Source organism: Siniperca chuatsi, linkage group LG14 (assembly GCF_020085105.1).
Source record: "Siniperca chuatsi isolate FFG_IHB_CAS linkage group LG14, ASM2008510v1, whole genome shotgun sequence".
Taxonomy (NCBI): Eukaryota; Metazoa; Chordata; class Actinopteri; order Centrarchiformes; family Sinipercidae; genus Siniperca; species Siniperca chuatsi.
Genome location: NC_058055.1, coordinates 15840789 through 15984967, shown reverse-complemented (window position 1 = coordinate 15984967; position 144179 = coordinate 15840789). Strand labels below are relative to the sequence as shown.

At 40.3% G+C, this 144179-nt stretch overlaps 3 protein-coding genes and 2 long non-coding RNA genes across 7 annotated transcripts in view; 1 reads left to right on the top strand and 4 right to left on the bottom strand.

Annotated features, from left to right (window-relative positions):
* The window catches only part of smg6 (SMG6 nonsense mediated mRNA decay factor), a 19068-nt gene extending 16501 nt beyond the window's left edge, over window positions 1-2567 (bottom strand). Inside the window, 3 exon segments of the mRNA XM_044222569.1 lie at window positions 1-88; window positions 91-1029; window positions 2414-2567. The exon segment at window positions 1-88 is cut by the window's left edge and continues 1392 nt beyond it. Coding sequence (XP_044078504.1) covers window positions 1-88; window positions 91-1029; window positions 2414-2504 — 1118 coding nt within the window. The 5' untranslated portion in view covers window positions 2505-2567.
* A 13217-nt stretch (window positions 2568-15784) lies between these two features.
* Window positions 15785-23536, bottom strand: ovca2 (OVCA2 serine hydrolase domain containing). 2 transcript variants are annotated; one of them, XM_044223296.1, is made up of 3 exons: window positions 23453-23536; window positions 23110-23294; window positions 15785-22539 (listed from the first exon to the last, which is right to left on the bottom strand). In XM_044223296.1, the coding sequence occupies exons 2-3, from the start codon at window positions 23261-23263 to the stop codon at window positions 22019-22021; spliced, it is 675 nt and encodes a 224-aa protein (XP_044079231.1). In that variant the 5' UTR covers window positions 23264-23294; window positions 23453-23536; the 3' UTR covers window positions 15785-22018. The 2 variants fall into 2 exon arrangements, with proteins under 2 accessions (XP_044079231.1, XP_044079230.1); XM_044223295.1 differs by having other exon boundaries at window positions 23110-23516.
* A 26773-nt stretch (window positions 23537-50309) lies between these two features.
* LOC122888543 lies at window positions 50310-50685 on the bottom strand. Its single transcript, XR_006380718.1, has 2 exons — window positions 50633-50685; window positions 50310-50404 (listed from the first exon to the last, which is right to left on the bottom strand). It is a non-coding gene; the product is annotated as an uncharacterized LOC122888543 (long non-coding RNA).
* A 6230-nt stretch (window positions 50686-56915) lies between these two features.
* Window positions 56916-57312, bottom strand: LOC122888542. The gene is made up of 2 exons (XR_006380717.1): window positions 57239-57312; window positions 56916-57010 (listed from the first exon to the last, which is right to left on the bottom strand). It is a non-coding gene; the product is annotated as an uncharacterized LOC122888542 (long non-coding RNA).
* Window positions 57313-61961: 4649 nt separating this feature from the next.
* On the top strand, window positions 61962-140533 carry LOC122888541 (reticulon-4 receptor-like 1). Of its 2 annotated transcripts, none has more exons than XM_044223124.1 (3): window positions 61962-62623; window positions 135822-136276; window positions 136938-140533. In XM_044223124.1, exons 1-3 carry the CDS (start codon window positions 62611-62613, stop codon window positions 137835-137837), a joined length of 1368 nt encoding a protein of 455 aa, XP_044079059.1. In that variant the 5' UTR covers window positions 61962-62610; the 3' UTR covers window positions 137838-140533. The 2 variants fall into 2 exon arrangements, with proteins under 2 accessions (XP_044079059.1, XP_044079058.1); XM_044223123.1 differs by lacking the exon at window positions 61962-62623 and adding an exon at window positions 76044-76124.
* The last annotated feature ends 3646 nt before the right edge of the window (window positions 140534-144179 follow it).

Genomic DNA, 144179 nt, shown 5'->3' with positions numbered 1-144179 from the left:
CTCCTGTCTCTTTCCTTCTCAGTTTTCCCCCGGTCGCTCTTTCCTCCACCACCTACTTCATCTTCTCCTCTTCTAGAATCCTGATTCCTCTCTTTTCCTTCTCCCCTCCTCTAAGTCTGCGATTTCCCTTCTCCCTCTTCTTCTCTACCTTTTCTTCCTCCTCTTTTGTTCCTCCCCCTTGGCCTCTCCTTTCCTTATCAGTCGTTTCCTCTCTCCTGTAACTTAACTCTTCAATATCTTGGCCTTCATGTCCCACTTTACCCTTTTCTTTCACGCTGAGCTTTTCTACTTTGCTAGTAATTTTCTCCACCGAAGCATTAGAGGGTAATGGAGGTTTTTCCACATCTCGGCTTCGTTGCTTTCGGTTTGTCTCACTGGATTTAGACAGTTTTACGTTTTCCTGTATACCTTTTATATCTTTTCCTCCCTGCTTATGTGTAGACATTTTTTTGTTCCCCTCCCTTTCCCCTGTACTTAACTGGGATTCAGGTTCAGTTTTCTGCTCATGCTTCCTAGAGGGAGGCTTATCCTGCTCTCTTCCAATTCCACAGTCCTTTCCCTGAATGTTCCTCCGGCTCCCAGGTTGGTAAAATTCCCGGTCTGGTTTGCGGGCTTTCTTTGTCGGCTTAGCAGCTCCAGCAGGTTCCTGGTGTTCTCTGTCATTTTCAACAAAACCTATTGCTTGATTTGCTTCCGTTTTAGACTGTGAGCGGCTGCCCTTTCTACAGTTCTGAGTGTTACTACCGTCACCTCTCATCCTGTCTTCTTCCCTTTTGTCGGTACTCGTCCCATCGTCTGTGCACCCATGTCTTTCTAAAACTTTTTCAGGGGCACCCTTTTTCTCACTCTGTGATGGTTGATCATGCTCATATAAATCAGCGGCCAGGGGATCACTTTGACCAGGTTCTCCCTCCTCACTGTCACGGTGACACCGTCCATGTCCAGCTACCGACTGGAAGCGCTGCAAATCAGTTCGCTTTCCTTCACGCCTCCTTTGCTGCTTGTGTACACGATGCTCCTGTTGCTCCTCTGCAGAAAGAAAAACACATAGAAAGAAAGAAGAAGATAAGATGCTGAAAGACCAAGTCAGTCAGCAACACAGTAGATGGAGTATGGGTATGAAAGAATATGGTTGGCATATTCTGTATCTCTTTTTGTCAACAAATCCCATGAAAAGATCAAATTCAACAATGTCTCAGGCCGTCTCTCAGTACTTTGCGACTTCCCAACCCTGACTGTGGAGCTTAGCCCCAAGCCCATTCATTCTCACCAAAGACCTAAATCTTTAAAAATGTGTCTCATATACATAGTTTAATTTCTAAAAAGGGCTAAGTAATTTACTTAATCAGATGGGCACTGCGGCTTTTAGCAAAAGTGCATTTGTTGGGGACTATTTCCAGCTGTGATTAATATGCATTTGATGCTCTAGTAAGTACTGATGGCAGCAGAACGGTGTATGCTGTATTGACTCAAAATAAATTACAGGTGTTCATTGTATTGGAGAAAAATGTCACCCAGTGCAATGGAGTGTCTCATTGATGTGTTTTTAACAGTTTTCGGACAACAATGGTGCGCTATCACACAGAGGGATAAGCTACATCAGGTTCTTTTCGTGAGACTTGTTGACAATAAGAAAAATAAAGAATATCACCAGCCTTATCCTTTAAAGATACAACAACTGAAGTTCTGTCTGCTTGGAACCAAGTCACTGGAGATGTCAACATTTTAGATGTTCAGAATCAGAGCGTAGGAAGGAAACAGACGTGTGCATATTCACAAACTAATGCTATCCACTAAACACTGCATTAACATTCATACCAAATGAACCGTTCACAGCGTGCTACAAATAAACCTGCAATACTTCCCACAGCATGAGAAACACGCGACTGTTCTCAAAACTTTTATGTTGAATTTTCATATAAACCTTTTATTCTCTTCGGCGGAAAACGTAACTGTAACGTAAATGGTTAACGTTAGTAACGTTAGACGTCAGCTAATTCGATAACGTTGACTAACGTTTAACAACGACAAGAGTCGAGCTTATCGGTCGTTATATCATTCAACAAGACATTCAAATATTAAGGACACATTCCTTCTACTAATGTACTTAAAGTATGGGGGGTAAACATAAGAAACGGTACGTCGAATATTTAAAACAGGGATAATGTGTACCCACAGTGGGACATAAATTATCTAGTGTCGTTATGGTTGAAGGGGGCGTTTAAAACAGACCGCGCGGGACCAAAGAACGGAAAGGCTGATAGCGAGCTAACGCTTGCTAACAACATTAGCTGCTTGCAAACTTAGCAACTCCGTAGGCTACTTTCAGCTAACTTTGGATACTTCCTCGCTTGAATTTATCGACTTTTTCACGAATATATACCTTCCAAGTATCTAGTTCGCTTCCTCTCACCTTTCTGACAGTCAGTAATATTACTTGAGTTCGACGTTTCAGCTCGGAGTTCCGCAGCTGAGATTCGCACTCTGTCCAGTTCGTTCGCCATCTTTGCTTTCACTAAAACAAACACAACAAGTATGGTGGTCCAGCTGGACCAAACATATTCACCAGGTGACGTTTCAGCGAAGGCAGTCGTGTTTATCGGTCCCCTTAATCTGTGCGCACGGTTTATCAACCCGTTCGCTCTAGTTATTTATCCGATTTCATTACCTTTGCTTAGGTATAAGTATCAATATCAGAATTTTAAAATATTCCATTATAAGTAAATCTCATGCATTCAAGATTTTAGTAGTATACGACTAATTTACTATACCACTACTACTAATTTCACTTTTAAAACCAAATGAAGAAGCACAAAAATCCTTACTGTCTTGATAGAGAGAATATACTCATGTAAACCCTTTATATATATATATATATATATATATATATATATATATATATATATATATATATATATATATATATATATATATATATATATATATATTTTCTTTTCACATTTTTAGTTTATTTGATGCATATTTATATTCATAAATATATATTTCTTTCTTTTTTGATTGTGCCTTTTAATCCTTATTTAATTTTAGGTCGTTTGACTATATGCTCTTTTGTTGTAATTCCTGGTTTTGTGTTATGTAAAGCTGTATTAATAATTTTAACGTTTTTAATTATGGTATGGATTTTGTGCTGCCTGTTCAACCGGAAATCCCTTTATTATTACAGAGAGCTAATTAACAAATAGGGACAACATCTTTCCACCTAATCTGTTTATGCAGACATAGATATGTTATTTGATAAAAGGATGTTTGATAATGATTGCGCAAAGTTTTCCAATCTTGCACTAGGCTAAATAGTTTTAATTGTAACACTCTTTATTATCTTTCCAATTAAACTCATGGCTAATTTAAAAAAATGATTTACACATTCTTCAAGTTTATAATTTTTCATTTTCTGTTACAATTTGGCAAAATGTGTGTGATTCTAAAATGTGTAGTGATGTAATTCTTACGCAGACCTTGACCTACATGTGAGGCCTGAGGTAAGGGGGCTTAAAGGTCTGCACATTATATAAAGAAATAGACAGATGTACTATGTATATACACACCCTCAATTCTATACAATATCCACTAGATGTCAGGATTGATTACTTATTCTCATTTTTAGCTCAACTGTCCTATTGTCCAATCCTTTGGATTGGCCCCAACAACAAATCAACCATCTACTTTTATTTTCCATCAAATCTATATTAATGTAGTGATGTAGTGCAACATCTCCTCCTTGTCACATCTTTCCTCTCCTGCCTTCCACTCATGACATGATGTGAACTTACAAATTGCATGAGGAGGTATGGAGGGGAATTGTGGGACTGCAGAAATATATGACGGCGGGGGGGGGGTACGTGAAGAGTTCATGTAGACATCATCGGTGTGGCTGATGCTAGAGTAAACAGCTTCATTTCCCTAGCAACACCAAATTAAAGGGCCAGAGTCTCTTGTCCTTCCTATTAATCTCCCACACATGATTCTTCATCCAGAGCCAAACGTCCTCTTTTTCCATACACGTTCCCTCATCATGTCACTAAATTATTCATCCGAGGTGCTTGGCTCACTTTTTTGGCATAATAATCAGGAATGTCTACACATAGTAGTGTGTAGATTACTTCTTACAGTAATAGAACTTACTTTTGTCTAATTTAGCTGCTACAATACACCCCCAAATCATAAAGCAGGCAGCAGAAAGAGAAAATACAGGCAGCAAGACTTTGGCTTATTACATAATTTTATAGACCATGTATTTATTTATTACATTTTCTGGTTATTTCAAAGAGTTTTTAATTGCACAGGATGTGGTTTACTTTCATGGTCTTATTTCATTATTGTTGTCTTTTACTATGTTTGTTAATTTCACATTTTATGTAAAGCACTTAAAGAAAAGGGGCAAAAAAAGGTTAAATTAAGATGACATGTTGATAATTATTATCATTATCTATCATTAGGCCTATTATTATCATCATCATTATTCTTATTCCTATCATTAACCCTTTCTCTGTTTTTCATTTTGTTATTACAGTTATTTTTTAGTGGTATAAACAATAAGCCACAATGTGTGTGAATGCAGAATACTGTTTTGATGTAGTGCTAGCAGTGTCTCTTGATGAAGCACTGGCACACCAGGGGTTGTAGAATGTTTCGTGTCTGCAGTGGAGAGGTGTGAGAGAGGGAGGGGGGCTGCCGGAAGTGGTGGGCGTGTGTCTCCCTGTTTGTGTGTGTGTGTGTGAGCTTGTGTGCCTCCGTGTGTATGTGTGCAGAGTTCTGATTGTCAGCGCTGCACCACAGTGCAGGTGGAGCAATGCAGGATGATAAGAGACACAGAAGGACAGAGAGGGAGAGGCAGGGAGGTAGTGAGGGAGGGAAAGAGGAAGCGAGGGAGAGAGGTGAGGAGGCATGATGCAGGAGGGGAGGAGAGAACAGAAGGAGGAGAGAGTGTGAATACAGATGAGAAAAGCGGGGGAAGCAGGGAGCTTTTGCAGGTGAATTTCTGACACCAGGGGGTTTCTCCAGCCCAATCATATCCAGATCTCTCCTACCCCCATCTCATTTTCCCTCTCTCTTTCTGTCTATCTCTCCCACCACCACTGGGACACTGGGAGGTGGGAGGAGATGACTTTTAGAGATGACTGGAGTGGAGGAGGACAGATGGGAGAATACAGTCAGCAGAGAAAGAGATGAGACAAGAGTGGGACATTGTGGTTGAGGTGTAGAATGAAAATGCTGCTGTGGTTGAAAAAAACGGGTAACAAATAAAAGAGAATGAAAATGGCAGGGAGATGAAAGTGAGACGACTGAAATGGGATCCACTCTCAAGTAGTCAGAGAGACAGAAATGAAAGAAGGCGTGTGTGTAGGAGAGACAGACAGAAAGACACACAGAAAGTGAGACTGAGGCCAGAGGCTTGTGTGACGCATATTTGCTGGCATTAGATGTTTGGAATTTATCCATTTCAACTGGCTTTAATGCATTATTCACAAAAAGAGATAGCGGGAGTGACAGAGGAGGAATGAGCAAAAAGACAATATGAGATGGAGTACATGGAGTGATGTGTCAATGCAGAGGATAACAGAAAATAGAGAATTTTAAACAAAGTAAGTCCAACTCAGAATGTAACACAGATTGTAGCAGTGGAAGCTATTGACTGCATTTCATGACCTCATTCGATGAAAGTTTTATTAAAGACGTTAATCAAAGACCAAAGCCATATCGACATTACACCTGACTATGTTATGCACAAACAACACCACTTCTTAAACCTTTAATATACAATTTTCCCCTTAAGTAGCTTCAGGGTTGTTAAAGTCTTATTTCACACTGTCTGACAGTATCCCACACTGTAGGCCTATATATTCTGTATTAGCTTCTCTTCTTTGAAGCTAAGTAAACTATTCAAACCCCAAACATTTTTAATGGCTGCACTTTTCCATCAAATAGAATATCCTATATTTCTTGTGCTAAAATTCAACCTGACATATTTGGTACCTTTTCAAACTTTGGGATAGTAGTTACTAGTTGGGATCGTCACTATAAAGTTCTGTGTATTTGAACAATGTTTGGCTGCACCAAGAATGCTGCGTTCAAGAGTAGCCTCCAGTATTATGGTGCCACTATCTGGAACCAGTTGGTCTATATAGGAACAAACTAGTCGACAAGCTTTTAAATGTTATGTTTTAACTGACTGTATTTTAATATATGTATCCATGGAAAGCAGTGTTGATATTTGGACATGGCGTGGGTTTTGACACATAAATACAGACACATATGCCACTTAAAATATTCCTGGTGATCTGCACTTTAAATTCCAATGATCCCCATGCTAAACTCGTACAAACACTGTGCACTCACTCACTCTAACACTGACACCCCCCTCCAACACATGTGCATATGCACAAATGACTGCCCACGTTTGTACAAACATACACACACATACAGCTGGTATTGCATGTTAATTACATTCAGCATATGACTTTGGCATAATGTTGTGAAGTTTTGTGTGAGTCACTGTTACAGCATATGGCAGAGATGGCATATGACTTTGCAAAAGGACAGCCCGTCTGGGCATCCTTTGCCACAGATGCTCTGTAAATGTAATGAAATCTCAGGTAAGTCAATTTTGCTGGAGCTGTTTAATTGACTTCCAGTGGCTAAGGAACACATGTCACTGAGGAAGTACATGCGCCATTACACGTGTGTTTCTTCCTCCCCCCTTCGTCACACAACATTAAAAACACACATATTCAAAGTTTCTGAGTAGATATGAGTTCACAATAACTGTCTCTGCTTAGGCATGTGTGTGTGTGTGTGTGTGTGTGTGTGTGTGTGTGAGTGGGTGGATGTGGAATTGCTGCCGTGTGTGAGTGTGGGTTTGCGATCTCACAAATCTTGTAGGCAAGAAGAGCACAGAAACAGTGGAGGGAACGACGTGGGGGCGAGAGGGGTTTCACTAATATACACCCACTCTTTCCAAACCTCCATCTCACTCTGACACACACACACACACACACACACACACACACACACACACACACACACACACACACACACTCTCTCTCTCTCTCTCTCTCTCTCTCTCTCTCTCTCTCTCTCCTCCTCAGCTTTCCTTTGACAGAATCCTCATTATGGGCACGTTTGGCAGCACAGAGTCTTCCTCCTCCTCTCCCTCCCTGTCTCTATCCCTCCGCTCCTCTCTCCCTCTGTCTTTTTCATTTGCTCATTCTCTCTCGCTCTGCTCATTGCGTTTCGAGCCAGCTTGGCAATCAAAGGGAGAGAAAAAACACAAATGAGAGTGGAGGGGTGGGGTGGGAAAGGAGCCTCACTGGGATTTCAGTATGAGTCAGAATGGGAGACGGGGAGGTGGGAAGGCAAGGTAGGCGGTTGTGAGGAGAGCGAAGAGTGTATGGGAGGGATGAGTTTTTTTCTTTCTCTCTCTCTTATCTGACTGCATTCTCTGTTTGGAATACAGATGAGGAGATAAAAAGAGAGCCAACAACTGGGCATGACAGACAGATAAGAGATTTGAACAGGAAATAATCTGCATCCTGATTCACAATCAAGCGTTCGATTTACTGTAGATGCAAGTTGAATGTTGAATATGAGTTGAAGGCAGACTGCCTGCGGGCTGATCGCTTGGTGTCAAAACAAGAAGCAAAAGGTTTACAAACTGAATATATAATCCAGAATCATCATGCTAAAATTAAAAAAATCTTTAAGAGATAAGGAAAAAACAATACTGTAGCAGTGTGTGTGTGTGTGTGTGTGTGTGTGTGTGTGTTTATGGTACTATGGGGCCAGTAATGACAGGGAGTGTAAGATTAAGGAGGGAGTGAGTGAGGAACTACTTCATTCACACTATTTCAATCATTCATCCCCCCCGCGCGCTTGCATATCCATGTGGGATGTAGTATGAGGAGATTGGATTTTGTATGCTTGCGTACACACACTTGCACAATGCTTACCTTCCACCACACGTCTGCACATTTATATTGCTGTTTGGTTGCAGCCAGTGGAGACTCTACACTTTTGTGGCCCAAGGCAGAGAGATTCACACTCCTCTTCTTCTGCAATAATTTGCTATGCGAGTTTACTCTAAAAGAGGAAGAAAAATAGACCTGACTAAAACAGAGCGAATAAAATCTAATGTTGTACTTGCCTCTGTGGGTGTATTGTTGTTGCTGATTTCTTATCATGCTGCAAGGATGTTTTTTTCTTCTGTTAATTGATACACATACATCCCAGTGGGCTGCCTCTAGTGGGGATATGAATGTAGATTTTAAAGTCATGGTTGGCGTGAGCAACGGTCAATCCATGTATTCATATTGCATCATCCTTCAAACATCAATACAAGCAAAGGATCAAAGATCTCCTTGGTTAGAGATGCACTGCATATGCTTTATAACAAACTATAAACGCTCTATATATGATTATTCTGGACAAAATCAACCAATTTCACAAATTCCACAAAGAAGATTAAACAAACATCTGTATTGTTGACCTTATCATTGTAATACTTAGCATTACAAAGTGAACCATGTGTCAGTTATGTGACAATTCAAACCAATTGTCAAGCGTTTGAAATATCTAAACTAAGCCATCAAAGAAAATAACCCCCAAAATGGTTGGACCTATCCACAGATGGCTGTGTGTCTTTAAGTTTTCTGTCTTAAGATACAGACAGGAAACAATGGGAGCAACAGGGTATGACATGCAGCGAAGGTCTCCGGTTGGAATCAAATGGGGGACGTGATGGTTGTATGGTTTGCACATTAAGCACTAGGCCACCAGGATTGCTCCACATGTCTTGGTGTTTAACATAAAACTAATTTTCATCCAGGCAAAGCTCTGAGGGTGCAATGATGATGAATGATATACAGACAACTTCCTCCACCTTCCTCATTAGGTGTACCTTTTTGGGCTAAGTCTATTGATATTTAATTAATGACTTACCCTGTGGGCTTACAGCGTTTGATTGAGATATTACTTCTCTTTTATTTCCACATGTGGATCAGAAAATGTCCCCATTTCGCAGGATAATCAGCAGCAGGCCGATTGAAAACAGAAATTCTGGACTGTGGTAAAATATTCTCAAGGTTTAGCTTTTGACCATATCCCATGACCTTCTTCACTGAATGGAACATGCTCAGGTGTCATCACGTGACTTAAGTACAGAATTTTGGTCACTTGATAACAGGTGTATGGGGGAGATTGTAACCCGTGTCTGGTCGAGGGTGATCTCTGGTGTTGGATATGAATGTCCTCCTCTATCTTTTCCCAGCATTTGATTGACACCTGTAATGACACCTGAGCAAATGCTGAAGAAATGCTGTGGGATACGGTTGAAATTCTGGGAAAAGCAAAGCAAATGAACCTTGAGTATTGAATATTTCAGCACAGATATGTGTTCTCAAGGTTTAAAATCAATCTCCAAGCACAGGAAACTCTGGATTCTTTGGTTTTGGAGTCCTGGCAGGCTCTCCACAGGTAAAGGTCAAGGCCCAGTGAGAGTAACCTTGATTACCTTGAGAAACAGAGAGAGGGAGAGGAAGAAGTAGCGGTGGCAGCACATCATCACTGTAGGCTGTCTCCCTGCTGTTCAGTTCAATTAGGAGTTCATTCAAATTCATGAACTGAAACAATGTGAATTTAGGGTGTCTCTTCCCTTTAAGGGTGCTGCAATGGGTTTGTGTTTGTTGTGTCTATGGAAAGTTCAGAAACATTAAGTTCAGAGACTCAAAACGAATTACAGTATGAATGTAATAAATGGGTCATTCATTTGAAAATGTTTCAAATTACACCTTGGAGTGAAAAGAGATTTTATTCTACATTTGTAATAAGTCATTTCTGGATAAATGGAGGTGGGTTGTGTTAGCCACACCTCCAGTGTTTGGAGGAGTGCAGGGTCATAGAAGTTTTCTCTCAACTTCCACTCTTATGTGGCGTGAGTTGAGAAAGCACAGAGAGAACTTTCTTTGTTCTTTTTTTTTTTTTAACAAATGGACATTTTAGACCAGTGCCCAAAGTGCGTCTAATTTACAGAAGTCTCTCACCGCGTACGCCCACATATGTCTGACACACTTCTTTATGCACGAGGGTCTCCCCCCAAAATCTCCCTGAATGTGTTGTTGAGTTCAAGAGTGTCGGGATGGATTTACGCACGACTCCTGTCACAACTCTCCTGAGGTGTCTGCAGATATGTGGGTTATTTTATATCACTGAAATTACATCAATACAAAAAACAATTCTGTGCACTGCAGCAAACTTTTCCAGTCACTCTAAGCAGGCAGCTGCAGTGATTCATCGCCTAATCTAAACATCACGATTTGCTCATTGCTATGATCACTTGGTAAACCATTTTTGAACATATGCGACTACAGGTGTCAGCTTTGGATGCTTGCTTTCAGCTATGTAGTCGCTTTTAATATTCTCCAATAAATAAACTGCATCGAGAGAGAAGTGAAACTGTAAAATCGTTTTAGGATTATCTGATTGATGTTAAACATGCAAAATAATATTTGTTGATGACTCAAAGTATCCACCTGAACTGAACATAATATTATCACCGAAGCAACAACTAAATCCACTGACAGAAGTAATTACAGCATGTTTTGCGAGTCTTCTTGGCAAAAAATAGACAGAATCTGAAATGGATCCCTTGCGAAATGTAACAACAGATAATTATGTAGTAAATAGGCTATTATAGGAATACTGGTAGATGTAAATACGATACAACTCACTAATGAGTATATGAGAGACTCTAAATGTCTTTATATTACAGGTATTTTCCCGCTAGAGTTTTTAATATTTGACGTCTCAGTGTAAAGAGCGCACAAACAACAAACATGCTATTTTCATCCTCGTGCACAGTGATTCAGGCTATACTTTCCCTCCCCCTTATAAATAGCTGCACTCCGTTCAATGACGTGGGATACGCACGTACATGTGTAGGTGAATCTTTGAATGAGCTCTCCCTTTCCCCCTTTCCCCCCACACCCTCCTCCTCCTCCTCCGTTCCCTCTACTAGTTACTACAGGATCTCTATAAAAAGCCTACGGTTGATGGGAGAGCCCGGTCTGTATGGGAAGCGACTTTGGAGAAGAGGGACGACAGCGTCTGTGTGCGAAGACAGCATGGCACAGATCTTCCTCAGTTTCATTTTGATGAAGACAGCGAGTTTAGAGATAGGACAGACATATTTCTACAGCAAGGAGCCGCAGCCACAGGGAACTTTGACTGAGGTAAGTTAAATTGATATTTCTACAGATTTGGTGTCACTTTATCTGAATCCTGGGAGGTAAAAAAAAAATCACCTCTCTCTAACCTAAAGAGAGGGTGTATTGGACGGGCCATCCCCCTTAATCCCCCGTAGTCTGCTTTGACTGACACTATTCTCATCTAGACTCTCCTGTTGGAAGTTGCTGCAGTGTGACTCATTTTCTCTCCCATGTGGGCAGCATTCAGCCTGCAACCTGAAAAAACAGAATCTCTGATAGCTCAGAAAGTACAAACTGCGGACAAAAATCGCCTTCGAAGTGTGTCTTTTCTGTCAGAGTCTGGGTCACTCTGATCCAATTACGCACCGTACAAATATTTATTTAAACATTTATAAATCACCACGTTCGTTATTTATGTTCACCTGTCACACAGGTTGCAACTGCTTCAGAATGAAACAGGTAGACGCTGTTTTGGTTGCCACTCAGGCAGCACTGGATCCTCTGTAGGCTATCTGGCGTTGTCCACCTAAGATGTGCAAATGCCACCGTGCAATGTACACTGACTCGTGCACAGACATATAGGCGCTCGCACGTCTCCTTTGCCCCAATGTGTGTGTACGCAGGTTTCTGTATGAGTGTGTGCGTGTCTCGGAGGGGAGTAAGGGTAGTGTGTGGAGGTGGGGGAGTGTTCCTCACCAATCCCTCTACATTCTCAGGAGCGCGTGGCACCAGGAGGTTTCCGGTGATAGTGATGACATTATAGGCATCACTTTCTTCCGGTGTGGCGGTACACTCCTCGCCTCTGCCTCTCCCCCTCCCCCTCCTCCTCCTCTTCCCCCTCCTTTCATGCACTTCCGGCCGGCGTTCCCTTTAACTTTTTTTTCAGTCTCAGTTCTGTGACGTCGTCAGCCAGTGAAGTCAGCCCTGCGTCATTCTTGCGCACTTTGCAGATGATACGCAGTCACCTTCTATAACCCATTTAAAGGCATCGCGCGCGCATGCGCACACTGCAGTGTGATCCTGTGTGATCGTGTGGGGGTGTGAATGCGCAATGAGGCGCGTGCACAGACAACACGAGGGAGGAGTGGGTGCGAGTCTTGTTCATTCACAACTCATTGTGGCTATTGTTGCACTGACTTTGATCCGAGAATGTTAATTATGTGTTAGTAAAGCAAAGCCATCTGAAATATTGTTATACGCTGTAATATTATTATAGAATATGTAGAGATAAGAATAGATTAAGCAGCTGTTATGATATTGTGTGTGATAGAGCAATCATTTAAACAACCTAGTTCATCATTATACTGAACTTCTATAACAGTCTGATGCTTAAATCTTGAGAAGTAATGGAAACTTTGAGGTGTTTTGTATAAAATACTAAGACAAGAGTCAAGCTCCACCAAAGTCCAGGCTCAAGTTCACGGCTCACTTTTTATGATTCTGTGCATATTTCACTGGAGGGATCCGCATGCTCGTCAAGTCAGCCTACACTGTCGAAGCGGTTTCTCCCCGGTGCCATGGAAACCGAGCCGGACCAAGCCACTGCCCACGCGCTCTGATAAGTCAGACGGCAGAAAGGAACAAGCCGATTGGTTTGCTCGCGACGTGACGTCATATGCCCATACCCTTGGGCATGTGACCTGTCAGCACTGAGCGTGACGGTACTCGTCCCCTGACCAACATCTATTCGGTAATGAGAGCATAGACTGCAGAGCCTGTGGTCCACTTCAGACATGGTTACGTTGTAGAAACTAGGGCGCTACAATATGTAAAGTTAATATTGTAAATGTTAATATATTGTCATGAGGTAAAATACGCTCTAGTGTTTTAAAGTCTCAGTAAACTAAGATTTGGGACGTTCGACTCTTTACAATCTGCTGTAAAAATAATACTTTTAAGTGTCCTCTCTGTTGTCAGCGTTGTCCAGTTCAGCACCGCGGACAGCGCCGGTGTGTCGCTGTCCCAGCGCCGTAGTGCTGAAACAGAGATGAAAGGGAACCTGTGGCAGAGACACCCTCATTAACAAGAGACGCTTTGTTTATGCAAATAAACAAATCTATTTAAACAAGATATGTGCTTGTCACAAAATAATTATGTGAACTGATAAGAAATGAAATTAAGATTTGTTAGAAGAGAGAGAAAACTGAGGGCTTTCTATTATAATTTTTCTTGCTAGACAGATTTGATTGATCATAGTTATTTAGTTTTAGTAGTTCTTACAGAATTAGTTGTTTGACTGGTGTTAGTCGTCTTTAGCATACTATACCACGTTTGCATAGCTTTGAAATGTCCCCTGCATTTAGCCAGTGAGTCACTGAGTAGAGATAAGTCTCATAAGCAGCAGATCTAATCAGGTACATGTCCATGTTAAAGGGCCAAAAACACAACAGTTTAAGGGTGCTGATGGTGAGAAGGGGAGAGAAAGTTAGTTTTAAGTTTTCAAGTTGTTTCAAGTTTTAGTAAATTAGGTAGTCAGCGGTCAATATTCTGAAATTCTTATTCAACAATGACTTGGGCTGCTTGCCAATACAATCATCCAAATATTCAATATATCCCCAACCTAATGGAAGAGTCATTTGTGTACACTATTGGGTGACATTCCTAAAAAGTTCATATTCTGTGACAGACTGTTTCATTATATCAAAATAGTCAAACACAGCTTACTAGATCTGTCTCTCCTTCTCTCTTGTTGCCCCTCTGCCTCACTCGCCCTATGCACTCTCTCACTCTCGCACACACTTGCACACACATAAACACTATAGGGTTACACTAACACTAACCCCTAACCCTAGACATGAAAAACAGTGGGTGGATGATGCCTAATGCCAATCTTGCCAACAGTTTTTTAAATAAATGTTTATAAAGTTTTCTAAACTCTTAGATAAAAAATATGAGCTGGATGACTGAGAATAGTAGTAGACATTTTATTAATTTTATTACAAATTTTGACATCTTACATATCTTTACCTTTGCTTGACTGATTGACTGGCTGATTAGTAGAATGATTAGACTATTAACTGTTTGCTTGGTTGGTTGATACATTTATTCTTTCTTACATAAAAAAGTATCTTTTTGTAGTCAAACATTTCTGGACATTACAGATGGCCTAATCAGTTGATGAAACATTAGTGTAAATAATGGTATCATCTGAAAAAAATAAAATAAATAAATAAATTGCCACCCTGGTGTCACAATAACACATTGTCTCTCAGTCTTGGTCCTGTTGTTTTTCTGTCCTGCCAGCTACAGAATTATATTCCCAAGTCATCACAGGAGTAAATCAGTCCCTGAGTAGATTGTAAGTGACCGGGATTGACAATCAGTGTATTACTATAGCTTTAAAATAGCACACGACTACCAATTGGACACTTGTGTAATGTTTCATGAGATTAACAAAAACTCCTCCACTAATGTGCATTTGTTTTACATTCTACCCCAGTTTAGAGCATAGCAGTAAAAGCTACTTTTGGAGAGTCTGCACCTCAAGTCAGCAACACGTTTTAAAGTAATTGCAAAGGATCACGGATAATGATGCAGAGATGGTGCTACAACTAAAGCCCTAACTGAAGAAAATATTACCACGATTGTTAAAGCAGTAGCAGTAGTTTTCATCTTAACTTCTCAGTGTAGTCTTCCCCCGATAACTATTTAGGTCACTGGGGTATTGATCAGCATCCACCACTTGGGAATTGTGCCAGTTTTGATTCCAGTAATGTTATACCTATATCCCCTCCTCTTTTTTTTGCTGATGCAGGTCTCTACAAGAGGAGTGTTTGTGCTTCTTACCATCTCTTCCCCATCCTCCTAACCTGGCCAGAGCATCAGCACCTTGGCTTTAGACTGCTTACTGCTTATACAGTGTCACAGTACAGTAACAGTCTACAGTCATGGCTACTGAAGCCTGGCAATGCACCAAACATCACACTGAAGACAACATGGACATGCAGAGACCATGCTGTAGTGATGTCAACCTAAGGGGGGAAAAAAACACTGTGTCTCTCCTGGTCTGTCTCTTTTCTCCTGCTCAGAAAGGAAACCTGTGTGGGCTTTCATTGGGGGAGTCCTCCACCATGTAAGTGCGTAATATCCACGCTCAAACCAATGAGACCTTGCAGTTTCCAGTTACCATGCCAACTCCAGCCTCTCCTCCACCCTGCTGTCTCCATGGCGACCGTGGCTTTAGATTGTTACTCTAGCAGCAGCACCATGGTAACAGTCTACAGCCATGGTCGTTAGGGGCAGGTGTCACCAGGAAAGAAAAAAAGTTAAGTTGTAGCTAATAATTAAGTGTGCATTAGATGTATCTGTTGAAATTTTCATTTAGAAAGTAGGTCAGAGGTCATACACTGCTGTCTGCAGCGGAGTTGTCAGTTGTCAGGGTGCAAATTTCTGTGCAAGTACCTTGATAAGATACCAAAATTTCTGTTTTTTTTTTTGTGTGTGTGTGTGTGTGTGTGTGTGTGTGTGTGTGTGTGTGTAGTGTTGTAATTCTATGTATTAATCTATCTGATACACCAAACAAAGAGTCTAACAATCAGGTATGCAATGACACATACGGACACATATTGCTTTTCACTCGTACTTTATTAGGTGTAATGTGTTTCTTTATGGTTTGATCACTGAGTGCAGTAATGAATGCAAAGAGCACATGCTGAACGGATGAGTCAGCCAGCTCCAACACCTGTTCCGCTCAGACATGAGCAGCCTCACTTCAAAGCAGCACAGCCAGGAATTCCCAGTAGGCAGCGCTGTAACCTGCAGGCAGACACAAACCGCACACTGGGCCCTGCACAGGTGGGCTAAACTACATTTATGTATGCACAGATACACACATACAGTATGCTCACAACCAACACACCCACACCCACATTTGTTTCACTATCCCCTTGGGGGACAGTCATTGATATAATGCTTTCCCTAGCTCTTACCCTAACCTTAACTATCACAACAAAATGCCTAAACTTAACCCTTACCCTAACTCTAACCTTAACCTAATTGTAACCTGTACCCTAAAACCAAGTCTTAACCCTCAAAAAGCAGTCTCTACCCATGGGGAACCTCAATTTTTGTCCCCATGGTGACACAAGTCCCCATGGGTTAGTGTACATTCAGATTAAAGTCCCCACTGGGATATAAGAACATGAAACACACACACACACACACACACACAAGGAATGGACTAATCCCATGTCCCACTCTTCCTCAAGCACTACTCTATAATATCCAGAGTTATTCTGCCCTCTACGGGTCAGGATTGCTTATAACAGAGGTACTAAACTTTTTCCAAGCTGATAATGTTTTGGAGCAAAACATGTGCCTGATTTAATAAAATAAAAATGAAAAACATTTGCCACAGTGTTTTGTGGATCCTTGCTAAGGCAGCTGCCTTTTGTTTGTAGTTACAGTTTGTAACTGATGTGACACATGGTGTTATTTAAGTCTGAGTAGAAAAGTTGTTTAAAACAAGACAAATACTATTTGAACAACTCGACATTCCAGCAAGACAAAAAGGTAGATTTCCATTCAAATCATGTGTGGCAGCTGTTCAAACTCTCATATCCTAGAAAGTAGAGTTTTTCAAAGTTAGTGAAAAAGAGCTGAAAATACACAGAACTGAGCAATTCAGGCTGTCGTCAGCATTAAGTTCTTAGTTCTTAACATCAAAATCAACATAAACCGCTTTACCATGTGGATTTAATAACTAAGATGAGTGGTACAATCATATGAGGCACATAACTGTCATTACTTATTACAGAGCATACTAACTAAAGATTTACAGACGTTTATGGAGAGAAAACTATTTTACTCTTCACTGCATCATCTTCTTCGTCCATGATCTTTTAAAATGGCAACACATTTGCTGTGTGCTGACTGACTGAAGAAAAGAGAACAAAAGAAAATAAAAGATAAGTTGGATGAACAGTTGTTTATCCTCTGCCTCCCTGCACCGTAAAAGCTCATGTGCTGACAAGATAAACAACAGCACATAAACTCTTACTGTTCAGAGAAGTAAAGTTATGCACAGGTATCACTACAAGTCAAACCACATTTAAAGGAGCATTCCACTGATTAGTCACTGCATAGGTCTACTGTTTATCATTGCTTTGGATTTCTCAGTCTTGTCAATCTTGAAAAAGGTTTATATATTATAGAATTGAAGTGGCTCAGAATTAATTTTAACCAATAAACCTGTCAAATAAATATTAGTATATCAGTCTTAGACCCCGTCTACACTTCAACGATCCCACATTAGGTCCCAGTGCAAGGCTGACATAGTCTGGTGTAACTGCACACCCATCAAGGTTTTATGACTTTTATTATGGTCATTACTTTCAGTAGCTATTTCATTGTTATTGTTTGTTTAGTTTTGAATGCTCACTGAGCTACACAAGCAAAGGCTCTTGATGGAATTACTGTAATGTCCGTTTTTCACCCTTCAAACCTCTTAATAATTGTCTGAAACAAAACAAGATTGCGCAACAGTGTTCACATTTTTTGGATATGTGAGCCGAGACATGCCTCTCTCTCTCTCTCTCTCTCTCTCTCTCTCTTCTTCTCTCTCTGTCTTATCCAGACTCTACCACAGTCCTCCTCCAAAGTCACGATGACTAATATTTACCCCAGTAGTGTCAGTTAGGCACCTATAAGGACGGCCAAACCACATCTCTCCTTGCCAGGGTGCAGCCACAGCCTCTAAAACAGTCCAGTAAAGCACAGACCAACGACTGCAGATGACATCATACATCAAATGGCCGCTGCCCTAACTTCAGTCGGCCTCAGCTGTGTCCTCAGTTCACCTCTGTACCTCCTCAGTCAACAATCTGCACAACCTCTGAACATACTGGAATTAAAGTGACCGTTTTAACCAGGCAACATCCACATAGAGCAGGTTGAGTGGCCAATCACAGACAGGATGTTGCAGGAGCTCAAATCTGTTACTGTTTGTTTATGGCACCCAGCCATCAAACAAATAAATGACAATATGTTGTATGTCTGAAATCAGTGTGAGGGATAGATAGAGAGAATGCTACGCATGATGGCTGGACGGGGCTAAAAACCAGACCAAGTTTTGGCCCCAGCCAAAGTACACTTTGTCCACACAAACAAGAAAACCACAAAGTAGAAGCAAACCAGAAGTGTGTGAGTATGCAAGTACTGGGTAACAAATGACCAAATCACACCCATATGGAGGAAGAAATATGCAGACACACACCCACGCACACACACATAAACACCCACTGTCCATTGTTTGGGCCTAGATATCACACTAATACTGCAGCATATATTTTTTTCACTGTGTAGTTTGATGTCATTAGCTGACATCAACTGACTTTTCCTTCCCTAGCTTTTCTGTTTAAATAGCAATTCGACTGACAACTCTAAATATACTCCCTCTGTTCATGTGTCAACACACATCACACATGCGTCAAACACACTGCATATCTAACCAGCTCTCACATCATGAGGTTACTTTCTTTTTCTATGCAAAGTATGCAGGTGCACATGCACACCTAGTCACAGACAAACACACCAACCCACACACACAGACACACAAACAAACACAGGAAGCAGAGAGGCATGGTTAAATCCCATGACATACCATACCAGGCCATACCTCTGGAAAACATCCACCATGAAGTTACATCACATCCACCCACACCAGCATACCAATTAATTGGTGCAAGCGCACATAAACATATGCAGACATGCATAGACTTAAATGAATTGATATTAATGTCAATTAAATATCCATCTTTTCACAGAGGTGTGACAACTCAGGTTAAAAATCCAAACTACGAAACAGCCCCTCTGTCTTCAGCGTTGTCTCTTTGTTGGGTTCAGAACATTGCAAATTACAATGATAGTTGCAAAACAATGCAGGTAAATCCAAAAGTTGAAGGCCAGGTAATAAACTCTCAAGTCCTCTGCTGAATGTCTCGTAATCGCTTATAATAATTGATTATTCCGGCGATAGCTGTCAGTAGTGGAAGCTGGAGTAACAAAGCAGAGTTGGTCAACTTTCTCTGGAAAGTGTCTGGACGAGGCTGGGCCTTGGGATGACCAGGCTCTTTGGAGTTTAAGTGCAAGTCTTATATAGACACACGCACCACGTAGCCCCTCCCCGCCTTCCGTCTCCCATAACAACAAATGCTCCATAATCAAAATAGAGTCCATCTGTGCTCTGACACACCCCTCTGCCCCCTGCTCCATTCCACATACTCCACCAGGGGAAGAGGGAAAAAGTGATCATTTAAACGCGGTGAAAAACTTGAATGTGCCCTCACTCTCCCTTTTTAACCGCAACAGCCAGAGGGGCAGAGTGGGAGAGAGAGAAAAGGGGGAGGCAAAGAGCGAGGGAGGGAGGATAACTCCACCCTCATCTGTTTCTGTCTCTCATTCCATTATTTCCCGGTTGTTGTGCAACAGGGGGAACGGATTCCTGAGAAGAGAGTCACAGCTCTGTTGTAAAACTTACTGGCAAGAGTGACCCTCTGTGTTTTTCTTTTACTGTTTGCCTCGCTCACTCACTCTCTCCGTTCGTCTCTACTTGTTATCAAAACCATGTGTGTGAGTGTGTGTCTGCTGTGAGGTCTTGGAGGGACACAAGGGCCACGGGGGAGCACAGGAGAGAATGAATATGATGGTGAAACAAGACCACGTAGCCATGATATCTGAGTGGCAGTGGTAGCTCATTTAGATGTCGAAACAGGTGACATGTTATAAACATTAGGACAGATTGTTTAAGAGAGCGAGAGTGTGTGTTTACAAGAGAGGAACTTGATATAAGCGGTATATAAGCTGTTTCACCTTGGAATTTCATCGCAGCAAGGCAAATAACCACCCACAACAGCCCACAGCTGTCTGTAGTTTTTGGATCAAGAGTGGATTTTGAGATATCCAGACAAACAAAACTATTTTTGTCCATGTCATAAATGTAGCAGACATGTGATAGGGTATGTTGCGCCCAAAGCTGATGACACACAGGATGTGGAAGGGAGGAGGATGTTGAGGAGAGTTGGAAGAGAGGTAGAGGCCAGTGGGAGATGAAAGCAAAAGGGAAGGGGAGAGAGAGAGAGGTAGAGAGGAGAGAGCAAACATCTGGAAACAATCGAATGAGTGCAGTCTGAAGTGCACATGAGTTCTGCTATAAAAGAACAACATGTCCTTGAACCCTGTGCATTTGAGTGTGTGCATAAACCTGTCTACGTAACCCGCATATGAGGAAACACCTTCAAACCAATCACTGAGGTACATCGCCTCTGGGTGGCAGAGCAACCCTTCATTACTGTTCACAGGTGATGCTCCCTATACACTGCAATTTAATTTCAATATGCGTGAAAATGACTCAGTGCCCACATTATGATGCGTAAAGATGACTCCAACAATTGTTCAAAAATCTGATTTTTCCCCCTCCTCATGTACCTGCATTTGTTTAAACTGAGGCCAAGATATTCTTTAGTAACAGCTGTCACAATACTACACAAAGCAAAGTTTGCAAAGTTATGTTACGCAAAATATTACTCAAACTTATTAAATCAAGGTTTCCACTGTGGCTCTGATATAAAATTCTTGTCATAACTTTCCGCAGTCATGGTGGAGTGTTCCCAGAACTTAAAAATGTCAGTCCTCTCCTAGCATAGTGTTGTTTTTATAAAGGGGAGAACACTCTTTAGCTTTGACTATTGAGATTAATGTAGGAAAAATACATTTACGTTTATTCCTGTAAAATGAGTCATTTTTAATATTTCATGATGTTCATCTAGTTTCCAAACAAATTAAACAAATATCCTGATTGTTCCCATCTGCCAATCTGTCTAAAGGCCTCAGTACACTTCAAACAAAGTGCTGGTCGGATCGTATTACAGCGTCTGAAAGCGCCCTTTCTGACAGCGGCAAATAGAGTCAGACAATTTTGCAACTTTCCCAGACAATCCTTCAATCAAGCTAACTTTAGGCAGCAACTAGCCACGTGTGCTGAGGTCTGAACTCTCCTTTTTCATTCTTCACACACGACACAATTCCCGTCACTTTTCAACAGAGTGCAACACCACGAATGCCTTCGAGGAGATTTGTATGATTCCTTGCATTAAGGAGACGCACGCAAAGAGAGAGAGATAGTAGACAGAGCGATGCAGCCAGGAGGAGGCTATGACAGCAGGCTTTCAGTCCTGCCTCCTAGTGTGACCATTCAGACACAGGTGGAGACACTTTTGCGTATAGACCTTTGTTTGTTGGAAGCATACTGAGACCTTTATCTCATTATCTCAGTCTCTTCTTAGTTCAACACAGAATTCCACAATATTTCAGAAAATTCATATACCAGTTGAAAGCTGAGAACTTCATGATGCAATTGGTTATTTAATTATTAATCCCAGAGTTCAAGTGGGAGTTGATGCAAGGGTTACACAGTTTGGTTTAAATTTGTCCTTTTCACACCAGATGTGCGGGAAAGAGCTCATAAAAAGAAACAGAGACCAGAATACATTAAATAAACAACTGTCACTTGATTTATTGTCTGTTGCAAGACATCTTCCCTGAGAAGGACACCAGTCATTGTACTTACTGTTTTGGATGCATCACATCAGAGGATAAAAAAATAACAGCTTCCAGAGCACAAAGGTCATGACTCTGAACTTGGCATTTTTACCCCAAGTGCCTCTGGAATCACACAAGATTTTTCTGAACATTAAATAATCACATTCCCTGGCCATATTTCACTGCTTGATTCTTTTCATCACGGATTGCAGCACTTCACTTATTCAGCACCTGACTTGAGTTTCTGTGACTTTCGTTTCTCACTAGAACCTCTTGAGAAAGTCCTGGTAGGTTTGTCTGTGAGCAGATGCAGCAGGAACAAAATGGCCACCAGGATGCATCAGGATCTGAGGGTCTTGGAAGGAGGGGAGGAGCTCCCTGCTCATGTTGTCAGGAATGACTCTGTCCTCCAGTCCAAACACATGCAGGGAGGGGATCTGGAGGGGAGCGCTGTAGAATTTTTGGTGTTCCTTACATGCACTGCGGAAACCGGCGACAAGGATGGCAAAGCGGAAGCTGAACTCCGGCTCCACTTTTTGCTCCTGAAGAGAGCACAGCATGGCCACAAAAGCTGCTCCCTGACTAAAGCCCAGTATGCCGTCAAATGGACCTTGGACCTTCACTGCTTCTCTCACAACCGTCACGCTCTCATCGAGCCCCAGGCTTTCCTCACACTGCTGCTGAGCGCTGAAACTCCGAGCCTGGGTGTCAGAAAACCACCAACCCTTGGGGTCCTCGTCGCCTCCAGGTCCAGGACCTGAACCATTCTCCTTCTCTGGAGCTTCTGAAAGGACAGAAGAAGAAAGAATTCTACATTCTAACATTTACTGTATTTATTGTGTTACAACATTCATTTTGTTATTAAATACGTCAACATTTCCTTAATTTTCTGTACTTTTAATATTCTTTATTCTTAATATTTTGTAGAAATTTACATCTGTACGAGTGCAGTTTCCTGTTTTAATCGGAAGACGTTTTAATCATGATTGCATGATTTTGTATGTATGCCTGTATGACAGGCGATCAATATAATATTGGGTTGTGCTTGTTTTTATTAAAGGTTAATTAAAAGACACTAGAGAATTAGAAAAGTATTGTCATATTTGAAAAAAAATATCAAAAAGTTTAGTTTATCAAAAAGGCATGCCAGAGTTTTCTCATTTGTTTATTTGGCTATTTACTTTCTTTACTTCAGAGAAGTCATTGTTGAATATTATAATAAGATCGAAAGTGAAAGCAAGCTTCTTATGTCCACTTCTATTCTTTCAGTGACATAAAGGCCAAACAGCTACGTGTTACTCTCCCCTTAAGTGTGTTTTGGTCGGAGGCAGGTGTAAGTTAGAGGATGACCCACCTTCACTGCTGGCTTGCTGCACACTGAGCGGTGCACTCAGGTAAACAAGCTCCACTTGTTTCTTCAACAGCTTCCGCAGAGCTCCCGTCTTCTCACGGAACGAGCTGCCGTTCTGACGGTAACCATGGATGCACAGGACCCGGAGAGGTGCCATGGAGAAGTTAGCCTAGCTAACTTAGCTAACGCTAGAAAAAGAAGTTGGTTTCAATTATAGGTCGGAGGATTTTAACGTTAATATATAAGAATAACAAGTTGTCATATGGCACATCACTTTAACTGGTCAGATAAAATACACAGCGGGATATCTGACTGACGAGAAAGAGCTACTTAGCTATTAAAATACCGAAAGTTCAGCAAATTTGGGAGACAGCTGCACAACTCATGAGGTCAACCGGAATGAATGAAAAGTACTTCCGTTTATTCTTTTCAAAGTAAAACCCTTGTTGGTAAACACGACTGTAATGTTTCTCTAAATTTACCAATGTGAAAATAAAGAATACATTTAAATTGAATATATGGTAAATAATAATAAACATAATTTCATGTTCATGCATTTTTGAAATGTGTAGTTGGTACACGCTGATGTTGTCAAAATTGACATATTTAATACGTTCATTAAGAAGGATATCTGATTCGCTTGACGTAGCTTCCATGAGCTTGACCAAAATGTGCATCTGCTACTACAGTAAAAAACAAAATATTGAATGCAAAAGTTTATTCAATGTATAAAATGTATATTTTAGTTGATATGAATATCTGATGTACTGTTTGATTTTTATATGATGAAATATCAGATATCACAGGGCCTGCTTTGATTTAAGGATTTAAAGGTTTTATTTGTTGCATTCACAAACAATATATGTAGTGAAATGCAGGGTGGCATAGACCACTCTTAAGGCTGTGTAGCGCTAAGATACCAGTGTGCAAAGAATAATTATAATTGGAATAAGGGTAAAAATAAGAATTAGGAAAAAGAAATATAAATATAAAGGATAAAAATCCAAAGATAGAAATACATAAATATCTATAGGTATTGAAATGTGTGTATGCATGTGTAGGTGGGCTGTACAAGGCAGCAGATAATAAAAGGTCAGAGGACAGAGTTCACTATCCTGATGGCCTGAGGAAATAAGCTTTTTTTTAGTCTCTCTGAGGTGTTTGTCAGAGCATAGAAGTATTTATCATTTTGTGTATCTAATGATGATGATGATTATACATTGATATATTAAGCTCAAACATGTCTTATATGTCTAGTTCAATCACAGTTTAAGTGTAGAAAAATTATACATTTATGCAGTAATATTTAATCAGAGTAAATCATCAGTAATTTTTCATCAGATGCCACTGCAGCGTCTCAAAGTGTCTGAAGTTTTGACAGCCCTTCACATCAAAGTTTTTTCTCGTACATCACTGCCTGCCTGCTCCGCTTTCCTTCAGTAGCAGCTCTGATTAACAGCCTGCTAAACATACGGTTCATACTGATGACACTCTAGCCATTCACACCAGCTACATGACATGCTGCAAACTTGTGTTGACTTCACAAGGTTTGAAGAGTTAAAGCACAAGATGGTCGGAGAGTGTTCTCACAGGGAAATATAATCTTGCGTGTCCATTATATGCCATCCCATTTCACAACATAAAGAGTTAGATTTGTCAATAAATGCTGCTGAATTTCTGAGAATTGAAAGTTAACTGAACCTGTTGACAATCAAATCTGACACTGACAAGACAAGTGTTCTTCTGTGTATTTCTGTACTGGTCTGAATTATTCAGCACTGGATATTCTTCTCCAAAGTGTCTACTACTTCCCAAATGATTGATTGATTAGTTGACTTACTTGCAGTTGACTGCAAGTAAGTGGACTTTGTGATAGTTTTAGTTGATATCATAAGGCTTTTGCAACATGCATTTCCTAGAAAGGATGAGCTAAACTTAAATTCAGGCTGCAGAAAGCCCTGAGCTAGCCAGAGCAACTTTGTTTCTCACCTGTATTTACTAACCCAAGACTTACAGCAATACTCAGGGTAATTCACCGTTGATTATTGGAGCCAAACTTTAGTTCACTCCAGTGATCTATGTTTCTGAGAAATGGGAAAATAATCAAGCAAACAACAACAAAAGTCTTCCATTTATAGCAGATGCGTTTTACAGTCTGACTGATGCTCTACTTATGGATACAGTGTGTGCTTGCATTTCTGGAGCAGAAGGATGGACAGCTAGCTGGTGGGAGGCTGACCCCTAAAGACACAGATGAGAATGTCTTTTGCTGTGACATCTCAGATGAGCCAGGTGATACAAAGCAGCTACTGTAAAAAAAAGAAAAAAAAAGCTGAAATCTTTGAGTACTTAAATCTTTCAGCTCTCCTGACAAAGAACTTTATTTTCAACACAGATAAAAGTGAAATGCTAATTCTAGGCCACAGGAACTCACTTATCAGACTCTCTTTTTCGACTTCAGTGGCAGCACAGTTCTCCCAAAGGACTCAAAAATACAGACACTATCTTTGATCGAGATTCTCTTTTGACAAACATATGAGGGCAATATCCCAAACACCATATTCTCACTTCAGAGTGATATGCAGGAGTTGGCATTTAGCCAGTCCTAAAGGTTTGGGGATGGCCCAAAGCAGTGACATAAAGGCCTAGTGCTCAAAAAAGGAAAACGGAGGATGAGAAAAAAGTAAAATAAAAATAAAAAGTTTAACCTGGTTTGTCCTGTATGAATGCATTATTGCACTGCCCACCTTTTCCTATAATCCCTGTGCATCCAGTACGTTTTTTAATGCAGTATTGGCGTGTCATTTTCTTTTAACTCATCTTTAACACATTTTATTTAAAAGAAAAAATAAAGTTCATGTGGCTCCAGGGCACACCTACTTAGATTTTTACAAAGATGTCTTGTGAGCATTTGTGTGTTATGAAAGAGCTCTGGGTCAGGGTTTACCCAGCTGAGACTTTGTAATGGAGCAAAGAGGACACCGACTGTTTCGTAGGTGTGGCCTCAAGGCAAGGTTTCTATTGCTTCTGTCTCCCCTCAGGGTCTCTGTCAACAAAGCAATTGTTTTCTTTGATGATGTTGCTCTATAATTTTTGGACTGGTCTCATACAGCACACAGGCTCTGTCAACAGGGTTTAGTAAAGGTCTTTTGTTGCTGAGAAAATGCATGTGTTGCCTCGCCATGACGCACACGCTAATTAGGGAGAGTGAAAAAAAACCCCACACACCCAAGGGACAAGGCTGCTGTTGATGTTCTCCAGCACTGGTGAGGAGCCATGTGTCGATACCCCAGGCAGAGAGAGAGAGAGAGAGAGAGAGAGAGAGAGAGAGAGAGAGAGAGAGAGACCTTTGCTGGTGTAGGCAAACTGATCCCCTGTTTCATTTTTTTTTATTTTTAATTCCTTCCAGAATTGGCTGCTGCAGCATATTACTCCCTGGCTGTCCCAGCTCCACACTTAGACATTTCCTGTTATTCTAAACTCAGCATCCTGAGCATTCACTTGGATCATAAAGTATAACAATATCATAATTTGCAGCATCAAATCATACTGTATAACAAAGAATTAACAACATATCAAAATGAGCATTTCATCATGAACCACTATACGATGCTAATTATCTATCTATCTATCTATCTATCTATCTATCTATCTATCTATCTATCTATCTATCTATCTATCTATCTATCTATCTATCTATCTATCTATCTATCTATCTATCTATCTATCTTTATATATATATATATATATATATTTATATATATATATATATATATATATATATATATATATGTTTATATATATATATATATATATATATATATATATATATACACACACACACACACACATATATATATATATATATATATATATATATATATACTACCCTTACATAATACATGAACATAATATCATAATGTGCATAATTAGTCTATGAATATAACATGAGGCCATAATATGTATCAAGATACTGTATAACTGAAACCAGAAGTCAACTTGTGACATGAATGGTGAATTCTGAGTCTTATAAATTTCTAATAGCTGTTTAAATAAGTCTAGATCACGGTTTGTCATGCCTTTTTTCAGTTTGATTTATTCTATTTTGACATCAGTTTTTAATTAAGTTCTGAGCTAAAAAAAGATTATATAAATTGTCAAATTGTGCTACACTCAACACGTATATCAGCGTGGTTGCTTTGATTATTCTAAAACCTAACAAACAGATTTGTGATGTCATATGTGTGATTCATATCTGTTCAGTTTTGACACTCTAAAGATAAAACAAAAGTGGGATTGTGTCAAAGACTGAGAGTACTGTCACGTTCTTCATGATTTGCGTTAGCATTTGTAGTAGAATGGCTACGGGCAAAGGTAGACAGTGTGGCAAATATGTCTTGGAAGAAGACTTTAAGTAGTTATCATTTATGGCTGTGGGGTGAAATGAGGTCTCTCTTCATGTTTTACTGCATTCCACAGGGGGGCAGTGGTGCACCATAAGTTCAAGATGTACTGTTGTAGCAGACCAGGCAGCAAAATACTACCAGTAAGATGAACCTACCTGAGTATACGAGAAAATAGATCCACAGCAAGTAATTGCACAGAATAATGATCCAGAGTGGAGTCATGCATACTATTGTATATAGGAAATTCAGAAAAAACTGTGATTCAAAATGAAACCATTCCAATTAAAAACAGCAGATCCACCCGACAGATTGAGAATTACAATATCTGTAATAAGACAATTCTATAATTATGTATTATATTATATACTATAATTCGCACTGTAAAGCTGAAGTGTGATGGTACAGCAGGATCATGAGGACACACAGGTTAAACTTCACAGCCAGAGCCAAGAACCAAAAATCAGGGGAGCAGTCATGTTCAGAGAGGTCAGAACGGCCTGCAGGTTGCATCCTCCAGTGGAAGAGCTGTGCTGCTGTCCTCTGCAGTGACATCATTAGAGACCCTGTCATTCTGCCATACGATCTGTGAAGTCTGTGTGCACATAAAGGAGGACAGAGAAGAGTATGACGAATGTCCTGTCTTCTCCGGATCCTCACTGGAGCTGGCAATGTAGGCCATACACAATGTGAGTGCCCTCGAAGAAAAGCAGATAGACGGGGAGAGAAAAGCATCTTTAGTCTTATTCAAAGTGTTTATCTTCAAGTGTTGCATTCTATTCAGGGAGACACCAATATGATTCTTATCAAGAAGAGCGTAGTGCAAAAACTGTGATAAAAAGCTGTTTTGTTGTTGTATTGTTGACAGCTGACAGATGTTATCACGGGGTGGGAGACAGGTGACGGGTGAGGCAGCAGTCATTTATTGTAACTGAAAATGTCAGTGTTACTCAATGTGTGACACCATTATTTTAATATGTTTCCACTGTGTATATCCATCTTTCATCATCTCTATCATCTCCTGAAGCATTTAGAGGTGGGGTAAGAGAAATCCAATACCATGACAAATACCATGATATAGAGTGAACAACGACACAGCAAGTAATGTAACTAACAGCTAGGTTAGCTAGGTTGTTGGTTAGCTTAGCTAAGTTGTGGGTTAGCAAACTGTAGCTACTGTTGCTGCTGTGCAGCTAACAAGACGGTTTCCCAGAGCCAGCAAACCAGCTCCAGACAGCCATACTCACAGCTCTCCTGCTGCTACAGCTAACATCACAACAACAGCAAACCTGAAAGTAAGCTGAATGTCTGTGGGCAAGTAATTTAACGTTACCTGACACACAAATCATGGCTGGAATGGCTGGAATAATGTTGTGTGGCTCGGTCCGAGCCACTTTGTTTATTTCCCATTTACAGAGCCAGAGCTGTGTACAAACACAGCGCACACACTGAACTGACAGCTAGCGTATCATGAGGAGATATTCGTTGAATTTGACAAAAAGACGTGTACTGGATTACAATCTCGGGCTTGTCCGTTCAGCGTGTCCGTTAAATTTATAAGAAAGTCTCATCTGTTATTATGTGTTTGTGAGGCAGAATCCTGTTTGCAGAAACCTTATTTCTCTGCACGTTTTGTCAAAATCAAACAGGTTTTGATCCATGTGCTTTATTTCACATGTTTACATTCATGAAATCACGTTTTGTTAAATTGCTGGGGCCTGGGATATCACGCATGACATGTATGAGCGACAGAATGACGCTTTGTTTTCCGGTTGTTTGTTTTGGCAAAATGCAAGTAAACAGTTTGCCTACAATAGTGCCCCACTTAGGCTAATCAGTGCAATTTCAAAAGAATGAAGCCGGAGGATACATCATTCCCTTAAGTTTCGTTAAAATCTGATCAGTGGTATCTGAGGTAATGTGTTAGTGGCAGATGTACAGACTGGAGCTCATCTAGTCCCTTCCAGTGAAATCTCTGTGTTTGATGTTGCTCTCAGCTCCATTGAGTCACAGTACGGTCTGTTACAGAGCCTCTTATCCTTTCCTTTAGATGATGCATTCATGCTCTGAATGAGCCGGCTCACACCTTGGTAATACAAGATGATAGTTTACCCATTGACTCACTTGACTATTTCTTCTTAGCAGCCTTGAAATCTAAGAGCTACTAGTGTTAATTATTGAGTATGATTCTGATTGGCTTATACAGGAGGGACTCCTTGAGATCTCAGCTGATAATGTTTGGGAACAAACCGGACTATATGACTCCAGTAGAGTAGTAGAACCAGTGGGAATGACAGGCACATATCACTTCACTCAGTCATATACAAGTAACAGCGAAGAACTGGTCAAGTTAAAGGATAGGTTCGCAAATTGATTCGCCTGTAACTAAGTAGCGTACTTGATTTGACTAAATCAGACTGCTGAAGCCTAATATTAGCTTTGGCATACTTCTTTCATACTTCTACTCCACTGCATTTCACTAGAAAACATTGTACTTTTTGCTTCACTACATTTAACAGCTATAGTTCCTAGGTACTCTTCAGAATAACATTTTTCATACAAATTAGCTTAGCCTTTTAAAAATAAGCTTAGCTTCTAAAATATGATGCATTGTTATAGATTCAGCTACCCAACAGTATATAAAAAAAGTTCAAATGAGCGCCATCAAATAAACAGTGAAATGCTGAAATAAAATAATGCATCAGTATTAACAATCTGATAATTTAAAATATTATGATGTAATATTCACAGGGGCCAGTTTTCTGCATGGGCACTTTTTAAACATGTGATATTTTTAGTACATTTTACTGATAATGCTTCTGTACTATTACTTAAGTTTACTTGTACTGGAGTATTTTTCCACTATTGATACTTGTACGTAAGGAAAGGATCTACATAATTCTACCACCAGTGCTGAACTGTAGAATGACGACTGTGGATTTTACGTTACTTTTACATTGGAACCACGTTTGCAAAGGATTTCTTCACAGCCAGTATGGAAAGAACAAATTACAGCAAAAAAAAAAACAACAAAAAAACAATTTCAATGTACTTATGGGCATATGAGTATTGTATTAAGACAGACTTGAAAAAATCCTGATCCTATCCTTTTTGAGAATCAGAAAAGAGAAATTATTCTCTCCTACATGTGGGCAGGAGAAAATCTCTTTATCAACAGTGACGTTTTTTTTTTCATTGTAGAAAGCTGCCCGACACTATTCTCTGGTGTACGTTTCAAAATGATGCACTGATGCATCACTGTTCAAATTCACAGTCCATTGCCTGTTGCAGAGCTAGCAGAACTTCAGTGGAGTGCGAGTGGCCCCGATGCTTTTGGCTGCAGGCTTTCATTAAGAAATAGATCAAAGAGATCAAATTGATAAAAGTCTAGAAGGGGGGATAAACCGTGTCGCCACCAGAAATTCAATTTTATGATCAGACATGGGAATCAAACATTGAACATGGGAAATCCCACTCTTTACCCTCACACCATCATCCGCTTCACATGCTGCTCAATTATTTAATTTTATGTTGCAGATATTTCAAGATCAAGTAATTGAAATCCAACCACTGCATATATTATAAAACATTAACCTTGCAGTCCCACTTCTCTGTCAGCAATAAAGGGATGACTCGAGCACAGTGTTGCTGATCTTAAAAAAAATAGGTGTATATGTTGTCTTTGGACAAAGGCCCAACATTCAGAGAGACAAATTACCTCGAACTTGTGCAGAATTGTATATTAGAGCATTTGAGTTATGTAGAGAATTTTCCCCAGTTCGTAACAGAGGAGGCTGCAGCAGGATTAGTGTCCAGAGGAAGGGAGAAGGGTAGACACAGTGGACACTGAAGATGAAGATTAAAGAGATGAGCAAAGAGGTACTGTATCAGTGCTCTCAGAGAGACAATGGAGAAAGACAACCCTGTCTAACTTCTGGTGAAAGGTCGTCTGGTATTTCAATTGCCTTGAGCAAATGGGGAATCTAATGGAGGCTCGCAGGAGAGACACAGAAAAAAGTTACATACTGTACTTTCTCACATTTTCTTGGAGTTTTTACCTTCAACAGCTCTGTGTTAAAAAATGTCATCTTGAATCCCACTTGTAGATTCTCAGAATTGAAGGACCATACCTGTGATTGTACATATTATAGCCCATTAGCTACAAACCACAGATATTTTACTGTAACCGTAACTGTCTACCTGTCTACCATTTTCCAAAGCAAACCATACTTTTCTAAAATGGTTTTCTACCTTCCTCACAGAAATGGTTAATCAGAACTCTCACTATTATACTGTAAGTTAGCATCTAAAATGTACTTAAATAGGCCTATTTACAGTATGTGTTTTATACAGCATATACATAGGGAAAAAAGACAAGTCTATAACACTATTAATGGAGTGATCTTTTAATGCTGTTTGTATTACATATGATGTCTCTACATCATTTAATTTAGCTTGGGCCTAAACCTGTATATTTAATATATATTTTGTAATGGCTAAATGAATACAGGCCCATGTGTCATTTTCTTTGTAGCCTTTACTTTTACATTGTCCTCTTTCAGCTGCGTTATTGAGACATCATTTTTTGGACATACTCCAAAAGGTATAGTCTCTGTGGTATGTCTCTTGGTGTCAAAAAATATATATGGATAGAAATGTTGATGTGTTCTCTTAATTTGTTCTAATGTTCAGTGATTGTGATGAACTCAGATGTATCCTTGTAACTTGTTGATGATATTACTTGTGGATCACCACAAGGTGTGGGATATATATACAGTATATATGTAAGGCTGTAACTGACACTTGTATTGAACTTAGTGTGGTCGAAACATTGGTTATACAATAAAATCATGCGGTCATGGTATGCGGTCATCTTCTCTTCTTCATGTCACTGCTATGACCGACACCTAGTCTGTGGTGTGCATTCACCAGACAATTCTTGTTCTGTTAATTTCCTGTTTCCAACCGACAATCAATGTTGTTTTTTTAACCATGACCACAGTTGTTCCCTAACCTTAACCATGTGGTTATTATTGTCACCATGACGACGAAGGTCCCCTAAGCTTAACAAAGTAGTAAGTTTAGCCCAAACCAAGATGTTTTTCTAATAATATATATTATATATAATATAATTACTTATTTTATTGATTAAAATATTACATGTGAAAGGGGTAGTTCGTAATGACAAACCCACAGAGAATGATCACCCAACACGGCAGCTCTACGGTGCTTTTAAGCCTCTTTTCACACATTGTTTTGGTTTTATGGCATATTTACTGTATGGTTCAGTCCCCCAGCTCTCATCAACCAGGTTGCCACAGGCACCAAATGGCAGACAGAAAAAGTTAGTGACTAGCTGGTTAGCAGTGGGTATGATGTTGAATATTGTCAGGAGTGCATGGTTTGTTTATGGGCTGAAACATGCAGAAACACTGGTACGGTGGCCCTTTAAGGCCCTGTAGAGAAAATCATCCAGCAAGTGGCATAATCATGTCTCATCTGATCTGCACATTGTCAAGTAGCTTCAAATGGTAAGAATGAATAGTTAATGCTTGTATGTTTAAAGAGAGACATCACTGACCAGACAGCTGCATCCTCCAGGTACCAAAAGTCTTGTGAGCATCTACATGTTATTAAAGAGCCCAGCTGGGACCTGGTAGTTAGGAAGGGATGACACCAAGGCGTGGCTAACAAATGAGAGTGTTTTCACTTCCTCTCAGCGTCTCTGTGAATGTTTTCTTTTTCAATATTTTTACCCGCAAGGATATGACACTAGTTTTAGATAGATGTCACATATAGGCTGTGTTAGTTAGGCTTACTAAAGGTCTTTTGTTGCTGTGAAAGCGCACACAGGCCTACTGTTGCGTCATGATGCACATGCCAATTAGGGAGAGTTAAAAAACACACCCAGGGGACAAGGCTTCTGTTGACGTTCTCCCGCGCTGATGAGGAGCCATGTGTCGATCCCCGAGGGAGGCAGAGAGGAAGAGAGTGCAAATAAGAGGGGGTGTGATAAAAAGGTAGGGAAGAAGTAAGAAAGTGGGGAGTTCCTGTACTCAGGTGTAATGTGGCCCTTCCCTGTCACAGTGATTTATGAAGAACAGAAATATTTTAATATTCCTGCTGCAAATCAGAGAAATGGGAGCAAGAGGGGAGGGGGGTGTAAGGAGATTTAAAGTGTGTGTATATGTGTGTGTGTCTAAGACAAACAAGTCAGGTAAAGGGGCAAACTTAATAGAAGCCAAACCAGGAAGGAAACTATATCAAAACAAGAAGTGGACAATTAGTCACAAACACATGCTGCTCCTGATCTACAATCGGCACCTACACCCCACTTCTGTATGCATTTGCAATTTGTGTGTGTCCTTGTGCGTATACACACTCATGCTTTCTCCCTCCAATGAAGTAATAACACACCAGGATGTTTAAATGCATGTGTTGTAAAGGTGCAAGTCTTCTTAATGGATTTTTGCAGTGATGACTCAACTCAGTGTCCTTTTGCATTTGAGAACAAGTCACTTTATAGGTCAGACATAGAATAAAAATGGAAACTATATTTGAGTATCTCAGTTTGAGACTTTTTTTCATTTGATCGTGAGAGCTGCAACTCTTCTCTGTGGAATTTCCTGTCTTAGCAAGTTCAGCCAGTACAATAGGTGCAGGTTCAGTCTGTGCTTTACATGCATCATTACAGTTGTGTGCACATGTATCCATTGCTCATTGTGTGGCTGTAATTAACCTTATCAAAGCGCAACATGCACAGAGAGAAAGGGAAGAGCGGTAACCTTGAGTGAAGGTTTCTTGATGTGACTTGCTTTTCCTCTTTGAAGTATTGCTCTGCATCCCCTCGCTCACACCCTTATCACATTCATTCATGCATCAACACATGTTTCACCTAACACTCCCCCCAACAAACACACACATACATACCAACAAGTTTATGTACTGTATACTCACTGGTTCGCTATAGGGTTGTTTGATAAACATTACTTATGGGCTTCAAGTATGCTCCACCATGAGAGCTTGTGGCATTTCCAAGATTCTAATTAACACAAAATAATATAGATTATATTTCAAAAAGAATTACTGGTATCGGTATATACAGATGGGACTCTCCTCCTGATCTCAATTAATGAGAATACCAAGAACCATGAGATCAATCGATCTTCCACTTTGGCAGAACATTTACATTTTTAGTGTACATAACTCTATAGCAACTCATTTACATGGTCTGCTCTGGGGACCTCTTGTCAGCACCACCTTTTAACCTTCACTTTGAAAACCTCATCTAAAACTTGTACCAGGAAATGTGGGTAATGTGATTTCAGCTCTGTGTCCTAGACCCATTTCACTTGTTTGCAGTTAAGAGAGAGGAAGTGAATGCCAGAATGTCATGAAAGGAAAGACAGACTTCTCCTCAAGTTTGATGAAAAAAGGTGAAAAAGTTCCCACAAAGTGAGACGTCACTTTCGGTGCTGTGGTGGCGGGACAAATTGTCATTTGCAGGTCAACAGGTTAACACACTTCCTGTCACAACACACATACACACAGCAACTAATTCTACTTCAAGTAGAACATCTATAACATTACCTCCTGTCATTAGTGATGGATAATAGGTGATGAGGAGGGGGGAAATTCAGGGGCCAGACATCTAATAATAATGGCATGCAAAGTGAGAAAGCTGAGAGATGCGTGGAGTGATGCAGGAGGAGCGGAGTGAGATGAAATGAAAGGGGGCAGAGGGGGGATTAGCTACAGCTATTAGCAGCTTCTAAAGTAATCACACTCATTAGTTGCTATCAGATTGGGTTAGATGGTTATGCAACAAAAGAGAGAGGGAGAGCGAGAGAGACGTATAGAGCATATTCTTACCTACTTTTTCTTTCACCGTTCATACCAGAGATACACAGACGCAGTACACAATGACAAGTGTGTCTGTTAAATCAAGTGTTGTAAGAGGTATTGAGATGCTTTGCTTAGTAAAAGTAGAGCTACCACGCTGTAAAAATACTTGAGTCCTTGAAAGAAAATACATAGTACAACAGTAAATTAAATATCCTTTAAGTAGTAAGCACTTGAATACTTCTGGTTGAACCAATATGCCACCACTGCCGTGGTTACCGTAAAACTATTAATAACTGATGTAGATACTTAATATTACATTAATGTAATACACGTTCAAATTATTATACCAGTACAACCTCAGTAACCAGACAGGCTCTCTAACCAGTACTGCACTCTGTCACCCACAACATTTCAGAAGCTACTGCTATTACATCTGAGTCTGTTTATTTTACTTTTATAAGTAATTTTACATTTTTTAATTTCTTATCATTTTGGACAGACCACCAAAAAGACCGGCCTTGAAGACTAAATGTCCCTGCTTACTGACCGACTCCCAAATGTTGAAACATGCATGTGCAAGATGAAGCTTGTAGCTTCCAATATTCCATCAAACATGCTGATTCCCTTTGGAAATGCGTAAGAAGCCTTCATATATTTTATTCAGTTGAGGACGTAGATTGCAAATAACAATGTCATCTCTGGTTCCTGTGGTGAGAGGAACGTTTTCTAAAGTGTTTTTGGCTCTAGACAGGAATGTTCCCTGTATTGTATGTATTGTATTCTGGTTCTGCGAGAGTCCAGAGCTGCTGTTGCAGGAAAGTTTGGAGTGGCTATGCATTATATGACTGCATACAATAGAGATGTTGCTGCCTTAGTTTTCATGAATAATTTTCACTTTATCCAGCAGTGCAGAAAACATATTGAGACAGGGTGAGACAAGCAGAAAGGAAGAAAAGAAAGAAGAGACAGGAGTAAATTATAGCGACATAGAGGAAATGTGAGCTTTCAGCTACACAAATTATGCTTCTCTTGTGTTGGTTGGTGGGCTACACATTTCTTTTTTTCCCACATTTTAACTCACCTGCCTTGGCTTCCAGTCACACAGATGAAATAGCGGAGCTAGCTGTCTTGGTTTGGCTGCAATGTAGGTGTTGATATCGATGAGCTGTCTGAATTCATGTAAGATGTGGGAGCTGGCCAATGTTGTCAAATAATATCATTAATTAGTACAATAACATTTTATCAGAAGAGGTGGAGTGCAGCAGGCAAAAGGGATATGTGATATGTGTGTTTACAAGTACCTTCAGATGGATTACAAAGCATCTAGGACCAACTGTATGTACACCATACATTCAGAATATCCCAATCCATAATGTGTGCTGATTTCATACCACATTTCCTGTTTTAGTATCGTCCAGGTTCAAGTCAGAATTAAGGCACAAGAATGATTACTCGAGACTTGTTGTGTACTTAAAGCTGCACTAATTAATATTTTTATATCAACGATGGAAAAAGTGTAATAGTAATAGTGTTTACTATGTGTAAAGTGAAAGTGATTGCTTGTAGTGATGAACCCACAGAGAATTATCACCCAACTCTGCTGCTCCCTTCAGCTGAAGCGTGTTAGTGTTTTGCAGCTCATTGTTTTGGTTTTACAGTTGGGGGTCACTCTCATCGCTCAAATTAACCTAATTTCCAGCCGGAGAAGGCAGCTTTATTTTAGCAAAAAGGCTCTAAAAACCCACTGTACTCTACCTGCTCAGACACAGCCAGTGACTAGCTGGTGAACATAGTGGAGCCTTTAGCAGTTACAGAGCCAGATATTTCCCTTATGAGTTAGTGGAGACTAAAACAGAGCTAAAAGAGAGTAATAAATTGGACTTACAGCCATTTGGCCGGAAACACGACTCCAATTGAATGATTATGTTGCTCTGTAACTGCAGGATGTATACATAGGCAACTGTATGCTAACACATTTGCTATAACACCTTTATAAGGTGATATAATTACAGTATGTAAATATTGTGTTTACAGCTTGCTGCAGTGGCTGAAAAAAAGACAATTAATGAAGGTTTAAGATCAATTTAAGTACAATTTTTACTACTTTATATTTCTACTCTACTACATTTATTTGAGAGATTTAGTTACTAGCTATTTTACAGATTCAGATTTTACATATTTACATGATGAAGAAATAAAATGCCATGCATATGAGACAAGACTTGGCTTGAGACTTGAAAGGAAAAACATTCAAGTTTTGACCTGGTAAAAAAAAAAGCTTATTCTTTGCTTATGAAGACTTGTGACTTAATTTGGACATGTGTCAAATTGCTTGACACTTGAACCAGCTCTTGTATCTTCTTGAACCTAATTTAAAAGAGAGTCCAATGCAATTTTTGGGCAGAAAGTCATGAGTCCAAACTTTGAATTTGCAGTGCTCCCCACAGGCTCTTTCCCCTGGTCTGAGTAAACTAGAATTGCCTGACTTTATTTTTTCACAACAGACAATGCAAATCACTTTAAGACAAAAATAAGAAAAAGTACGGGATGACAACGAGGAGAGGGAACAGTCAGGCAGGAGGGGCTTGTGTAGTTTCACTGCTGGAGGTTTTAACTGCTACTCTCTACCATCTCTGGGCTCCACTAGGAGTGCTTTTGGTATCTATCTGTATACATAGTGCACTCTGCACAGACAACACAGTGTTGATTACATTAAATGTGATACAGAGCTGGTGCCGGTGCCACTGGGTCAATACAACTGACAAAGAGAAGGCTAAAGACAGTGTGTTTTAGCTCACTCAGCACTCCTCCCTCTTCCTAAAAGTCTCCATACACCTAATTACACCTGATATGTAGTCCCCACACTTCTCTCACCACTCACTTCAACCCTATTTAATATTATCCTTTCACTTATTGATTCATTACTACTATCCTTTCAGTTATTGATTCATTACCAAAAAATTGTCTTTTGCCATGTCACCTCTTTACAGGATCAACTTGTGCTCAGCAGTGTCACTAATACACAAACTTTTAGTGTTTTTTTTTTCATACATGATATTGATGTCCTTATAATGACAGGGATCAGAGTGACAGACAAAAATAGTGTGCACTCTGTAGCTAGGGATATGATGGATCAAGTTAAATAAAATGGCTGAGATATTTTAGGAAATACCCTTAAATGCTTTCTGGCCGAGAGTCAGATGAGAAGATCAATACCACTCTGTCTATCATCTGTCTGTTAAACATCAAGTTACAACTTGGATATTGTTAGCCTAGCATAGACTAGATTAACAATAAGACTTGAAGCAGGGGGAAACTGCCAGCCTAGCTCTGTCCAAAGATAAGAAAGTCCTCAACCATTTCCAGTCTTTATCCTAAGCTAAGCTAATCAACTCCTGGCTGTAGAGTCATATCTAATGCACAGAGTGGTATCAGTCTTCTCATCTAACTCTCGGCAGGAAAGCGAATAAGCATACAGTTTGACAAAAACGTCACGCTATTCTTTTAATCAAATGCCTACCCCTTAAATAAGGGTCAAAGCTGGAACAAAGCACTGCTCAATACACCAAAAAGAGCAGGGGATATTTTTACAGCTTATTCACAATTGGGTTACATGTACATTTTATTTGCTAGTTCTTCATATTTGGTTGTGCACCAAATATGTTTGGTACACAACCAAAACATTTTCTGCCAATTTGCGATTGCATTTTTGTTTAATTACTCTCTTTAAAAAAAAAGCCATTTCTGTATATTACTGTTTATCAAATGTCGCAGTTCATATGTTCATAAGGTTCTTCAGTTAAACTCTACATTTTACAAAATCATCACAAAATAACAAAAAAATGTGCAATAAAAACAGAGGTTATCAGGGAGGTTATTATGTGTTTTGTTTGGTATTGTTGGCTTGTAAATTCCCTATGGTACTCAATTAAACATCATTTATATATCTCTCTTCTTTTGAATTATTCATGAAGCTTATTATTGCTAAAATGTTTGAGTGAAATTATCTTATTATGTAGAAGGTTCTCGCTAAATGTTGAGGATGAGCTGCGCTATTTAAAACTATTTGAGAGACAGCACTGCATTCTAGAAATATTATGTACTTGAAGAAGAAGAAATGGTGGGGGAGGCTAATTACTGGAGGGAGATGGGAGTTATGTGAATTATAGTTGTTTGCTCTGGTCTGTGATATTTTGCTGTTTATGAGTCGAATGTGCAGAGCAGTGAAGGGCAGAATGGTCGCTTGGCAAGGAAAGCACTGCACCCTGTGGTGGGTGATGTACTCAGCTTGCAAATGTTTTCTTGCAGTTTTTATATCAGTAAGATAGTTCCATCGTCCAGTAGTCTTTTTTCATCTTCCTCTTTAATGGTGGCACTCTTGCCTTTCAAGCAGAGTTTTTACCAAGTGCTACAGAAAGGCTGGAACAAATGTAGACAACGTGTACACATTTAAGTACGGTGGCCGACAAGGTCAAATGCACTGCAACTTAAGAAAACACTTGCAAATAGAGAGAGTGTATTTGCAGCGTGTTTTCTAAATGCTGCGCATGTGTTGTCAAGATGTGAAGATGTTTTCTTAATTTGCTTGTGTTTTGTCTATTTGCAAGTGTGTTCTTAAGTTGCAGTGCGTTTGCCCTTGTCGGCCACTGTATTAAAGAGGAATTAGAAATATAAACTGAAAATGAGTCTGTATGAGCTTCATCTTTGTCTCCAAAGTTGCCACAAGACACGTGACGATTTTCAAACATGGATCAACATAAGATATAATCAATTTAATAAAAATATTCAAATGATAAGACTGTTGAAACAAATCCCATGAACAAACCAAAGGCAACAATGAATGTATCATTAACAAATATTGTCGGTGTAACCAAAGCCTAATAAAGCTTATTCATCATGAGTGCACGGAGCTAATTCTTAGCTGAAAATAGTCCCCGACAAATTCAGCATTTACTCCTGTTTGAGTGACATTTGCAAAAAAAGTGACATTTTAGGAATTACTAAACTTTTTTTTAAATGAAACTATATCTTTGTAACCCATTTTTAAAGACTAACATTTTCGGTAGGAACGAATGGAATGAAATGGTCTCTTCATGAGATTTGTTGACAATAAGAAAAATACAAAATATGCCAGCCTTAGCCTTTATATGATGGTAACATTCCCTTGGAATAAGATAAATGTGACTCTGCTGATCCTGGAGGGAAAGCATTGGAAAATAAAGGTTTTTATATGGAATATTATTGATGGCAGAGGATAGCATCATCTATCATTTTAAAATATGAAGTCATAAATCTTAAAACTAAACACATATAGTTAAACCTGCAATAACTGATTTTTTGGGCCTCTTGGCAGCAGGGGAAACAAGTTGTGATCACAATATTGACATATTATCAACTTTTAAGTTGATATGGTGAACTTGTTAGCAAAAAGTTGCTTATTTACACATCCAGCAGTTACAGAGAAACATTGGCATTCATCTGGAGTCATGTTAGTGTCCACCTGGTGAGTTAGTGAAGTCCAATATACATCCTTTTTTAGCTCTGTTTTTGGTCTCTAACACCTCCTGAGGGAAATATCTGGCTTTTTAGCTGCTAAATGCTCTACTGTGTTCACCAGCTAGTTGCTAACTGTGTCTGTCTGCTGTTTGGTGCTGAACAGGTAGTGCACAGTGGGTTTTTAGAGCTTTTTCTCTGAAAACTGCTGTCTGCTGTGGCTGAAAATGACACTACGAGATCTGTGAGAGTGAACCAAAACAGCAAAATAGCGGGCTGGAAAACTAAACAATGAGCTGAAACTCGCAATAAAGCTCCGTAAAGCCAAGGGAACTTCAAATTCAGCTGATAATTCTCTAGGTTCACCACTACAAGTGACCCCTTTCACATTGTCACATTGTTTTCACATTGTCAATTGATACATTTGTATTGTATAAATATCGATTACGCTCGCTTTAAGGAACAATTCAATGTTAATTAAAGAAATAATAATGGATGTTTTATTTAGATTTAGGTTTACAATGTGTATGACTCCATTTGTCTTCTACAGCCACTTAAATCACTTGTGTATGTTTCACTGTGTAAACAGGAGCATGTTTGTACGTGCACACCTCAAGGTGAAGGCCAATGGGCTCTCCCACAGGGACCAACAGATGCGTATTGGAGCGAAACTCCACAGTAAACACACCACTTTGTCTTCCTCTCTAACTCACACTCTCTCACTCTCTCTCTTTCTCTCTGTATCTCATTTCCCCAAACCCTGTAAAACAAGATAGACAGCGATAAAATACAACAGGGAGAGAAAGATAAACGATAGGACAAGTGAAAGATATGGATTGGGGAGATAAAATAACTCCTTCATTTGGGGTGAGTCTCAGAGGAATAAATGCAGTGTGGGCAGGTACTGCTGACGGTTTACAATCTAGTCTATAGTAACCGCTTTATATAATCTATTGAACAGTTCCATCTGCAGCTGTGGCATTGTTCCCACATGAAATTAAGTCCAACTGAGCTGTCGATTGACCTCAGAGGACGAACCTGCATTGTGAGTGCTGTTGGTGGTCTTTTAATATTGTCTGACTGTCCGTTCTTTTCATCTGTTTGGTACAAATGCTCAGTCTCCATTTCCCCTTTTTGCAGTGAGTCACTTTGCCTCACAAAGTGACTCACTGCCTCTTTGTGGTCTGGAATTACTGGTTTTATAATGTAGCTGGAATTGTAGTTTTCACGGTCAGCAATACGAGAGAAACAAGGAAAGACATACTGTAGTAAAAAAAAGAAGGAGTTCGTATGAAGTGAGAGCAGCTACAGGAACTGAAGAGTAATTGAAAAACATGCTCAGGCCGGAGTCCACAGTGAGGACACAGTGAAATGTAGGCGAATACAACTACAAATTTGCTGTGGTTAACAACATGGTGGTCGATAAGCCTCATCATGTTACCCTTCAGAAGCAAAAAGGGGAGATCAGAGATGGGCTGCTTGAGGTGGAGTGTTGGATTTTATGTGTGTGTGTGGTTGAGCACTGCTACATGAAGGTAGTGGAAAAGAAGCACGAGTGTATGACGAGGGAAAGCAGAGTAGGGAGTGGACCTTTCAGCTGAAAAGGTCGTCCAAATAGCTCCAATTTTCAGGCTAATCAGAGAGGGACGGGGTGGACACTAATCGGCTGGTCAGAAGGTCGTGAAAGGTCACTAAAAGGTTATAGAGGTCACAGCAGCCCGGCACAGATCACCTGTCCATCATCTCTGCAAATGACCTATCCTTGCAAGGTGAGCAAGAGAGCAAGACAGAGAGGAGTTATTAATGTCTCTGTGTTGCATTTCTGAGAGGTGAGACTAACACAGCATTTACTGAAAACAGGCACAGCTCATCTGGTTAAGAAAGAAATTAGCCTCACAAGAGCAGATAACAAGAAGGGAAGTAAGTAATTTATAGCAGATGATGGGATGCTGGAAAGATGCATGGGAGGGCAAAAGAAAAAATATGTTTGTAATTAAACGAATCCAGAAGACAGGACTCAGATAACATGCTGGAAAAAAGGACTGAGCAGGGCACATAATCTTATATTAACTAATCTCTCTCTCTAGATTAGATTAATAGATAGATAGATAGATAGATAGATAGATAGATAGATAGATAGATAGATAGATAGATAGATAGATAGATAGATAGATAGATAGATAGATAGATAGATAGATAGATAGATAGATAGATAGATAGATAGATAGATAGATAGATAGATACAACAACAACAAATTGCCTATTAGTAGAATCGGAAGAGAAAGGAAGCTAATGTGAGACGGACAAATGGAGAGACTTGTTGAAATTGATTGAAATCTGAAACAGGATCCCCGATGACCCCTTTCACCTCTATAATACAACACTTTATCACTATAAGCAACTGCTAAAGTTCGTGAGCAAAAGGCCACATTTCTCTCGCAGAGAATATATAAAAAGACTTGTGTGATCAGCATGTGTTACAGAGCCTGATATTTCCTGGTATTTACTTAGGATTTTGATTGTTCCACCCAACAACCAGTTTTAATCATGAATACAATCCCCAAACAATGGCTGGTTACCTTCCAAAGTTACCAGTAAGTAGATAATACTAAACAACATTTGGCAGATGAGTTAGAATGGATGGACAGATGGTGGGTGACCGGTGTTGACATTAGAACCATGAAAAAGACCACAGTTGGCCAGAAGATTTCACACGCAGGAGTGAGACCTGGTTTGGAGATAATTAATTCACTTTATAATGTTGCATAACTGCAGATCTTATTTTGATAGAAAATAGCTGTCGACAGGAGGTGTGGATGTTATGAATAAATGGATGAGATGATCTGTTTATTTTTATATGAGAAGCACTTCTTTGACAGGTTGATGCTCAACTGTCAGGTACCAAGAAGTGGATGTTTAAAGATCCCCTCCAGACATGTTTTAAGACATTTAAAAACTCTATGCTTTGAATAACAATTAGTGTCTGATATGGTTAAAATTCTTAAAATTAAATCTACTTCTTCTCCATCATTGAAAAATTTAGACTCTATGAATATGTAAATATTGTTCATTTCAAAAGTTTAACTACTGGACACAAGATGTCTCCTACTTCACTGAAAAGTCTATTCCATGTGTTTGTGCACTGGAGACTTCAAGTTTCCGAATCACACTGTACACAACTGTAAGTTGCATATTGGACAAGGATTGGCTTCAAAACTAGTTACAAAATCATGCTCATACGTGTTAAACTGAGATTTAAGGTGAGCACAGAGAAACTTTCCCCCCTCAGCAGATGAATGTGAAAACAGCCTTCTAGTGTCAAACCTAGCACATACATCATTCTGCATTGTGAAGTTCAAACAGTGGAGGGGGACTTTAAAATGATCTCACTGGCCTATTTGATGCATTTCCACAGACTATTTGGACAGACAGTTGGTCAGTTAGTTAGTTTTTATTTTCGTGTCATACCAAACATTTGGCCCATCTCACATGCCAAACCTGACCAGTGATGTGACATGTTTAGCCGCATGTCTTCATTGGCTGTCGAGGTGGTGTCCAGCAAACGATGTGGGCTTTGTAGATAATTGGCAGACTTTCTAGGGAAGACCTGGTCTGATTAGGAGAGACGGCATTTATCCCACTTTGAAAGGAGCAGCTCTCATATCTAGAAATCTGGCCGAGTTTATTAGTGGACCAAAATCATGACAACTCAGAGTAGAGACCAGGAGGCAGAGTTGCAGTCCTTCACGCTTCTCTGTGCTTCCAGAGCAGTTACCCACCCAAAACTCCTTGGTGACGGTTTCTGCCCCGCGACCACTTAAATTACTAAAATCAAAAGTTAACAGAAGAGGAGTTATACATAAAAACCTAAACAAAATTACCACAGCTGAAATAGCAGAATTAAATGTGGAGTCTTAAATATTGGATCTCTGTCATCTAAAGCTGTACTAGTGAACGATTTAATATCAGAGTATCATATTGACTTATTTTGTTCTTCTTTGTTATTCTGAAACCTGTCTGGGTCATGAAGAATATGTTAGCCTAAATTAATCTACTCCACCCAGTCATATTAATACTCACATTCCTCGAGGCCCCTGACCGAGGAGGTGGAGTTATAGCCATCTTCGACTCATACCTATTAATCAGCCCTAAACCTAAACTAAATTATAACTCATTCGAAAGCCTTGTTCTTAGTCTTTCCCAGTCAACCTGGAAAAGACGACAGTCAATTCTATTTGTTATAGTGTACCAGACTCCTGGTCCTTATTCTGAATTTTTATCTGAATTCTCAAAGTTTTTATCAAGTTTAGTCCTTAAAACAGATAAAGTAATTATTGTAGGTAATATTCAATATTCATGTGGATGTTGAAAATGATAGCCTTAGTACTGCGTTTATCTCATTATTAGATTCGATTGGCTTTTGTCACAGTGTACATAAACCCACTCACTGTTTTTTCCCTACCCTCGACTTTGTTCTGGTATACGGCGTTTCTGTGTGTTTCCACAGAATCCTTCATTATCAGACCATTATCTAATAACATTTGAAATCCTATGACTGGACTACACATCATTAGGCAAAAACTCCTACTCTAGATGTCTATCTGATAGTGCTGTAGCTAATTTCAAGGAACCAATTCTGCATTTAACTCAATGCTGTCTCAATACAACTGAGGACTCCTATGCTAATTTCAGCCCCTCCCAAATTGACCATCTTGTTGATAGTGCTGCAGGCTCACTGCGAACAACAGTTGATTCTATTGCCCCTCTAAAAAAGAACATAATAAAACAAAGAAGGTTAGCTCCATGGTATAACCCCCAAACCAACAAATTAAAGCAAATATCGCGAAAACTTAAAGGAAATGGCGTTCCAACAATCTGGAGACTTCCCATGATGCACTGAGCTCCTCTGTCCTCCTCTCCTTCTCCATCTGTATGCATTTTTATCCCATTAGTGCATGTTACTAACTCAACATCTTCTCTCTCTCGTAGTTTTGTGCTTTCTCGTTTCTCTCCTCTCTTCTGTCGCTTTCAGGAGGTATTTCTGCCTCCGGAGCTGCAGAGTCTGGATCGGTGATTGTGGGCCACCTGCTGCCCCCGTGTTCCTGCTCGATAACTGCTTCTACAATTGTTATTATTAGTCTTATTACTATTATTATCATTATTATTATTATTACTATCATTCCTATTATTATTATTATTATTATTACAACTTTATTAATAATGCCTACATTACCCACGATGCAATTCGACCAGTGACAGTTTGGTCAGAGATTCAGACGTGTTATGCTAGGAGTAGCTAATGTAACCTGGAGCCGCTAGCCTCAAGCAGAGATGAGGAGCGGGCTACAGAGGTCTGGTCCACACCCCCAGATTTTTTTCATTTCCAAACTTCAGCCCCAACTGACGCTGATTCAAGTGACTCACTCAATTACTTGGGGCAATTTATCAGCCACAAAATGCGTTATACATTTTTTTTTAACATATTTAGTAGTACTCTTCAAGACCTGTAAACACACTTTGATAAAATCGTGGAGTTTCCCTTTAAGTGTAAAATACTATGCATCATAGGTATATTACTAGTCTCTTCTTCTTTTCCTTTCGTCTGTTCCCTTTCAGGGGTCGCCACAGCGAATCATGTGCCTCCATCTAACCCTGTCCTCTGCATCCTCTTCACTCACACCAATTAACTTCATGTCCTCACTACATCCATAAATCTCCTCTTTGGTCTTCCTCTAGACCTCCTGCCTGGCAGCTCCAACCTCAGCATCCTTCTACCAATATATTCACATTCTCTCCTCTGAACATGTCCAAACCACCTCAATTTGGCCTCTCTGACTTTATCTCCAAAACATCTAACATGAGCTGTCCCTCTGATGTACTCATTCCTGATCCTGTCCATCCTCGTCACTCCCAAAGAGAAACTCAACATCTTAAGCTCTGCTACCTCCAGCTCTGCCTCTTGTCTTTTCTTCAGTGCCACTGTCTCTAAGCTGTACAACATCGCTGGTCTCACCACCGTTTTGAACACCTTTCCTTTCATTCTTGCTGATACTCTTTTATCACACAACACACCTGACACTTTTCTCCACCCGTTCCAACCTGCTTGCACTCGCCTCTTCACCTCTTTTCCACAGTCTCCATTGCTCTGAACCGTTGACCCTAAGTACTTAAAGTCCTGCACCTTCTTCACTTCTGCTCCCTGTAACCTCACCGTTCCACCTGGGTCTCTCTCATTGACGCACATGTATACTGTCTTACTGCGGCTAAGCTTCATTCCTCTGTTTTCCAGAGCAGACCTCCCTCTCTCTAGATTTTCCTCTACCTGCTCCCTGCTCTCACTACAAATCACAATGTCATCCGCAAACATCATAGTCCATGGAGATTCCTGTCTAACCTCATCTGTCAGCCTGTCCATCACCAGAAGGGGCTCAGAGCCGATCCTTGATGCAGACCCACCTCCACCTTGAACTCCTCTGTCACACCTGCAGACCTCACCATGGTCTTACAGCTCTCATACATGTCCTGCACCACTCTAACATACTTCTCTGCCACTATAGACTTCCTCATACAATACCACAGCTCCTCTCTCGGCACCCTGTTATACGCTTTCTTTAAATCTACGAAGACACAATGCAACTCCCTATGACCTTCTCGGTACTTCTCCATCAGCATCCTCAAAGCAAATACTGCATCTGTTGTACTCTTTCTAGGCATGAAACCATATTGCTGCTCACAAATGCTCACCTCTGCCCTTAGCCCAGCTTCCACTACTCTTTCCCACAACTTCATTGTATGGCTCATCAGCTTTATTCTTCTGTAGTTGCCACAGCTCTGCACATCTCCCTTGTTCTTAAAAATTGGCACCAGTACACTTCTCCTCCATTCCTCGGGCATCCTCTCACTCTCCAAGATCTTGTTAAACAAACTAGTCAGAAACTCTACTGCCACCTCTCCTAGACACTTCCACCTCCACCATACCTCCACAGGTATGCCATCAGGACCAACTGCCTTTCCACTCTTCATCCTCTTCAACGTCCTCCTCACTTCACTCTTGCTAATCTTTGATACTTCCTGCTCCACACCAGTCACCTCTTCTACTCTTAGCTCCCTTTCATTTTCCTCATTCATCAACTCTTCAAAGTACTCCTTCCATCTTCCCATCACACTCCTGGCACCTGTCAATACATTTCCATCCTTATCTTTAATCACCCTAACCTGCTGCACATCCTTCCCATCTCTATCTCTTTGTCTGGCCAACCTGTACAAATCCACCTCTCCCTCTTTAGTGTCCAACCTAGCATAAAAGTCCTCATATGCTCTTTGTTTGGCCTTTGCCACCTCTACCTTCACCTTACGCTGCGTCTCCCTGTACTCCTGTCTACTCTCTTCAGTCCTCTCAGTGTCCCACTTCTTCTTAGCTAACCTCTTTCTCTGTATACACTCCTGAACTTCCTCGTTCCACCACCAAGTCTCCTTGTCCACTTTCCTCTTTCCAGATGACACACCGAGTACCCTCCTACCTGTCTCCCTGATCACATTAGCTGTAGTGGTCCAGTCATCTGGGAGCACTTCCTGACCGCCCAGAGTCTGTCTCAGCTCCTCCCTGAAAACTACACAACATTCTTCCTTTTTCAACTTTCACCACTTCGTCCTCTGCTCTGCCTTTGTCCTCTTCATCTTCCTCACCACCAGAGTCATTTTACACACTACCATCCTGTGTTGTCTGGCTACACTCTCCCCTACCACTACTTCACAGTCACTGGTCTCTTTCAGATTACAACGTCTACACAAGATGTAGTCCACCTGAGTGCTTCTACCTCCGCTCTTATATGTCACCTTATGTTCCTGCCTCTTCTGGAAGAAAGTGTTCACTACAGCCATTTCCATCCTCTTTGCAAAGTCTACCACCTTCTGTCCTTCTGCGTTCCTGTCCTGAAGACCAAACCTGCCCATCACATTCTCATCTCAGGCATATTACTAGTCTACCGTATTCATATTTAATTTCAAATTTAATCATCCTAAATGTACTAACTCTAACTCTCTGACTACATTTCTGATATTCCAATCCTCAGATGCATCCTACCCCAGGTCTCAAACATCTATGGACAACTTTTCACACAATTAAGAGGATTGCTGGAGACATTTGAATGACATATTACAGTGAGACTACCACTACCAGTGAGACTGAATATCAGACATTAGATATTGCTTTACTCAAGTAAATCTTAAAAATCTGTCATCATCTTAATTTCATTAAAATATGCACATTTATTCTAATAGGGCCCAAAAGCACATCACTTTCAAGTATAAAATTGATGTATTAAGCCAAGTATCCAGTGCCCATACAAATCACTTTCCCTTTCCCATTGGCACATGGTGAGCTGCTGAACTTGTATAGCATTATAACCTGGACACATGGGAGTTTGATTTTACACACAATCAGTCTTTTTTTATGACCATATAATGCTAAAATTATTCCAGAGATGTATTAGAATTATAGAGGAACACAGAACATATTTTATTAGGCCACTTATACAATCAATACTGCAGCATAATAAATATAAATGTATTATGTGGATCTTTGCTTTACATATTGACCCATATTTTATACTAGAGTGCTTATAATACTCTTGCATGCTTTAACCTGCCATTTACAATAGTGGTAAATTTAAACTGTTCAAAGAAACAACAAATCATGAGAGCTATAAAATAAACAGAGCCCCGGCTTAATAAGGTTTGAGAATTGACTGGAGCAGTGGAGAATTGACTGCAACACTACACAAAAATTATATATATTCCTCTTCTTGTACACTAATAAATACTTGCTTGTGGAATATTTCAAGCTCAAAATATGAAAAGCTGAGGGTCTCTTGATCTGGACTCAAGATTAATTTCCCCCTAAATTTTCCGGTTGTTTCATTAAATGCAATCAATTCATTCTGCAGCAAGCGCAAACGAGAACAAAACAGCAAATTTGCTAGTATTATTTTTTTCTGTAACAATTATTTTTTGTTGATTGGAGAGTTGTTCGTCCATTTAGAGCTGAATTGAAGTGTTTATTTTTATATCAAAGAGTTGAATTAACACTCATGATCTGCATTTAGGAGCAGATATTATTCCTGTGGCAGTTCATACTGATAATAAAGATGTATGTTTAAAATCTGCTATAGTATTATTCCTATATCATATTGCAGTATAGGGAAACTTCATGTTAATTTTGGCCAAATCCCTCCAAAGGAAGTCTGTTTTGATTAAATATGGGACACAGACATCCAACAGCTGAACTCCACACGTAGAAACGTGATTTCCGAATCAACTTAAAGTCTGAGAACGAGGGGGGAGGGAATTGGAAAGAGAAATGGGTTGGAAAGATCAAGAGAAACAGATGAGATACAGAGTATACTGTTCTCTTCATATGTTTTGCTTTCCAAGCGTGAAATATAAATAAACAGCAAGCCAAACTCTGTTCAAGAGCCAGGGTATGAGCGCCTTGCTCCTTTAATATTCCATTGTGTGGTTTACACAGGCAATCTCAACAGCCACTGAACCGAGTAAAACTGTAAATTAAATAAAAGAAACAAGGAGAAATTATTACAATCAAAATGAAATGACGCTTATTAACAGTGCAAAAGTGATATGTATATAGATACATTGCTAACTTGGGTTAGAAGCATTATCAATACATCACGTTAGCACCGATCGCCAAAAACATAAACATCTTTGATTATGTCACGTTAAACTCTTGCAACATATATTAAACAGATGGCTGATCCAAATAAACTTACAGCCATCGCTTTCGACAGGGTTTAGAAGGATGATCAAATCAGATGCAACAAAACATGTTAAGCGTTTGCTACACCATAAGCTCGCTATTTCCTGTTACCCAATGTGCGGTGCTCGTGGAAGCACGTCAAAATAAAAGTCCTCACATAGGAACTTGCATAATAGCGGCAGATAAAATAAAACTTATAAAGAATATTAAGCAATCATAAAAATATAATGTTTATACATGCGAATGTCCATCACAAATTATGCACAACCTCTGACAGAGGCAACAAAGACAGAACACTCCCCGCCTGGCATTATTACTGCCATTATAATAGTCTGTTTTTAGTTTTACTTAGTCGTCTTTAGCTAGCAGTAAGATCAAATCAGAAATTGGTCGTAGGAATGTTTTCACATTACCACTTAAGATTGTCTTAACCTCTACCTTGCGGACCCTTCCGTCACTGCTTGGGAAGACGGATGTGATTAAGCCCAAAGGCCAATCGTTCCTTGAGGACTGGGCTTGCTTCAACAGCACAACATCTCCAACATGCAGGTTTCGTTGATTCTCATGCCACTTGCGTCGGGGTTGGAGTGTACTGATGTATTCTTTTCGCCACCGGCTCCAGAACTCGTTGGCCAATGCCTGCACTCGCCTCCACTGACATCTCAGGAGGTCTTTTTCAGCATAGGTCTCACTTTGGGTGGGTACTCCTGGCTTTTGGGTTAAAAGCATTGCAGGAGTGAGTATGCATGGAGAATATGGATCCGATGAGACAGGAACCAGAGGCCTAGCATTTATGATTGCTGACACCTCTGCCATCAAGGTGCAAAGTACCTCATGAGTCAAGTGAGCATGTTTCTTCTGCAACAGCATACCGTCTAGAATCTTGCGGGTTACGCCCGATCATGCGTTCCCATGCTCCTCCCATGTGGGAGGCGTGTGGAGGATTGAATTCCCACGTACAGCCATTCTCATGGAGGTATTTCAGAAGACTAGTCTGGTTTTCCTTTGTTGGCTGCATGCCTAGTTCTTGGCTAGCTCCGACAAAGTTGGTCCTCTGTCCGATCTGAGCTGCTTTGCTGGTCCCCTCACAGCAAAAAAACCTTCGCAGAGCGTTAATGCAGCTGACAGTGTTCATAGACTCAATGACTTCTATGTGTACTGCTCTTGTACTCATACACGTGAAGAGTATAGCCCACCTCTTGTTTTCAGCCACACCACCTCTGGTGCGCCGAGTGACAACTGTCCATGGACCAAAAACATCTAACCCCACGTATGTAAATGGAGGAGATGTACTGAGGCGTTCAGGCGGAAGATCTGCCATCTTTTGAACTTCCAGTTTTCCTCTAAGTCTGCGGCACGTCACACAATCCTGAAGGATGGAGTTTATCAGTCTTTTCCCTCCTACAATCCACAAGCCAGCCAGTCGGATTGCTCCTTCTGTGAATAGTCTGCCTTGATGGTGCACTTTGGAGTGGTAGTGATTCACCAACAGCTTGGCGACATGACTTTGCTTTGGGAGGATGATGGGATTTTTCACCTCTGACTCAAGAGAAGAGTGTTTCAGACGTCCTCCAACCCTCAAGAGACCGTCATCGATGTAGGGGTCGAGATTCCACAGCGTGCTTGAACGGGAAACTTGTTGATCCTTCTGCAGAGCAGAATACTCCTCTGGATATAGGTCTCTTTGGACATGTAGAAGTATTAGTCTCTTTGCTGCTGTCTGTTCTTGGGTGTATGCGCTTTCGCTGCACTGATGCCATCCTCTGCACGTATGGCATGTGCTGACTGAACTTGACATGTGAGAACGTGCTTGATGAATCAGAGAGGAAACAGCTCTTACCAAAGATTCCCAGATAGAAAAGCGCTGAAAACGTTCTGAGAAGAGGCTTCTCTCTCTGCGAGTAGTGAAGCTTAGCTACACAAGGTCTGACTTCTGCATCCATCTCAGGATTCATCAGTTCAAGAACTCACACTGTTGCACTTGGGGCGGTTCGTAGAGGAAGCTGGGTCCTGTGAACCATATAGTGTCATTTAGCCCTGATGCACTCACAGATCTTGTCGCCAGGTCAGCTGGATTCTGAACTGTAGGCACATAACTCCACTGTTCTGGAGAAGTTGACTGACGTATCCGCTGAACACGGTTGTGCACATAAACGAAAAAACGTCTGGACTGATTGTAGATATATCCCAGGACCACTTTGCTGTCGCAGTAGAATTTCACTGCATTAGGCTTATGGTCTAGCTCGTCGAGAATGTGTTCAGCCATCTCTACAGCCAGCACTGCTCCACACAGCTCCAGGCGAGGGATAGAAGGCTCGGGACGTGGTGAGAGCTTTGCCTTGCCCAACACAAATCCCACTTTGACCTCGCCTTTATCAGTCTGAGCTCGGAGGTAAGCCACTGCCCCTATGGCCCAGCTTGAGGCGTCTGAAAAGACACACAACTCAGTGTATGATGTGTTGGAGAGCGAATGGTGTGCGATAAAAATGCGTGATATGAAGGTCACTTAGCTTTTGAAGTGAGGTTTTCCATTCTTCCCACTGGCTTCTCTTCTCTTCAAGAAGGACCTCGTCCCAGTTATGTACTCCTTTGGTCAGCTCACGTACCAGTGCTCTGCCCTGGATTGTCACTGGTGCCACAAAGCCCAAAGGGTCAAAGAGGCTATTCACGACAGAGAGTACTCCACGATGAGTGTAGGGCTGGTCATTAGCTGCGACTTTGAAAGTGAAAGTATCAGTTTTTATATCCCAGTATAAACCCAGGCTTCTTTGTGTGGGCCAACTCTCATTTCCAAAATTCAGATCTTGAAGGTCGGAAGCGAGATCTTCTGGTGGGAACGCTTGCATCACCTCGAAACTGTTTGAGGCTATTTTGTGGAGCTTGAGGTTCGACTTGGAAAGTGATTCTTGGAGCGCTTTGAGCAAGTCAATTGCTTTGACTTCTGTGGGAAAGGACATCAGCCCGTCGTCCACGTAGAAATGTCTGTTGACAAAGTGCAAAGTATCAGCACCATACTCTTGCTCACCTTGCTGTGCAGCTAACCGCAGACCGTATATCGCTACTGCTGGCGAAGGGCTGTTCCCGAACACATGTACCCTCATACGGTATTCTACCACTTCCTTGTTCAAGTCGTTGTTGCTGTACCAGAGAAATCGCAAATAGTTTCTGTGGTGTTCTTTCACCAGGAAACCATAGAACATCTGTTGGATGTCTGCCATAATTGCAACAAGATCTTTCCTGAACCGTGCAGCAGCACACCCAATAGGGAGTTGTTCAGGTCAGGGCCTGAGAGGAGCACATTGTTCAGAGAAATACCGTGGTGTTGTGCGCTGGAATCAAACACCACTCGAATCTGTCCTGGTTTTTGCGGATGATACACTCCGAAGATGGGTAAGTACCAACATTCTTCATCCTCGTGAATAGGTGTTCCTCTTTCCGCATGATGGTTCTGGAAGAGCTTCTCCATGAAGGCAGAAAACTGTTCCTTCATCTCAGGGTTTCTACTCAGCGTGCGTCGCAAAGAATTAAGACGAGACAAAGCATGTTCACGATTATTTGGCAGTAATGGTCTGGGTGACTTGAACGGCAAAGGAGCGACCCAGTTTTTCTGTTCATCTTGGTGGAACTCTGCTTGCATGATCTTCAAGAAGTTCTCATCCTCGAAGGACATGGCAGGTTTGTTATCATTTTTGGTTCTCTCAAATACTTTGAGCCCAAGTTCATCTTCGACTAGCATGCAATGAGTGGCGTGATTGAACGAATGGGGAAAAACAACAGACTTATGCTCCCCGCCATGGCACAATTTCTCTTTCACTTTGATGTGGCTTTGGCATGGAGTGAGAAGAGATGGGCGACCATTCTCTAGGATGTTAGTTTTATAGACACTCACCATCGGCTTATGAGCTTTGTCAATGCAGACATCACCTACAATCACCCAGCCTAAATCTAATCGCTGAGCAAAGGGTGCATTGTGAGGCCCATTGATTTGTTGTCTTGCTTTGTGTACACGGATCATGTCTCTTCCCAACAATATTAAGATCTGAGCATCAGGATCTAACTTCGGGATGAACTGTGCCACACGCTTCAAGTGTGAATGAGCAAGGGCTACCTCTGGTGTAGGTATTTCACATCTATTGCTCATTATCTCGTTACACTCAATCAATGGTGGGAGATCTAGACATGTTTTACCATCCAGTGTCTCTATTTGGAAGCCGACTGCTTTCCTTCCTGACGTTTCTATGGAACCAGCACATGTTCTCAGCAAATATGGAGAGGGGTCACTCTGAATTTCAAACAGCTCAAAGAACTCTCCTTTGGCCAGCGAGCGGTTGCTCTGGTCATCAATTATGGCATACACCTTAATAGCTCGTTCCCGTTGCTCATGAGGAAATACACGCACCAAGCACATTTTCGCACAGGATCGCATTGGAGCATGTTCTCCACAAACTTCTGTACACTTTGAAGTTACCTCTAGGGTAGCATTGTCCTGCTGTTCTGTGTCTGGTTCTTGCATCTGAGGTGTTGAGCGAGGCGGAGCTATGTCTGGATGCATGACTGTGCAATGTCTATCAGAATCACACTCGACACATTTGAGGATCGCGAGACATTCTCTGGCTACATGATTCGAGAACAACACTTGAAACATCTTTTATGTTCTTTCAGGAGGTTCTTGCGTTCAATCAATGATCTTTTCCTAAAGGCTCTGCATTTTGTCAGGGGATGTGATTTGTTGTGAATAGGGCAGTACTTCAACAAGTTTGCTGAATTTGACTCATCATTATCAGACACATCTGTCTTGTGTACTGACACAGGAACTCTGCTAGCACCATATTTATACAGCGGTCTTTCACTTCTGATGACTGTATGGCTACTGCTTGAAAGCTTGAAACTTGGATCATTCCTGGTTTTAGCTTCACTGCAAATAAAATGAGTGAAGAACGAGAATGGAGGAAAACTGACCTTGTTCTCTTCCTTGAAACGCGAGCCAGCGAACAGCCATTTCTCCTGCAGACTTCCTGGTAACTTCTCCACTATAGGATTAATGCCACGAGGGGTATCGAGATAAGCTAGTCCAGCTAAGTGCGTGTCTCCTTTCGCTGCAAGTATCTCCATGAGCAGGTCTGCAAGCTCCTGAGTTTCACATTGTCTTTCGGAGATAGACGTGGAAAATTATCCAGTCGCTTAAATAAGGCACTTTCTATCACTTCTGGAGTGGCATAACATTCTTGAAGTCTCACCCAAGAAAGTTGGAGAGCAGCTTGAGGATTAGTAACATATACAGCTCGAATCCTTCTCACGTGATCTGACGATTCCTTCCCCAGCCACTTGACTAATAAGTCTAACTCTTCGCCAGCTGAGAGCTGCAAGTCTTGTGTGGCATTAACAAATGAAGACTCCCAGGCTCTAAAGTTCTCTGGGTTATCGTCAAACTTGGTAAGTCCTGTGGTGATAAGCTCTCTACGTGCAAGAATTTAGCAAAGTCTAACATAGGCTCAACTTGGCTTTGAGAGAAATGTTGTGTATCTGAATGGACTGCATACTTTTGTGAAGCAGGGTCTTGCCGTTGAGATGCTTTAGATGCAGTATTCGGTATCGGACGAGGCAGATTATACAGGTAATCTGGATATCTTGTGCTCTGCAGACCTGTACTATCACATATTCTGCTCTTTTCATGAACTGTATCACTGTCATATGCAGCACTCATGCTCTGAGACGTATTGATCAAACGTGGAGTCGATTCCTTTACACCGGCTGAAGATATATTTAGAGGTAGGGTGGAAAAGTCAGAGCTCACCTGAGTTTGGTGTTTTACATATTCCTCTGTTCTCATTGAAATCACATGTGATGAAAGTGTGCTTCTCTCACTGCAACCATCATCGCGTTCCATTGCTGCTGCTGCTGTCTCTAATGCTTCAGCTTCTGCCAGAGTGGCTGCAGCTTCTTTTCAATTTCCAACGCTTCTAAACTCGCTTCCACCATAGCTCTTTCCTGTTCCAGCCTGGCTTTCTCCTTTTTCATTTCAAGCTGTCTTTTTGCAAACACCATCTTGGCACGAGCCGCTTCTGCAGAGGCTCTAGCTTTAGCAGCAGCGCTGGCAACTGAACACTTGGAGGAAGATGAAGATCGTTTAGAACTGACCTCTGAAGATGCTTTTTCTTTTCCTCCATTCTCTTCAGTTTGTATGTTTGCATCTGCATATTCCTCTTGCACCCGCTGATCCATGGCTTTTTACTATACTGTTCTCTTCATATGTTTTGCTTTCCAAGCGTGAAATATAAATAAACAGCAAGCCAAACTCTGTTCAAGAGCCAGGGTATGAGCGCCTTGCTCCTTTAATATTCCATTGTGTGGTTTACACAGGCAATCTCAACAGCCACTGAACCGAGTAAAACTGTAAATTAAATAAAAGAAACAAGGAGAAATTATTACAATCAAAATGAAATGACGCTTATTAACAGTGCAAAAAGTGATATGTATATAGATACATTGCTAACTTGGGTTAGAAGCATTATCAATACATCACGTTAGCACCGATCGCCAAAAACATAAACATCTTTGATTATGTCACTTAAACTCTTGCAACATATATTAAACAGATGGCTGATCCAAATAAACTTACAGCCATCGCTTTCGACAGGGTTTAGAAGGATGATCAAATCAGATGCAACAAAAACATGTTAAGCGCTTGCTACACCATAAGCTCGCTATTTCCTGTTACCCAATGTGCGTGCTCGTGGAAGCACGTCAAAATAAAAGTCCTCACATAGGAACTTGCATAATAGCGGCAGATAAAATAAAACTTATAAAGAATATTAAGCAATCATAAAAATATAATGTTTATACATGCGAATGTCCATCACAAATTATGCACAACCTCTGACAGAGGCAACAAAGACAGAACACAGAGGAATGGAAAGAAACATTAAAGAAAGCAAGAAACTCGGGGAAAGAGGGGATAGGGAGGGGAAGAAAAGAGAGTGTGGGGCTCTGGCACATCTTCAACTTGTGGGAAGGAAATTATTGTGGACTATATGCCCTTCGATAGTGTCATCTACAAACCCATCTTCCACCCACACAGATCTTTATGTTGCCTGATTAGCTCTCTTCTCAATATTGTGCGAGAATGTGGTTGATTGACATCTCCCTCACTCTCCTGTTAGTTTTGTTGCACCTGTTAGGGTGGGCCAGCCTACACTTTTATCATTCCTATTAGGACACAGAGATGACAGACATCACATAATTATCCTTATATGATCTTTAAGCTCCATCCAACCTCCACCTGACTAGAGGTCCAAGCAGCCAGGGTAACACCTGTGTGGGTGTGTATAGCCTTTACTGTAAGAAAGCTTGTGCATGGCCCATTTAAATAGAAAAAGTATGAGGAAATCAACCAATCACATTTGATACAGGAACAATAGTACTCATTTTAATAATAACATGTTTGCATTCTGAACAATTATTTGTACTTCTAGCTAAAGCTGATGTTATATTCAATTTAATAGTTTTGCTCAGTGTAAAGTTCTCTTTTGTCCTTAGTTTTGTCCTTAATTTATGGTAATGTTGAGTGGATGCTTTATCTATCATTTTTGATCCAGTACATTGTTACCATTAGCCCCTTTATGTTGTTTTTAAATGCATTTACAGTTAGATATATCAGCAGATGTCCAGGAACAAGACTCTACGGCCCTGCTAGCTCCTCTGTGAGGCCTCACTGAGGCACAACAGTGCGTTGAGCTACATTTTCACAATGACAATGCTAACATAATATTTACCATCTTAGTTTAGCATGTTAGCATGCTAACAACAGCTAATTAGCACTAAGCACAGCTAAGGCGGATGTCATTAGTTTTTCAAGTATCTAGTCATAAACCAAAGTACTGGACAAATTGAAATTTTGACCTGATGATGATGCTACATGAAAGGTTAAGGGATCACAAAAGTTCTTACAAATCATCCTGAGGGGGACATGAATGTGTGAACCAAACTTCATGGCAAAACATTCAGTAGTTGTTGAGATATTTCACTCAAAGCTACAAATGTGAACCTCATGGTGTTCTTTAGGATTCATCCTCTGGGGACCACGAAGTTATAAATTTCATGGCAATCCATCTAATAGTTGTTGAGATATTTCAGTCTGGACAAAAGTGGTGGATTAACCAACCAACACTGCTATCCATAGAGCCACTAGCATGGTTAAAGACTGGTCCCATTCAATGATTTATTGCCACAATGAAGGTATATACAGGCTTAAAGGCAGATGCACATCTACGAAGGTGAAGGTGGATGAGTGAGTCAGGTGACTGGGGCAGGTGGAAAAGTCATCTGGTGGACAGGTAGAGAATAGCAATGAATGGATTTGGGGAAGTGGGAGTGTGGCTGGAGACAGGCAGAATGTGACACCACTGAGTTTTACAGCAGAGATTTTCCTATCCACTCCACTTTAGTGTCAATGGTAACTTGCTAACTGTGCATTATCTTATGTTAGCTTTCTGTTGTAACATCAGCTTACAAGGTACATTCTCCTTGCTTGTTAGCTTGATGAGAAGCCAGAGAGATCACAGGTACTGGGGATCAAGGCTGATAAATGAATATCTGTTATCGGGGTGCTACATTAAATGTAAATTGCGGTTGGTTTTAGCTTAGACCTGTGTGAAAAGTGTGCTTTAAAGCTGAACTAATAAATGTTTTTATATTAACTATAGATCAAAACACTATGTGTAATGTCAAAGGGTTACCAGCCACAGCAGGCAGCTAACTTACCTGCCCAGTGCCAAACAACAGACAAAATTAACAATTAGCTGGTGAACATAGTGCAGAATTTAGCAGCTAAAAAGCCAGATATCTTTCTCTGTAGTTCTTAGGTGGAGACCAACACAGTGCTGAAAGGAGAGTGAATATTGGATTGACATTTATCATGTAGCCAGAAACACAGCTCAAAAGGAATGCTGACAGTATGTTGCTCCACATCTGCTGGATGTGTAAAAAGGCAAATGTTTGCTAACATGTTCACAGTAACAACTTTATGAGGTGATAATATGTCAGTGTTGTGTGAGAAAGTGAGATTTTCCCTTAGCCCTTACTGTTCACTTCAGATTCGATGCTGAACACACAGTATGATTCAAAGATAATCATAGAGGTAACTGTAGGTCTATTTTACTCCTAAACCCCTTACATGTCCTACACCAGTATGAACTGTCTCATTGTGTTTTCATAATTTTCCTTGCTTTTTTGCTCTCATGCTAGAATACAGTCTGAGAAAAGACAATGCATATCTAAATATGAAGTGGGCAAGAAGACTTGATGGACGGTCCAAAGAAGGAAGTGGACCGGCAGGTTTAATTCCAGGTAAAAGTGTCAATTTATGAGGAAATTAACATAAACTGATGAACTTCAGCAATGGCACTTCCCCCTACATACTCATATATATACATATAAAGGTACATCCACCTCAACATACATCCACTCCCAGACTCAATCACATAACAAACACACAATCCTGCACATGCACACAACAGTCACATCACACACATATTTCATTTTCGTGTTTACTTGAATTGCCACTTTGTGTTCTACAGTGACAATTCACTTTCTAATTGTTCAGGCTATATTGTTTTATGTATGGTTTGTAGCTAATATGCAGTTAAAATATATACTAATATGAGAACAGTTTTGAATTCTGAAGAAACAGAGAAAGGGAAAAACTGAGTTGAAAACAAGTAAACAGAGAGAGAAAGAATAGATGCTAGATTCTAAAACCATTAATGTCACAATTTAAACACAATAAAACCACTCATCAACAACAGAGACAAACACAAAGTGAGCGAGAGCAGGCAGACGGGGGGCATAAAGACTGTACGACACAAAGACAAAGCTGGCAGCTGAGAGAAGGCAGGATGCGTCAGTGCTGTCCTCAAAATTAGATGACAGGCAAACATTTTCTGCTCCACTGTAGCAAATGTGATACAGAAAGGGACCAAATTCTTCACAAAAATAAAACAGAAATTTAAAGAGAATGATTCCTCTTCTGACCAAATCAAAATGTGAAGCTTCCTGGGAGAGAAAAACCTCCCCAGAGCCAGCTAAATATATCAGCGCATGCACAACCAAAGACAAAAACATTTGAGCAACATAGAAAAACTGTAATTACTCTGAACAATTGCCTGTTTGTTTCCGCTTTCATGACTCCTCACATGATTGCAATGATTTTGTTATAGTTTAACATTCAAATACATACAAATACACATTCACCCATACAAGGTGTCAACATCATTCAAATTAGAGTTAGCAGCGGTTAATTGCTTTGGCAGTTTTATAGTAAAGTTAATTAAATTTATGAACATGAAAACTGGAGAAAAATGGGAAACGTGCAGGATATAAATGATTGAGAGAACACAAACATCACGCAATCTGAACCAACCAAATTATAGCCAAAGATTAAAGAAAAGTATATCAGCCACTTCTGCAAAAATTCTAAGTAAACTTCAATGCTATTTAGCACTGAACAGACAATACAGAGTGGCAGCGACAATATCATCTGGGCACTGTGAGCGACCAGAAACTGAGAAAGACATGAAGTAAATTCAGATTGACCATAACCTGTCCATTGAGACTGATGGACGCAGACAAATCTGGCAAGAGACAATAGACAGTCACAACAACAAGAAGTAGAGACAGAACAACACTTCCTGCTTCTCTACAGCCTGTATAAAGACATAATAACCAAGTTCTTTCTTTCAGAAAAGTATATGAGTAGCATTTTAATGTTACATCTGGCAGAGGAGGCTAATTTTAACCATTTTATTTTGTGGTAATTTGATCTATAACAATGCATAGTATTTTATGAGATGATCATAGGTTTTGTATGTAAAATCTATTATACTTGCATTCTAGTAAACCTTGTACAACATGCTATGGCAATGCTGTACTTAATTTAATTATGGCCATGCCAACTAAAGCAATTTTGAATTTGAATTTGAGACATTGAGACAGAGGATGAGTGTAAATGAGTGAAAGCAAGACAGAGAAGAGGGGGATCAGAAGAAGAGAAAGGGAGTAATTGAATTATAATTGAAGCTTTGGTAATATTGTTTATGCATCACTCAGGCCCATAAAGCATGCTGAATTGTTAAAATGAAATTGAATTGAGGGAGATACAAGAGCGTAGAGACTTGGTCATGAGTGGAAGAGTGAGAGTCTGCAAGAAGTGATACAAGGAGGATTTTAATGAGAACCTATAACTGCTTCATCAACATATAGGCGGTTTGCTTGTCATGCGAATAAAGCACAGCACATTTGAATTTAGAGAGAGAGAGAGAGAGAGAGCGAGCTGTTCTGGCTTTCATCAGTCACATCTCGCAGTGGGAGGGGGATTGAAGCTGCTGCCTCGGAGCTCTAACAGAGACAGTAGACGGCACTGACTCACACTGACGATCCACACACAGCACATTTTAGACTCTACCTGATCTGCAACCTGACAGGAGGCTGATGATGAAGACATAAAGGAACTTTCCTCTGGTTTTGGGGCTGTTTTCAATCCGCTCTTGACAGCATATTTCTCTTACATTCTGGCATCAAATGAAGTCAGAATGCATTCATTAACACCAGATGGCGGTGAGTTGAAATATCACTAAAACAGTGTGTTGGGACGGGACGAGGTGTTTTTTCCCCCTCACCTTTTTCATAACAACTGCGGACGGGAAAACTTCGTTTCTACCGGTGGCGGACCTTTTATTTTCGTCCTTAATTTGGTCATCAGACGACCTCCTTCTCCTCCTCCTCCTCCACCACCACCACCTCCTTCTCCTCCTCCTCCTCCAACTGTCTTCACTTGATAAAACAACAGCCACCTAGGGGACAAGACGACAGCTTCCCTGCCAGCGGTCAAAGGGAATCAAAAAAGCAATTTAATCAACAGCAGCACAGGAGTGGACCCTCACAAGGATGCTACTCCAGCAAAGACACTACTAGACGGTCCAAACAGCCGCTGCCAATATGTTTAGGCGAGGTAAAAGAAATAGGAATTCACTTGTTTTTGTTGCTGATGATGTGGAGCGCGTGTGGCTGGCCTGTGTATTAGTGTCGATGTGTGTGTGTGTGTGTGTGTGTGTGTTTGTGTGTGAGTTTGTACAAATTCTTGGAGTGTTTTTCTTGGCTAAATGGTGTCGCCTCTCGGTGCTGCTTCAACAACTTACCAGCCGTATTTTATTCGCTCTGGCGGCCGGGAATGGAAAGGAAATTAAATATTTATCCACTTCATGTAAAAATTATTCTTAAAATAGAGAACCGCTGCCGCACTGCAGTTTGTAGGGCTTACCTGCACGAGGATGGCTGGTGCTGTTGCTGCGCGCGCCAGTGTGCGCGAGAGAGAGCAATAGAAAGAGAGCGCGTGAGAATGAGATTGTTGGTGGAAAAGTTGACAATTGTGCTTTTTGGTACAAAAGTTTCACCCGTTTGGGCACTTTGTGTTCGCGCGCGCCTATGGCTTGAGTACGCGCGCTTGTGTGCGTTTGTGGTTACATTGGCGTGACAGAATGAGGCGCCTACCAACAGCAGGATATTTTGACTTGTGTCTGCACTAAGGGAGAGGGTGGCTCTCCCGGTGGAGGAGTAGACAAGAGAATAACAGCACGCGCCCAACACCTTGCTGTTTACTATCTACTGACACGCGGCTGTTTTGTGGTGAGAAAAGGTATTAAGTTTTTTTACCAGGATGACCTTGCCTGTGTATGTGTTGACGGGGAAGCTCAAATCTCACTGTCACCCTCCTTTCTGTGCATACATGCGTACATGAACGTGCACGTGTGTGACAAAGAGGAGGTCCAATTAACATCACTTTTAACAAATCCTAAAAAGCCTTATCATAAATTGAATATAGGCTACCACTTATTCGGTCATAATTGAAAATATAATATAAAATATGAAATTACACACTCTCTCTCTCTCTCTCTCTCTCTCTCACACACACACACAAACACACCACACACAAACACACCACACACAGAGAGACAGTTTAAAGAGAAGTGTTTGAGTGGTGACTCATCTGCCAATCCCCCCCAAAAAGATACAGTGGGGCTCCAGTGAATGGCAGATTGTCAGGGTAGTGCTTTGTGATGAGTGTAGCGCAAGGCTGACTGAACCCTGAGAACATAATAGAAAAACATTCTTTAATAGAGACACTGGAAGTCTGTCATTTGTCATTTCAGTGCAGCCCAACGCAGATGAGGGAAACAACACGCATACATCCATGCACATCATTATTTGTTAGCTCACTTGGTTGACCTGAGTCAGGGCACAAGCTGGGTGATCTCCTCATTAAGGGTGGGACCTAATGGGCTTGACAGAGGGCTGATTAGTGCTGTCATTGTGTATGTCTGCGTATGACAGAGCAAAAGAGAGACACAGAGAGCTTGCTGGCTAGAGGGAGACAAGCTTTAATTTTAATCTTCCTGTAATTTCAGATGGATAGCACCCACCCACCCACCTACACACACACACACACACACACACACACACACACATACAAACACAGTGGTGATGGCTGATGCATTTGCTTTGTATCTCCTCCTACAAATATGTGGCTGTCAGTAACAATAATAAAATTCAGAGTAATTGTGCAGTCTGCCTGAGATACAGTTATCTATGTCTGTCACCTTTACCCACAGTATCTCTCTGCAGTGGGATAAAACAGAGAGAGAGAGGGAGGAGAAAGAGGATAAGTGTTTTTGTGTAATGAAAACTCCCTCTCTCTTTCTCTCTTTGTCTGTCTCTCGTTCTTTCTCTATCTCTCTGCTTGGCCAGTTCCTGCTGCCAGCCTCAGACTGAGAGGAGAGAGGCCTGGCAGGCTGATTGGCTACTAGCTGGTTTGGGTAGCTGCCGAAGCTTTGTTTCCCAGCTTGTTTGAAGCTGGATTTGTTTCCCTTACTTGACTTTGCCTCTGTCTCCCACTCTTCAGTTTTCTCTCGTTTTATCTACAGTTTTTCACAGTCACGTACACAATGACACTTTGTGAACAAAAAACATGCCGAACCTTAAAATTTGCTATGAAAGGAAAAACTCTTTTATTAACAAAGGCACAAATGAAAGGCATTATTGTGCTCTGTCACAGTCTGTAAAAGTGCATTGCATTAGGATGTTTAAGTTTTCCGCTATAGGCCTGCAACTAATGATTATTTTCAGTCTCGATTAATCTAGTAGGTTATTTTCTCGATTCATCAGTTTGTCAATAAAATGTCAAAGAATTGTGAAAAATGCCCTTAAGGCTTTGAAAGCATTTCAGTAGACAGTGTTTTCTTTCAAGAATTGGAAAATGTTGGTTGGATGCATTTTGAGTTAAAGTGATGACAATATAATCTATGGTTTGGTCCACATAGAGCTGTGCTGTGTCAAGAATTTTATAAAAGGGAACTTGGAATTGAACAATGATTGTGAGCAATCATCAAAAACTATTATTTGTACTTGAATTAAATTTGTTTGCTGATACAGTTTGTAAAATCACTTCACATACACCCCTATTTTTTTAGCCTGTATTTGTTTACATTTTGGTAAATTGGCACCATTAAAAGTATGCAGAATTAGCTATAAGGAGTTCTTGTTTGCAATATACCGATGTACAGAAAACTATCACTGGATTACTTTGGTACCAAAGATAATGTAAAAACGTAATGATTCTCAGGCAAGTTCTGGCAAATTATAGTCAGTGTCTCTTTTCTATGATTTCTGTCTTTCTTTATTTCTGTTTATTCACGATGGACTTGGAGTTATGACTCTGAAAAGGAGTATGAATTTTGACACACCTGTCCCTTTCACCTCACGCAGTATCTTTGCCTCACGGCCGGTGCCCCTCCTTCAAACTCTGATCTAAACAATTCATGAATGAATGAATGTCATAAAATGTGTCTAAACACTCGTGAATAAGTACAACTTCTACTTTTTGAGTTGTGAATTTTAACTTCTGAAGGCACAACACTGTCTCTTTTTCTCATTACTTCTTAAAGGGACAGTTCATCCCAAAATACATACTTTTCCTCTTACCTGCAGTGCCATTTATCCATTTAGATTGTTTTGGTGTGAGTTGTCGAGTTTTGGAGATATCGGCCATAGAGATGGTCTTGTGGTGCTCAAAGCACCAAAAAATATATTAAAAAAACTCAACAGTAATGTCTCTTTCCAGAAATCATGACCCGGTTACTCAAGATAATCCACAGACCTTGTTGTGAGCAGTTTCATGTAGGAACTATCGGTAGAAAGAAAATAGTTCCTACATGAACCTGCTCACAAAAAATCTGCGGATTATCTTGAATAACCGAGTTATGATTTCTGCTGTTGAGTTTTTCAAATGATGTTTTTTTTATGCTTGGAGCACCACAAGCCGAGTGCCATCTAGTTCTATTATATTCAAAAAATGCAGCCACCGCTAAAGCCGATATCTCCAAAACTCGACATCTCACACAAAAACAATCTAGATGGATAAAAAGCACTACAGGTAAGAGGAAAAATATGTATTTTTGATTTTGGGCTGAACTGTCCCTTTAATATAATCTCATCCTCTCGTTTCCCGCTAAAGAATATACTGTAATCCACGAAAATTTGATATCTGAAGTAGTGAAATGTTCTGTGATATTATCTTGAGCCATGATAAATATATAACTAACTTCAGCTCAGTGCTTAAATTCACTGATCAATATATGATGGTAAAATTGCAAGTCACTGTTCATTCAGACTATAGACTCAACCTCGCTCGAGGGCCAATGGCTTTCTCTGGGCCCAAATGTGAATAAAGTCTGGCCTGATTATGAAACTTTCCAGAAGAATTATGGAGTTCCTGCTCAACTTGAGCCTAAACGAATGAGCTGTTTGCCCTGATTCAACCCAAACATTTTCAGTACAAACTGTTTGTTCACGCAGACATGTTGACCTGTATATAAGTCATTCATGCTAATTAGGTTGAAATAATTTGTCATCTTCAAATTTTCTTTCTCATAGGATGAATTTTATTTGATCAACACTTATAGACATAGTATCGTACAGTGTATATAAGAGACAGAGACTAATGTCACATCCTTACTTTTTCTCTCTGAGCTGACAGTTGCGTTGGCACACATACATTTTGCCTGCAGGCCATTGTCAAGTCTACAGTCGAACAATTAGAAGCTGCTGTTGCTGTTTTGTGTTGCTGTGTGTGTATTTACTTGCATCTATGATAGCTTTGGTGGATGATAATAACATATGGATTAGTGACAAAATGTTTATTCGGGTCGTGAAGCACCAAATGGTGGGATAATTGAGTGCTGAGATAGATCCAAATTTGCTCTTGCAGTGCTGCCATCCTGAGGCAGTGGGCAGATTTTACAGATTAGGCAGAGGGACACAATATAGGGAATGTGGTACTTTGTGTGGATTCTGTGGATATGTTATATTAGAGAACTAAATCATCTTGGGATTTGATGACTGGAATGGAATTCATATGATAATCAATTACATCTCTAATGCAAGTCACAGTGGAGAACAGGATGAAACGCATCACCACACACACCGCCACACACAGTGAGCGTCCATGCGATGGCCGTGCATATCAATGACCTATGCAACTGCTCCTCCCGCCTGATCCCAAGGTCGCTCACAGACTCCGTCTTTCTTCTGCTGTATCCTGAGCTCAGTGTGGTCTGCCTGCTGAATTCTATTTTATCATTAAGTTGCACAACAATTTTCTGGAACATGCGTAGCATTTACAATCGATACACCGTGTTGAAATACGTTAAAATAATTACAGGGACTGATGTTTTACAGCTCAGAGCTTCTAAACTGGTGAATTCTCACAAACACAATGCAAAAAAATTAAACATTTAAATTAAAAATGAAACACTTAATGAGCACGAATTGTTTTGATGCTAAATAAACAAACACCAAGTGCTACAAATGATGCTGTACAGAGCATGAAATGGCCCTGTGGTGTTTTATTCCAACTTTCTTGCCAAACAAAGCTCTAGCACACATTTATCTTTATGTACAAACACACTGTTTTTCACTTTCAGTACTTTTCACTAGGTTACGGTGCAAATTAATGGAACCAGCCATAGCAAAGGAAATATTACTCTGCATAATTTTACATTGTTCAAACCAAAAAAAAAAAAAGTGGTAAAAACCATAAGGCTAGCACAGCAAAATGAACAAAGTAGAAATAGTTAATGCGTCAATTCCCTCTAATTAGACTCATACTACTTGTTTAATTGCTGCTGCAGTAAAGTTACTGCTGAAGTGTTGGTAAATATGGTGCACTAATTTGCTTATGAATCTCTGCGGTTCACCTTGAGAGCTGACTGCACACACAGCAGGAAGGTCCTGTATGAATAGAGTGACCAATCAAATGAGACATTACTCCTTAACAGGAGCCCTGCGGAGGCCTCTGATTGCAGGTGCACTTAGCAACAGCTAGGGCTAGTTGTGCATGTAGTGTGTGTGTGTGGGTGTGTGATACAATGAGACAGAGAGTGAGATGCATGGGTGTGTCTGCAAACATGAGTGTGAAAAAGATTTTGGATGAATGGGATACAAATGCGTGTGATCACACATAGCAAGAACACCGTGATCATAAGGATTTTGTTAGTGTGTGTGTGTGTGTTTGTACGTGAGCCTCAAGAATTGCTAGTGGAAATGTCAGAGCTGGAGGACCAGAGGAGTTATACTGTATACCAAGCAGATGCGGATGCAGACATGCAGAAAGATTAGAAAGGCAGCGAGAGAAAGTGTGAGACATAGACAGAAAGATGGACACAGGAAGAAAAAAAGTGATTATTTGGAAAAAGACTTCACCTGGAGGATGAAGGAATGCACAGAGAGAGCCAGTGGCGAGTGAAAACTGTGCTGACGCGAGCTGATTGTGTGTGTGTGTGTGTGTGTGTGTTTCAGGCTGATTTTCACTTTCTCCCTCTCTGGCCCAAGAACTTTGGTATTTTCCTGTCTCAAGAGGGAGAGACAGTTTGTCCAACTGTCTGCATGGCTTGCTGCAGCATCGTTGTTTGCTGACTGAAGTGAATGAACCACTATCATTCATGTCTTATCTTATAAGCCATAAACTGTTCAATGTAAGGAATAGACATAGGTGTATTTGCTTTTTTTCTGAGAGTGAGATGAGAAGATGGATAGCAGTCTGTGCATTGATTACAGAGCTAGAGCAGCTTAGCTTAGCATTAAAGCTTGAGGCAGGGGGAAACAGCTAGCCTGGCTCTGTCCAAAGTTAAAAAAAATACACCTACCTACACCTCTAAAGCTCACTAAATAACAGGTTGAATCCTGTTTGTTTAACCCGTACACACATAGAAATGTAAAAATTACAATTTGTGACTGTATGGTGAGTTATGTGTTTGAGCTATTTCTTAATAAACAACAGTTCATCCATCCGGCTATAAGGTTAGCAGTTGATCCAACATGTAACTTATGAGTTTTAGAGGATATAAGTCTCATTTTTTCACTTTGGACAGAACTGACATGACTGATATTTTCACCTCAAGAAAGAAAGCCATGAAGCGTATTTCCCAAAAGGTTGAATTATTCCTTTACACTAAAGCCATTAAAATCAAACTGCACGTAACTGTCAACTAAATGACATTAGGCTTAAAGGTGGAGTATGTGATTCTGGAGAAATCCAATACCATGACAAATACCATGATATAGAGCGAACAACGACACAGCAGGTAATGTAACTAACGTTAGCTAGGTTGTGAGTTAGCTTAGCTAAGTTGTGGGTTAGCAAACTGTTGCTACTTTTGCTGTTGCAAAGCTAACAGCCAGAGAGGATGAGGCGGTTTCCCAGCCAGCAAACCAGCTCCAGACAGCGATACTCACAACTCTCCTGCTACTATAGCAACAACTCTCCTGCTACTATAGCAACAACAGCATATCTTGGTAAACTAGAAAGTAAGCTGAATGTCCGTGGGCAGGTCATTTAACGTTACGTGACACACAAATCATGGCTGGAATGGTGTTATTTGGCTCGGTCCAAGACACTTTGTTTATTTCCCATTTACAGAGCCAGAGCTGTGTACAAACACTAGATTTTTTTTCAGTACACACAGAACGACAGACAGCTAGCCAACCATGAGGAGATGTACGCAGAATTTGGCAAAAAGACGTGTATTGGATTAGAATCGCCTACCCCACCTTTAAAATCCCATATTTGTTCATTGTTGCTGATGCAATAGTCAAAAAGCGATGGCTGCATTATCAATGAACACACACCATAAAACACATTTTTGAACACATTGCCAAAAAAACCAAAAAATTCTCCTTTGTGTCTAACTCACATGCAGGATATATCTCCTCTATCCCCCCTCTCCCCTCAAATCTCCTCTCCTCCCATGTCTTCTCCTCTGTAGCTGGTTTGCTCTGTACCTGTTGAATAATTGATAGCTGTTTTGGTTTCCGATAAGGCGTTTGGGGTCCACAGCTCTCAGCAGTATGTGCTTGCTGCTTTCCTCACGGCAGATCACACGGCTCAGTCCATCCTTTCACTCCCTCTCTCTTCCCCTTCTTCACTCGGCCGCCCTCCTTTTTTTTTTTTAAACTCGTCTTCTACTAGTCCACATGCCAGTTATTCTGATATGCGGCACTCACATTCTCTGTAACATGTTTGCATGCATGTACTGTATTGTAGCAAACAGCTCCTATTCCAGATTTTATTTTAGATAAGCTCTTGATGTCCATCTTCTTCTCCTGATTATAAACAACCCTACATAATAGATTTTATTTCTGGATATTACCATGGAAACAGAACTTGTAGAGACAGAAAAATAAGTAAATAGTATAAGGTATTTAACATGCCTCCAGAAACTGGCTCATACTGCAGCAGCCCTGCTATAACATGCAGGTTGTTGCATAGGATCTGAGTCAGGATCTGAGCCTCACCCTGGTGTTTACAGGGGGTAGACAAAATAACAGAAACACTTCATGCAAAAGAATTTAAACTTTGAGTCATCAGAAAGATGGGATTAAATAGTTTGGATGCCAATTAGCATTTACAAACTCCCTCTATACTGTCCATCATATCCCTGTTGGTTAGTTTCAACCTGACACTTGTTGTTCCTCTGAGATAAGGCAGTGTCTTGAGACTGTTCTCATGAGAAAAAAGTCATAAAATCATTTTTGTAATGGTGATATGCAATGTTTGGAAAGTACTGATAATGATGTGGTCCTGTCCAAAGGGGCGTTAGATCAGGCAACACTCATATGGGTCTTTCTGGAAAGCAATGACAAACAATGTATTTTGTTGTTCAGTTTGGAGGACTCTGTCTCTGTGTTTGGCTAATGATGTTTGACTGTACTTTATTGATATATTAAATAATCTAGCAGTGTTATTTTTGACCAATGAACTTGCAGTTTGGACTGATTCTGCCTCTATGGAGCCCACATTTTGCATTTAAAATGCTCGTATCAAAATTATTTTATAGTTGACAAATGCTTCACATTGACATTCAACCTCATATGATTAATTCACATTGAAGCAGTGTTTGTGCTTGAGTTACTTCTTAGTTAAGTCATTTGTCATTTATTATTTGCATTGTTTTGTCTACCCCTGCAACAAATCTCCGATGCATGTACAGAAACTGCCTTATAACCTTTCTTCTTCATTTGTTCCCTTGTCTTCTGAGGCTCTCTGCTTTTCTGTCTCTCTCTCTTTCCTGCTACCTTTGTGCAGTAAAGTGTTTAGAGCCTCTATTGGCTGTTACCCAGCATGTGGGGAATTGAAAGAGATGGGTTAAAGAGGGAGAAGAGTTAATCAAACCCAGGACAACAAGTCAATTCCTCCTGATATACCACATCACTCCCCATCTGTCACCACAGTGTTCCTATACACACACCTAAACATGTGTGTCTGCACATACATAATCACACAAACAGACACATGCAGACACGCACCGACTTACTCACAAGCTCTCTTTTACATTTTCGCCCTCTCTCTGTACTGCAGTATAGACAGACAGGAGCAGCAGTAGCAGGTCTTACATAACTACATCACTGCATTAACGAGCCCATCTGCCTCTGAATGGTGCTTACACTTGGAGTTAGAGCTGTTAAAATGATACACACTTAAAACAAGTGCACAAAACACAAGACCACCTGAACTGTCCTTACGAGCACACTGACCAGGTGAAAACAGACAAAAGCTCCCCCATTGTTTGTCTCTATTGAGCACATTTTCATTGTTTAAAATCAGATATAATCCATATAAATGAAACATAAATGCAGCTGCTTTGAAGTTTTATTGCCAATTTTAACTTTGAAGTTAAAATCAATGCAAAAAGCTATAGGCATATACACTCAGTTGCCAGTTTATTTAGGTTCACAGCTAAAACTATTGCAGTCTAATACAACAGTCCTGCAATGAATCCTACCTTCATGAAGGTTATAATCTTCAGTGTTTATTTTAGACAGGTTCTAATATTTAGTGTGCCCTCAATGATATAAATGTGATGGACAAAATATTAGAAACAGCTGTCAGTATAACCCATTCCAAAGCAGCCTCCAAACTACAACCTCAAAAATGGCCAAAATTTCAACAAAAATGCATCCATTATGCAATCCATTAGACGGCGTTACTTTTAGCTAGGTGTACCTAATAAACTGGCAACTGAGTGTCTTTCATCTTGTCCTTTCTTTGCATTGTTTCTGTTCTGCGACTGTCTAGTGCTGAAACAATCAGTCGATTATCTATTACTTGACAGAAAATAAGTCAACGACAAGTTTCATAATTGAATGCCAAAAATGTTCTTGTTTCACTGTCTGAAATTTGCTGTTTTGTTTTGTTTTTGCAGTTTGAAGGCATCACTTGGGGCTCTGAGAACTTGCAATTTGGTATTTTTCACAGTTTTCTGATGTTTCATAAACAAAATTATTAATCAGTAAACAATTAAGAGATTAATCGATAACAAAAATAAACATTACTTGCAGCCCTACCTGTCCCTTGCATACATTCTTCTGTGCTTTTTTTGGGGATCTGGGTTATACAGCAGACTCACTGACTCCTTACGCACACACATCCACACACAGACATTTGCCAGAACCCACCAGTGGGTTTAATGAAGTCCATCCTGATCCATTTTTACTGATGCTAAATCCAAGTCTGACTAAGTTCCTAAATTAGCCCTAGAACAAATAAGGAAAAGCCAAAAATGACTTCACATTGCAAAAAGCCCACGCATAGGTGCACCCGCACACCACGCAAAGACACTGACGCATGAAATGGCTGAAATAAGAAGCTTCTATTTTGTGGGAGTTCGTGTTTGATACATTCTTCAGAGTGATGAGAGGAAGTAAAGATGGAGTGATGTGAGAGAACAGGAGATGAGGGACGTGTGAGAAAGTGTTGTTTGTCTGCTGCCACAGCTTGTTTGTGTCTTCAGTCGGAGTCTCATTATATCACAGAGGCACTTGTGTGTGCGTATGAGCATGGTGTTTGTGCATGCATATTCACGTGTGTGTATGTGTGTCACACTCAGTCTTACATAACAACCAGATGCTCAGCTGGGGACACTGTACAGATGAATCCCAGGACACCCTTTTATTGGATCTATTGTGGATGTTTTCTGCAACACTACCTAAAGAAGTAGTCAGAGACGAACTTTTACAGAGCTGGAAAAGTCATAAATGTGTACTCACTCTAATATTCAAGTAAACCAGCATCATTATTATACGTCGCTGCACAAAGCCGCAGTCATTTTCATGACATTACATTTATATTTTAGGCATCGCTGATGCTCTTTTCCAGAATGAGTGAGTCAGAATACTTCAGATGGGCTTTTACATATTTAGTTTTTAGCTGTTTTTTCCCCTTGCCATATTGAATTCAAGCCTGGAAATGTTATTTCTGTAGCTCGATTATAAAACAATAAATTAACTGTACTATATACATTAAACTATATATTGTCGATAGCATGATTAAAATGGGAGAAATGTTAGGAACTAAGATATCTAACATATCAAGGGGATACATTCAAAACACTAAACCAACCCTGATACCGTCTGCTCCATGTTCAGCAAAATAGAAAAGATTTGTACCTGATGGGCTCCAGGTACTGGCTGTAATAATCCATAGTTAGTTTTCCTTTTATGTAGCGAGCTTTGATTTTATGTCAGTAATCATTCAAACGGTGGATCGTGGCTTGGAATGAAACATCTCATTTATGGCATGTTAACAATTGTACAGCACATTTGCCTTTGAATCATGGAGAGATTATTGCAGGTTGATCATCATCAGAATGGACCAGAATGTTCACCCAGAGCTACAGTATGTGCTGAGGGAGACAACATTAAATATAGTGAGCTTTAAATAAAAGTGTCAAGATGGTATAGCAATTGTTGATAGAGCTGGTTTATGGGTGTGCTGCTGTCCCATGTAAGTGGTGTTTATGGGAGACTTGTCCCTGCAGCATCTGTGTCAGAGGGTGCCAGCACAGTTAATGTTGAGAGTTAGGGTCTGTTAGAGGATGATTACTACAACGCAGAGACCACTGTGTGCTTGTCTCACAGTTGAACAGAGTGTTACAGCGGTGAGAGGGAGGAAGGGTGAAGACATCCACAGTGCACTGTCCGAACTCCCTCTCCCCCTTTAACCAAAACTGCATTAATCTTCTTAAGCTGTCAGCATGACCTAAAACTGATGATGCGCAAGTGCGCAGAGAAGAGAAAAAACTCCCGCCAAGTAGACAACAGCTTGTGACTAATAGTGAGTAGTAGCGCAACTCACCAAGCTCATAACTGAGTTGTAGCACCATCACCTTGGCACAATTCAATTACTGCTTGGAGAAAGGTGCTTACCTCAGATGTTTCTGCTCACTCATAAGTCAGTCCAACTCTTCGCCTGGTGTGTGTGACCTCCCTGTGAACCAGGGCAGGCCAGAGAACGTCGACTTTTGAGGCCATTGTATTCCATCAGATGTGTGCTTTAACAGATGGCACCACTGGCTCATAAGTTATAATGTCAGCTCACCCACACAACACTAGACACTCATGTGGTTATGCAGGTGTGAGTTAATGAAAGGTGTGCATGAAGAAGCAGCGTGAAGCGAATGCTGTAACACCGTGAGGATGTGTGAAATAGCGAAGAGAGGAAAATGAGACAGAGGATGAGAGGGGTGGGCAGGAACAGAAACATTCATGCTCATGAGCTTCACAGGACAGACATGTTTTACACCTTTGCTTGCACCTGTTATTTACTGATATAATGACCTAAAAGATAATCACAACACAACAGATGCCTACCTAATAATACAGTGATTTCCAAAAAGCCTGTGTGACCTGTGCTGTTGTTATGATTACTACAGTGCTACTGCCCCAATAAGGATCTGGCTACACTGCAGCACAGCTGTCATGAAGATGGGCTGCCTGCCCAACTACACCAGCTGTGCCAGCCCAACCACCACTTAATCACCCTGGGAGGGAGGAAGGGTGAGGGGGCTGGGTCCCAAGATTAAAAAAAGAAAGAGCAAGTGGTAAGGGTGAGGAAGTTGGAGTCAGAAGAAGCGAGTTAAGGAAAACTACAAAAAGTGGAGATGAACAATGAAGGAGACGAGCGAAGGAAGAGGAGGAGGGAGATGCAGATGCTTAAGCAGGAAGGAAAAGGTGATGGATTTGAGGAGCAAGGGATGCAAAGAAGGAGGAATGAATGTATGAGAAAAAACACAGAAGTGTGAGACGCAAGAAAAAGTGGAGCAAGAAGTGAACTGAGGAAAGGTCTTGACAGATGAGGGTGGGGTGGAAGGTGAGTGATGGCAGCGAGAGTGATAACATGAAGAGAGGAAAGGTGAGAGTGATTTGTAAAAGGAGGTAGGGGAGCTGAGGTGAAGGAAAACAGCCTACACTGTAGAATGATGAAAAGGATGGAGGGTGTAGTGTGAACGAGCCGGAGCGGGATGGAGGAGATGATGTCAAACATGTCTTAAGGTCGATTTCTCAGCCGGCCTGATCGATACCACTGCAATCAGTCTTGTAATAGCAAGAGCAGTATGCAACCACGCAACATGCAGTACACTATATTTAGAAGACTTCTGACAGACTTTTAGCACCTGCTCAGGTACAAACATTAGGCCTTGAGGTCTGACTGCAGTTAACATCTCTTAATGAACTAGACCGCAGTAAACATTAAGCTGAGGATGATTCAGTTGACCTTTTTAATAAAACAAACAAACATTATTGTGCATCTCGTCTTTCTCTCTCTGCTACCTACTGGCCTTTGCCTGGGTCCAGACCTTTGAATCCGCTCTCTCCACTGAGTTGACTGATTCTGGTCTGTTATCATGACATGAAACAGCGGTTTCTCGGCTGAAAAAGCGAGCGCTGCGGGGGGGACTAACGATTAGCCAATCACCGCCACAGGCGGGACTGATGCCATTGTCAAGCTGTTGTCAGGCTTTGTCAAGCTCTGCACCGGAACCGAGGAGGAGTAACAACAACAATGGCAACCACTACAGACAAGCTAGACGCTGCTATCGAGGCTGTTCTAAAATCGATTAAAAGTAAGTAGTTTTTACTTCACTCTGCTCCACTCTTAAAAACATTGGCATAGCTACGCACAAGTGTCTACTTAAAATGACGTTAGATTCAGGCGGATACATTTGTCTCTAGTGATTTGAAAAATCGAATCCCCCGTCCCCCACAGAAATTGGTTAGAGTGGAGGTAATGTCAGACTGAAGATGGAAATGGAGCATAACGAGTTGACAATTCTGTCTGATATCAGGCAATACTGACCTACCTACCTACCTACCTACCTATCATATTCCTCTAATGCCTTTCTCTCTCCACCCTCTCTCTGAATGCACATGACTAACATCATGTCAGGCAACAACTCTGAGCAAATTATCTGTCCCCAGGGCAGATTTATGCTGTACTGCTCAAGATTTAGGGCGACCAAGATGAGTACATTTGTCTATATTGTAAAGACAGGTTATGCTTTATCTTCACACTGACTGACGATGGAGAGAGGATCACTGATACATTAATATTAAACGTGGCTATTAACATAAACATACTTTATTGCCAAGATAAATATGTCACATAAGTTAAAGTGAGCCCTAACCTAATCAGTCAGTGCCCATTGATCTGAACACATGTAATCCTGGAGAGCGTCAGGTCTGTATTGAACAGAATCACCGACAATCACATTCATTGACTCAGAACTTGCAAAAACTAATTGATATGGACAACTCCCAGGAACTGCTGTAGTTCTGGAAAGTCCATTTTAATTTATTTACATGGAAAGTTACAAATATTGATTTCTGTGGCTAATAATGGGGATGAAAATAAATGCAAACCCATTTTTTGTCAGAAAACAAAAGACTAATCTGAGGGGGAAAAAAGCAGGCGAAGAAGAAAACAACATTGAACAATAGATAATGTATCCTATCATAAATGGAAAAAAATGTGAAACCATTATAAATATGACACTAATACAGAGTGCCAGGGTTCCTGCCTACCTCTCAGGATGTGTTTTGGTCTGCATTCTCCTCCTACCTGCCCCGTCTCTTCCCATCTGTCTCCTCTGCTACTTTGAGGGACCTTACACGCTCCGTTCGGCAATAGATCAAGACAGCTGCATCTTCTCCAAATGTCATTTCGCAAGCATTTCCCCAGACACGTTCATGGAAGAGGTTTTTCATGTAGTCACAAGTGCATGTGTGCTGCAGGTTGTACAACATGTGGGAGTCTGCTTCTGAAGACGCCATATTTTGTCTAAATCAGCGGGAGTAATAAGCAAATCTCTCTCACTTGTATGTCATCAGTGTGCTAAATAGATTACATATGTTTCCATGGGGAGAAGAGAAGTAGGATGTGGTGTGGATAGTACTGTGTTGTTAAAAAGGTGGAGTCAGAGATGGAGCAACTAATTCATCCTTAATCATCCTGAGATGTCATCAGAAAAGAGGCTAATAACATGTAATCCACTTTTTCAATCCCATCTACTGCTGCCAGTTGTTTGGATGCTTGTTTGGTGTTTTAATAACAACAAGGACACTTTGGCAAAGGTAGATAAATTGGATTAAATGTGGATATAGATACTAAAACTGTAAACACGCACTCTCTGCTGCATCATTTTTTCCCCTTTAGCCAGGCCTTGTTTACACCCCCAATTTCTCCTTCCTACTACAGTCTTATCACGTTAACCCACAAGCCCCCCGTGGTCCAGAGGCGACAGAGCACAGGCTCACCTTAAAGAGTTAGCATGGTAATACCCTCTGGAATCAGAGTCAGTCAGCCAGGCCAGAGCAGAGTTAAACCCTTGCTCTACACACATCAAAGGGGACGGGCCATCCACAGCAATCTCCCAGAGAGAGAGGGGAGGGGAGGGGAGCTGTCATATATTCCCTTTATCACGGGGAATTTTATGGTTTAGACTTGTGATTCTGAGGGGAATTTTATGGGCTGACCAAAGATGGGCAGCTTCAATTCAAAAGTCGAGCTGTCTCATCACTTCTCAAGGTGTGTGTAGGCTGAGTGTGTGGTTATGTTTGTGAGTTTTGGCATTTGTGCCAACCTTACCTTTCTTTACTTTAAAGGCATATTTTATCATCCTGACAGCTTATTGTTTATCAATCCCTCTTTGTTTGAGCTGATTCATGCACTGCTGTTGCCTTCCACTCAGACCTGCATTTTTAATTGAATGCTTCTCCCCAGGGGCAGAAAAAAAGTCAATTAATTTCAGGGGACAAAGTTGTGTTGCAGGTTGTTTCTCTTTTCTTGGATATAAGCTATGTCATTTTAATGCCAGCATTCTTTGCAAACATATCAGCGCTATTACTTCTAGATGCACTCGTGATGTTTAATAGATGGATTATCAGATTACGGTTGTTTTTAAATAGCGTGCCAGAGATATTATCACATGATGACGTAAGCATTGTTACGTGTCATACAAAATTGTTGGAGTAAACGCTCCAGTTACGTTGCTTTAATGAAACATGTTCTCTAGAGATTATTCATATTCTGTTTTAATTATGAGATGGTCTCACTACACAATGAGCTTTTTATCTGACTGTGAGCATCAGTTTATTGCTAAATGAGCCACTGATATCCAAAGCGCAAGCATGTGCATGCCCACAAAGATCTGTGCGTGCTCACACAAGCGCACACAGACACGCGTCACACATATTAAGCACCTAATGCAACCATTTCTCTTTAGAATTATGATTATATGCAAATATTTAGCATCAACTTAAAGCTTGTTTCCTATATGTTTTAGTTGTCTCACATGACATTACTGTATTTGCCTTTATGTCCTGGGTCTTCCCCTCACTGATTTAAAGCAGGTGGGGCTAAAATAGGTGTGTCACATATTTCCATACACCAGAGTTGAGCAACATTTTAATCGAAATCTGATCCGAGTTGTTAGCTGAGTTTTTTTGCTGAGTTAAACTCCTCATAAATAACAACCAAGAAGTTTTAGCTGTAACTTTGATTGTTGCTCATTTAGTCATGAATATTTAATGTTAGAGTTTCAGGGGCTTTAATAGATTTGGGGGCGAACAGAACAGATTGCTTTTATTATGTTAATGTTGCAATTCACCAAGCTGGGAAAACAGGGAATAGGACCCAAAATGCAGAGATTGAAGCAGAGCAGGTGCAGTTCAACAATTTAATGAAAATACAAGGGCTTACATGGATTTGGCAGGCAGGCAGTGGTCAAAATCAGGGAGGCAGTCCAATAAAAGCAAACAATTCTGACAGGGAGCGCAAAGTCCTGAATCCTAAAGAAACTGAAGAAACTCCAACACACTGACAAACAAAGATCAGGCTGCTTGGCAAGTAGGCAATGACAAACTGACACAAAACAAACGAAGCAAAAAGACTTAAATACACTCAGGTGAGGGGAGACAACGAGACACAGGTGAATCTGATCAGAGCGGAGCAAACAATCAAAACTGGCGGGAAAAATCAAACAAAGACAGGAAGTAATACTATCAGACACATGAGGGGAAAAGAGCATTTCAAAATAAAGCAGGAAATAACTACACTACAAGCCTCAAACCGTAACAGTTAACATATCAACAAAGCATTGTTTTTGAACATGTACTTCTGTGTCTTTCCACTTCAGCGCTCATAAATCGTGAGTCAATGGCACATGTTTAAATATTTCTCCCCATAAGATTTATACAGGTATTGACAATGCCTTTTGCATCACCAATAACAACAACTTTCATAGATAAATGATCCATGATAGATGAAGTAATGTCACACTGCAGCATTTCCATTATAGCTAAATACTAAAAACTTAAATGAAACAAAGTTTCAGTCAAAGGGCAAGCGCTTCCTAACTAGAGCTGCCATTTTGCAAACATTCCCCAATTATACAGAACAAAAATGGTTTGTAGAAGAGGCAGAAATGCCAATTTCTCCATTAACAGTAGCATCAACAGACCATACAGTAACATAATGCAACTACAGCTTGTATATGTGTGGTCAGCCATCAGTTCTTAGTGGATATTGGACAGCAGCCCACTGTCTCTGCAGACTGTAAGACTGTACCTTGTATTGACAGGAGGCTAGGTAATGTAGTAGGCTGCAACTAATAATTATTTTTATTATTGAATAATCTGTTGATCATTTTCCTCAATTAATCGATTTGTTGTTTGGTCTATAAAATGGCAAAAAAATGGCAAAAATATGCCTATCACAGTTTCCCAGAGTCCAAGGTGATGTCTTCAAATATCTTGTCCAAATCCAAAGATATGAAGTTTGCAATGATATAAAACAGAGAAAAACTGAAGATCCTTATATTAGAGGAGGTAACAAGCATATTTTTTTGTGCCATTTTTGCTTGATTAATGGTTTATTATAATAGTTACTGGTTGGGTTTCTGACTATCAATTAATTAACTCATTTCTCATTAATTCATTTCAATTCTATAGTATATAGTATATTCAAGACTTCCACCTATATTGCCAGTACCTATTTGATTTGATTTTATACCGATGTTTTGACCTGCTCCTTGTGCTGTTGCAACAACTAAAATGCCCAGAGTGCCTGTCAGTGGGTGCAAATGTACAATATGGTCAAATTCATAAATTGCCAGCAAAATTATACAACTAAAAAGACAGGAGAGGACGACACTACCTAAGTTTTAATTTAGGTTTTAATTTAGAATTTAGCTTTTATATATTAGATTATAAATGACATAAGAAGTCAAAGTGTTTTCTGAGGAGTTTGTAGGTTGTGACAAAGTTAGAAAAGACACTGCTGTCCTGACAGAAGTGGGAGGTCATTGGATCACTAGGGAGAGGAGAAATAAACAGTTCAGACTCGGTGGAGCAGTAACAGGCCACATGTCATTGTTCCTCTACAGAAACCATGACGTTGATATTTTTGATGACCCACATGTACTTATTAGAGTAAACACACTGAAATAGTTTCACTTTTGGTCTCTTGTGCAGCTAGTGATGCATAAATAGAAGCTTAGTCTACCGTAGTGCTGATTGCTAAGTACTCAGTGTAAGAGCATCATCACAGTAAATATTAAATGTACTGAAGTATTCCCAGGAAAGAGTAGTTCACTGCACTGGTTTCTATTATAGAACAGGCGGGACCCAAAAAAGTACCGCATTATTTTTAGTCTTTCAAACTCCACTGCTGATACTCTGTCTGTCTCAATCTCTGTCTCTCACACACACACACACACACAACAGAGTATTGGCCATATTGAATGAAGTTCATTCTACTGAGTATGTCCGTTGACTGTGTCACCATGGTATCTGGGATAAACCAATCAATTCTTCTTCATCTACGAGGAAGCTAGAGAGGTACTAAGCTTGTCTACAGAGTGGCATTATGCATTATGGACAGACCAATTAAGAAAAGCGAGACAGAACTCCGGATGGAGATGAGACACTGAGGCAAAAGACTGAAATATGGGAAGACGACTATGCAGAGAGACTATGCATGAAGTCAGATTGATGGTGTTGAACAAAGAAGTAACGAAAAAAAGAATGATTTGAATAGATGAAAATGAAAGTGACTCATCGAGCCAACAGAAAGAGATCGATGCAAATGAATGTTAAAGTCGAGAGTGTATTGGAGCAGAGTAGATTTTTGCAGTGATATAAGCTCTGTCCAATAACCGTCACTCTCCCAGCAGGGAGGGAGATGGGACAGTGGAGTAGAAGCTGCTGTTTTAGAATATATAAGCACAGCTGTCGCCTACAGCTAAAGCAGAACGATTACAGCTTAACTCCGTAACATCTGCTGCTCCCGGGCCGGGAAGAGCAGACGGTTGGAAAATACCGTAGAGAGAGGAATTAAAAACAAGAGTAGGTGCAGGGCGGGGGTCAGCTACGCTATGTCACGGTGTCCATCTTATCTGTGTCACCTCTACTTGTGATCTGTGTCGCTGTCCCACTTTCCAGAGGTAAGGAAATGAAGGGAGCAGGAGACGGAGAGGGACGGAGAGGGAGAGAGTGAGATGTGTAAAACACCGACAGATGGAGAGGAGATTTTGCACCAAGGCCACGAGGGTCCGCAACACCACCCTGAGATCTGATTGGGTGTGAGCGTGCGAAAATGGAGGTTTGGCCTCATTAAGGGCTTGTTTGGGTAGGACAGGGCAACACTACCGTGAGAAGAAGGATCAAGAGGGAGCAAAGAGGAAGCTTGAAGTACAGAGGGGATTGAAGGCTATTCTCTGCAAAGACTGCAAGAGAAGGACATCAAAGAAATGCAAGAAATACAAAGTTAATGGGCTCACCCATATGTGCAGGGCCATTCATGTAGCCTTGGCTGAACAAAACCTTTTAAGTAAGTGGAAAAGCAACAGAGATCCAGAGGAAATGATTTTATTTCCCATAGTAGGTACATTTTCCAAGTCCATAAATCATTTCAATTATTACATATAATGGTTACTTTGAATTCCACAATTAAGATAGTGAGGGTTAAAGCCTAAAGTCATTACACTCCAGGATACAAAAGTGTTGGAATGACCAACATACTGGCCAAGAGGTCACTAAAATCTAAAAAGGTTTATCCTCATGATACCATGAATGTACTCAGCAATGTTCCTAGTAATCTGCCAATCAGACTAAAAGTTTTCTTTAGTGCCATGTTGATATTTTGGCCTGAAGGTGGCACTACAGGGTAGGTTGGGGATCAAAATTCGATCACTTCATCCTCTGGGGACCATCAATGTCCTCAGCAAATTACAGGTTACTCTGGAGATTTGTTTTTGATATTCTTGTGTATATAGTTGATCATTTGACCTGAGGGTGAGACAAGAGGAAAGTTTGGGGGGTCACTCAAGACAACCATTGTCTGGGTACTGTGCAAATCAACAGTAAATTTAATGGAATTAAGTTTTGATATGTAAAGAAATTGACAATTTGACCCGAGGGTAGCACTAGAAGAGCGATCAAGAACAGTCGAGAAATGGCGAGATTTCATCCTTTAAGGAGCATGGCAACAAATTTGATAAGAAAAAAAAATCTCTAATTTTTTAGATACCTAGTCATGGATGTGGCCCCAAAATTATTAGTATTACACTTTAAATTTGATGTCAATAGCCAGTTGTATGAAAATATCATGTTGTGGAGCAGTATTGTATCAAAGGATTGAAAATAACATACAAGTGCTGGTTATTCATCAGCACTATAGTATGAGTCAAAGTGTAATACAATCACATTACACATAAGGAATTTTTATGGAACTTAAAGTGCTGAAAGTGTTACTAATTTATTTTTATTGCCTTTTTTGATTTTACAGCTTGAAAGTAAATTAGATGCAAAATAAAACAAAAACATGGTAGTATGAGAGTTTCATTCGGGCAAAGTTCTGTTTATAATGTAAGCTTCAGAAAAATATGCTGTTAGGTTGTCGTGTTTTTCTCACCTACAAATTTTCACACAGACACACACACACACACATCCTAGCATGCACTGGGCAAAAAGAAAGAGATACACACTGAACAGGTTGCCAGCCCAGCAAGACAGACAGAAAATGATGGTTTCTACAGTCATTTTACTACTGGTTCTGATGTGTGATTTGGTCCTGCTGCATTTAACTTATGCCATCACACATACTGACTATGATTTGCAAGTGTTGCAGGAAGTCCACTAAAGCACAGTTTAATTTAATCTATGATGTCACTATAACAAATGTACTGTAGTTCCAATGGAAAAGGGCAATTCAATACATAACTATATGTACATTACTACCTTTGTCTATATTTCTGGAATCACTTTGGTTCACTATTTGTAGCAAATGAATAAGTAAAAATGCATTTTAAAAAGACAACTTTTTGTAATTTCAAACAGTTTTGACTAATATTTCTTTTATTGTGGCCATTACTGCAATTATTATCGTGCTCAAAATACAATAATAATAATGTCCCGATTGTATAGTGTTTGCCATAACTTTGCACACCATTATACTTGTACTGTGAGTGCAGTAAGATCAAATTCAAGTCTAGTAATCTTTGTCACAGAGGCTAAGTAGACGGCGAATTAAAAACCACAGCGAGAGAAGAGAGAAAAGAGGAATTTGGAGCAGAATTGATGAGGTGTAAAAAGAAAATGGGGCTGCGGTGGCTTTGATGTTTTCGCACAGCATCCCTGACAGCCATGCTGCAATGGGACCAAGAAATATTCCCATTATTTAAGCTATGAATGTGGAGAATCTACCTAGTTAACATGGAGGAAAACAGAAAATAACCATGTAAAAGCAAGCAGACTTCAACGTAGAGCTTTGGTTTATGTAGAGGTTTCTATTGGGAGAATGTGATTGGGTCTGAGTGGCTGCAGAGGTGGCTCACACATACTGTATTTCAACTGTGTAGTTGAAGTTGAAGAGTTTTCAGAGTAGTGTAGCATTACAATACTTGTTTACATAATTTTAACAGGCAGTTGGCTCCCCACATATAAAGTTGCTCAGCAACAGTACTCTTTACTAGCGGATTTTATTTTAACATTTTATTTTTCTCTACCTCCTCATCCCAGTCACCCTGTACCCTTCCTTTTTTTTTAACCAACTGCTAATTCTTTGCTGAAAAAAAAGAGAAATTGTGGAAAAATATTCTGATTCTTATGTGTAATTAATAACACTGCAATATGAAAATGCTCATAAAAATAAGACGGTAAGTAAAGGAAAGATGTACTAGCAGCAAAACTAACAGTATTCACTCTGGAGAACAGTCCTATTCAGAGAGTTAAATTACTGGTGGTCACAGGAGCAGCTGGGTGGTTTAACTATGGCAGAGCTCAGGTATAACCTTAAGGTTAAGTTTAGATTTGTGAAACAGAAGGTGATCAAATGAATTCAAGACATACACAAAGACATACATGCTCTCAAACACACACACACACACACACACACATAATCTCTTACACACAGCTCAAATACACACATGGACTCATATCTGCATGTGTTACAGAGACACACCAACAGGTAGACAAAAGAATGAAAACAAACCATTTCTCTCTCTCCACACACACAAACACACACACACACACACACACACACACACAGACCTATGGAGGTCAAAGAGGACATGCTGCTGAATACTGAGAGGAGGTTTTATAACACTGTCCACTGCCAGAGTATACAGAACTAGACACAGAGTCTGTGGGGCTTATGTTCTGTAATAAGGACTGAGGAGCAGGATAAAGAGAAAATAGAATGCCACTGTTTCTTTCTGTGGGTAGATTTTACATGTTTTGGTACAGATGTGACTGCATTGAACAATATCTAAAAGGTCAAAGGTTGCGATTGCATAGTTTGAAACTCAGCAGAGCTTATGCTTGAATTAGGGTTGGATCTATCATGAGATGATAGAAATTTGTGACGTGTCAGATATTTTTCTGTCCTGTTGTATTGCAGGTAATGTTGAAAATCAGTGAGCATGACTGCTTTATTCAATTCTGAATTATTTATTCATCACTCAATTCGAGGCAGTATAACAATAATAAGTAATGACTTATTTTCACCAGTAGTGGTGCTATGAAGCAATATTTTTACGAGTGGGTTTCCATTTTGTATGCAGACGCATAGGTTACACATTTCTGCCAATGGTTTCACATTATTCCACTAATTGACAGGTGGTGGTAACGCGGCACAAAGCACAGCAATGTGCCGGCAAAGGCAGGCAAGAAGAACACTGCTAGAAAGTAAACATTGCAGGTTTCAAAATGACAAAAAAAAAAATCTGCCAGGCAAATGTTTTATGAGGAAGGAAATGCATTCAACATGATTGTTAGACCTCAAGAATACACTGCGTTGAGTACACAGTGTATTTGTGTGTGTGAGAGAGCATGTTGTCTTGTACACAGATGTTTAACTCAGCTCAACTTTTCGCAGCTGACTGAATCCTCCTTACGTAATTGTTTCATTTTTCATACTCCTCTATTTCAGCCGCTCCGCCTGACATTGGAGGCTTCATAGACAGAAGAAATGTCTGAGATGTGACAGACATGTTGAGAGAAAAAAAAAGGAGGAAAGGGAAAAAGAGGGTGAAAGAAGCAGAGGCAGACGGCAGAAATGGGAGTGGGCTGAAGTGACTAAGGCGTACACACAGACCCGGGTCAAACAGCATTTACAGAAACTTTTCATAGTTTGCCATGACTTTTTGAGATGCCAAATTTAGAGATTTTGCCACTCAGAGGAAAGCATTTGAAAGCCATTTCAGCATACTTTTCCGTGACTGACTGCTTACCTGATTTGACCTGATGTTTTAAACCCTACACATCTGGTGAGGTTAAACCGAACGCTAATATTCACATGCAAAAGTGATTTGTGCCAGGTCTTTAGGCGTTTTAAGTGGAAAAGTTATCTATGGGATGTGACATCATGCCTGTAATCCTATAAAGACACTAGCAGGAAGAGGCGTAACATTCAAACCCTCAGTGAATATTGTTCGGCTGTCATATTCATCAGAGCCTGATCCCATTTGCGGGGATCAACACCCCAGGAACATAATCTCACAATAATCTCTCTCTGTTTCTAAACACAAGTATCCCACTGTTTAAATCAAATGCATTTTTTGTAATAGGACCGAATGGACTCACATTATATTTCACATGTTCATGTCCCTGTCCAAATAAAAAGCAGCACTTCTCCAATACAGTAATATTGGCTATTTAATGCCTTTGTGTGAGATGCTTTCTCATCATCTTTTAGTCTCCATCGCCTGGAGGTTCACATTAAATTGTTTTCCCATATGCCTCAGACAACAGCCAAAACACACACACACACACACCCTCAGACACAATCTAATCCTCCTTTATTGTCCCAATCCACATCTCCTTTCACAGGGCCGCAGGAGGAAGGCATTTATGCAAAACAGGCCCAGCACACTAATATGGAGATACACAAACAAGCGCATTCGCACACGTGTTCATATCTACACACACGCGTGCAAACAAACATGCACACGCTCTTTCTCTCCACTTGTGTCCCAGATGAAAAGGTGTCAATTATTACAGCAGTTTTACAGGAGATTTCATCGCTATCACCGTATGCAAATTTCAAACTTGTTTGAAATAAATGCCTTCACATCAAAAAATAATTTGCTTTTTACCTCTTCCTATTTTTGTCACACACACATGCACCCGCGCCACAATCAGACATACTCAAGTATACCAGCACTGACAAACTTTGAGAGGTAGCGGCAAAAAAAAATCTGTCCAAACTGGAAATGATAAGACAGCTGTGGCAGCCTCACAGCACCGCAGCACGTTCATTTGTAAGTAGCCTGCAGAGACACAAGGAAATGTGTGAAGTCTGCATGGACATAGAATATGCATGTACACAGGTGTGTTGTGTGACTTGAAAGGAGACAAATATTCATAGATTAAAATGTATTACAATAGGCTGTGAAGGTCTGCAGCAACACAACCTGTTTCAGGGTTGAAAACAAAGCAATTAAAATGAGAGAAGACAGTTTGCAGTCACATACAATCAGAGTTAATTTTAGTGTCAGAAATTTAAATTTTAAATGATTCTTACAATTACAGTTTTTTCCCCACTGAGGAACTACGCTGAAAGTACAAAACATCAGGGACATCTTCCTGATTTTGAGCTGCAGTCACATTTTAATTATCATAAGCTTTTTACTGTAACTCATCTGCTTCTGTTTATCAGCATGTCTGCATGTTCTGTTTAACTTTGTGATTGATATTTAATAAGGGAACTCAATAAGAGATAATGGCTTTTGCCTGGATTCACCTCATCAGTGTACTTGATGAAAACAGCTACCTTAATGTGTTGCGCATTGAGTGCACAGCTACATTCCCACTGTGACTTGAGAAATATACCAGGATCCTGTCAGCTGTGGCAACTCTGTCCATTTTCGTACATCACCGAATCACACTCTGGAAATCCTCTCTATTACTACTGACAAATGTAACTTCTGTCAAGATTTCCTCCACACCAAAACAGACACAGTTCCTGCAGCCAAACGCTTTTCTCCTTCATCTTCTCCACCCCTGTCAGTTTTCACCTCTCTGACAAACCTCTCCTGTTCTCAGATCTGTGAGATCTCAGTAACTGACCACGCCAGACTGCTTGCAATGGACGTGAGAGGATGCCCAATACAGTCGTGACCTCAACCACCTGAATCACAGCCCTTCTCCCAACACTGCTCAGAAGAAACTGCAAAGAAATTGAAAATTCAGCCTTGATGTGATTGGCCAAGTCCTTCCATCCCAAACTTTTGCTGTCACGCATAGCCTCAAGCAATCTGCATCCTAAGTAAACACAGACCTATTTCCAAAAGCTGTTGAACATGTTGTTCCATCACGGCTATAAAACTTACGTTGATTACATCTAACTTTACACACTTTTACACATAAAAGCTACAGCTAATCCACTTTCCAGTTAAACATAGCACTCAAACTGATCACACATAGTAACTAACAACTGCATGCTGTTTTCAACATTTTCACTGTGATGGGCAATGAGTCAAATGTACTTGAATTTGGAGGATTGTCGTGGTAAACACTTCATTTATGCAAAAAAAAGAAATATTAAGTTAATGTATGATCCTTTGTCTGCTAAGTTTCAGGCACAAACAATAGGACTGCAGCTGTGTTGGTTGAAGTGTGGGAGGTGTTAACAGTTAAGACAGTTCTGCTGAAAAACACTAAAACATTTAGAGCTCATAAATATCTTAATTCTCTGCAATGGTTCTTTAAAGCTTTAACTGAGGTGACAGACAATTTTACTTCGCTTCCATACACTCAACTTGATGATGCTAAATGTAAAAGATGTACTATAAGCTCATTGCGCAGCATTGATAAAAGTCAGCTGTCGATTAAAATGCTGTTGTTGATATAGCTATAGCTATATAATGTGGTAGCTCATTGTTGCTCACTAAGAGTAACACTAGTTTGAATGGCCATGCAACAAAAACTGTTAAAATAATAGTGAGCAACAACACTACAGCGTTATTTTGTTAAGTACACAGCTTTCTTAGTGTGCAGTAAAAATATCATTCATTCAAATAATGGAACACAGATTTACAGGTTAAGATTTGGATGGATGAGATTTCCTGATACAGAAAGAGCATATCGCAAACATTGTGAAGAAAAAAATCTTTGATGTTGATGTTGATGATACTCAAGGGTTATGCACAAGGCCAAACCCATCTCAGGGTCTCAGACAATTTCAAAATGACCTTTACATCACACAAAGAGAGTTTCATCTGCTGTAAAAATTGGAAGCTAGTAAAGCACAAAGCCTGAAGTAGACAATGCAAAGAAGGCAACTGTAGATCAAGGAAGCTCAACTTTTAATGGGGCCAGTGTAGACAAAAAAAGAAAACTATCTACTAAATGGTAGTATCCACGCGATATCACAGTGCAGCTGCTGTACAGTTGTTCAAGTTTCAGGGTTTTATTCTCGGACCAAGCAGTGCATGAAGCAGAGATTCTCTGGGTCATCAACACATTATATCAAACTTCTTATTCAACTCATGCTCAGACTTGTCTAACATTCATGAGCAAATGTTTCCAGACACTGAACTTGCAAAGTTATATTCATGTTGTGCAACAAAAACAGCTTCCCTTTCATGTTTTGGTCTGTCATCTTACTTCAGAGGACAGGCACTCAGCTAGGTTGTCAAAGAGCGATGTCATATCTTTTGAAGAAGGTTTAAGCAAAGTGACACTGTCTGAAAAGATAGTTTTACAGTGCTGGAGTGTTAAAGAAGAAAGGTTGTTGTGCTTTACCTGGACTCAAGAGTTTATAGATTTTTGATAAAACTTAACTATGAAAACTATTTTTGAAAATTTCTGAAATGTTATTCTTCAAATGCTTCAATCTTTACCTGGAAGTTTTTAAAGATATTCTAAAAGCACAGAAATCCTGAAGACCCAGACATGTCAGAGTTGATCAGTCTTGGCAGCCGTGGTCCACAGTGCATTGCAGTTTTCATCAACAGTGGAAAGAGACCAAGATTGGAAGCTGGAAGACACAATGCCCAGATGTACTCAAGCTGCCATGTTGCTGCCATTTATCTGCATTTACTTGCATCTGGAGTTCAAACAAGACTCAATCAAAAGAAAGGAGGAAACCGCATATGGTCACAACCACATACACTTCAAAAGGTCCATGTAGAAATCTGTCATACCTACAGACCAAATTACCAAACATATATTTCATAATACATTAAAATTATAATTCTTAAGATTTTCATGAAATCAACCTCCCATTTTTATGCAGTAATTACTTCTCGATATGGTGGTTTTCGCTGTTAGTGGCAGAGTTTGCCATTCTCGCACTGGGCGAGGGATTCTCAAGAAACGATGCATGCATGTAATTCAACATTACTTTTTGTAATTTTATCTCATTGATATTAGCCTTACTGTTTGCTTTCTATACACCATATCAGGACTGTTTTACAGTAAGTTATTGCTAACACTAATGGAACATTTCCCATTACCGTTAGCACTGCCCGTGGATCAGTTTTAAATATTGCACAGAGTAATGGAACAAGAAGGAGCATCCACAGTGAGCTTTTAGTTGAAGAGCTGCAGGCGACAGGCTGCACACCTCTGACTTCTCAGCAAAGTAACCAACTTTACTGTGTGAAAAACTATACGCGGCATGTACAGCATGAAATCAGACCACAGTTGCAATTATTGTTGACCGACTACTTCATTAAACCATGAGTTTATCTGGCTGCACTGTAAACAGATACACCAGTTGCTCTTCTGTTTAATTTCTGTATAAAAGTAAATGCTCAATGACTGTTGTAGTGTTTAACTACACTTGCTGTTATCACGGTAACCACAGGTGTTGCCAAATCAACCATGACAAAAATCTTACAATATTACAACTTTAGGACAAAATGCATTATTTGGTTACTCTACCAGATGGTGTTACTGTTATATTAAAATTTAGCCTGTGCATGCCGCTGCACAGTGGGGTTGCATTAGGACTTAAGATGTAAGTAAGTTCAGATGAATGAGAGCAACACTTAAAGACTATTCAAACAACCAGAGACAGTGAGACCCCCGAAAGCCACTTGGCAACTTTTCCCTGATACACCACTAGATGCTTTTGCACATCACTATTTCCTTTCAAATTTCCTTCAAAGTTTTGAGTCAACGGATGGTTGAAAAATGTAACAGTTGAGGAGCATGAAGGAATACATTCACAGCCAGAGAAAAATAAAACTTGCAAAGCAGAAGATGTCAAAGTGCCCTCATCCAGACACTTCATCAGCATCCTACAGTACTCTGGAAAAGGCCACTGCTGCTTATGCACACGAGTGGCATGACAGCAGGCCCCCCAAGTGCATATCCCTTTGAGGCAGAGCCACAGTTTTTTCCTTTGTTGAAGTTCAGTTAAAATATTTCTGAAATTTCAGATAGATGCCTCAGTGGTATCTTTTCAGTTAAAGGAACTGGAACACAAAGAGGGGGCATCCTATTCACTCCTGTAGACAAAAAAAAAAACACTCAAAATTGTGAAGTTGGACCACCTTGACAAAACAGTGTAATGAAGCCATAAAAGACAGTCTTTTCATAAAAGTAAGCTATAGATACACCATCATAATTGCCAGGAAAACCAGCAGAGCTTTTAGTAGATGAAGACAGTGTGCTTCTCCCCCATCCGTGAAAAGTTGATTGAGAGAGCTGCTCTGATGTGTGCTGCTGTCAGACGCATGAGCTCCCCTTGATCCTGTGTTCATGGTGCAGCATGCCAAACAGTTGGAGAACGTCCTATGGATTCTACTTAAGTGTTGATCTGCTTCCCAGTGTGGCAAAAATCCTCACTGAATACAAACCCTTTGTGACAGAGATGATTACAAAGTACAAAGCACCATTCCATTTTGTTTACAGCATCTCCTGCTGAGTTGGATGATTGAACAGTGAAAAAGAAGTAGTCTGTACATCCTGATGTGCTTTTGAAATCATCTATGCCACATAATGTTCAATAGCAGAGGTTCCCGGCCACCCACATGCACAACATCTGTCACACAGTCATGTCTTTTAATAAGATTTTAAAAAATGTATTTGGTATTTTTTGCATGCATTCTCATCTCCTCTAATAATGGGTGATTCATCAACAATTAGTTCAGTCTGAATCAGTCATTTCAGTGAATCTGCTGCAAAAATGATTTCTGTGTAAGAGTTAGAAATTCACTGTGCGCCATATGTGAGCATGCTGTGGCTTGAAACCTCTGTCCATAGTCAACAGTACTTCAGTACAGGTGTATATGCTAACTCAACATTGTCTTTTCGCACAACACTGTCAACATGCACCAAAATAATCCAGAATTCATTATGCATATTCTACTTATGAAAGCAGAACCATAATTACTCATCAACATGGCAGCAGAATGTTGCCTATGAATCATGTGTGTTTTGTAACTAGCTCTTTTTGTCAAGCCAGTCATTAACATACATCATGACATCTTTTTAATAAATATGAGGCAACATGTTCTTTTTTCAAATGGTTCTGGTTCATATGCATTCAGGTCAGCGACTTGCGCAGCACAACCTTCGTTTAAAACACTGACATACTTAGCCAACATATACCAACCAATATGCAACTTACACAAGTGTGATGTGAAAACTTGAAGCCTCCAGTTCACAAACACTGAGAATAGACTTTTCAGTGAAGTAGGAGACATATTGAGTCCAGCAGTTAAACTTTTGAAATGAACAATATTTGCATATTCATAGATTCAGGATTTTTCAATGAGGGAGTAGGAGCAGATGTCATTTTAAGAATTAACAAGGTGATTAAACGTTTTTGTGGAAAAAAACACATCAGACACAAATTATTATTTCAAGCTGAGTATTTTTATGTCTTAAAACATGTATGAAGGGGCTCTTTAAGTATGTGTGTAGTGAGATGTAGCATAAACACATGGGACTTCAGAAATCAAATGATGCTGCAAAATGAGAGTTACAAGACATAGCTCAGATTGGATCTATATCACTACTGATGTGACACTGCACTAAAAATTCACTGTTTTATTAAATTATGTCCTTGAGCTACAGACCAAATTTCCAAGTGTTTTAATGAAATGTTAAGCGAGTGTCCTGCATGTGCATTTAGGATATGTGAAGTAAATTACAGTTGATGTATATGTATATCTTTTTTTTCCTTACAAATGTTCCTCATTGGAAAAACTGTCACACAAGAAGGACTCAGGGCATTCTGGTGGCTCAGTTGGCTCAGCAGTTAGCATGTAACCAGTGATGTCCTGGTTTCATGTCTGGTCTGTGACATTTGTCTCATGTCAACACCCAGCCACAGTTTGTGTCTCACTCTACTGTAGACTGTCAAAAAAGAAAAAAAAGAAAATAATTGCCATAAATAATTTGTAATCTTTTAATCTGCAACAAAACATTCCTCCAACACCACAGTTAACACACAGGACTTGCTAAACTAGCGATTCGAACCTTTGTGCTTCCAACAAGGTACTGCAGTCGTCTCCATTCTATTGCTGCCATGCTCCACAAGGACACTGCATTTAGTACTGTCAATGCTGCTGTAAGCACTGACCTTTTTAAGTCTATTTCCATCCCGTGGATCTGTATCTTCACTGGTTAGTGTGCACGCATCGTGGAGCAGAAACTCTATTCCCCAATAAAGGAGACAGAAATGACACAACAGTCATCTCATGCTTGTGTTTACTGTGCACTTTATAATCTCTGGTCACAAATAGTTGGACCCTTCAGATTTTGGTGTGCTCTAGATTTACCACCAAAGTACCTGGTCAAATCGTAAGGCTAGTGCTGAAAATGTTTAGCCGATTATTCAATTAGTTGATAGCAAGCTCATCTACAGTAATTTTGATCACAGATTAATAGTTTAAGTAATTTATTTGCTGGTTTCAGCTTCTCATATGTGAGGATTTGCTGCTTTCCTCAGATTTATATCATAGTAAATTACATATCTTTGAGTTTTGGCCTGTTGGTTTGAAGATGTGGGGCTCTGGGAAGTTATAGTGGGTATATTTAGCATGGCACTAGGGATGGCAATGTCGGTCAGTTGGTCCACCACTTTGGTCCAGACTGCAATATCTCAACAAGTATTTGATGGATTGCCATGAACTTTGGTACAGACATTCATGTTAGCCCAAGGATGAATTCTACTGACTTTGGTGATTCACTGACTTTTCCTCTAGCGTCACCATGAGGTCAAAATTTTATTTTGTCCAATACTTTGCTTTATGACAAAATTCCTGCAAACTGAATGACATTTCCACCTCAGCTTTTTTTTTTTTTTGCAAATGTTAGCATGCTTACACACTAACCCAAGATGATAATCGTAGTGAACATTACCTGATAAATACCATCACGTTAGCATTGTCATTGTGCGCATATTAGCATTTAGCTCAAACTACATTTCTTACATTTTATAGACTAAATGATTCATTTATGAATCAAAATAATAATCAAGAGATTTATCAATAATGAAATGTGTCATTAGCTGCAGCCCTAGCTTAGGCAATACACAACCTCAGTTTTCCTGCTGTAATTTTAGTCTCGGGTCTGTTTTCCTCTCTGCCTCACACTGTGCATCTCTCTTTATCACACATTCACAATTATAGCCTCTCCCACTCTTGTTTATGTGACCGCGCCTCTGTTTGCATGAACACTGCACCTCATTGACCCCCGTTTGTCACGTCCTTCCTTTTTATCTTTCTCTCCTATCACTCCTTTTCTCTCTCTGCTCTCCTCTGTTCTGCTATTATACTGTATGTCTCACTGTTGCCCCTCAGCTCTTAGCACTCAGGTAGACTCATTATATTGTAATTAGTGGTATTTTAACAAGCTTGTGAATTGCTCCCAGTCCCACCCCTCTCTTTCTCTCACCATCTCGCCCCCAGCCTCCCCCCCAAGCTACTGTCTTTCTCTTGTCCCAGTCGCTCTCCCTCTCTCTCTCTCGTGTCCCAATTTCACATTACAGCTGAAATCAGATATCAGATAAATACCACAGATGGAGTAGCTGTAGTGGCTGAGCCTCAGCACTCTGCGTCCTCTTCAGATTGTTCGATTATCATGCTACCTTTGTGCACCCACAATTAAAAACAGAGGAGGGGATTTTCATCACATCCGCAGTATCACATCATATCAGGTTTTTGTTCGTCTCATCTGAGCCACTCCACACTGTTTATTTTGGCCAACTTTCTTTTTCAGTCTGATCTAATCTAATCGCCCCGCACTGTTCCATTATTTGGCTTCATCATGTCTCCCCTGACTAATTCTTTCCCCCCACCTCCCTGTGGCTCCTCTATCATTCTGCTTGCTATGCTGCTCACACAGACCTGTCTAATTATAGTGGAAAGGGAAAAAAAAGAGATGGAACAAGAAAGAACAAGACACATCCCTCTCTTCGCCCATCCAAGCCTCCTTTCTCTTGTTCTCTCTGTGCTTTCTTTCATTTTATTCTGTTTTTTCCTCTCTACCTCTCGTCTTCACACACACACACACAGAGTCAAATGCAAACACACTTTGAGTTGTGCACTGTGCACATATTGTCCAGATGGGCAAGGAAGCTGAAGACGTGAACTGTTGTCATCAGCAGATTTAAGTAACTGCATATTTAAAAAAAGAAAGAAAAAGTGTGTGTGTGTGTGTGTTGTTCTCACACAAGTCACCTACCCTTGGTAAACTTCAGGCAAACTGACAACTTGGAAAATACAGTAAAACCATCTAAAAGATATATAAAAATTCACTCACTCTCCTCCTCCCACGCACACACTCACTACTGAAGTGTCCTTGAGCAACACACTGTATCTCTACCAGCTCCAGGGATCCTGTTCTGTTCTGAGCTTTCCACTCTGACCTTCCTGTGCAGAGGAGACATCGAACAGTGAAGAGAATTTCCCTACAGGAATGAATAAACTCTCACACATAAAACAACACGAGTTACTGAAGCTGATTCGTGTTTGATGACAGATCCAGATGTGTGTCGAACCTGCTGTTATTGCCTTTTGAGCTTAACAGACTGGGTCTGAGCAGCTCGATTAGCTTGGCCTTTGTCTCACATGGGAGACCTCAATTAATTTAGGCTGTTTGGCCAGGGCTGGTTGCCATGCCAATTGGTGATCAAATCACACCGGTGCTTTTATAACCTCTGTTCTCATTGCTGCCGATGCGCTACATTTAGCCCAACGGGCGGCTGTTATTGTGTTCCTCGGCTTCTATTTGCTTTGAACAGACAACATGTTCTCCTAATAACGCTGCTCATTTATTTTCACCTGGGAGGATGAACACTGTAAGTGAAACCAGCCACCTGCTAGGAGGGAACAGGCAAGATGATAACAAGTGATTTTCCCCCCCTAAACCATAGTCGTGATCATTGATGTAACTAATTGTGGGCTCATTATTTCTGCATTTTATTTTTCAAAACAAATTATCAGTTGGAAAAGTGGATAGGAGTTTAACTGTTTAGTTTAGCTTATTTGCCTTTCTTTATCATTTTTGATTGCGTGAAGTGTGTGAGCTGTGAAGAGTATCACATTTACTGTAAACTGTAACACAACAAAAAGTTTGATTCATGGGCGGCCATGAAATACAGGTAAAACTAGTTTAAAGGAATATTTCAACATTTTGGAAAGTACACATATTTTCTTTCAGAAAGTGAGATGTGATGACAATTTTTGATTTTACGAGGATCTATTGGATCTATTTCCTAACGACAGTTGATCGATCCGGCTGTGGTGCAGGTTGCAAAATACAGTTGATGAGGACAGGTTTTGTTTTTGATCTCTGTACAGACACATTGGTAGAAAACCTGGCAACCTCCCTGTGGCGACAAGACTCCGTGTAGCTGCACACAGTCACTGCACCTAGCTGTTTTTTTTGGGGTTTTTTTTACACCACATAACTCTCTCTAAAACCACAAACATTTGTTTTTACATTTCTGTTTATTTACAAATTAAACAAACAAGATACAAGGTGTTAAAGCTAGCTAGCGTTCTCCCCTGACTCCAGTCTTTATGCTAAGCTAAACTAAGCTAACCATGTCCTGACTCCAGGTCCATACTTAATGAATGAGATTAATATTAATCTTCTAATTTCACTCTTAGAAAGAAAGCAAATAAGCATACTGTATGACCCAAAATTTTCAACTATATCTTTACACTAAAGCCATTAACTACCAGCTTCCACATGGCTGTCAACTAACACGCCATTTCCCAAAATGTTGATTTATTCCTTTAAATTATTGTGCAAATGTAAAAAATCTGGTTATTTTGCTGTAAAAATCTGAAATTCCCTTATGTACCTGAAGCTGCACCTGGATTAGCCATGTGTGTTATAGGAGGAGGTGTGTCATCATGTGTGTGTGTTTTATCTTCAGAAATGGTATTATAAAATGTTTTATTTATGTGTTATATTTATTCTTTGGCATTACTGTCATTAGTGGTGGCAGGTAGCACTGATAAGAGTATGTGTGCTTGTGTGTGTGTGTGTGTGTGTGTGTGTGTGTGTGTGCTTGTTTTGGATTACGTTGGGATGGCAGAAGTGCTGAAGATGAAGGTTAGGGTTGAGCTAATGGTCGTTAAAGGCCCCAGTGTTTATCTTGTCAACATGAAATACAACCTCTCTCTCTCTCTCTCTGGCAGTAGCTGTGTGTTATTGCTGTGGGTCTCGGTCGTCTGCTCACCTCTGAAAGCCAGATTCGTGTGTAGCCACCGCAGCGGATCATTGGGAAATTTAATTACCCATCTGAAAGCTCTTTCAATCAGACAGATTACCCGCTCTGTGTGTGTGTGTCTCTGTGTTTATGTGAGTGTGCCTCAGGGTGTGTATGTGCGTTTGCAGGCGTTTACGGTCAGTGCGTATGCGTGCGTTAGCACAGGCTGCCCACTGAGCACAACTCCTGGGAGCCCAGAGAGGCAGTGAGAGGGGGAGAAACACAGTTGGTTTTTTAATGCTTTTTTCTCACACAAGTGAGAGTAATATTAATGCAGGGTGTATATGATCGATTTCCATCATGCAGAGACAGATTTCTCACAAAGAAAATCAAAAGAAAACTAAACCTTTGATATAGTGCATGAGACTAAGCAGCTCACAAAAGCAGCAGATTCCGTACCTTAGGCAAATAAAACAGCCTGATCGCCTTTGAAATGTACAGCTGGATGGAAAATCAACACAAATCAATTTGGTGTTGAGGTCTTAGCAATAGATTCTTTATATGGTATAACAGTTTAATACTCCGCCCTGGCTCTCTTTAAGCTTTCTGCTGAGGCCTAATCCCTTAGTCATGTGGAATGACTAGAAGACGTGTTGTTGTTTGTATTTACATTTTTCCAACTGGACCAAATAATTCCTGTGAATTATGCTAAAACACAATACAGCCAGTTCAGGAAACAGTGTCACGTTCATACAGTGCAACTAAGACAGTATGGAGGCTGGAGAGAGGGATTCAGTGAGAGATCTGGGGCCAGATGTATGAACAATGCGTCTGCACAAAAAACATGCATATGCCATTTCCCCTCACATAAACTGGTATTTATAAAAGCAGAATGCGCAGTGAGAATGTGTTCACCTCACGCATACTTCATACCAGGTGTACACATTTAGTATGATACGGTGGAGATAAAATATAAGGTGAGCGATGTAATCTCGTAGTAAAACATTTGTCACTGATTGTGACATTGGCACTATCAATTTTACTTAATTACTTATATGTGATGAATTTTTCTATTTACTTTGGAGCCATCATTTCCTTGTCTTCATGATCTTTTAATTTTATGCTCTATTGTGAAGTACTTTGTTAAGTCTGTTTCAGTGTCAGCACTATAAATTAGTCATTGATTATATTTCTGATAATATAATGAGGATTGGGATATCACTGCCGATGATGGTTTACAGGTAGGCTTACATGTGATGAATTAATGATATAGGCACTGTAAATAGTCACAGCTGTGCGTACTGACAGCTGCTCTGACATTGTTATAGAACCTCACTGATGCAACACAAGCCTAGCCAGAAGTATCAATATGCAAATTGGTGATTTTTATTCATATCCATTTATGGAAATATGGTTTGTTCTACAATGATTGAGATCCCACAGCTTTATAAATATGACGAAAATAATGCGTTTGCATATTTTGGTCTACACGTAGTTTTAGTCGTGAATCGTGTCACGTCCTGTCTGATAGCAGTCAGTGTTTTTCTTTGAATGGTGGCAGTGAATGTTTTTTTCCGGTACACAGCTGAAACAGATGGGTGACAAATTAAGTGAAAAGTCAACATAAAGTGTTTTAAGATTTAGGAGACTATCCTCCCCAAAACAACACATGTTCAACAGTCAACGTTTTTTTTTTTTTTTTTTTTTTTCATTAAATCATCCAGCGAGCCCTCATGCCCTGTAGGGGCGCATCTATTTGTTTCTCCACTCATCAATTCAGATTTTTCCTATACTATGTAAAAATTCTGCATGAACAAACATAATCACTGTAGCAATGTGTTTCCCCAAAGTTGATTACCTCAATAATGGAAGCTGTATTAGCCTCCACACAGTTTTTCCATTAAGTTTAAAAACAGTTTTTTCTGATTGTACTGATATGGTTTAACCTCTTGCTGCATATCAGACCTTTAAATCCTTTATGAGCCAACATGCAGCCTCGTTTCCACAGGGAGGATGGTCCCGGGCTTTCTAAAGTCAAAGACAAAAAGGTGACCAGACAGACAGAGCCCTGTTTCAAGAACTAAAGGAAGCTAAAAAGTTTCATCCTAATCTCTTTTTTAAAAAGGTACTCATGACCAAATCTCTTCAGAGCTGTCAATTTTAGAATTTCCTATTGAATTTCTTATTGAATTGTTTTTGATTCTGTTTTACTTAAAAGAAAAATAATATATATATATATTTTTGTGCTGGAACTTTATCTAACCGTCATTTTGTTGTAAAAAAGCGCTCAGCAAGATCATGTATTATTATTATAAAAAGATAAAAGTAATATAATGAATAATAATGATTATTATTATTATCATCATGAGGAGGAGGAGTACGAGTACCACCAGTAGCAGCAGTAGAAGCAGCTGTGTGGCTTTTATTTTGTCTGTCTAAACAAGCATTTTTCTCAAAAAACTTTTAATTGGATTTCCATTAAACTTGGTCTACTGATAAACCTTGAGAGTAAAGAACAGTTGATTAAATTTTGTGATCTGGAAATAACAAAAAGAGTTACGTTTTAAAAGAGTTAATCTAAATCCAACAGTTTAGTTGAAAACAGCAACTGAATTTTCTATATAGAAAAATTTCTATATAGTTGAAATATAGTTAAATGTTTTTTTAATTTATAGTCGGAGTTGTCAGTCAAGGACATGGTTGCTTTCATTTGAAGATGGCTACATCCTGTTACAGTAATACTTACATTTCTATTTCTAGGTATTATGTAGATGTTTGGACAATTAAACGATCCCTGACAGAAGATTACAACAATTACAGGATGAACTAGACAGTGAGATTATTCCAAGAGGAAAAATGGAAACTACTGAACACATGTGGCAGCTGAACAAATCTTTGATTTCTTCTATTACACAATACAGCTTTTCAGCCATAACTATATATAATGAGAAGTAGAGACTTCATTTTAAATAAAAACTGTCAAAAACATAAAATGTAATTGACAGGAACGATGCATCCACTGGAGGATCGATCAGCATTGGTGGAGATGTGCGCTCTGAGTGCATTTTAGGTTATTGATTGATTGATACTGGATGATTTCCAGTAATACAATAGTTGATCAATACCATTGCAGTTTAGGAAAAGGTTCTTCTCAGCTTTATTCTCAGCGTTTCCAGATTAAGTGACTGATCTCAAACTGATTGACAATGTTGAAGCATTAGCTGGTGCTTTTATGTATAACCACACTTTCATCTACAGTAGCTTTCAATGAGCGAGCAGACAGGGGTTCAGTCTTATTCAAGGGCACTTTGACAGGACACACTGTGGTGTGGAAACAGTTTGGCAGTTGCAGGAATTGTAGCTGTGAACCCCAAGTCACTCAGTCTGGCCTGGAACCAGACAACTTACAGTATGTCCATGGAACGGACAAGCTGAATGACGATAAGAAAATAACTCTACTCTGTCACCGACTGGACAACTAGCAGATGAAATTCAGGAATATCAAATCTCTTCGTCATGCCTGGCTAATCTACTGTTTGCCTGCTGCTTTGCATCCTTCTGTTGCCTGGGGCACACGCAGAAACAGTGCAGATCAAAGAGTCAGTTAATGTGCAACGTTGCAACAATATTTTATATAAGATTGTTCACGACTTCTCATTTGGACTCCTTAATAAAATACCATCATCTGGTGACGGAGTGAGAGCCAGAAATGCATTCATCCTCAAAGTACAGTCTCCGCACAAGGAGCTGGGTGATATGCTAAAAGATAGCTACAAAATATGATTGACGCGGTAGGTGCTGGACGAAAATAGAGCAGACATACCGTACAAAATGTTTGAAATATCGACCTTAAGATTTGAGACCATTAAGGAGAGAATTTTCAACTTATTTTGTATTAATGAAACATATTTTAAGGATTCTAGTAACAAGTGCTCACATTCACAGTCAATGATAAGCAGAAGGCTCTCAAAGTTAATGAGGTTCATCGTTAATAATTTGATGCTGAATTTAGTATCTCCTCTTGTACGCCTCTGGAGAGCTCCAAAACTCCTGGAGGTACACTTACCCCAGTTTGGGAATAGTGGTACATACAATATACTCCCTCAAACGATCCAGGGGCCTCGTTTCAGATTCTCACACACACATTTTGTGCTTCCAAACAACTCAAGTCAAAATGGTGATTCATGCTGCTTACTACTGAATTGGAAAATGTGCCAATTTTCTGATGTTGCCTGCTGAGCTGCTGCTGCACTTTTGTTCCATTCCCAGAAGGGTTAGGTTGGAAAACTCACATGGGAAAAGACAAACCATGATCTGGTAGCTATAGGTTGATGCTGCATGCTTATGTGGTGCCACCATGTAGCAAAAGCAGGTGGGATGAAAGCACAAAAAGGGAGGATAGAGCATTACCCATTCACTTTCCCAGCCAATATATTCTCATTAGGGGATTCAAACCAAAAGGCCATGTCACAAACCAGACACAGTCAGTTTCTGACATAGTTTTTTTGTAGTGATCATCCACCGCGCTCTGTGATAAAATCAAAATATTTTATAAAGAATGAGTCCACGATTTGACTGTGTGACAGTAAAGTGACACGAGCGAGTTAAGCTGGTGTATGTGCTTTTTGAAGTGAGTGCTGTAAGAGAGACAGAGCAGGGAATTGTTAAGAAAGGGATATTATAGAATTATCATTGTTCAGAACATGTACTGTTGCATAATGCAAGAGTCGATGCTTTGATTCTTCCAACTGCCTGTATGCTTTAACTTCCAGCTTAACACAGTATGCAAATGTTCTTGTGGGAATCGAGTGTTTTTTTCCGACATAAAAACATGCTTATTATGGTTCAAGCCTGCCTTTATTTTGCACTCGTACTTGAATAAATTTTCCTTAAAACCTGACTGGAGCCTGAGTGCACCAATTCTTTAACTTGACTCTTATACAATGACATATTTGCATTGGCTCCTATGGTTATTTCCATAATCATATCTCCACTCTTACTCTCATGTTTCCATAATTATGACTTGCACAGTAGCATTTTCCCTTGTCAATATTCATGCCATTGGCATCTGCCTGCAGCACTGCAGTACTATGGTAAGTACTGTAAGTATAGTAAGTGGACAGTTGTGTTGAAATGATGGCATACTGTAATAGTACACACATATTTGTGTTTGTATTCATTACTTTATAAGTGTGTGATATATTTATGCACATGCTCCACTGCTTTGGTCCATATGCATCTCACATCATGTTTGACCCACAAGAGTCAGTCTGCATCTATATCTGTGTTTGTTCATGTTGTATGTTTCTATGATGGACAGTCAAGATCAGTCTTAGTTCAGCGATGGAGTTTGATGCTCAGTATGGATGAGTCACATCACTGCTGGTTCCTGTCCGCCACTGTTAGCTTCCTCAGCTCAGCTGCTGCACACTTGGGTCGTCAACCTGTGCTCTTATGCAGTGGTTCCCAACCGTTTAGGCTTGTGACGCTTTAAAACAAAGAAATGTCTACTTGCAACCCATTTTCCGTGCTGCATTTGATTAATTTTTAGAGGGCTGAAGAGGTAAAAATTTCTACTTCGCAAGAAAAAAGAAAAAAGTGTTTTTGTGCACCAACATCTGGCAGATGGATGCAGTTCATTAGTGTAACCTGAACATTTGGGTCTTTACTGTGGAGTTTCTTAAATCCCCACAGCGATGTTATCATTTTCTCTTTCCATGTCACTGAGCGTACTGTAGGTTGACGTTTTGAATATGCTGGTACTATATGTACATTTTACAGTTGAGTGCATCATGTGTAATGACTTTAATGCTTATTCTAGCACGTTTTCTCAAGGCAATGTGCCACCAACGCGTACGTACCTAAAGAGCCATGCTCTAAGGTTGTGTTAATGGGACTCCTGAACATTGGGTTTGACTCTTCTGCTTTTCGTTCTCAACCTTCTCTCTTCACCTCTTACCTCCTTGCTGCATGACCATCCTACAACCAATGCCATGCTTCATGAAGTGATCATGTCAGTGTGTGGAAAAACATCTCTTCTTCCAGGCATTGTTAGTTTTGACCTCTGCTATCTCTAACATTTACCACAGTTTTAATCTCATTAATCTCTCAGTTTTCTGACAATATAATTTTCACATGTGCACTGTTGTATTTTGACATTTTCAAATACTTTCTAGTGCCCTGAGAGTCCCTGTAGGGGTAAACTAATGACTTAATACAGTCACACGTATGGAAAAATTATACTAGTTTTTATCTCTATTGACAGCCTGCATGCATTCAAGGAACAAATCTGACGTTTTCTCTTAATCAGTAATCTCTGCGCACAGAACAAACAGCACAGTTAAGAGGACATGATGTGCTTCAGCTGCACAGTTCTGCTTCGTCAAAAGGGGGGCTTTCCATATTGGCAGGCATGCAGGTTTATTTATTAAGCATTATCTAATATTTTATCATAGCAGTTAATCTTACTTTACTAATATTCGCATGCGTCAACTATTATATCCTAGGGTATTTAAGGCTTATGGGCTTTATCAAAGCTTTTTTTTTTTCTCTCAGCAGAACAAAAGTCACCTTACAAAAAAACAGTATGCTCCTGTGTGCCTTGACCTGCACTCACATGATGTGGCGGGCTTTTGATGCCATTGTGAGTCATTTTCCTTCTTACAGTTAAATGACATATTAGAGATGAGAAAAGCAAGATGTTTACAGACGTGTGTAAAAGCAAGAATCATTTTGTGAATGTGTGTATATGTAGCACAGCAGCAACAGCAGATTATTTACTTCTTGAATCCTTTGCCATTTTAAAGGGTCCTAATAATTTCTCTACTTTCATGATGGCTTCATTTAGTTTTTGACATTTGTGTCTGTGTGTGTTATAATCAGCTCTTCTGAGGACTGGTCTCACCACATTCTACGTTTTTAATCCTGCTCTAATTTCTGTCTCTACCTTGCTAAAGGTAGAAAACATTCCATAATAAATCATATTTCTCTCTATCCTCGATAACCTCTGACCTTGGCTAAGGCAGAGAAAAGCCTTCTGGGAAGTGAAACATCAAGCCAGTTATTTGATGCCTTTTTACAGATCCCTGCACACTAACATTCATATCAGCCTAGACACACACACACACACACACACACACACACAGACACTCAGTCACCTCTACACCTGAATGACTATAAGACTGACCATTTAACACGAATATGATCCTGTGACCCTGAAGTAACACATCTACTCTTTGACATCACTGGTCAATTGTATGTATTGATGTCGCTCTTTAGCCGATGACTTTGGGAATGGAAGGCCTGTGTGAAGACGACTTTCGTCCCTGAGGGAGCAGTTATTCTGAGAGGGAATGGATGGTCTGTCACATTGTGCTGTGTTGGGCAGAAACACAACAGTTTTAGTAATGGCAACCCACTGACCTTTCCACTAATGCCTCACCCCCCTCTTCACAGAATCACAACAACCAACACCTCCAAAACAGCACAAAATGTAATGAAATGCAGAAATTAAACTCTGAAATGCAGACTGTGAACTACGGATGGAAGTTGTGTGAATGCTTCTTCACTAACCATTATCTTATAGCATTTCTAATGCTGAAATGTATTGTAGCTAAGAAATAATGATTTAAAGAAATAATTAAAATCAAATTAAAGGTCAATATCCCGTCATCTGTAGTTTTAAATGTGTGTGGATCTGCACTGGTCTGTTGTTGTTTTGTGTACATATGCGTACATTGTGTGTGGACTTGATGTCAGACAGATCTGTGATTAGCATCGACCGGCCTGTGAACTGGTACCGGTCCAACTGTTATCAGACAAGAGTGGACATCTCCTACCCTCTCTGCGCTCGCTGCCACCTCCTGCCAGCGTGAGCAATAATTGAAAACCTGCTCTTCCCGAGCAAACACCTCTGATCAGCCACAAAAACAGAATTTCAAAATAGACAAAAAACACCCTCCAACAACAATAATCAACAATAAGTCAGGCCTGTGCTGGACGATGTTTCATCAGAGGACATACCATGTTACCTGACAGTACTCTTCATCTTGACACTGGTCGGAGTGACAAATCAACTGGTCGTGCAGCTGCTGCACCACTGAAAATATTAAAAATGTTTGATAATGAAATAAGAGCTTGACTTCTACCAACATCAAACCCAAATTTGCTGATGACGTGAGATATGTCCACCCACTACACCCTTTCTATAATCACCACCTGTTTCTACTCTTGTCTCTCCTTTGTATATTCAGTGTTGGGAAAATATCATTCTCTCACTTCTCAGTCACATGTTGAAACTGCCTTGTATGACAGCTGTGTGACAAATTTTAAGATGGAATTCATTTCTATTCTCAGAGCTGACGAACCAATTATTATGATGCATTTTAAATTATTTGAATATGATATTCAAACAGTCACGAATGCTCAAATTTAGTCCTTGATTAACTGTGAACTGAGCAGCACCAGGATGTAAATCAGCATATCATCACAGACTAAAGTCTTGATTTTCTGGTTTCCAGCTGTGGGAGATAGATACACACACACACACACACACACACACACACACACACACACACACACACACACACACACACACACAAGCTAATAGAGATGTCCTACTTAAGAAAAAATAAATCACACTCTATGAGTATTGTTAGCCTCGAAGTGATCTGTCTGATCATTATCGTTGTTATGTATAGACTTTAAGTGATGCTCTTTTTACTTATTCTTACAGCCACACTGAGGTCGGCTTTGATCATTACTATTTTCTGAACTGCCTTGATTTCTGCCAGTGGCCAGCAAACTGAACACTGCTGTATTAATAATCATCCGTGGGCAAGGATGGTGTCTGTCAGTCTCTTCTCAAGGTAACAACATTGGCAGGAATTTGAGGACAAAGAACCAGGAGTAACATTTTTGACTGCAGCCTCAAACATCTAGCATCTTTTTATTTAGCATCATCAGTTAGCAGGGAAGTTGCATTGAGGGAGAAGGTTACAGAGATCCACACATTCACACCAAGGACCAATCAGGCACAAATTCACTGTTGTACAATTTGCCCCAGAGAAGTTTTACTTGAGCACTTTGTGAGTATAGTAATGTAATCAACTATATTGAAAAATAACTTTTATTACTAATTACTCAACAGCAGAAGTAATTAGTTATATTACTCTGTAACTCAGCCCAGCTCCATCAGTTGTGCCTTTAACAACTTTAAAGCCACCACATCCACATCACCCACAGCAATGTGGTTTAACAAGCAGCCAGACAACCATCAACAGCTAGCTTAGCCCCCATCCTCACAGTGATACTGTAACACATTACTCAGTAATAATGCTTGTTTCAGTCAGGACACTTTGGAATCGATCTGCCCATTCCTACAGTATCTATAGCATGTTGACATTGTTTACAGTACATGAACAGTGCTGGGCATGACAGCACGCTGTCTGCCTATTCCTTCAAAACTGCTCATCAACCAGCACAATCCCTTTTAATATTACCTTGATGCTATAACAATCAAGCAACCGTGCAAATCATGTCACAATAAAAGTAAACCCTCCTTCAAACTAATCATTACAAGAGATGTTACAGTCATCTTGCAAGAGTGTCTCCCTTGCATCTGATTTACCTGAACACACACAAACACTGATCATTTTAACAAAGCTTATGCCTGATGTGTTTGATTCCTGTCTATCTGTTTCTCAGTCTGTCTGCCTGTCTGTCTGTCTTCATCCCTTTGTCAGACAGTTTTCTGGATCATTTTTTTTGTCCTTGTCCCCCATTTTCTTCCTGCCCTCCTGGCTTCAGCAGCATGTCAAATAGATAATCAATAGCCTCCTGTGGCTTTGTTCCCCTGCATGCTAGATAATTGTTAGAGTTGCCAGTGTGCTGAACACACCTCATTAACCACTAGTTGCAGTGGTTTGGCTTTTCCAGTGCGGCCCCAGCCCCCAGTCAACAGTATGACTAATGTACCTGACAGTTATGGCAATGACACATATATTTCAACCCCGCTGCCACTGCGCTGACGATATTCTCATCACATTTGGACTCACCCCAAGTCAAGTCATGAAAAACAGATGACTGCCTTTTCTTTGCTTATTTTGCATTATGCTCAAACCTACATAAATATACATGGCTTTCTGTATGTGTAGTTGTATGGGGTGGGATGGGGATGGGGGTGGGGGGTGGGGGGGTTTAAATCAATCAGTAGATCTTATATCACAAATACTGTGCCCACACACACACACACACACACACAGAAGATGTAAAAACGTCAAGTCAAAATGTGGGAAGCCAAATTCAAAATAAGCAGGAGAGACAAAGAGAATGGAGAAATGGACAGAGAGAGCCAGTGATGGTTGTGTGAATCGTAAAGAAGGATGGAGAAGCTCAGAGATAATCCTGAGACTGCTGTCAGCAGATCTGCCTCAGTGTGTGTGTGTGTGTGTGTGTGTGTGTGTGTGTGTGTGTGTGTGTGTGTGACAGAGAGAGACCTGTATTTGGTGTTATTTAAAGTCACACATGTATTGTGTTTCTATTGTGGAGTTGTCAGCGAGGAGGAGACAAACATCACCTCACATGTGACACCTGAACAGAGCCTGCTCTGCTGCGGGGATGAAAAGCTGACTTCCAATCAACAAATCAATACATTTATTTATCAGGGAGAACGTGGAATGTTTTATGTTTGCCGCTATGAATGTGAATTAGGAAACTGCAATTCTCTGTGGTGTTAATGGTTTATTTACACATTATATTGCACACTCACACATCTAAAACTCCTGCAGCACAGACAGGGAGGAAAATAAATGCAGACAGCTCAATACAAAGAATGCAATCAACATGGAAACAGCCAATTACAAGACAGAGTTAGAAGCATGGAAGGACTGGCAACTGAAGATATAATTATTATCCCGTTATTGGGGATAAATTGTGGGTACAGTTTTTATGTATTATAATGCTTCAATGACAAAAGAGAACTTTATATGTTAGCTTTATGCCTCATGTCTTTAGAGCATAAACACCTTCTCTCTTTCTCTCTCTGTTCCTTGCCTCCTCTCGTTGCATCTCTCAAGTTCTTTTTTTCCTCCACCTCATATTCCACCTCTTCCCTGATTGGACAAGCTCCCTCACTGGAGATTTTGATTGGCTCAGAGGCTCCGAGAGCATTGTCGTGCAGTTTCTGTGTCATACGGAGACAAGGCTGTGGTGTCTCTATTTCAGACACTCACGGAGATGCACAAAGGTGCACAGACGTTTGTGCACTTAGGAATACAAATGTGCATGCATGTACACTTACACACACAGGCTAATTTTTCTCCTGTTTTCACCCAAACACTCCACTGTTATGACATTGAATCTAAATAATTGAAATGGAGTCATATCTGCACTCTATTCCCCAAAGTAATTATGTGAAGCAGAGATGGAGACTGTGTGCATCAGGCCAATCATGTCATCACGTTAGTCATCTTGTTCATTCCATTTCATTTCCTACAAGCGGTAACATTTTAAATCCGATGCTATCTCTCAGCGCAACGAATACACAAGTCAAGACATTATGTAGTCGCTCAGATCATTCCCAATAATGTTGTGATTCTTTTGGTGGAATTGCAATCACTAGAAAAAAACCCCAAAGTAGACCAAAAGTACATGGAGACGTGAGATTTCTTTTTCAAGGAATGATCTGATGATCTTTTTTTCCTCCTCCAAAAGCATAGTCAATCTCTGCTCCTCTTCCAGTATTATTGTTCATTATTAAACACTGCAGTCGTTTTGAGCACAGTATGGAAGAAACTGCCACAACTTTGTACGGTGACACCTTACTAGAGAACATTTCTCATTATGATTTTTTCCTCTAAAAGAGTTGATTGATTACCTCTAATATCTGGTGATGGAGCGAAGCCTGCAACATCATTACCTCCAAAAGAAGGTAAACAACTTGTCATTTTTACACTTTTATACGGATTAAACAAACGACTGTAACATATTAACTGGTGAGCTTTAGGGGTGCTTTTTTTTTTTTTTTTTTTTACATTTGGACAGAGCCAGGCTAGCTATTCCCCCCTGTTTCCAGTCTTTATGCTAAGCTAAGCTAATTGGCTGCTGGCTGTAGCTTTATATTTTCAGTACAGACATGAGATTTGTATCGATCTTCTCATCTAACTCTCTGCAAGAAATCAAATTAGCGTATTTCCCATAAAAAGTTCAATTAATTTTGTGGAAAGTTTGATCATGGGTCAAAGATTGAAATCAATATCACAATATTATTAAGAATATGTTTCTACTAGTGATATATATATATATATACACTGATATATGGCAAATGTATGTCAAATAATTACATTGATATTCAATGCAATTAACTACGTTCCACTATAATGTGTTACATCAAAGCTTATCAAATACGTAAAGCAAAACCTTTAATAACTAATTTTGTTTGTAATGAAATTTGCTTAGTTGGAATCATTAATGTGAACAACAACACAATATGCTCATATCATCACAAAACGATACCACTGAAGGTCACTTTTTGATAGTTATCATTGTGAAGTAGAGCAGCTGGTTCCAGATCTGAACCACAAACTACATATTAACATTGTGTAATATGGCATCTTTGAATATTTTTACTATTTTCTCATAAACTACTGCACTTACTTAAATGAAAAATACATAGTACATGTATCCCATGACTGTCTATAACTATGTGTCACGCATGTTAAAAATGTCATTTACCTTATAGGATTGCACAGCGGAGGCATGCATTCTCTGAGTGCTTTCTAGTTTGAAAAACATTTGAAATGTGTCAGGTTTATCACTGCTTAGCAAAATTGACAGACACAGCATAAAATAGCTGGAAACTGATCAGTCCTGTGTAGGACCATAAGCACACATCCTAAAACATCATCAAAATTTGACCTAAATATGTAAAATCCAATGATGAGATGCACGTGTCTCATTTCAGCTGAATTGTGAATTACTCATTTTAGGCATAAAGAGTATATACAGTAGATCAGCAACTTGGAAAGAGAAATGTATGAAATGTGAAGTGATAAATTATTTCCATCACAAGTTGCTCTATTGAATTCTTTCTACTTATCATCTATCACTGGAGTCCTATGAGGCTTAGCAGAGCATGTTTCACTCTGCTGTATATCAGATAGCTAACTAACAGAGCTCTTCTGAACTGTTCTGTTACTGTACAGCGCATTAATTTATATAATCCCCTGCTCTGTGATAATTTACATTAATATTTCCAGTACAGTTGCCACACAGACTAAACCCACAGATTAGAGATTATTTTAGCACAGTCAGATAAAAAGATGACAGGAGAAGGACAAGAGACATCAGAGACAGGTTGGAGGAGATTGAAAGAGTGATGGAAGAGGAGGGGATGCACAGATGGGTTCAGGATGAGGAAGGAGAAGATAACTGATTTGGATGTTAATGACAGACGAGGCAGAGGGAAAGAGGTGGAGAGCAGGGAGGGGAAGAGAGCAAGGCTACGTCAGGAAAAGATGAATATTTCATCAAACAAGTGAAGACCTGGAATAAGGGGGAACAAGAGAAGGACATCTACATCTGGATCAAATTGTACCAGCTGTTCAAACTTAAGCCTAGTTATGGTGTCTTCACTAAGTGGAGACTTATGCATCACTTAATTAAACAGGTTTCGACACACACAGACCAAGTCCTCCAAACTTAACAACAAAGTCGGTTGTTTGTCATTGACTCCCAAATGATGTATGTATATGAGCGTTTTGTGATGTGGTGCCCCTATCGCCAGGACAATAGCATTTGTCGTAAAAAAACGTAACATATGACCAAATTCTGATCAACCACAGCTACAGTACTGTTAATGTTTGGTTATTTGAAGTCATGTTTGTGTCCACCTGGCAAATGTAAGTCCAATATGAACTCTCCTTTCAGCTCAGTTTTTGGTCTCCACCAACTCCTGAGGGAAATATCTGGCTCTTTAGCAGCCAGACGCTCCACTATGTTCACCAGTTAGTCACTAACTTTGTCTGTGCAGCTTTTGGTGCTGGGCAGGTAGTGTATGGTTGGTTTATCAGAGCTTTTTCACTGGAAACAGCTGCCTGCTGCTGCTGCTGAAAATAACACTGATGAGAGCTGTGAGACTGAACCAAAACAGAGAAGTTGTGGTCCATAGGAGAATGAGCTGAAAGACGTTTAACGCTCAGTAAAGCTGAGCGGAACTGTCAGGTGATAATTCTTTATGGGTCATTTGTATATTAACAATGGATGAAATATTGATAACAGAGCAGCTCTAAGTTGTAATGGTGTAACCTGATGTAGTAAATCACTAGTTTAAAACTAGCTAGAAGCTACTAAGAACTACTAAGGACTTTACACACAAACTTAAAATGAATTTACAAATAGCTGGTGCAACCCAGTCCTGTGCATTTTCTCCTTTCTCTCTTTTATATCTCTGTGCCTTGTTTTCTACCACACTGACTTTCCCCCTGCTCATACGATCACTTACTATTTTCTCCTTCCCCTCAGCCTCCCTCTCTCTTTACCTACTCTTCTCTTTTTTTCCCCCTCCTCGCTCTATTAAAAATGGTTGCCTCTTCTCACCTCTGCTCGGTCTTGCAGGTTTATTTTGGTCCTGTGCCTGTTAGCACAGCGGTTGTCACCCTTATCCACCATCACTTTGTTGCCCACCCCTCACTCTTCCCCTCCCTCCTCTTTACACTGGTTTAAATAATTTTCTTCCTGGTAAAATTCATTTCTCTTTTGACCACCTTTTCCCTGGTTGGTCAGTTCAGTCTCGGCCAACTTGTGCGCCTTCTTTCTTTTATTTATCTTCTCTATCTTCCTTCTTCCTTCTAACTCTGTCCGTCTCTCGGCCCCTCTCGGTCATAGTAGGTATATTTTCAGCAGAGGAAGCGCACGTTTTGGCATTAGCCTCCGTGCTGGGCTTCATCAACGCCGGGGTTGTGCGGGGGTTACTGCCACTGTGGAACTATAATTACCTCAGCTGTCAGTCAAACAGCAGTGCGTCCACACTCACATGCACACACACACACGCATCATCTTGTGAAGTCAGTAGAACTGTGACTGTATGTTTGGATCTTTTACTTTATGTAGGATTATTCTGAATATACTTTCACCCAACATCCTTCTGTGTGTTCTGGTGCCAACAAATGCAGACTTATGAGTAACTAAAAAGAGAATCATCTGGTGTGTAATGTGTAAATATGTGTTAATATTTGTGTTCCTCTTTGCGTATGTGCATGCATCTGCTTGATTTTTAGTTTTCATAACAATGCTACAGTAACGTCCCTGTGGGGCAGTTTTGTCTCTGCTGACTCGTGTAAGATTCTTTTGGGTCACCAAAGGTCATCTTTTTAGGTTCCCGTTCTGCATGTGATTGCATCGCTCGAGGAAACCTTCAGACATCAGAAAAATACAGAGCTAATTGGGGGGTCTAGCTGATATTTCTGAAGGAATTTTCCTATAAGGCTGTGCAGGGATATCGGTGGGCGTACTACAGTATAAAACAAAATATCTGTAGGCCAGGGATTTGGTATTAAGTTAATGGTGTGCAGGATTTTACACAGAGAGACATCTTTGGGGTATGGCAACAGTAAATAGAAAAATATACAATGAAAATAAAAACCCTACACTCCTATTTCTAAACAGATTGCGAAAATACCCTGTCAGTCACCAGTAACATCTATAATGCAAAGTATTAAACTGTTAAAATTCCATTTTCATGTTGTTTGGCATGAAAAAAAAACACAATTTCAGTTGTCATTATATACCAGTGCAAAACAATCCAATAACCAATTATTTTTTCTTCCGGCAACAGTTGCCAGCTGTGACAAGTACCTCAAATTTTTGTTTATATTTTACTAAAGGATGCATGTGCTTTCACTGGAATATATTTAGCTTAAATGTGCCTCATGTGTCAAATGGGCTCAGCTTATCCAGCCACAGCACAGTAATTGGAAAACAAAGTCAAATTCATTTCAAATCAAGTTTTGACCTTGTAAAACCTTGAAGGATGCCAATTAGTGATGGGTAGTGAACGTAGACAACATCAACATTGTTTTGAGTGCGATTAACGCTGCTCACATAGTGCCGCTTGTATGCTGTGTGTGGATTTGGGGAGAGCTGTGTTAAATATTTTAGCTGATGTCCTCGCAGGCGTTTGCTGTACTGAGAGAGAGACTATTGATGTGGTTAACAGCTGAAAGATGGATGAGGACAGATCAAACCAAAATAGCAATAAGACAATAACAGTTTCTAATCTTTGTTTTTCACTGTAAAATGACTGCAGTTTGAGTGTCACTGAAAGTGAAAATGTTTTTGGACTGAGAAGGAGTGATGGAAAAACTGAGCAGATCCCAGAGTGCTGTGTGATTTGGATCCCAGCTGACTCCTGCACAACTGTTAGGAAAAATCATCACACCATCATATGACAAACAACTACTGTACATACAGTGCTCATGACTTATTAATGTGCAGCCTAAACATGTTCTTGCTAGCTACTTCCATGTTTGTTGGGTTTTTTTCTCTTATTATCTCCTTTATCTAATCTTTTCCTTTCCTCACTATAACTCTCCCTGCCTCTGTCACTGAATTGGCCCCCTACCAGAATATGTACATTTGTTCAACTCTGAACTCTTAATATTCAATAACAAGCAGAAATCTGATCCATGAAGAAAGAAAAAAAAGAAGTCTTTTCCACCTCTGCCTGCCTCTCTCCTGTCTCTGTCTCATCAGCAAGGTGGGTTCCGTCTCAAATACCAATGCACAAAGTGGAGAAAGGCTGTAGATGTTTGCCCGGCTATTATTTCCAGCTCTCGCCATGTTGTAATATGCTCAGTGCTCTGTCTTGATGTGTACAATAAACTTACCAAAGGAACGCCACAGGAGGTCTGCACAACACTGGGAGAGGCGCAGTAGGGAAGGCAGCTTAGGAGCTTATGGACAACCAACACAGCTGTTATAGACAAAACAACACAGAGCTGCACCATGCCTGCCAAGCATGGCAAATCATGCAGAGCTGCTTTCTCATAACAGGTGCAAATGACTGACAATGAACGAATAAAGAAATAAACAATCTGAAGAAAAATATGGTGAAATTTGACAGATTCTCTCTTAGTGTCTGTGTCGTATTGGAGTTGTTTTACCATTGCAAAGAGTGGAGGCAATAATAACTGTTTTAAAGCTCTTACACATTAAATGATTCATTCTCTGTTTCAAATGCATCAATTTATCAATTTTTTTGGGTGGATAATGACATTGCTCTGCGAACTGTAGGGCGCAAACAGCAAGAGAGCATAAATAGGTGCCAAATATTGCACCCCAGTGTCTCTCCCCATTTACACAGTTTCCTATTTTACATTGTGTTAACTTCCTTTTTCCAGTCATTCTTCCTCCTCTCTCACTCCCCCTCCTCCTCCTTCTCTCCTCTCTCCCTGTTTTACATCCCTTGTCCTCTAATCAGACTTTTCTGAGAAGTAGAGAGAAGAGAGAACGTCTCCAGGAGATAGGAGAGAAGCCCATAAAGTAAAGCGGCTCTCTTCCAAAGGCAGCTAAGAGGCTCGGGAGGATGGCAGTCGCCGTCTTCTTCCAGAACATGTGCCTCAAAGCAGTGACATGGTGTCACACTGAGAGAGGAGCACTGAGGAAAAGAGGAGAAAGTGAAAAAAAGTAAAGGGAGGGAGGAAAAGAGACAGAAAGAAAAAGACAGAGAGAGAGAAAGAACTTGGTCAACTTGTCATCCATTATAGATTGCCTATTATTCATTCAGGCTCAACCCGCCTTGTGCTGTGCTGTTCTCCCTCTTTCATCTTTACTCTCTTACTCAATCTTACTGTGTCTGTCTCTAGGCAGAAAACCCACTGTGCAGTATTTTGGGATCTGGATAAGGGCAGCTCTGCCGCGTACAGTAAAGTGTAGCGCTGTGCACTTCCTACAACACACACACACACATCACAAATACATTAGACTATGTTCTCAAAGAGAAACAGCACACAACAAAAGAAAGAAACCACATACCAGCTGAACACGGGATGAAGTAAAGAAAAACCTTCACTACTCCTACAGTAGATTTAATCATTTTACTGTACATAGGCTATCGGATGATGATGACCACAAGTGCTAAGATGTTAAGATTTAAACAAACAAAAACACAGAAATTGAGAAATAAAAGGTGATGGAGCCTTTTGCTGTCATGGCTCCTACACTTTGGAGTGTCTTGACAACAGTCTATCTTGTTTTAAATCACTTTTAAAACCCACCTTTTAAAATAGCTGATTGTCTTATCGTACAGCATTTTGAAATTGTGTTTTTGAATTATTATTTTATCCCCACAAACCCTGATTGTCCCCTTAAATTGTCCCAAAATGTCACATTTATTTTGTATCTGCTTGTTCCACACCTAGTTATATGCTACACTGAGGTTTTCACGCCTTGTTTTTGTGGCAGCAGATATCACCCCTAATGGAAATATTACAGATGTTTTGAGCATTATTTTATATAGCAATTTCCCCAAACTTCAGCTCGACTTAATATGCTGTATCTTTGGAAACTCTGAGAACGTTTTTAATGACTGACCCACTACTGGCTCAGTAATGTTTAAGAGCTTAACTGAAAGCAGTGTACAGTATGTGTGCACCACATGAACATTCGTATGTGACTGCTGTATGTTCCCGCTCTGAAATTACCTTTGGTGTTCCTTTTGTGGTAACAACTACTGTAAATGTGACAGCGCTCACATGTGGTTCACTACTTGGTCAATCACAGCACTGTACAAAAAAAAAAAAGCATCCCACCAGTGGTCCCTATTTTCGGTTGTTTTTTTCCATCTATAACTGGAATGTTTACTTTTGTTCTTATACACTGACCTGCACATTTTTATAAACTTTTTATCCTGCCAAAGATGCTATTCATTTCAACATACTTGGCAGCTGCTCAGCTGCTGTGTATTTGCCATAAAACAGCTTCTGAAGGTCAGAAGAGAGTTGGTGATAATGTTGTTTTAGAAACTTGAATAGCTGCTGAGGGAGAGCTAAGTACAACAGACTTTGGTCTTGTAATCTTTAAAGTACAGGTTCACTCATCTCATGTTAAGATTACCATGATTCTCGTCATCTGCCTCCTTCTTCTTCTATTCTCTACTTTCTTATATGTGTCAACAACCTCCTGTTCACACACATCTAGATTTCTTATTTGAAACCCATTATCTTCTACACCCTGTCTTTTTTTCTCTATCCACATGTACACACTTCTGCACTGATATTCATAAAAGAACCAACATTAATTTAAACAGGCACATGCACAGGCACACAAACATGTCGCTGTCCTGTGAATACCATGTATCTCCACTACTTCAACTTTTCATGAGCTAAAAAAAAACAGCCGCTTTCAGTTTTGTTACAATGCGTTTTTCAAAAATTCCAATTGGTTTTATATCGTTTATTTAGCTTAACAAGCTCAAAAATGATACATTTACCAAATTTGGAGACATGCTTTTCAGTGGACAGTGACAGTGGATAGCTTCTATCTGGTTTATTTATATTTAAAATATATGTAAGTATCAAATGTGGCACCTCACTGTCAGTCTCAGCAGAGTTCAGCATAACAACTAAAAAGGCCAAGTGCAACAACTAGAGACTGAAAAATAAAAAGATGGCATGAAAAAACTGATTAAACCTGAATAACACAGATTTTTGCAGAAACCTGATTTCATGGCCATCTAAACTCTTCAAGAGAATTCTGAAAGTTTTTGCTTTGGCAGCAGTGCAGTAGGTTGGTAGGGAAGAAATGACCAGATGTAAATATGTAAACTTTGGTTTTTGCAGTAATGAGACTACTTGAGCACATGTGAACACGTTATCTGATTTCTCACCTAAGACTGATTTTTCACAGAAAACTGGTTTCTGGTGTGCATGTAAATGTAGTCACTGAGGAGAAGTCAGTCCTGTCAACAGGAGGCAGGTGTGATTCAGTGCTCTACGGTGGCAGTTTGAATATATGCACCAGAGTTCCCCAAATCCTCTCATTCTGGATTTCTATTCTGTCAGTAGTTTTCATTCTAGCAGTCTAATTAGGGTCTGATTTACACCTGAGTCGACAGGTGACTACAGTTAATTACATGGAAGGACAGAAAACAGAACTGGATTTGAGGATCACTTACACACAGAAACATACCTGCATACAGTATACTCAAGACACATGCATGCAGACACACCTTGCCCATGCACACACTGAGCATTTCCCACTGCTCCCTTCTCACCTTCTTGTCACTGTTAAAGTTTGTTACATAATGGCCGTAAGACTTGTTGCCAGTATAACCCAACAAACAAATAGTTTAACCTCAGGAGACCAAGTAGAAACATAAGAAAACACTCTCCTCTCTGCTCCTGAAGTGCTGTCAGACTTTGTCTTATCACAGCAGAAAAGTTACTCTTGAATTTGGAGTTGCGGGGGTGTCGTCCAGGTTTCTTTTTATAGAGGCAAAAGGTTTGCTTTGTGGCAGTTTAGTCAAATAATTTCAGGTCTGTTCTTTGTCATCATTTTTTTCCAGCAGAAATTTAAAGGACAATCCTGGTTTATTACAACTTTTCAATGTTTTGGCCCTCATTTGTATTAGTTATGATGCTGTTGTTCTCGGTAAAGTTCATTTGCCAAACATTTAGGTTATTTCTCATCGTCAAATACTTTGTCATGCAAAAGTGAGGTATACTGTTTGAAAATACGAACATTTAAGCATAAGAACAATGCATGTTTCTACATGGATCATCAGCTGGCTGACTTTTTCCTGGGACATGTAACCTTAACCTCAGTCTTTTAGTATTATGTCATGTATGTATGTAGCCATTAGGTGTATACTTACGACCCCTTTTCTAAGATTCTTGTTTTGAAACAAGTTTTTAACCAACTACCTGAGTTTTAGAGTCACCATTAGCATACGTTAGCTAGCTACAGCAGATAAAATCTACTGGTGACAGTTGTCATTTCAGCCGACAAAATCCGCTGTCATCAGCTACAAATAAGAAGCTTATTTCGTTTACTTCTGTGTGAAATCTAAGACACACTGTTTAAAAAGTAAGTGCGAATTTTGGGTGGTAAATCTACCACTGTCATCATTGTAAACAACATACATGTAGTGCAAGAACAGAAGGATTGACAGGCATAGCAACTGTAACTAAAGGAGGACTTTTTATCACCAATAAGAATTATGGCCAAAAGTTTCAAAGTTGTAATAAACCGAAATTATCCTTTAAGATGAGGTTGCATTGTGTGTTTTTGTGATATTTCAGTTTATGCATCATTTTCTCTTCATTTTTTTGTCTAGGCCTATCCGTTTGTGCATTTTTGTGTTGTTTTGTGTGTGTTCTTGTTACTGTGTGTATGTGGTTTGTCTCACCCTCCCAGCTGAGAAGCATTGCTGTTAATTACTTAGTCATTGAATGCTGTGAGGGCAATCCCAAGGCCTTATGGGATAGGGTGTAAATACCAGCTGAACACAGCAGGAAGTGTGTGTGTGTGTGCGCGATAGTACGTGTGCATGCTTGAGTGTGTCCGCGGTGTTATGCGCATTTTGCAAAGTCAGAGTGTAATCGCTGTGTATGTTTTGTAAAAGCCAACCAGAGAGAGACAGATAATGCACTGCACTACAGGTAACAAATCCCTGTGCAGTGAATACATTGAGCAGAGAAATCTATGGAGTTAAAGAAGTGGACAAAATGGCTTCAAAATCCAATTTCCCAAACCTGCTCTACATTCAGCAGGGAATGCTTTTTTCCTGAATGCAGCATAAGTTGGATTTTTTTGAGAGGACATTCGGCAAGCCACTCACTCTTTTTTTCCCCTTCTGTTTCTACCTATAAGTATTTCTGATATATATTAATGATATATATATTAATATGGTGACTGTGTGTTTGTGTGTGTATTTATGTATAGATGCACACTGATGAATTTATTCATTTCTGCTCCGAGATGTGTTTCTGTATGTATACATGTCTGTGATTCTGTTAAGGAATTTGTGTGTGTATGTGTGTGTGTGTGTTCCCCTATTCTCAGCTCTGCAAATGCTCATTTATGGTTTTCCAAACGTTTGTTTTTTTTAATCTACTTCACTTCAAAGGAGCACATGGAGAGCTGGGGGCCTTCTAGCATATGGGCTCTAATTGAAGGAGAGACAGGCAAGGGGGGGTGGGGTGGAGTACAGTTTACCTCAGTGCAGTGAGACACTTTACCATCATGCAAAACCCTGCAGCAGAGAACACTCGTAACAATCCTTTCTCTTTGTGTGTGCATATTTTTTTCTCCGTTTTGGGCTTTGTCCACACTGGGACTGCAACTAACAGTAATTTTCACTTTTGATTAATCTGCCAATTATTTTCTAAATTTTTTCCATAAAATGACAAAGCAAAAGGACCAAATTCTCAAGAATATATGGCATCTTTGCTTAGAAAATGACTGAAATGATTAATAGATTGCCATTAATGAGCAGATTAACGAGTTTTTAAATATAAAAACCCTTTCTGTCACCTCTAGCTTTCTCTGTGATCGCATTTTAAATGTCAGTATAGCTGATTGCATGGCGCAGCCGCTGTCATTCATTTGCAATCATAAAATAGAGATTTGATTGACGTCTTAGTGCAGTAGAACAGTAAATACTGGTTGCTAGGTAGTTAACAGGTAGTTATTTATGAGAAAAACAACATCAGGAAACCTCCCTATCACACACACTCTTCCTATCACTTCACTTATCATCTCTCTCGCACACATCACACCACCCAGTTTTAGAAAAATCCTTAAAATGCAATATTTCACAAATGAAGCATCAGATTTCAGAGCGACACCAAATGGGTCAAACCTAATGCAGATACAAAGACACATTTGGGGGGTGGAGGAGTAGAGGAGGAATAGAAGAGTGGAAACAGAGTGAAGAGAGGGGTCAGAGGAAGGTGGTGCAAAACGGGTGAGAAATTGAGAGGATTATGTAGTCAAGGTGAAGGTGGATTGAGTGGATGGACATAGTGAGTCAGGAAGGAGGATGGAGTCAGGACATGCATTCAAAATTCATTTCCAGCTGGTGTGTGCATTTGTGTACGTGTGTGAGTTTTTGGTGTGATGTACAATATGTGTGTGCATGGGTTAGCATGTGTTTGAAACTATGCAAGTAGTAAACGTTTGTGGAGGCAAAAATGTGTGTCTTCACGCCTGCTTCTATAAATGCGGGTATAGTGTTGTGTGTGTTTACAAGTGTTATACTCCAGTGTAATGATGTGTGGGTGTGCCCATGTTTTTGTGTTTTTCCAATGGGGTTTGGAGGTGTGTTTGTGTACGACGTGTGTGGCCTTGAGGGAGAAAATCAAAACATTTATGGAGTTGTGATGAGTGCTGTTGCCCCTGTGCTGAAAAAAGATCAGGGACACACTGAACTGTGGGTACGCTTCTCTCTTCGCTGCTCGCCTCAGGTGAGGGAGAGAGTGGAGGCACACTGCCTGGAATAAAATGTTTTAGTTTAATTCAAAATCCTGAATCATGAAGATGTCTTTTGTGAAAGAACCCTTGTCCTTGTGTGTGTGTGTGTGTGTGTGGAAAAAAAAATGGAACTACTTGTGGAATAAAGTGAAGGAAAAAAAGAGTTTCAAGGGAAATTTCTTGCCCTGAGTTTCACCTCTTAGGCAGCACTCAATATGTGGACAAATTTAACCTGGTAGATCCAAACCCAGTCATGACCCAGCTCTAACCTACCTATCTAATCTAATCTTAAAGAGTCGTTTCACCCAAATCAGACAAAATATTTTCTCATTTGTCCCTGGTGGGTAGCCTTGCAGATAGTTTTAGTTTTATCTGCCAAGGCTTTGACATATTCACTCTGAAACCTCTGCCGCAACACCACTTCAAATTCTGTTTTGTGATGTTCAAAACAGTGAAAAATGACATCTGAAAACCTCAACAGTGACATGTCGTTCCAGGAACAGTGTCCCAGTTACCCTGGATAATCCACAGACCTCTCTGTGAACTGTTTTCATTCAAACTGCTTTCTCCCTAAACAAATAGTGGCATTGAACTGAGAGCTACTACTATCAACTAAAGATTAATACAAAGTAGAGACAGTAAACTTTTTCTGTCAGAAAAAGTCAGACCCTGACAGTGAAAAGAAACTTTTCTGACCCTTTTTTATTCCATATCAGACTTAAATATAGATGTCATTGTTTGTTCTAGTGTGACACAGAGAGTAAAATGTCCCCTTAAAATGAGTGGCAGTACTTCAGGACTTTCAAATCAAGCACCAGTGGAGTTGATTCCCAAGTTCTATTCACAAAAATTCATAATTTGCAGTTTGGGGTGTTTTCACACCTATAGTTTGTTTGCTCTGGTCTGAATCAGTTGATGAGTTTGTAAAGTTGGAGCATTTTCCCCTTGGTTTGGTTTCTTTTCACACACAGCAAAAATCTAATCCAAGCGAACGTTCACTCCTCTTTTAGGTCAGATGTGTCTGGGCGGGAGCAAGATATACAGGAGGAAGGTCCTGTGTTCTGGACTAGTGCATCTTTCTGTGAGAGAAATATTGCTATGCAATTTAACACGGAGCAACAGCAAAGTTGGCATTTACTCATAACCGTGGTAATTATCTGGGCAATATACCAGGGAAAACTATACCAGCAAAATGCTGAATGCACGTCGAGGAAATGTCTTAAAAATACTACACTGCTTCACACTTTGCAAAGAAGTGCTGCCTTCAGATGACTGAGCAGAACAAGGGAGCTAATATTGAGCATGTACAACAACATGCTAACAACATCTTAAAGCGAAGACGTGTTCAGTAAGCATGATGTGTTAATGGTAGTTTATGGTAGTTAGGTCAAATCAAAGTTGGATCATGTTCCCACCACAAATAAACCACACCGAGACCACCTCTCAAGGGTCTCAGTGTGGTTATTTCGGTCCGCTATATAATCTATATAAAGTTCTACTGTCATTTAAAAAAAAATCCCTTTCACACTTTACTACAGAGAACTTTTTTATAGAGCGAATCTACGTTTAATTTTAGAAATATCAGATTTCCAGTCATATCAATGCCATTGTGCCTTTGCCTATTTTTATCTGTCTTCTATTAGGGTGCAAAATTCAAGAAAGTCACAATTCAGATCAACAATAAAACACTGAAACACTATCCCCAAAAATGGCATTTGCATTTGGAGTTAAATTGGAATTTGTTGATTTTTCATCCATTCACTACACAGAGACCACATGTGGAGCAATAACCTGGAATTTGTTTAAATTTGTCACATCGAGTAGATGGTGATAAAGCAGCATGATCAGTGGTGTTTGACTGACCTTAACATGGGGGGGATGGGTGGTGTACAAAAATGCTTGAAACGAAGTATATGTCCACAGACCACTTCTAAAGGCAAAGTGTTTGTAGCTGTTCAGAATAGCTGCGCTCAATTTGCTATTTGGTCGTGCCGCTTCTTACGTAGTGGCAAGGGTGGGGAAACCTGGTTAAATGGAGTGCAGGTGACATATGAGGCGGCAGGTATGACGTTGAATCTGTATCAGCTGATAATCAAACAGCAGCAGGTGGTAGAGATGCTGTAGTAATTTTAATTTAATCTTGACAGCTGCAGCAACATTGACAAGACACTATAGTATCTTTTTTATTTGGATTCAGCCACGACACGCTAGGGTTGGGTACCTTTCACATTTGAACTGATACCAGTATCGGTACCTGGAATTCGGTACCAGTACCCAACTGTACTTTTTTTCGGTACTTTACTCTCTCTGTAATATCAAAAATGTAATTTCAATGTAATGTCGCTCGCGCTCTCTTGTTCAACCACACACTCACTATGCACACATGTGTCCCTGTGACTTGAACAAGCAGGAGGGGTGACGTAGTCACGCTCCCTGTCTTTCTCTCTATACTCTACTCTCTCACCCAAATACGCTCTCAAGTACCGAAATTTGGCACAGATTGATTTAACGTGAATCTGTACTCGGTAGTACCAACGTAATTTGGTCGATACACTTAAAAGTACTGAGTTCGGTACCCAATCCTACTACATGCTGTATGAAATGTTTTTATTAGTCTCTATTGTTTTTGAAGCTGAAGTACACATTATATTTTGTTTATGTGCCACACAGAGCCGCCGATTCAGGTTAGCATAAGCGGCAAGTGGCGTTTTGTGTGCTGAATTCAAATAGAGTGGAAACCATGCCCAACAGGGACAGTGCAGAGTTTTGGAGTGCACCCAATCATAACACTCAAAGGCGGGGTGAAAAGCCTCATAGAGAGGGACGAGACAGGATGATCTTTCAAATGGGGATAACAGTGCACACAGACAGAGACAGACTCTCCATGAAGGCATTAATGAAAAAAAGAGATCTTGACGAAAGGTTCAAACCCTGTCTACTTTCTTACTTCCGTACACATGGCCAATCACTGCAAGAAGTGGGGCATGCTTGTTGGATTGTTTCTTTTGGAGAGTGTCGGACAAATTCCGACATTGGAAAGGTGTGGAGAAAGGGGGATTCAGACACTGACAATCAAGTTTGAAGCAGGATGTCGCTTTTACATACATAAACCACCACTGAAGCTGATGATTGGCTAAGTAGGCCAAACAAAAAGTCATCCTTCACAGCACTTGCAAATATGCTGCTTAAAATGTATTGATTTTCAGTTACTGTGATTTCTACAATAGGTTTAAAGCTTTTATTCTCAAACAGGAACACTCAGCTTCTTACAACATAGTTAAAAGCAAACCAGCTCCAGACAGCAATACTCACAACTCTCCTGCTACTATAACTAACATCACAACAACAGCATATCTTGGCAAACTAGAAAGTAAGCTGAATGTCCGTGGGCAAGTCATTTAACATTACCTGACACACAAATCATGGCTGGAATGGCTAGTGTTGTGTGGCACGGTCCGAGCCACTTTGTTTATTTCCCATTTACAGAGTCAGGGCTGTGTACAAACAGCAGATTTTTTTTCAGTGCACACAGACAGCTAACGTGTCATGAGGAGATATTCGCTGAATTTGACAAAAAGATGTGTATTGGATTAGAATCGCATATGTGTGGTATGCTTTAATGACAGTGAGGAATGTTTGGAACACAGTGAGCTTATAGCTCAACAGTTGTACTGCAGGAGTGGTTTGAAAGGTTTCTGTGAATGCTTTGGTATGTGTAGATACATTTTCATGCTGTGACTGAGTCATCACTGAAATCTATTGTGACTGTTGTGAATCCAAGCCATACAACTGCCGTCCTCTGTGGAGAAGAAGGCTACAAACTTTTCAGAGCCACTTTTCAATCAAGATAGATTTGCAGTAGAGTATCTCATTAAATATAAAACAGAACCTCCAAAATGGGCAAACAGGTTCATGATCAAAATCTAAGAGATAGTTGAGAAATGAACAGAGCATAACCTTACAGGAACCATAGAGGAAACGCAGAGGGATCAGCATAGCAAACTAGAAAGGAGAAGAAGAGCAAGACGAGACATTTCCAGATGATTCTAACCTTCACAGAAGCCAAACACCATGACTGATGAGTTTAACCGGCAACCTTCAGATTAGCCAGATCTGATGACTGATTGAGGGAGTTTAACCGACCTGCTCTTCTTGCTTCATCCATCTCTCTTTAGCTGATGGAGGAAAGCTGTGACACTTCCTTCTGTTCTCCCGTCATACATCCTTCCACTGCCCTTCTCATATTTCCTGACTGAAGTCTCCTCTCTGCTATTTCTCTGTCATTCCACCTGAATGTGTTTTCCTCCAGCGGAACAGTGTGAAAAATGTCAACAAGAAAAAGCGGTCCGGGGGCTGCTGCAGCACTTTGCTACACTAATATCATGCTAATGGTGTTGTGTGACAATGGTTGAATTGCTGTCAGTTGAAAGCTATTAGAAACAGTTCAGTTTGACACTCTGGAGTTTGATGGAGGGGGTTGATCCAGCAATTTAATTCCAGCGCAGTATACTGTATGTAGTTGTGCTCTCAAGTCATTAATCATTTTGTTGCTGTAGGTCTCACATTTGTCAGCTGCTGGATAACTCATTTTGGAACGAGAATGATCGCATCAAGCTCTGACAGTTCTATAGTGCTTAAAATCATTCTCCATGGGGAGCCAGTTTAATGAGAGACCTGATGCCGATCTCCCCTGTTGTTTTGGCCAATCAGTCTGAAAAATGGCCAATGCCTGCCTGTGATTGGCTCAGTCAAAATCAAGTGAGCAGTAGCAGCATGTTATCCGATAAAACACCCTCGGACATGTCACTGCGCTGAAATCGCTAACTTCACTTGCCATTCTGGATAGTTGGATTTGTAACCCTTCATCTCGCTCGCCTTCTGCCTCCTTCCTCTTTTCTTCTCTCTTTTCTCAAATGTGTGCGTGTCTGATTTACAAGTGTAATCCCTGAGCATGACGGAAATTTCTCGTTCAGAGAGCCTCAAAAACAAATACTGTGGAAACAAGGTGCAAGAGCGCAGACAGGCATTGCTATGAAAGATTTATGCAATAATAAGTCCTGATGTACTTTTAACAATCTTTGTAATAGAGACAGATGGGAAACTAAACGAACAACAGGGAGGAGAGCGGAGGAGGGTGACAAAGGGTGATTCATACCTGCAGTGTAGAGAGCAGGGAATGGTTTAGTCACAAGAAGAGGAAGAGAGATTTTCCTCATGTTGAGGGAATTGGACAAACAGCTATTAAGAGAAGAACCAGCTTTCCCCTATTGCTGCACTTTCCCTTCCTCTTCTCATTGGCTTGTTGGACAGGCTCATTTCTTGCCGCTCTCCACTGAGGATATCTGCCAAAGAGCATTCCAGATCCAGTGATGGCAAGACGCAGGAGGGCAACCAGCACCTCAGCCACAACTGCTGTGGAGTGTGTGTGAATGTACAGCGCGCGCGCACACACACACACACACACACACACACACAGATATTAAAACTGCACTCACGTTCATACACACCATCTCAGCAGATACAGATGCCTTCTGCCAGATCAGGGTCAGTCAGCTGTGAAATTCCTGTGACTGGTGTGTATTTGCTCCACTGGGGGTATACATCTGTGTGTTAGTGTGTGTGTATGCGTGTCACTTTGCATCTGCATTTATGCCTGCAAGCTTTTTTGCACTCATCGTTTTCAGCATGCTCATTGTTACCACTTTTTTTTAGCTGATTTTCAACAAAATACTTTCACCCAGATTTTATGTTGCCATGCACCGAAACATTGTGTTTTCTACTTTAAGAGGACTCTGATCACCACAATTTACAGTAAACAAAGTTCTCTTTCAATATTTGCAACTCAGATACTCAGACTTCTGGAAACAGAACATGAAGAGAAAAATGGCAAGATAATGCAAATGAGACAGTTAAAATACATTTCTTTGCACTGCAAATGGCATTCAATATTTTCACCAAAAATAAATAAATCAAAACTATAGATTTTTGTCTTCCAGTTTTCACCTATTTTTTGATCAAAAAAATGCTCCAACAGTTGTACATCTGTGTCGGTTAAGGAGTGTGTGGGTCTTGGCTTCCTGTGTCCTTGCGTGCCTGAATGCATTACTATTTGATGCCTGAGGAAGAGGTGCCACACCTCCTCGTCATTGAAGTCTGAACATGACCCCTGTTTCCCACTGACACGTGTCACCCTGTCGGTCTGTGTTATCATCGTAGTTTCATTGAGGCGGGACGAGACGGAGAGCAGCAGCAGCACTGTATTCCCGCTCACATCTTACCTCCACTAATAGGCAGGAGTTAAATAGGGAAAGCTGTGACCTGCATCATCTTATTATGCATGGGGAGAGTGTGTGTGTGTGTATATGGGAGGGAGGGTTGGGCAAAGTTTTTCTGAGTATAATTAGAGCTTGATTAGTGTTGAGATAAGCTTAGCCTTTCAAATGACCCAATTACTGCATGCAAAGAGGGTAGAGGTTATTTTTGCATTTTCTCACTCTCTCTCTCTCTGTCAATGTCTCTGCCTCACTGTCTCAGTCACACACACACACACACACACACACACACACACACGTCTGCGCTTGCCCTGATCAGAGTAGAGTGTGTGCATTTTTTAATGGGCCAGTATGTTGTGTGCTGAACAGATGTCATAACACCGGGCCAGGGGCCACAGCAGAGAATCAGACCTCTGAGTGTCAGCAGTGGAGAATAGACCACACAAGACCGACGCTAATTATAAGATATCTAGATACCTTGAAAAATAGCTTTCAAGCAGGCCTTCTCAGATTTGTTAAGCCGAGGTACCACTTAAGGTGCTTCATGATAATGAACATCGATTTTTCTTTCAACTTTAAGCACTTTGCTTCCCTGTTGGACAAAGGCAGACAACACCGCTGTGCTGGAGATCCTGAGGTTAAAGAGTTGGCAGTTTCCTATTATAGTACAAAATTAACTATTATTAACTAAAGCTGGTGGATTTGCATGCTTTAATGCATTAACAATGGCTATTTTTCATAGTATACCATACTGTAAGTTTTTAAGATTTCATGCTATGGACATCAACTTGCTTGAGATGGGAAGTCCATCACAGTGAGCACTTCTTTGCCATTTATTTGACAGTGCATATTCGTATTTGGTGGTGTCGTCAAGGACACTTCAGTCAGCTGTTAAAAAGCCTTGGTATTCAGTAGTTATTTTTCACAAAACAGAACCTAGAAGACAGATAAAAAACAAAACATGGAGGTTGTGAAAAAGGACCAAATCACTTTGGTTGTTTCTGTTTGGCAAGAAACTCAATTTATTCAAGATTTGAAAAGTACCCTTTTCATGGTGTATAAAATAATAAATGAATAAATAAAACACTGGTCAATCAAAAACATGTGGTGTGCTTTAAAAATGTCCAGTAGTAATATGAATACTCATTGGGGCTGCAAGTAAATTTTATTATTAAAATGTCAGAAAATTACAGAAAAAACACAACGACATTTCAGAAAACACATTTCACATTAACTGTAGCACATGCCCAGAGCATCATCAGTTGCGTGACAACGAAACAACAAATCATAGCAGTGTAGACTTTAGAGCGTACCTCTGGCTGATCCAATCTAGCACCAACCCACCTTAAAGAATTGAGAACTCTGAATTGACTTGGGTTCTGGTCAATCAGTTGTGTTTAGACACTCAGGCCCACCTTAGAAAATAGTGAAAAAATACCCGTTACAATTTTCTAGAGCCAAATTCCATGTCTTTAAATTGCTTGTTTTGTCTGACCATCAGTCCAAAACCCAAAAAGCTATTCAAGTTTACTCTCAAAGAAAACCAGCAAATTTTCACAATGAGGGAGCTGGAACCACTTTCTTGTCAAAACATTATGTATTGATTAATCATAATTGTTTCTGATCAATGTTTCAATGTTGGACTAATCGATTAATTGTTTAACTCTAATACACACGATTTGTAGTAAATGAAATAAAACATTTCTTCTCTCCATTCATTTAACTGCTTTACTTCATGAATACATAAAAGAATAACATTTCTAAGGCTTGTCCCAAATTGCACAATGAAGAAGACATGGACAAAACATATTTACAGAAAAAAAACATTTAAAAGAGTATTCTGGTAGATTTGGATGTGTAAACTCTTCTTGTGTCTGCAATATTTTTGTTCTCCAAGCCAGGTACCAAAGACATTACTACCCCTAACTTCTACGATGCTCTGCAAACAGTCAGACAGGATCAAGACAGGAATGTAGCTACTATCATGTCTGTTTCAAGAAATCAATCGTTACTCCTACTCTGCCCAATCAGCCAGTAATTTGCTTTTGAGCTTTGTTTGAATTTTTTTGTTTGGGGTCACAGAAGTGGGACTTTAAATAAAAGAAACTTTCAAGACTACAAAACAGTAATTCCTAGGCCACAGAGGATCAGTGGTGCAGAGCCAGCAATATTGACCTGATTTGTCTCCAATATGAAGATGGATGTAATGGTTATGCGCTATATTACATGAGAGGGGAGGATTATATAGTGCAGAGATATTTCAGCTGTGTCTTTGAGGCAATGACGCCATTTAAATCTCTCATTAACTCTGCCAGAGATTTATCACCATTTGAATGAGCAACGCTAAATGATCTTTGGGATTATGCTAAGCTAAATAAACCACCAACAAGAGAGGAGCAGCATCTATATTGAGTGTGTGAGCTAGCCATCGTCCCTCCTGCACCCTTTCTCACTCTCTGCCTTTTTGCCATTTTTGTAAATTCGACTCTTATTTCTCTCCTCTTTCACTCTGTTTTGCTCTTTTTTTCCCTGGTTAAATCCTGCCACTGCTGCTTAATTAGGGTTGATGATCTGCATCTGTATGTGGGTGTATGCGCCTGCGGCCTGCGTGTGTGTGCGCGCACCTGGATGCACAAGAGAATACATGCGTTTCAGCGTGTCTCAACGTTTTTTTTCTCTGCAAGAAGAGTATGCATGTGTTGTGTAATCACTTTGCAAGTGTTTATCTGACTCACGTCACACAAGGTCATAGAATTAGTTGGCAATTCATCAGAAGTCATAGTTGTGTTCTGTGCAGAGCAGACAGACATTTACACACTTACCTATATAATGGTCTACGCTTCGCAGTAGATCCCTGTCATCCCCATCATCCTTTTTTAGCTAGTCTCACTCGCTGCTCTCTTTACCTCCCACACCGCCACGCTGTGCCTCTCTCTCCCCTTGCATCTGCTTTCATGTTTTAGGAGCTCTTCATTCCCTTTGAGTATGAGATTGCCCATTCCTCCCCTCTCTGGCTCTCCTCCTCTCCTTTTCCCTCCCTCTCTTACATTCCCCGCTCTGTTACTTTCTCCTTGTGTTTGCCAGAAAGAGTGGCAGGTGTCTCCTCCAGATGCCAAGTTGTAGTTGGGAGGGAGTTGTGATGATGGCCTGACAAGCAGCATGTGTATGTGCTTATGTGTTTTCTCTCTCTTTGTGTGTGTGTGTGTGTTTTTGTGTGCACATTATGACTGGTGTGGCGGGATGGGAGAGAGACAGAAGAGGGAGACGGCTCTTGTAATTGAACCCTGGCTGTGCTTGATGAAGCTTTCAGCAAATATCTAACTGGGTAAGCTAAGATGAGAATTTAGACAAACAACCAGCGGGAAACGGACGCAGAGACAGAGAGAGCAAGAGAGAAAATGAGAGAGAGTGAAAGAGAGAGTTTTGATTAAAAAGGCATCACTTGCTGAAATGGACAATTACTGGTATAAAGTGAAAGCCATGCGTGTATACTAACCCAGAGGACAAAAGGACATCATCACCCATGTGATTATGATCCAATCAAGCTGGAATTTGAACAACAAAACATCTTTGACTGTGTGGTGTAGTAGCCCGTACTCTATCACTTTTCTAAGAGTAGAGTTTTTAGAGAGTAGTAGTAGAGGTTTTTTTGGTCTGGGACAGTTTTTCATGGTTTGGGTGAGACCCCCTACAGTTCCAATAAGGGAAATCTTAGTTCTACAGCACACAGTGATATTTTAGGTCGAACTGAAATTTGTATTCTCCATACTTTTTGTATAAGGGAAAATAAACTAAAATGATACTGCAGATATTGTGTATAATTTTCCATTTTTTAGTCAAATTTGTGGAAAACAAATATGTCTAACACATCGTTGGTTGTGTACCAATACTGATTAAAGACATTTGTTCCTTTAAAACTGTTGGGTGGACCCAAGTTTGTATGTCACTCGGAAAGTGGAAGCTAGTTAGCCTAGCTTTCTAACATTAGCAATGATTGCCTTTACTTTCATCAGCATCATCAGCAGCAGCTAGTGCTGTGTTCGTTATACATAGGAGAGGGGTCTACGTAGCGTTAGCTATCTCTCTTGTTTGGGAGATAGATATTAGGAACTATCTTTAGTTCCCACCCACATAGATATTGGACCAATCAAATTACAGGACCAAAATCATCAATAGGAACCAAACATTGACGGCCCTGTGGGAAACACTAATGTAGGAGGCAATATCACAGCATTCAGTATTTATAGTATTTTTTTATTTTCAATTTCAATTTCAATTTTGATGCTAATTTCTGAGAAAGAAATTTAATATATTTAATTTAATAGTTAAGACAGACTTTAAGACAGTAGTGTGCTTCCAATTTTTAGGGGAATTTTTTTTTCTTGTATCAATATGACAATACCCTCATATAAAAAGCCAGGTCCATAAAGAAATGGCTTTCCCAGTTTTCTGTGAGGTCTGCACAAAGCCCTGACCTCTGACCTCAACCCGACCCAACACCTTTGGGATTAACTGGAACGCCGACTGTGAGCCACTTAACATCAGTGTCTGATCTCACTAATGCAAATCCCCGCAGCCAGGTGTAAAAATCTTGTGAGAAGCTTTTCCAGAAGAGTGGAGGCTGTTATACTGTAGCAGCAGATTACTTTTTAAAGTATTTTTGGGGGGCATTTCAAGCCTTTATTACAGACAGTGGAGAGACGCCAGGAAATTAGGGAGAGAGAGGTGCAACAAAAGGTCCCTGGCTAGACTGAAACTGAGGACACTGTTGTTCACAGTCAGCATCTTAACCCCTGAGCTACAGGGGCGCTCCATTGTGGAAAATGAATGCCCATGGAGTGAGATGATCAACAATTACATGTTGTGTGGGTGAAATGTTCGGGTGTCCACATACTGTATAATGTAAATGCATATGGGGAATAAGTAGTGAAACTGATTTTTATGTACCTTGACACTCCTTACTGGGAGTTGTTACAGGTTTGAGGCTTGGCTTAATGCCAGCTTGATGCCTCAGCTAATTGCTGATTTGCAGTCAGTTGTCTATTTAAGTATTCCAGGCTGCACTAGTGTTGTGAAGCTCAAGGCAGTCGAAAATCTATAGTAGTAAATCCAAGGATGTGCTGACTTGGAGTTAAGATGTTTGAAAACATGTTAACATTTGAAAACAAGATATCAAGAATTTGTTGTTGATGCAGGATTGGAGATTATCCCTCACCGGAGCTGAATATGCATTATATAAATGCTTATACTGTACTATTGTAACCTTGAACCACAAACCTTTTTTTCTCTTTTGCCCCCTTACTATCAAAAGCAGACTAACACTATAAGTGAATAGAGGTAATTCCATGTTTTACCAGGCAAATGATAAATAAATCAAATAACGATGGAAAACGACCGGATGGTCGGAGATTTGCTGCCCCCACTATCAAAGCCATATGGCAGTCAGCAGCTATTTTACAGTATATCATCGCTTCCATAATCTGTAAACTTTAAACACCCACAGTTCATCTGCATCCGAGATGTACACACATCTGCACACATTTCCCTCAGATGGGCTCAAATGTATGCACACACAACTAGGGACATTCATTTTTTCAAACACACATGTACACAATGAATAGCAGAAAGATAGAGATATAATTGGAAAGAATGAAAGAGGCAAAGGGGAGAAAGAGGGAAGTCAGATATAAAGCGATGATGATGAAAATACAAAAGGAAAAAAATTAAAGACTGCAGGGGTAAACAGAAGGCAACAGAAGCAGAAGCAATTGGAAATGCAAACTAATGCTGGAAGCACTATCACAAGTACATGTCAAGCAGGGACCAGTGGGAGCACCCCATTGATGAGTTTAACTTTGTAAACTTACACTAACAGCTGAGAAATCACAGTTGTCATTTGTGACGAAGTTGAGGTTTGAACAAAGAAAATTGCAGTAATGCTTAACTCTCAGTTATGCAATCCTTTCTAGTCGCATGTAGAGCGTACTTTACCAAGACATGAAGACCTTAAGATATACAACGAAGAGGTAAATGTCATTGCCATGTCATTTTTCTTTTTTCAATAAAATCTATAAGCTCAAAGCATCTAATAAAACTTGAGGCAAAAGGTTAAGATGAGATTCTATTCAAGACAAGAAAATACAAGTGAGTCAACAAAGACACAAGGACACAAAGTCACAGATAGACATGCATATACAATACACATTCTTACACACTCACATAGACAACGTAGCAAACAGTAGCTTTATACCTAATTAATAGACACAGCAGGCGGGGCAAAGCAGCGCATGAAGATAAAGCTATGGAGGAAGGGAAGTGTTAACGTTCTGGAAAAAGGAGGCAGAGAAGCATGAAGCAAAGGGCTACACAGCTGGACAGATAAAGCAGAGGAGGAAAGAACAGAGAGATAAAATCACTTTGACTCCCCGAGGGACTGAATACACACGGTATGTTACAACTTATACCAATAACGTTTAACCAATCAAACCTATAGGCAGACTGTGAGGAAAAAAAATCAGTGTGAAACAGATGAGAGTGAAAGGAAGAGGATGGGGAAAGAGAAAAGGGAGATGATGGAGGAAGAGAGTTGCACATGTTGGAGAGTTCTTTACAGCATTAGCATCAATAATAAATGTGAATTGATCATTGTTTAATATTTATTATTCAACCCTCCTCCAACCTAACAGTGGGTCTATCAATACAAGCACGTCACATGGCCAAACTGTTTAAACCAAAGTAGTAAGTAAGCTAAATGGAAGTGTGTATAAAATGATGCTCCTTTTGATGTAAATGGAGCAAATTAAAATATTTCACCTAGTACGATACAGCCCTCAGCGTGGCTAAATATAATTAATACTCATTAACAATAATAATAATAATAATAATAATAATAATAATAACTTAATAAGTAATAAAAAATAGTTGTGTTGTTTTAATCATACATCATCATTAAAAGAAAAAATTTGATTGTTTTTTTTAATTCACACAGTATTAAAGTGGATTACACAGTATTGATTTGTTGTTGGTACAACAGAACAGAAGATGGGCTGCCGTGACTACAGCTATGTGTGTGTGTGTGTGTGTGTGTGTGTTGTTTTCTTTTTTGGATGAAAAGGTCAGCCTTGTCAAATACAACAGACAATATAATAATACATATCACAATATGTTTCAGATAAAATGTAACAAATATAGAGAGACATATGGAAAAACATGCAAACACACATTATGGTACCTGTGCGTACATGGTTACACAAGTGTACGGAGCTATACAGACGCATGTGTACCACACTGGATAAAACTGCTCTGTCCTGTACTGACATTTCAGAACATGTTGTTCTTTACACAGCAGCAGTGTCCTCCTGGTCAACCTGACATCTGTCCATCACATCTGTCTGTGTCACTGACACACACACACAGACAAGGTTGAACACGTGTTGTATCGTATTTCCCTCTTGCTGTTCAGAAATTACTCCCCGGATCAGCATGTCGCCACCCTCATCTCTTTCCCCTTTTTTTCTCTTCCATCCCCACAATACATCAAACACTGGAACGAATCAAGGTGGGGTGGGAGGGGGGGATCTGAAAACAAAAAGTAATATCCACTTCAAGGCATACTGCAGATGATTCCTGCTTCATCCTCCTCTCTCTCCCTCTACCCCTTTTCTTGGTTTCCCTTATTGTGGGAATGTATTACAGGTGTGGTGCGTGTTCACTTGTAAGCAGGAGAAGCATCGATTTTCTGTCACCTTTAGAGGATAACCAAAGGATATAACACTGTGCGGTGTGTGATAGGATGGTGTGTGCGTCTGTGTGCCGTGTCATCAAGATTGGTTTAAGGAACATATAAATAAAAATGTGCGCACCTCTGTGACAATCATACTACAGCACAATAAAAACACAAGACCACACACAATCTGCTCCAAAAAGTGTTTGTATACCTGAGCAGAGTTTTTAATGCGTCTGTGTGTGGTGGTGAGGGGGCATCTTGGTATTCAGGATTTTCAAGGTTTTTGCAAAACATGAAGAAATGGTTCCCTGAGTTTAGATTTGGGGTTTTGAAACAGTTTAAGTAGGCAAGGTTAAGGGTAAACAGTTTGGGAATGAAAAAATATGTGAGGAGAATGGGCTCACGAAACAATACATGAATGTTTGTGTGCGTTGGTGTGTGTGTTTGCGTTTGTAAAAGATCTGTGTCAGCGTTGTAATTTGTCTGCATTGAACCATGCCTATTGTTGTCCTTGTAAACTGAGAGCAATGAGTTTTTCATTTAAGATGCGTCTGATAACAGGAGCTCTGCTGTATGAATTCAATTAATTCTGCTTGTCTTTCTCTCACGCTCTCTTCCCCCTCCATCTCTTTGTATATTTGTTTCATTTTCATCCTCCTGTCCTCTCCTGTCTCAGGTTATGGTGGGGTGGAGTTACTCTTGGTGCTGTGTGGCCTGGATCTCTCTCTGCCCTGCCCTCGCCACTGCATCTGCTACACTTCACCTAGCACCGTCTCCTGCCAGGCCCACAACTTTCATGCCGTGCCCGAGGGCATCCCTGCCCAGAGCGAGCGCGTCTTCCTGCAGAACAACAAGATCCAGCGGCTGCTTCGCGGCCACTTCTCCCCCACCACCACCATGTTGTGGCTTTACTCCAACAACATCTCCTACATACAACCATCCACCTTCCACGGATTTGACCGCCTGGAGGAGCTCGACCTTGGGGACAACCGGCACCTGAATGCCATTGCCTCAGATACCTTCCTGGGCCTGGGTAGGCTACACGCCCTGCACTTATACCACTGTGGCCTGATCAGCCTGCCTCCAGGGATCTTTGCCGGTCTCCATAATCTTCAGTATCTCTACCTACAGGTACATGGATAACAGCCTCCTTTTATCTCTACTGTATATTGCATCTGCAGCCACAATCGCATTATGGTGTAATCTGTCCATCAGCTCAGCACGTACTGCCTATGTTGGACATTGATCAAATGCTAGCTGTTATCCTGAGTGCAGGGAAAATACTAGTAACCTACAGTTTAGCTTCGGTGGTCAACCACTGTAGGAAAACAGTGCAAGGATAATAACCCAGAATGGAGTATATGACTATATGACTTCTTCTATATGGAAAGGATGTCCTATCCATAGTATTGATGGGAAAATCAATTGATATTGACACTGAGTGAGTGGGGCAAAGGTTGCAGCTTCAGCTTGAATGTTTGACAGCATTCTTACATCATCTATAACAGTTTGGTGCAACAGCTTGTCAAACCTCAAAAGCACCACTCAAAGGTCAAAGAAAATAATTTCTGACCCCTCTTACATGGCTCACCATTTTTTCTAACTACTGCCGTCTGGAAGCTGCACAGATCACTGACTACCTGAATCAATGTAACAATAGTGATAAGAATGTTTAATAATAAATCATAACAGTAAATTAATGTAAAATTACTCATAAAATAATCAAAGTGATGTTTAATGTAATGCACTGCACACCATTTTAAGCTTTCCTCTTTCCCCTACATCCTGGCAGGACAACCAGTTAGAGTTTCTGGAGGACGATCTGTTCATCGACCTACTGAACCTCAGTCATCTTTTCCTGCATGGCAACCGACTATGGAGCCTTCGCCAGAACACTTTCCGTGGTCTGGGAGTCTTAGACCGCCTGCTTCTCCACCAGAACCGAATCCAGTGGGTTGACCACCAGGCTTTCCATGACCTGCGGCGCCTCACCACCCTGTACCTGTTTAATAACTCCCTGACTGAGCTCTCTAGTAACAGCTTGACTCTACTGCCGGCCCTGGAGTACCTACGACTTAACGACAACCCCTGGGAGTGTGACTGCAAGGCACTGTCACTTTGGGATTGGCTGCGGAGGTTCAGAGGCTCCACCTCGTCTCTGATGTGTGTTTCACCACCAGAGCTGGCGGGGAAGGACCTGAAGACACTGAAGAAGGAGGAGTTGCCCAGTTGCCTGTCAGGTGAGGGTCATGCACATGGTGCCCCAGGTGGGGAGATGGAGCATGGAGAATCTTTGAACCACCTGAATCGTCACAGAAACCATCACAACCATCATCAGCGGCCATACTTGCCCCACGGGGACCAGTACAGCTTGCCTTCGCCCTCGCCCCTGCCGCGGCCACCTAAGGGAGGCCGCAGAAACTGTACCCGCCGGGGCCGCAAGGCAAAAGGGGGGCTCAATGAGGTGCAGGTACTACGGGAGGGGGGTGAGAAAGACTATACTCCAGATGAAGGTAAATATGACCTGTCTGCAACTGCAAGGAGGAAGAACAAGTGCATCCCCAGAACTTCTGTCGGCCCACCAAGTGGGGTCCAGAGAGTTAATAATAAAGCAGGATCACACCTTGCAGATTATATTTTCTGTTTATCATCAGCTCTGCTGCTGTCACTCATTTCTGTGATCCTACGCTGAGAATGGACACTTGTGTTGGTGATGCAACCTTATGATTCTCCTGAACCACCCTGCCCTGGCTCTTTAAATGAGACATGTGTGCATAACTGTGTGTGTACATGACTGTGTATAAAGAACACTATCAAATATATACTGTCGAAGTATCCCTGCGGTATTAAGGCAGGAATCTTTACAAGTCATAATCAAAACATGGAAGTCAGGGAAAACAATTTAGCCCATTGCTTTGATGATGTCACCAAGGGAAACAACAGGAAAACTTTACATTTGTCTCTGTGGCATCGACTGCTTCACTGAATTTATGTACTTATAAAAACTGTACAGCCACATAAAATAACAAGCCAATCACTCATTCAAGTTGTAGTGAGAAGAACACACAATAAGGATCAAAACAGCTCAAGGCTCAGTCTCCGTGTTTAGCCCTTTTGGCACAATGGTGCTCTCTCAGCGCACCTTCCATCTGTCACTCATGCTGAGACAAAGGTCATTCATAAACACAGCACCCGCAACAGCACCTAAGATCCAGAAATGAAATACTGCAGAAAGAAGTGGCAGTAAAATTAGTTATCGTTTTAGCAGTAATAACTATAATCACTATACAGTATATCTACTAATAAAGTGGTTTTACTTACATGTCTCACAGTAAGGTGAAGCTACTTTAATGCACATCTGTATCCTTGGCTTTTACTCTAAACTCTAAAAAATAAAAACACCACTGGAGTTGTGACACATCTATATAACTGACAATTCTTCAAACTAATCCTGTTAAAAGTTTGTCCATTGTCCTTGCCCTTGCAACCCATCAACTTAAAAGCCATTCAGAACTAACCTATCATTATAAAAGCCAACCGGACACAGTCAGTTTAAATGAGTGAGTGAGCGTACAAGTTTCTGTGTTACTGTTTGTATGAGTGTGTGTCCACTTAAAAAAAAACACTAAAGCCATGCAGGTAGAACGACACTAGATAGCAAGAGTGCCTATTGAGAGCCAGTGGCCAATCAGGACAAATCATGGAGGTAAGGGATGGTTTCATTCACTCTTCGACCTCATTGGCTACAAAATAGAGGCCTCAAGGAGCCTGAAAGGTCAACTCGTGCAGGCCAAGGAAAAGCTGAGGCCAGAGCCTGGCTCACAAAACTATGGACTCCCAGAAACTGTTATGCACTTTCCTCTTTAACGCTGTGGAGGCTAATGGAAAAAAATACATCCTTCAAGCAGAGATGATTCAATCCAAATCACAGGAGGGTTTCAAATGCTGGAAAAAAGCCCCTACAATCAGGGAGGTGTACTGATGACACGGCAATATATCTCCTGCAATTGCTGAAACTGGGAAACAAAAGCAGTTCAGAATCTGTGATGATCATCACAGGGCAAGGGGATGGACAAACTGCTACTGAATTTCTTTCTTTGTCCTCTCTGGTGTGTTTAGTGTGCTCCAAAACAGATGGACTTGACAATCTGTAAACCCTGATTGGAGAGTTGGATTATAATGCTGCTACGTCCGAGAAGAGCCCTTTCTGAGGCTCAGGATTCTTCTTCAGGAAATAACAAGGACAGAGAGGACTATGCGACACAGCGCCCTGTATGAAATGGAGTTGTTCAAGCACACACACCCCTAACAAAGCCCAATCACCTTCACAGCCTTCCTGTCACACTGCAAAATACTAACCCCTGTCAGTCCAGGGTTTCAAATCCCAGACCGGAGCACCACGGATGCAGCCTAGGTTTTGACTTTAGACCTGAACTATTTCAGAGTCAATCACCCAAAGTCTCAAGTGCTCATTTACAATAGGTAAAACCTGTACAGATGCACACGGGCCATCCGGGTACCTTAACTAGCCACTAATACTAAAAGTCTCTTTATTTCTTAAAGCATTACAAAGTTATGAATTCTATTTTAAAAAGGAGCTGCCCTTGTATGCAAAGGACGACCTAGCTAAAAAGCTAAAATCATGACATGCTGACAAAAAGCACAAAAAAGTATTGCTGAGCCCCACCTTTTCGTGTCTATCTATCTAGATGTTGGGGACGAACAGAAGCCTGTCACTGGTGTCGTTCTCCCGGCATGTAGGATTAGAGACCCCTACTGGTGAACTTGTTTGTGCTGCTGTGAACCCAGAGGTGATGTAAATTGTGTCTGTTTATTCCTGTGAGGATGACTTTTTTGTAAAAAAAAAAAAAAAAAAAAAAAAAAAAACAAAAAGAAAAGAGAAGACAAAAAAAAACAAAAACAGAAACCCTCCGTTGTGTCTCAGTAGTTCCCTAAAATATAAACAGGGAGCTAGGGGCTGGAACTATATTTTTTATTTACTATGATTATTATCATTATTTCATTTTTTTCAGTTCTGTCTTTTTTTGTTTTGCTGACTCATTCAAGATAAACGGTACACTGCACTGCCCCCCTCCTGCTCCTCTTCTATTCTTTTCTAACCTCCTATTCATCCCTCTATCTTTCCCTCCCTCCTTCTCCTCACCTCCCCTCCACCCTCACTGTCTGCTTATTCTCTTCCTCCCTCTCCACTGTCTCTGCTCCTTTCTCTTCCACCCTCGTTGCTCCCTCCTTCCCCTCCTCTATCTCTCTTATTCTTTTCCTTTCCTCTCGTCCTTTGTGCAACCCAAATGTTTTGTATGTGGTTATCAAACAATGCCAGACTCAAAAGCTGTTTATAAATAACATTAAACAGAAAGTGTCCTCAAATGGCTGAGGTGGTCTGTGTTTGTTTGCCTCCCTTTTGTTAGTGTATATGCACATTTGTCTGTGCGCGAATATGTGTGTGTGTGTGGCTAATAGACAGACCTCCAAAATGAGCCCTGAGGCTGAATGATAAGGCAATGAAAGGAAAGAAAAATGGTTAAAAAGTCAAAAAGGTAATGGAATAAGTACACACATTCATCTACTGCTGGGAGAGAAACACACCCACATTTAACCAGGGTATATTTTGTCCTCCTTCATGTCCTAGTTTCACTCATACACTCAGCAGCCTCATATAAAATATGCATCAGAATGACTGTAAGCACACGCACGCACACACACAGAAACTCACAAATACACACACCTGTCGAGCTGTATTAGCTGTGAGGGAGGTGTCATGTGTCAGGTCAAGGTGAGGTCAAACAGAGTGCTGGCGTGTGCTACGTCTGCTTTGATTGTTTGCACACATTTATGCATGTGTGTTTGCATGCGAGATAGAATTGTTCTATGTCTGCGTGTGTTTGTGTAGTATATGTGTGAGTGTCCACCGGTGTACCAAGTATGCCCACTGTCACGGCAGATCCAGCCTGACAGCCGGCTAGGGTAGGGGAAGAGGTGTGCCTCTGAGAGACAGTATCACTGCTGTGTTTGTAAAACAAAGCTGACAATTGGGGGAGGGAGAGAGAGAGAGAGAGAGAGAGAGAGAGAGAGAGAGAGAGAGAGAGAGAGAGAGAGAGAGAGAGAGAGAGAGAGAGAGAGAGAGAGAATATGAGTAAAGCACAATGATTTAAAGGCAGAGGGGTGGAGATATCTGCGAAAGAAATCCATGAAGTAGTTAGGAAGTGGGCATTATATGGGTGGCTGCAGCATCAGCTCTGAGTTGTGTTCGGTCGATCACAGCACGTGTCCCAGGTGAGGCCTGGGCTGCAGTTTACATGTGTTCACCCATGTAGAGACACTACATGTGATGAAGAGCAGCGTTTAAATTAGAGCACAGAGCTGCTGCCTCAATGAGCTCAGAGAGAATAAGAAATATGCATCAGTTTCTGAAACAGAAGTCACACGGGTAAAGGCACATTAATTATGAAAGGACTTAAAATAAAAGGTATAATATATGAGAACAACAAAGAATGACCAGTGAGGTTGTGGGAGGAAAGATGAGTGAATGGAAGGAGGGAAGAAACAAATAAACAAAACGAGCAAAGTAATGAGGAAAGGAAGACTAAAGAGTAATAAAAAGAAAGCAGCATTAAAGATACAATAAAGAGAATGATGAAGCAAGGGAGGATCTCATTAAGGAAGAAGAGGGACGAAGGAATACAGTGATAAAGGGAGAAAGATGGCAGACAGTTAGGAAGAAAGAAGAATTACAAGAAATGAAGAACTAAGTTAGGAAGAAAAATAGTTGGAAAGTGAGGAAAAAGTTAAGGACAAAGGGGATAAGACAATAAGTGGCACTCATGATAAATGACAAAAGGAAAGAGGGATGAAAGTAACAGAGCTGACAGAAAAGAAAGGAGAAAAGGAATAAAGTTGAGAAGGGAAGGTGATAGGAGGAAAAAGAAATCAAAACATGCTGTTAAGGATGATCAGAGGAATGTGAGAAGTTAAGGAAGGAAGGAATTAAGGGAGAAAACAAGGTAGTGAGGAATGAGTTGTGGAAAGAGGGACGCATAGGGAAAGAGAGAAATCATCCGTAGAGACGCATGTATACAGGCTTCATGATCAAACAGAAGAACAGCTCATCCACTAGTTCAGTCCCTAAGCTGAGGATCTGAAATAGCCGCATGTGAATATTTATATATGCCTGTTCCCTTCCAAAGGCAAAGAGGCCAAGCAAAATTGATTTCTCTGTGTGAATCCCTGAAGAGTTGAGACTCAGCAAAAGAAAAGCTGTAAAAGAGCAAGGGAATGTGAAAAAAAGAAATAAATAAAGCACTGCTAGAAAGAACAGTAGGAGATTTTGTGAAACAAGCGGAAAACTAAGAAATGGAAGACACCTTCAGTGAAATGTAAATGTATGTTTTCATCAAACTGATGCATACACCATTTGCCGTGCATTCACTCTTTCTCAAGAAGAATGCAAGCAGAATATTCCGACTACGTGATTTGATTTTCGTTCCCATCGCCATCCAAGCGCATGACATCTATCACGCGCCAGCTCACATGCCTTACAGTAACTTCTTGTAAGCGCCATTTAATCCCAGCCGTCTTTTCACTACCGTAACTCCATCAGGCTACATTACACTCATTACAGGCAGATATCTGATTCTAATTAGGAAGAAGGTCAAAGTGTGGAACCGTAATGGAGCCAACGAGGATGTGCAGCCATGAAGCCACAACCCTATAACCTGCCAGATGTGTCAGAAAAATTGAATGCCCGTCTGTTTCAAGTCAAAACTTTCACCACAATTGCTCGAACTTTTACATTTACTGACAGCTCCTTTTACTGCATCTTAGTCATCTTTATTCAATATGTCTACATATTATTGTCACTTGTCAAATCCAAATATCACAGTTTTAAAGGGTAACAAAAGTTCATGCGCATATGAACAAAAAGGGGAACAGTCAGCCACAGTTGGAGACATTTTCAACCTTTTAGTCTTACGCAAGGAAATCTGAGAAATGACATTTGAATATGCAGTCTTCATCATCTGTTGTGTGTGCATGGTGAATCAAACATGTGTCTGAGTCTTGCTGCAGCTTTATTAAATGTTTCATCATCCCGGATTAATCTTTTAAATAAGTGAAGTCTCTGTATCTGCACTGTGTTGTCTCAGAAACAATATTTGTGTTTCAAACTACATTTTTAATGTACCGTTCCCTCAACCAAACAATCTCGAAACAGATGTCTAAATGAATTCAAACACATTTGAGGGGAAGTCACAGCATTATTGTCACCATGCTGGTTCCCATCTGAGAGCAGAATAGCACTGACAAACCATGATTGGAGAGAGGTGGAGCTTAGAAAATATTTGTGGGCCTAAATAATAAATGATGTGGAGAGCAAAACAAAGAAAGAGTTGGCCAAAATGTATTTTAGACCAAACATACCTTAACAAGAGTCTACAGCCATACTAGCAGCTCTGTTGCTGTACTTAAGTAGTAATCTTAGTATAGTGTGTTGGCATGGTGTTGGCATGGTGACATTTAATTAGAACCAAACACAAAGTATAGCTGAGGCTCATTAGTATGATCATAAACCAAAGTACTGGACAGATTAAAACTTTGACCAGATGGTGGTGCTAGAGTAAAAGTTAAGGGATCAGCAAAGTTGTTATAATTCATCCTAAGGGGGACATGAATGTCTTTACAGACATAACATTTCATGACAATCCATCCAAAAGTTGTTGAGACATTTCACTCAAAACCTCTTTTGGGGCTAGAGGAAAAGTCAGAGGATCACCAAATTCAGTATGATTCATCCTCTGGGTACCATGAATGTCTGTATAAAATTTCATGGCAATCATTACAATAGTGGTTGAGATCTTTCAGTCTGGACCAAAGTGGTGGGCCGACCAACAAACTGACAGACCTATACTGCCATCCCTAGAGCCTCGCCGCCAGCAAAAAAGGTGGTAGGGGAGGGCGATACGGCCAAAATCTTCTATCACGGTATATGTAATTTTATATCACAATACTGTAATTGTTC

Excerpts from the sequence above, each read along its gene's own strand:
- ovca2 (XM_044223296.1), bottom strand. The coding sequence starts at position 23,263 with ATGGCACCTCTCCGGGTCCTGTGCATCCATGGTTACCGTCAGAACGGC. Across the intron at positions 22,540-23,109 it reads GCAGCAAGCCAGCAGTGAAG|AAGCTCCAGAGAAGGAGAAT; the intron begins GTGGGTCATCCT and ends CTGTCCTTTCAG.
- LOC122888541 (XM_044223123.1), top strand. The coding sequence starts at position 76,064 with ATGGCAACCACTACAGACAAGCTAGACGCTGCTATCGAGGCTGTTCTA. Across the intron at positions 76,125-135,821 it reads TGTTCTAAAATCGATTAAAA|GTTATGGTGGGGTGGAGTTA; the intron begins GTAAGTAGTTTT and ends CTCCTGTCTCAG. Across the intron at positions 136,277-136,937 it reads TTCAGTATCTCTACCTACAG|GACAACCAGTTAGAGTTTCT; the intron begins GTACATGGATAA and ends ACATCCTGGCAG.